The sequence below is a fragment of the Ictidomys tridecemlineatus genome, chromosome 9 (genome assembly GCF_052094955.1).
Source record: "Ictidomys tridecemlineatus isolate mIctTri1 chromosome 9, mIctTri1.hap1, whole genome shotgun sequence".
Taxonomy (NCBI): Eukaryota; Metazoa; Chordata; class Mammalia; order Rodentia; family Sciuridae; genus Ictidomys; species Ictidomys tridecemlineatus.
In genome coordinates this window covers 82,952,235-83,096,413 of record NC_135485.1, presented here as the reverse complement: position 1 = coordinate 83,096,413, position 144,179 = coordinate 82,952,235, and the positions used below count along the sequence as shown (strand labels likewise).

The following is a 144,179-nucleotide window of genomic DNA, read 5'->3' as shown; positions in this document are numbered from 1 at the left end:
TTAATTCTTATCATAAATTTGTTTTTACCTGCCAGTTTAAGGATTTTTATGTTTTCTGTTTTGCTCTTTCTGTGATGATGTGCTGTAATTGGGATCTCCATTTTGTACTATGGTTTATTAAAGATGTTGCATTTTTTAGGCGAATAAAACATCAGAAATTCTATTTCTATGTATAGTGAAAAACAATGCAATCTTTTGGCATTGCTCCTGGTGAGATTTATGTTGCTAATTAGTGCTATAGGAGATGATTCCTTTTTTTGCTGCTGAAATGTTTTGTCTAGAGATAAGAGAGAGACGCAAATAATTTCTATTGCAAAATCAATTCTTATCTCCAGTCTCCATGTTGGCAGTCCTCCTTTCATACTGAAATGGTGGTCTAGTTTGTTTGTGTTGGGGCATTTTAGAATTATAGTGTCAGCACACAGTGTCATCCCTACCATTTGTTAATATCTAATTCTCTCATTGTGTAAATGGTGTGCACAGTCAGCTACTGAGAGAGGGATGCATGAGACAATGGCTTTATTAAGCAGAAACATAGGGTAATTTGCATATATTTATGTGTGTGTCCATGTGTCTAAGCAAGCCTCTAGAGGTTGATAGCAAAATTTTACTTGTCATCACTGTGAGATTAGAAATCTCCATTAGAGTCATTCTTAACAGTCTTCTCCCAGCCCTTACGGCCCGTTGGTTCATGGATAGTGTCAGTTCTACTACTCAGGTACACATTTCTTTCTCTGTATCCTGCTTTTTGCCATTCTTCAAGCACTTATTATTTCTTACCTGTATTATTGCACTGTCTTCTTATCTGTTGACCATACTCCTAGGTTTCCCTTTTCAAATCTATTTTCTCACCCTCAAACAAACAACAACATTTATTGTAGCATTTCTTAATAATGATCCATAATATTCTAGAACCAGTATCACACTTGGTGAATTATGAATCAAAAACTACTATACATTGTATGTTTGTGGTTAATCAGATGAAATTAGGCATGGTATTTTCCTATTTTTTGGTCTCTTTATAAATTATGATATTTCTGACAATATATGATATGAATGATGAATGCATGTTGTTATACTTTACATGTAGGTGAAATTTTGAATTTCTAATCTGGTCATTTTAATATACATTTGACTTTTCCCAAAATAAATCTTTAAAAATATTTGTTGGCATTGTATGTTTTGTGTAAATAATTTTCAACTTAAATGGTATAGTGTTGATTAAATACATAGTCATATATGAATATTACTAATTGTTTAAAAATAATTTTATAATCTCATAAATTAAGTTTTTGTTAAACTTAAAATTACTTTTTTATATAGTGACAAAAATAATTAAAATAATTCTTGAGGGGAGTACCGTATATTTTACTGTGGAAGCAGTTCCTAAGTTAAAAAGTAATTATGTGAAACATTATCCTACAAGATCAGGTTCCAGATCTTTATTACAATCCTAATTAACTTGGACTTGGGCAGCTGTAGAGCCTCCAAAGTCAAATATCTGACATTGCAGCCTCAGTTGATGACTTGTCTTTCATTGTGAAATTTCCCCCATTATTTCTTTAATGGTTTGAAAAATAGAAGTAGAGCCCACAAGGCATTTATGAATTGAAGTGTGTGTGTGTGTGTGTGTGTGTGTGTGTATACACTCCCATATACTTTTGATAGTTATCACATTTTTGATATAAGATTGAATTGCTGAGTGAGTGGGTCTAATGTACTTTTCACATGCAGTGCTTCACAGTGATATAGTAAGTTTAAAACAGGATTCTCCACATCAAAGTCATATTAATAGTGATTGTCTTAGTTTGTATATGCCACCATATCAAAATGTTATAGACTGGGTGGCTGAAGTAATAGAAATCTATTTGCTCACAATTCTGGAGACCAGAAGTCCCAGATCAGTCTGGCAGGGTCAATTTTTGATTAGAGGTCTCTTCCTTACTTGTAGCTGACTTTCTTGCTTATGTCCTGATAGGGCCTTTCCTCAGTACAGTTTGCAGAGAAAGAGAAAGCTGTCTGTCACTTCTTATAAGAACACTAATCCTATCAGATCAGGACCCCTTTCTCATTTAAGGTTAGTTATTTCCTTAGAGGACTAAATATAATCACATTGAGGGCTCAAGGTTCAACATGTGAATCTTGAGGAAGGTGAATGGCATTCAGTCCATAACAGTGATTTCCAAATATGGAAAATTTTCTGAATTTCATGGCATATCATAAGAATATTTCTAGAATTGAGTGGATATTTTGGAAAGTATTTATACTTGTGTGCTTAACATTGTAGCATACGTCCATTTTGTGTACTGCTAATATGTGTTTTTCTATGTTATTCCTAACATACAAACCGATGGAATACTTGGCTTAAGAACTTTCATGTTCAAGTATAATGTGTATGCTCACATAACATAAATTGATTTGGATTTTATTTGAAGCCTTTGGTAAAAATAGCTGTGGTGACTGCATATAGCCCTCAAGGCATCAATATCCACTAAGCTATGCAATTATAGCTATGAAATGGCCATTGCTTAATACATCTTTTTATTCTGTCAAGCTTTCTTTCTCCATTCTTCCAAATAATTGAGCAAAAAAGGTAATTTAAGTGATTTTAGCTTTACCAAGATCTAGGTATAATTTACTCCAGAAACACTGAGCACTCTATAATATTTCAGTGCAGAAATAGAACCAGAAATGGATATAAAATTACACTGTGCATGAGTCTTTGTAAGTATCCTGTGCAGGTGAAAATCTTTGGGGAGGAGCAGGCTTGTAAGCAGCGTGATTTTGTTTCATTCTTTCCTAAGTGGTGCTTTTCTCTTCATCTTTTCTTTTCTTTCATTCCTTGTGCTCTTAATTGCCACATGCCTAAATGATTTTAGTTTTGCTTCATTGTTTTGAACTTGACAACATAATTCAAATGCAAAATAGTTGATATGCTGACATGGGGACTTCTTTTTATAGTTGATTTGTTTTCAGAAGGAATAAAAATTATGGTATTTTTTTGAGCCAGGTTTTCTAAAAGCTATAGTGCATAATTCCTAAGAACAAGTTGTACTTCTCTTAGGGGGGAAAAAGACTATTTGTCTAATGCCTCCTCACATACCCAAGCAAAATTAAATTGCTAATTGTTGGCTGGAGCTCTGCCTAAAATTCAGGTGATTATTTTGTTAACCTTTTTTTTTTTTTTTAAGTCAAGACCTGTGCTAGGTGTAGTGTAAAGATTTTTTTGTATTTGGTCTCTTCAGTCTGTTGGTTATCATCTTTTGGGCTTTTCTCAGTATGCAAGTGTGTATGCCCAGGATGCATAGCAGTTACATTATAGGGACATAAGAGAAATTAAAGGGCATCAAGGAATATAAGTTGTAGAGAGAGACTATCGTTGCACAAAGTTGGCCAGTTAAGGGCCTACTCAGTGTTCACTTACAAGATCGTAGGGGCTTTGTGGAAGTGATGAGGCAAATATTTATTCTGTTAGCATTTCTAAGCCCATGTTGGGGTTAATAGAAAAACAAAATGTGGTCTCTGCTTTGGGGTTTAACAGTGTGGTTCCAGATCAGTCTTTGTGTTATTTAATTCAATCTTCTAATCTCTGTGAAGCATGTCTTAAACCTAGTGCATAATGTTTAACTTTTATACTTGGGAATGTCTAAACTCTTGATTTTTTTTTTTTACAAATATCTGGTATTCCAACATGACAGTAAAGATTATCTTTCTAGCACAAATCTAAAATCATTAAAATAAGAAACTGATACCTTTATCCATTAATTTTCTTAGCAGAGTGCCAAGACATTGTGTTTTATGTAGCATGTCAGGCAAATTAATGAGTAGGGACTTGATGATAAAAAGAATACTGATGTTTATTGATCCTTTATATTAGGCTAAGGACTTTGTGTGAATTATCTTTGTAAAATAAGCACTGCGGTGAGTAGATATTCTGCTATATCCCATGTTACAGAGAAGAAATGGAGGCAGGTGAGGTTAAGTACCTTGAGATAATTCTTCCAGTGGCTAGTGATAAAACAGGATTTCAACTTTACAAAGTTAAAAGCTGTAAGATTCTATTAATAAATATTCCCCCCATCTTCTTTAGTGGTTTTTCTGGTTCATTGTTGATTTCTTGTATATATTACTCACCAAGATTAAAATCTAACTTGTAGGTAAATGTGTTGAAGTGCTTTCAGTTTATAGTCTATTTGTAATTAGGATGGATGGATAAAAAAAAAAAGCCTTCTCATAAACCCTGAGATTTGTGGGATGCCACGCCTTTGACAGACATTGATGACTATGCTTGTCTAATATGAGGAGGTGATTTATGGGCAGCAGTAAGACATTCAAATGCAACGTTTTTACTTTTTTTTTTTTAACAAGATAACACTGTGAGAATGTGACTTTTACTGTGAATAAAGGGAGAACCAAAGACTTCATAGGAATATTACTGTTTCATTGTTGATCTTAGACTTAGAAATTAAAATTCTTCTTTCTGGCTAACTTGATTAATCAAAGCATGATTACTAACAAAATGTAGATAATCCAAAAGACAATTTTAGAGATTAGCAGTCTGTCCATTTGTGGAAACAACTGAATGAAAATAGATGGTATTGTTTAAAATGTGGTTGGGTGGAGGTACTGGAACACTGGGTTATTAATCCCATTTTTCTTTTAAGAGAGGCAAGTAGGAAAAGACACTAGAAGGCTGAGAGGCATAAGTGAATATAGTTTCAGAAGCACCATCAGTGCTTCCTTTAGGAAATTTTGTTAAGCAGAAAATGATCAGAGACAATTTACTGTTATTTGTAATTTGTATCATGTCCACTTATCCATCAGCCTTCCTATACTCCTGCTGGGAGTCACAAGATCGTTTCTCTTTCCTTTTAATTTTTACTTTTACAATAGACATGCAAAATTGCCAGGCCATGGTTCTCCTGAATCTATGACTTAATTCTTTCCTAACATGAAGTATAATGATTTATATAACAAATTATTCAACTTGTTGTTTATGTTGTGTTCTTTGAAGAAGACCTGCTCATTGCTAGAAAATGGCATTGCTGCAGATCTAGGAATAGGCTTTTGTTAGTGGGATAGTTGAAAGAATGCCTCCAATCTTAAGTTGCTAAGTGTTGGGGTTGCTGGCAAAGTTCACTTAGGAATCCCCCACATGTTCACTCCAAGAAGGGAAGTGCACATCTAGGAACAGAGATTCTATTAGGCATTACCAAACTAGTTTCTAAAATTAAAAATTTTAATTTTATTTATTTATTTGTTTGTTTGTTTGTTTGTTTATTTATTTATTTAGCAGTGCTGCGGATCAAAACCAAGGGCCTCATGCATGCTAGGCAAATGTTAGAACACTGAGCCATATCTCCAGCCCCCCACCCTCTTAAAAATTCCAATTTCAATATTGGGAATTTTAACTTGATTTTTAAGATGATCATTTAATGCTTATTTTTACAAATCATTCGTCTGTCATGTTACCAAAAAAAAAAGTTACAAATTTTAGTTTTTATACTTTCATAAATTACTTTGTATAATCAGGCACAGTGGTAGACTAATGTGAACCTACAGTCTTCTTCGAAGAAAGGGATGGGTACTTATGAAATAAACTCAAAGGCATTTTGGGAAATTAGGATAATTATCTAAAATTTAAAATCCAGTCTTCCCTTTACTCAACTTCAACTACCTAGTTTCCCAAAACTTCTAGTCTTTATTTAAACAGTGTGGCCCTGTGAAAACAAAGTGGACGGGTAGTGAGAGCCCTCAGTATCAGGAGGGGTTAAGTGCTTTGGTAAAGAGAAGGTCAGGACTAGTTTTACTGTTGTCATTTGTCAACCTTAAACTATACTTGTGAGAATTGTTGTGAAGCACAAACTCCCTTCTAGAAGCAGATCCTTCTGACAGCTCAGACTTACGATGCAAGCTAAGATGTGAAGAAGTTTAATTTGGAATTATACCATTGTGTTTCTGGGGAGGTCTTCACAAATCATATAGTTTTAGATTCTTATTTTACAGATAGTACACTAAGACTTTGAAAATGTAAGTCACTTGTCCACAATAGTAGAGTTAGTGAATATTTGAGTCATCTTTCAACTTAGAAGAGGGTGATTGTTTTGGAGTTTGAGTAGAATATACAAAAGCCTACTAGTGAGTGAAGACTAGACTTTATAAAGAAAACAGGTGTGTTCTAAGGTACTATTAGAAGGATCATGCCTTTCAGTTGTTTTTACTGAAGTGTTGAGTTAAAGATGACTGTGATCCAGTCATCTTCCATTACCTGATTTTATTATCATCTTTATTACCTGATGACCCATTTGCCTCCAGTAGCACTCTTGGCATAAGGGTAAAAGAAAGATTGTACTGTAGATTATAATAGTGATCTAAAGTTCTTGGTTCTGGTCTCATGGGCTCCTTGGTGCCCCAAAGGAGTACCAGGAGAATAGACTTCCCTTGCCGGGGGCTGATTGAAGAGATCCAGCAAGAGCCAGGCTCAGTGAACCAATGAAAATGGAACAGATAATTTTATTGACTATTCCTAGTCTAGTTGTTCTTTCTAATGTACATGAGAATAAGACGAGTAAAACAAGGGCCAATAGATTTGCCTGCAGATAGTTTGAATAAAAAGGTTCATCCAGCATCCATTTTTCTCTTGATTTCAGTATTCCCAAGTGGACTTGCAGCCCATTGTGCTTTTATGTATTAATATTCTTAAATGTTATTCTATTTTATGCTTACTTATTATGTTTTTCCTTCTGTTCTCTATATAAACACAGGTGGATAGCAGTTAAATGCACAAATATAAAAATAATTAAATATATAAATATAATCAATGAAATTGATGTGTCTGAAAAGTCCATTGGGTAAATGAAAACATAGACCAATGTGAACCTGCAGCAAAAATCAAGTTTTCAATCATTGATTCCTATTTTTCTGATATTAATAATTTATTTGACTTAATGAGTGGGTCTTTAGGTATCAACGTAGCATGGAATATGTGTAATGATTTTTTAATGGGTTAAATGAGGTTAAATTCATTACAATTTGTGGCTATCAAATATCTTTTGTAATTAATTATATGTTTTATTATTTCTCACATATAAAATAATATTGACCCCTGAATTTTCTAATGTTTATGGCTGTTCTATAGATTAAAATTTAAAAATACACTTAAAAAATCTTACAACTGCATGTTGCACATTTTATTTTAGCCCTTGCAAATAATTTACATATTTTCAGATTGTTTTTCTTAGATTTTTGAGAATTACTTTTGATTGCTATTTACTTTATACAGTAACCTATTATACAAGCTTATGTATAAGTTTGCTTAGGTATGATGGATTTCCCACATAAATGGCTTAATCAAATAGGTATTTGAAGGGTAGTCCCAGGAGTGATGGGATTAGCTTTGCTCTACCAAGATGTTCCGGGAACCAGATCCTTGCAGCTTGTTGTGTTCCCATCTCTGTGATTTTCTTCTCATCTCATTGATCTGAGAGAGCTTGCAGTTGGAAGAAGGAGCACATGTAATCCCTTTGTAGATTTGTTCTGGATGTTAAGGGCATCAGTTCTTTCCTTATGTCCTATTGGCCTTACCTATACTTGTACTAAGCTCAAAGAGAAGCTGAGGAGGGGGGTGGTGGTTGGGGGTGGGCAGGGGGTGGGTGTACTATGGTTATTGCAAAAGAGGCATATTCCCAGTTAAACAGTGGGCAGGACTTAAGTGCAGGGAAGTCCTTATTGAGGATGAAATAACAACCTCTCCCATTCCTATTTTTTTTCATTTAATCTCATGCTTGGACTTGATTCATGTTAAATATGTATTTTTATATTGAAAAAATTGTATACTTTATGTAAACATTTCATGTATTTTTTAGGTCTGTCACTGCCAGCCTATAAGAACCCTCACTGTTTCTTGCTTTCCACCCCCATCTTCAAGGCTCAGATGTGAAGTCCACTTTCTCAGTGTAGAATTCTTTTAACTCCTTTAGCTTCAGTTCATCATCATATCCTTGCTTTTCCATTATAACATAATGTGTGTGTTTCTTTGCTGTAGTATCTAATAAACTCCCTCAAATTTTCTCTTGTTGTAATAGGACTACAATTTCCTTAATGGTAAAGTTCATGTCTCATTGATCCTTTTCTTCCCTATGGTGCCCTTCACATAATAGGCTCATGATGTTTTCTGATTGAGTGAATGGAAATTTGAATTCCAGATTTATTTCTGCTTCTAACATAATGTGTTATCCTGGATAAGTTAGTCAGTCAGTCGTCAGTCTGTCTGTCATTTCTTTCTCATCTTTCCAGTAAAATAGAAGAAACTTAACTTTATTTGCATTATAAGGCTATATAAAGATATAAATAATGTGGAAAAATTTGAAAATGTGCTGCCAATTGTAAGATACTTGGTTTATGAGATTTCATGTTGGCCATTTTGTTAGCAATTTGGAGGCAGTTAATCAAGATGGGATGAAGTCCAATTTATATTATTCCTAAGCTATTTATAGTAGTATTTTGGCACACTGGTGCCAAATGTTTCACATTTCAATAAGAAATGTGTAATATCATTGACCAGTTAAGTTCTATCTAAAATTTCATCCAAGATTAGAAAAGGGATTCTAGTTAGTTTCTTAATTCAGACTCCATGACAAGATTTTAAATTACTGTGAGTTGGTGGCGCAAAGCCAGTTGTTATTAGTAATGAAATATGCCAGGGATGAACGTTGGGAGTGTGGGATTAGGGATTTTCCTGAGATATAGAATACCAGGAATTAAATTATTTTTTGTGAAATAATATGCTTTCCTAGGTCTTATTTGCAATCTATAGAGTGTATTTCCTTAGGTAACTCCCATCGTTCAGCCACCCGAGCCTTCTGAATCTATAGTCTTGATGTAAAATTTCCTCTGCTCCCTCACCTTCTAAATTCATATGCGTTAACATATAGTATCCTGAAAGTACTCCTAATTATCTAATTGGCGTGGTTTTATTTTTTATTTTTGGAGGAAAGAAGATGCGTCATAATGTCCTGCGTATTTACATATCACCTAAATTTTGTTTGAAATTCAATTATGAAATTTTAAAAACACAAAATAAAATTTTGGAGAAGAGACTTTAATGAGCAATCCCATTTTGCTTCTTCTTAGCTCTAAATTTATATATGTTGTAAATAATTCATTTCTTGGAAAATCTGTGTCATTATTTTGTACTTCAGTCACTGAGATTCTCACAGATTTTATATATTTGAATGTTTATAATATGTGAGGAGTTTTCTGTTATAATGAAATAGTTTGCTGCCTGTGAAACTAAATATAGCATAGTGTATATTTTAGTTGCAAGTATTGAACTGATTTCCAAGATTCTTGTAAATTGCATAGATCTAATGGCTTAGCTTCTGTGGGTTATTACTGTCACTGTCATTTGAATGCCTGTTGTCATTTAGGACACAGATTGTCACTTTCCTGATGAAACTTTCCCCATAGCATCCAAGCAGAATAAATTTTCTTTTGTATTCCATGGGAATTTTTTTTACTGTATCATTACTACAATTGTTTTGTTTATACCTCTCTCTTTCAACTGAATTATGAATTCCTCAATGGTGAGTGACATACCTTATATTTGCACATCCTGTACGTTTCCTAGTTCATAGTAGGCATCAGCGCAAATGTTTATTGACCAAACCTTTATTACTTACAGATAACCTTTAGCCTTATCTGCATAAGGGATGGTTTGAAAACTGATAAACTTATTGTGCTATGGTTAGAAACCAGATAATGCTGCAGGGTTCAATTTGAGAACTTAACATTTAGGAGGAAAACCACTATTTTGCAAGCACCAAGCAGTCTGTGAGCTTGAACTAAACAACCAAGTACACTGTCCCTTCAATTTTTATATCCCTATAAATTTTTAAATAATGTTTTCTGAGTCTTACCTACGTGAATGATCCTTAATGAGGGACATGTCAGTTTTAGGAGATGTAGTGAGGTAGTGGGGACTGTGCAGAAAAACATAGTAAGTATTACAAGTCCAAATATATCTGAAAGATTTCTGGATATTTAATGTCCACAGAACTTAATGGATTTGGGAGTGAATGTATGTAGGCAGGCTAGCAGATGGACATTTCTAAGCTCTTTTAATATAAACTGAATGTAACAGATAAGGATGGAGTGAGTCTGGCCAGGAGAGCAAGTGAAAATGAAGATAAGACAGAATTCTACTAACTTTTAAATGGAATTACATGGGACAAGCACTTTCATAGGTAGCTGTTTGCTTGATACAAAATAATTTAGGGTAAGTACATAGAAAATAATGTTGCAGTGATATAACTCATTTAAAACATATTCTGGAAATAGAAACTTGGTAAAATTTTGTGGAGGGATTGAAAGTTGTAGTTGTCTGTATTTTCTTTTAGGTAAAATGGGCAAGCTGAAAGGAATAGTCTTCAATCTTTTAATAAAGAGCTCAAGATAATAAAAATGGTGACTCTTTGGTTAAACTTTGTATACTCTATCATCTTCTTTCTAAAAAGTCTATTCATTAAGGAGAGAGAAGGAAAATTTTTTTAAAGTTGTCTTGAATTTTATTTTATTTTATTTTAAGGTATAATAGATCTTGGGGCTCGATTGATCACTTTTCTGTTTTTCCTCCCAGTTGAAGTTGTGGTTCACTCTAAGGTTCCTAGCCCTCCCTGTCTCCACGATGAATAAGCGCAGTAGAGCTCTTTGATGAGCACAGAGTCTGATAATGTGATTAAGGTGGTGGTAGTTAGGATTATGAAAGCAGTATCTACCCAGTGGGATTCAGGAGTTGAGGCACAATTGGTAATAACAAATTGAGCTTCAAGAATTAATCTGGCACTGTTATTCTATCCCCTGAAAATGCCAAGGCTTTTAAAACAATCAGAATAGTTTGATCTTGTCCACCAAGTTTAGAAAATTAGCCTTGGAAACCAATATTGTGTTTTCTCTCTTCCCTTCAGGACAAAGTATGTTCCATTTGGGATCGCCTCAACCACCTTACCAGGCAGCACCAGGTGTTCATATGCTTTAAGTTTACCTTCCACTATGGAAAGGATCTTTCCTTGAATGGTCATATTTTCACCTTGCAAAGGTGATGCATAGAGGATGGGATTAGCAGTTGTAAATAAATATGACAAAGTAGAAGAGTGGTTTGTGGGAGTTTTACTATATTTACACATATATAATATTTTCAAGTCTGGTTTCAGACCCCAGCATGGTTGGGAGACGGCGTTGATGTGTATGAGGGATCTTCCTTGAATGAAGGATTTGGGACAACTTTCCATGATGATTATATTAGAGCCTCAGCTGCTTTGGTGTTGGTCATGAGGTGATGCTGAACCAAATGCTTGAACTAGCAGGAGTGGCTGGGATTGCATTGGAGTGGTTCCGTTCATTCCTTCCAGGTAGGTACCAGCTAGTGATGTGGGTGAAATGGACATTGAGGATCTTCCCATATGGAACCCCATAGTGGTCACTCATTCCCAGTTCATGTTTAGTGGACATGAGAGGACAACTTAAAGACCAGGCAGTGCGATCTGAATGACTGGGTAGAAGGTTATGAGAGTGATTCCCAGAATGATGTCGCTCACATACTTTCCATCTGTCAGTGTGGCAGTGCCGTCACAAATGGAAATTGAGAAAGGGTAACATGTAGGAAAGTGAAAATATGTGGGGTGCTCTGGTGTGCTTTCTAATTTCTCTGTTAGAATTACAGTTTGTGTACACTGTGGCCATATTTTTAAGCACAAATTTATCTCATCATAAAAACCCTATTACAATTTGAGTAATGTTTTATTTTTCTTTCTGGCGTGTATCCAGAACCTTATTCCCTGTGAACATAGACTGCATCTCCATACTCTTTCTTGCTGAAGTTGTAGTCTACTTGTTCACACTTTTGATTGGGGCTCTTTGAAGCAAAGTAGCCTGATGACATTAATCGATATGCTGGAGGCTGATGGCTGATTTTTCCCAGTGATTTTGTTTTTTTCTTCATTGAAAGCACTTCATTATTCTGACTCTGTTTTACTGAGAATCAAATTGGGCTGTACTTTTAAGGAATTCTGCAACATAATTTTCCTTAAGCTGCCCAGGCATTTTAAGTTTTTTACAAGCAATATGGTAGATTTTCGTCAATTTTGGACATGTTTTCTTAGAAATTTGGTGCCTCTTTTGGTTGTTATTTATTTATGCAATGCAGTTTCAGTTATTTTCCTTCGGAAGAATGAAAATCATTTTGAGCACTGCACATAGAGGAATCTTATTAGGCCTGTGGGTGGAATACAGGTAAAGAACTGAAAAGAAGAAACACAGATGTATGTGTCTGTAAATATCATTAAAATTGTCTGTTGAATGTCATTTTGGCAAAAGGGCAGGAAACTAACATTTATGCAGTAAGTGAACAGTGTCAGGCACTGAGCCAAGCATTTTCTATTTTTTAGCTAATTTAATCCTCACAGTAACATTGAGAAGTGGGTGCTGTTTCTTCATTTTACACATGAGGAAATTGATGCTGAGAGAAGTTGGGTATATTGCCTAACTTCACAGTTAGAAGTGGAAGACCTGGTATTTGAGCCTAGGTTGGCTGATTCCAGATTCAATCTTTTCGTCACAGTGAGCTATAAGCAAATGTTAAACTTTAAGTGGGGTCTCCAGAGAAAAGAACAAAAAGATGAAAAAGAAAAAAAAAAGAAAAACATGGCCTTTTAGGAGCCATGAAAAAAAACAAGGAGGAAATGAGAGACATAGGAATGTACTAGCTGAATATTTATTTTGAAAACTTTCAGAGTTTTTCTTACAACCCAGTTTGACAAGCCAAGTGACAAAAGGAATAATTTTAGGGTCAGCAAATGTTTACCATTTAAGAGATGAATAGGTTTAGAGTTTGGATTTTATATCTTTGTTCTGACATTTGTTCACTATTGGTGCTGAAAATGAAGTAATGATACCCTGTATTGGATCCTAGGAAACTACTTTTAAAGATCAATGCATGAAGTACTCAGGTAGTAATTATTTGAGAAAAAACAACGTTTGAAGGCAAATACCAGGTGTTTACTGTGAATAAAAGCTTTTAAAAAATGTGCAGAATTTTTCTGTGTGGAACCTCTGCTTACATGTTCTCACATGTGAACATGATAGATGTGGCCGATAGTGTGCTGAATTTTTGGGATTCTGCCTAAAGAGTAATTTGTATGTATTTTAGTAAATGGTTGTCTTTATCTTTGAATTGGATTCAAAGTTGGGATTTGTATTGTTAGTCTTCCTTTTTATATTGATGGGTAGCTATCTCTTACCACCACAATAAATTTATTTCAGGAATAGCCTAAAAGAGTGTTGTTTCTGGGCTTACAAACTGGCATCTGGAAATAGGAAGGTGCTATATAATATATTAAAGTTGTTACTGTTATCCTAGCACAATGTTGTTATTAATTACTTCATTGGTACCTTAGAAAACAAACCCCTTGCAGTAAAGACAGGTAAAACTCTTTGACGGTAGTGGTGTTCAATTTCATTGCTATCTTAGCAACTCATAAAGCAGCGTTCATATTTGAGTTCAGTGCCTTAGGATTTCCCAGCTTGGCTCCAATGAAATATTGATTTCATGGAATTGGGTGGCAGGTGCATCAAGGAAATATTTCCTGAAAGCTTTATGCAAGTGGCAGTATAAAAATTCAGGAATATTGATTCTAGTTAACTGAATGGATTGGAGTTATGCTTATTTAAGTAAGATGTTTGAAAAATTGCTAGAAACCATGATAGCTCGTGTTGTGTTTTTAAAACAATTAAGTCATGAAGACAGAAAAAATGTTTCTCCTGCAGTTAGGTTAAACATACATGGTTTTCTGTAATTTTAACAACTGGTTAGTTGGTTGAGTAAGACCAAGAGTTTGAAGTAGTTTTTCTTGAATGTTACCTTAGCTCACCAGTTCTTTTTCTTGCCACCCCAATTTTGTTTATCTATTGTTCTCCCTCTTTCTTACTGTGGTTGTTCTCTGGGGAGTCTGTGTATGCCTGTTTGGAACATTGATATTGCTGTCAAATAATGTACAAGAAATCTTGTTTTATCTAAACATGTATTTCTCCTCATGGGTAATCAAAATGCACAATTTTCTGGAGGAAGATATTTATTACTGTAAAACAGAAGTAATATATACATAACCTATTAGTAGCATTACTTTTGTAGTTTATTAATATGTATGTATATGTGATTTTATAATTTTCAAAACTGGTAGCCTGAAACATTAGTATTTGTTTGCTTTAAACATTTACATTGATTGTATGCATCCTGAACTTTATGTTATTTTTTTTTTCTTTTACTGTATGGAAGAGTATTACTGTGGGTTACAGTAAACATAAGCATTTCAGCAATTCCCTGCTTCTTATTTATATCTCTCATGAGTCATATTTCCCTTAGGGTGAAATTAAAGCAAGAACTAGGTGTATTGCCTTTCTTTTAGACCTCCTGCTGATTCTTAAGATATATTTTTAAGTGTTGCATGCTAAGTTTGGGAAAAGGAAGGATACTTCTTCAAATCATTGGTTTTTGTATTTATACTTCTTTCCAAAGCACATTATTTCCATAATAAGTATTATCTTGAAATTAGGCCTTTGGTAAAATAAAGTTTGTTTTTACAGTATAATTCTATCAAAAATTTATCATTATAAATAACTATGGTGTTTGAATTTTTAGCAGAAAGTTATCTTTTTCCTAAAAGATCATTTTTATTAAATATCTTTTTATGTTAACACTTCTAATCAAGTAGAAGGCATTATGAACAAAGTAAGAATATGTGTGGGCAAAGAAACAGAAGGGAGAGAGGAGAGAAGAAAACAAAATCAAATTGGCATTTGTTTTGTGGTGTGAATGCCAATCTTAGCAGTAGTGGTCCGTTTAGTTATTTTTAGGCATTTCCTTTATCAAACATTTAAAAGTAAAATTTTTCCCATAGCCAGCAAAATTCTGAGATGAATTCTTTTGACATTCTGCTGATCAAGGAATTTCAGAGTAGTAGTGCCAGAGTCTTTTGCAGAGAAGGAGTGGGAGGATGCATTTGAACTGAAGTAATGGACAAGGGAACTATATACCTTTTCTTTCTGAGCCATAGAAAGCCATTACAAATGATAAATTTTTATTGAACCTGTAATGTAGTAGTTGTGTTTTATGTTGAAGAAGATACAAGCCTGATAGAAAATTCAAATATGAAACATTCATACCATTGGGAAAAAAATAGAAAAAAATCAAATCTAACATTTAAATTCATCACTGATAGAGAAATAGCTTTTCACAGAAGCTATAAAACAAAGCATGAGGGGAAAAGGTGGATGTAATTGGCTTGTAATATGCCTGCATGTAAAAATGACAATAAACCCATGAAGAAAATATTTTAGTGCACATGTTAGAAGGGCTATATAAAGAAATTATTATAACAATAAGAAAAGATAATAACTGTCAAGCATCATGGTGGAAGGATGTGAAAAGAGGACCTCCAGTGAAAAAGATTAATGAATAATAAACAAATAGTTGGATAAATATCTGTTCTTACTAATAATCATCAAAGTGCAAGTTAAAGCAACCCTTTGAGATTGTTTTTGGGCGCACCAAATACATTAATAAGTCCATGCTTTTGTCCTGACTCCAAATGGTGCTTCTTGCTTATATGAAAAGTCAGTTGATATTACTCACCAAAGGTCATTAAATAACCTCCATCTCATGAATTAATAATGCCATTTCTGCAAACCATCTTAAGAAAGTATTCTTGATTCCCAGGAAAAGATATTAATTATATGCACTGAGAGATTCATATTGATGCTATTTCAATTGTCAATAAAGAATATAATGTAAATGTTCACTGGTGATATCAGTGTTTCTCAAATTTGGTTGTACATTGGAGTCATTTGGAAAGATTTAAGAAAATGCTAATGTTTGGACACACCCAAAGATTTTTATTTAATAGATAAGGAATGGGTCCTGAAATTCACAGTTTTGAAGAGTTCACTTAAGATTCTAAAATGCAGCCAGGTTGAAGACCACACTGACTTGGAACAATGTGTTCAACCATATGTGATATGATGTTAATGGTGGTTTTGTGGTAGTATGGAAAAGCGTTATCATGAGTTGTAATATTTAGGTAAATTATAACTTTAAAATAGAGGAATAATAAAAATAGTCTAAAAGAAAATTCACAAAATGCTGAAAGTATTTTAAGGGGTTATGAAGTTGAGCAATTTTTCTCATCTTTTTTTTTTTCAATTGGCAGATGTTTTGTAATATTCTTGTTAATTTGAAAAAGAAGACTGTTAAAGGAAGGGTTTCTGCTGGCAAGATTCTCTAGATAACATCCTATTTATAAGTTGTTTCTCCTTGTGAAATCAGATTTTTTTATTCTGGCTTATAAAATAATCAAATGTTGATGTTAAAATAGATCTTACAATATTATAACAAAGTCTTCATAGAATTTTTCCATTCTTTGGTCTCAGGAACATTTTCTTGTGTAGTTTTCAGAAGTTGGAGTATAATAAACTCAAATGAGTAAGTTTTCTTTTGTTTCTCTACAATTGTGCCTATCGTTTGTCAGTATTCTAAATGCTATCTAGGAAATGATGGTTCCCAGTGTTTATCTCTAACCCCAGTATTGACTCTGTGATGTCTGTGTCTATCTGAATTTGGATGCACACCTTAAATTAGAAAGTCCAGAACTAATTTCACCATATTGTCTTCTGACCACTCTTCTTATTGCCCATCTTTTTTTTTTTTTTTTTGGTAGTAGGAATTGTACTCAGGGATGCTTGAACACTGAGCCACATCCCAGCCCTATTTGTATTTTATTTAGAGAAAGTGTCTCACTGAGTTGCCAAGCGTCTTGCTTTTGCTGAGGCTGGCTTTGAACTCACTATCCTCCTGCCTCAGCTTCCTGATTTGCCATGGTGCCAAGCCTTATTGTCCATCTTAATTAATCAAAGCATTATTCACATTTAGTTCCTGAAGCAATCCTGTCATTGTCTGCCCTACTTCTCCCCATGTGTTTCTTGACTTTTATCCACATCTTTTGTCCTAACACATTTTTATACTAATATCATTGTCTGGTGGAGCTCTTCCCATCTTCCCTGCAGGCCAGTCTTACAGGTTCCTAATTGGTCTGTATCTAGGAGTGTCTCAGTTTAAATCTGTTCTGCTGCTGGCTGAGGGACAAGAGCACTTTCCCTGTTAATCCTCTGGGCCTCACCATCACCTCCTACATGAAGTGTAAGCTGTTTGCTGTGTTAGTAAACGTCATGCACTATGATGGAGTGCATGCCTTCCCTCAGGAATCTGCTCCCTACCCTAGACTCTCTCCTACTGTCTTCTCTGGAAATGCCAGCTAATTATGTTGTTGCACTGGGCATTCTGTCCTTTCCATTTATGCCTCATTTGTGCTGTTCCCTCTACTTGGAATGATCTTGTCACACCCACCTTTGATTGGCTTATCAAAAATTCAAAGATTTAAGATCCTTCATTAACTAGGCACTCTCATTGGAAGGTACCCGTCAACATTTTTAAAGCACTCTTCAAATTAAAAACTCAACTTTTGGAATTGGTTCAAGATATATAAAATCTAGGGCTGGGGATGTGGCTCAAGTGGTAGCACGCTTACCTAGCATGCCTGAGGCACTGGGTTCGATTCTTGGCACCATATAAAAATAGAAGATATTGTATCCACCTAAAAAAAAGCTAAAAAATAAATATTAAAAAAGATTTATATAAAATCTAGAATATATACACATATATATGTATATATTCTAGAAAGTATAAACAAGTCTCTTTATTGCTGCCCTATTCAAAAGGACAAAATTATATGCAAATTGATTACTTTATAATAGGGAAATACTTAAGTCATGATACAGTATATGGATTCTATAGACTCTTAAAAGCTTTAAATGAATATTAAAATCATTCAGATTCTGTAGACTATTAAGAATAAAACATAGGGCTGGGGATATAGCTCAGTTGGTAGACTGCTTGTCTAGCATGCATGAGGCCCTGGCTTCAATCCAAAGCACCACCAAAACCAAACAAACAAAAAGAACAAAAATTATTCTGTGGGGAAATCTCCCAATCATGTTAAGTACAAAGGCGTACCTACTATGATGCTCTTGTTTGTTTTGAAAATAAAGCCTTTAAACCATTTGAATATGTGCATAAGTAGATGTAAATACAAAAAGAGCTAAAAGAAAATATTGTACGTTTTTCAGTAGTTATTGCTTCTGAAAATGTTGGGTAGGATTGAGGAGAGTTGAGAGGCACTTTTACTTTTAACCAAGTATAATGTTTATCTTTACACTTTCTATGTACATAAATATTAATTTGCTTGCATAAAAATTAGCCATTAACAAAAATTGAATCAAGCAGGAAATCCGATAGTATTAGAGAGAAGCTGAATCATGGGTAAAAGAACAATAACAATGATCAATCATATATATATAAAATTCTGTTTTGAAAATACCACAGAGTGCCCATATACCAGCAGAAACCAGTTGGAATTATAGTTCTGGACATATTGCCATAGTTTTTCAGGTTTTGTTTTTGGTTTTTTGTTTTTTAAAAAAGTATCAGAAAAAGCTGAAATTCCTTCAATTTCCTTCTCTTTCTGCTCAGAGGCAGCCACTGTTATAGATTTGTTATGTATTACTGAAGTTTGGAACTTTACATTTTACTTTGATTATCTGCATGAAAAGTTTGCCTATAGTTGTATCCTACTGAACATTTAGAGTATTTATAGTTCCCCCCACCCCCATAGTGAGTAACATCTCTTTGTAAAAGTGTGAGTTTCTCTAGAGTTATACCAAAAAGTGGAATTACTGGTCTGTAGAGCATGTATGCTTATTTTCACTAGATATTGCCAAATGTCTTTCCAAATTGGTTATATCAGTTTATGTTCTCACTAGAGTATTTCATAATTCGCATGTCTGGACATCCTCAGCCAATACTTGGAATCCTCAAGGTTTAAATTTTGTTCCTCTCTGTAAATTGTGAAATGTTAGCTTCTTAACAAGCCCTGAATTTTTCTGAGTGTTCAAGGCCAGTGGGGTCCAATGAGGGGAACAGGAAGAATCATTAATAAAGCAGCTATTGCCACAAGCATTGCAGTGTTAGACTGGCCAGAGCTAAGTGCTAGGATAGCAGCACAGACTGCACTGCCTGTGGAGGTGCAGAGAGGATCCTTAGAGGCTGGAGAGGTAATTAGCAGTTTATAGGAGCAAAGGGCATTGAGGATGAGGGAAGCATGTAGCTAGGCAGCCCAAGTGGAATGAACTTTAGAAAGCTAATAGTCAACCACTAGCTGCCCTTAAAACTTTAGCCAGAAAGAGATTAATAGAGCCTTAAAACATACCTGTTTTAAACTCATCATTTTATAGATGAGGAAATTGAAATTGAAACACATAAAAATAAGGTCAGCTTATATAAGTCATTTAGGCTTTCTATTAGCCAGGTATCGAAAATAAAATTAGCCAGATTTATTGGCTTATTTGACTTCAACATCGAATGAATGGGTTGATCTTCAACATGATTACATAATGCAGTAGATTCGGTGGGGTAATTTTTCTCCCTCTTCTTTCTGTGTTTTGCTCTGCTTTCCTCTTGGTAGCCTTATTTTCAGTAGGCTCTATCCTTGTAGAGGCAGAGAGATATGCACCAGGTAATATTTTTTTATGTTTTTACAGATAATGTTCCTACTGAAAATTACTTATATTCCTTCTCTTTATTTATTTAAAAATTCTACCCACTCACCCCCCACCCACCAAAATACTCAGTTCCCATCCGAGGACTAATCACTATGATCAGGAACATAGTTTAATCTGGTCAGTCTTCTTGGGTTCTTTTTTTGTTTTTGTTTTTGTTTGGTGCTGGGGATTGAACCCAGGGCCTTGAGCATGTGAGGCAAGCACTCTACCAAATGAGCTATATCCCCAGCCTAATCTGGCCAGTGTTCTTGGTGGGAAAATTGGACCATTTCATTGATTTCTGCACTGGAATCACATTAATAAGGAAGGAGAGTTTCTGCAAGAAAGACTGCAGGGCATGCCAGTTGTAAGATGACCTCTGCAGACGGGTGTGTGGAGTGTTTTCAGACATAAAGGGAGCCATTATGATATTCACCACAGGCATTTTATGTCTATGCATCCATGGTTGCAACAGTTTTATAGCAGTAAGCAAACTTACTGCAGTGAACACCTTTTGAGTATATTGGAATGTTTTGTCAGCTGATACAGAGATAAATATATGTCTATCTCCAGGGGAGTTTCCAAACATTTTGGAAGTAGGAAGAATAGCAAAGTTAGAGCTATAAACAGTTTTTGAAGACAAGAAACTGTGCAAGAGAACCTCAGTGTTAAGATTTTCCAGAGGAAGGGGGATATACTCGAGTTCAAAGGGCTTCACTGTATAGGTGGTGGTTAACATCTCCTTTAAAAATTGTATTAGAGTGGCAAAATGAAACCCAGTAGGAACGAGGCAATGGTTCCAGGCACAGGTCCTAACCTGAGCTCTAAAGCACAGAGGTAGAAAACGGCAGAGGCATTGTGATTTACTGAGTTGGACTGGACTGGGAGAATGTCTGAGGGTTGGAGCCGATGAAATGAGATGAGAGCCAAGCATGTTGTATAGGACTACACTGCCGGTGGGGTGAGATTGTACTTCCTTTGGTGGGCAAAAACCCCCCACAAATTAAAAAACAAAGCTAGTGAATGGTATAGCCTAAGAAGCAGTCTGAACAATGTTTTTTGTTTTAAAGTAGGAAAACTATTTGGCACCAGTATGTTGGATGAATTATTATACAGCAGGGAGATATTGAAGGCAGAGAAAACATTTAGGGGCCATAGAATTATCCTCTTGTGAGTGAGGCAAGGACTGAATTAGGATGTGAGAAAGTAAAATAATAATAATAATAATAATAATAATAATAATAATAATAATAATAATAATAATAATAATGATGTAGTAAAGTTAAGGTGAACTTTGAGGAGGCTTTGTGGAGGCAAAATAGTTGGAATAGTCTGAGAAATGTTTGTCCCAAGTGATGATGATGTTGAAGAGGAGGATGGTGCCGCTCACTAAGCAATTGGAAATTGGGGAGGATGAGCTGGGTTATATAGTTTTGAAAATTCACAGTATTTTCAATTATATATGGTTACTGCTTATAATATCTCAATACTACTCAAAATTCTTGTTAGTATTTTTCAATTTTATAAATGTACACAGGAAAAAAACTCATCTTGCATTATGTTTTCATAAATAATAGATATATTGTATCCTTTTAAAATAATCTTTTTAAGTTCTTGCTAATAGAATTAAACACATTGGGAATGATGACTACTAGTACTCTCCTCCAAATGATCCTAACCATATAAACATAGTATTGCATTTTTTTACCATGTATATTTTTTGGCATATAATTGGAGACATTGCTAAATATGCTGTGGAGAATTCTTTTATTATATGCAGTTAAGAAACAAGGAGTTAACCAGAATTTTTCAGAGATTTTTTTTTTTTTTTTTTTTTTTTTTTTTTTTTTTTTTTTGAGCATCACTTGGGACTAATATCCCAGAGAACAGATTTTGGGAAGGGAGTTGTTGCTGACAAGATGGAACTGTTGCTGACAAGATGGAAGAGGATGCGTAGGTCCTAGTAGAATGTACAAATTTTTATTTTGATCTGGCAGTATTCTCTTTGGGCTTGCATGACTGGGGAAAAAGTGTATAGTCCCAGAGAGTCACCAGTGGACATGGATTGACTGTTGCATTTGGAATTGATGACATGAGAAATCTACACATGACCATATCTCCAGTCACCTCCTTGGAATAAACTAAGGGCAACATTTCAGTTCTAAATGGTTCACCTCACATTTGTAATGTGCCCCATGGCAGCCTTTTTCCCGAATCCCAGTCCTTTCATGTGTATTCAGAAAATTTAGTTCAGTTCAGCCTACATTTCTATTATGTGTGAAGCACTGTCAGAGTGCAAATTTATTTCAAGATTATCTTGACATATATAGTGTTTGAATAAATGTTTGTTCAATGAATGGATTGTTTTTCTTTAATGATCCAATTCTACAAAGGCATCTCAATTGTAGGTCTGAATTCTCTCTCATATTTTCTCAAAGTTTGTTCTTCCTTAGTTCCCAGGGATAGTGTTACCCAAGTAAGAAAACTGACAAAATCTTCTATAGCCTAGGTCTATATTTATAATATTTAAAATCTGTGCTGTGGAATTCAAAGCCATATGCAGTGTTGACTTAAGATGGAGCCAACCACCTTACTGTTCAGCAACATCTGGCTTTTCTTGGTGTGTTTCCTTCAAGTGCTAAATATTCTTCCTTTTGTAGTCAAGATGGATGAAGTGGAGCAGGCAGTTTTGTGGAGACAGAATATAGGACAGTGGAAAGTTTTGGAATTAGATTCAATTTTGGATTTCACTTTATCACTTAGTTGTTATTGTACGTCAATAAGATTCTTAATATCTGAGCCTCAGCCACATCTGTAAAACTGGGAATCATGCTTACATCTTATGTAGATGTCAGGGATATAAGAAATATGGATCAGTTGTGAAAGCCTAGACACATTTTAGATGTTCTTAATAATCAATAACTGTAATAATCATTTATTGCTGTTGTTTTCTCTGTATTCTGACTGTGTAAGTCATCCCTGATTTTCAATATTATTCACATGTGAAGGACTGCAGACTAGGAGTTTCACTGTCTTTGTCTTCACTTGCTAATTCTTACTAATGAGATGAAAATTAAATTAGAACTTAAACAGTATCTTAACTGAACCAGTTCTTTTTTTCTTTCTTTCATGTCTTTATACATGTATTTTTTTCTGAACCAATTTTTTAAACAAGATATGAAATACTAACTTCTTTCCATTTTCCATTCTTTGAGCCTCCAGATAGATATTGGTTATGTTGAGTAGCAGTGGTAACTTTTGAACACTTAGAACATGTCAAACATCATTCTAAATGTTTTCCATGTTTTCACTTATTTAATCTTTAGAATAGTTCTCTATGATATTGTGACTTTGAGTGTTCACATTTTGTAGTTGAAGAGAGTGAGACCCAGGAAGGCTGAGTTCATTGTGATGCATCTTGTGAATAGTCTGCTTCAGTTGAACTCAGGCTGCCAGCCTCCAGGGACCATAGCCGTGTTCATTCTGTGGCCTTCCGTAGTGAGCAGGCTAACATGGCGTGTCAGGACATGCATGTTCGTAGAGGAAGAGTTATCAATATCTAGCCCCATATGTGGCATACAGGCTGTTGGATGTCTTCAGTCAAAGATGATATCTGTCCTCCTGTTTTACTGGAAAGACTTTGAATATTATAATATAGATTTTATACTTTGTTTATACTTATAGGGATATTTAATGTTCTTATAGGTCCTATTTTAAAATGATACTAATTAAACTTTTATCTTTCTTTTAATGTTTTGAAATTTTTGTTTTCTAATTATTGTCAGTTTAGAAACAATGTATGAATTATTACCATCTGTTTTGTAGTAGCATCGTAGTCTATAGAAATGGATAAAACGTCTAAGTTTCAATATCTTCTTATATTGAAGTCCATCAGATGTGCAAGGTTGAAGTCTGAAATTCTCATTTAAGAATTGAAGAAATAAGTTGCATAATATATGGCATTTGATGATCATTTCTTGCCTCAATGTCTTCATCTGATAAAAGAGTACTAGGATTACATTTCTATTACAGACATGCCGAATATTGAAAATCATGTAAATATGTTTACATAGAAATTTACCCAATATCTTCCTTTAACCCATCTCTTATTTGAGTTCCTGACTTATTCCTGTTTTTCCCCCTAACCTCTAATCTTTGTTATTTCTCCTGTGTCAGTGTTCATCAAACTCTCATTAGTGAGCTTCTTGAAGGGAATGTGCAGTTTAGGAGACTGTTCTTCAAAATCAATTTCAAGCTTACTTTGGTCATTTTTGTGCATGTTTTGTGCTGGGGTTATTCAGATAACAATTACATACTTACATGCATCTATTATTCATATAACATACAAAAGACCTTAGTATTTAATAAAGGTTTTATTAGCAGTCATTTAAGAAAATATCTTACTAATAGTAATATTTCTTTAGAGTAGACATTAGTTTGGTCTTTACTTTTAGGGTTCTTTTTATTCATCTAGGCCTCTGCTTTATCAGCTAATATATGCTATATTACTATGTGTGCTTAGATGTTATCCTCATTCACTGGTAAAAATAGTTTAATTTTCCACTTGTAGAATGAATAGTCAAATATATCCAAAGGTACATTATTTTCTTTTCAACATTCAAAAACTTTTTTGTGAAGTAAAATGTGTAGATTTAAGTGCATATATCCTAAGTATAAACAATATAATTTTATAACCCCAACACAGAGATCAACAGCTGAAATCATATTTGCACTGCCAGAGGCCCACATACTTTTCTCTTAAAGATGTGTTCTTTATAATTAAGATATTTTCTGAAAACTGATACTGGAAATACTTGAACAAAGCAATTATAATTTTTCTGAAAGGAGAGTGAGCGTATAATTGTTGATATTAATAGTACTTCTAATAACTAATGGTGCTTAATAATTGCTTGTTCAATCTGTTTTTACACTTATGTTGCAAAGAATTTTTTTTATATTTCCATATCTGAAAATGAGATTTAAAAATGTTTATGAGAAATAGCTTCCATCTAAATTTTTTTATAAAGTAACAGGTACATTAATAAAATAGTTTAACATTAAGCTTACTTCAGTACTGTCATGTAAAGCATTTTACTTTATATATAAAGGAATGGAGGCTCATGATTATGATATTTCTTTGTCATGTTTGCAAATAGTCTTTCAGTCACATTCTCCACTATTCTTCCTGGATTTTAAAGTTATTTAAATAGAGAGGCTATTCATTCCCTTCACCAAGTGTCTACTATTAGTAAAATGTTGTATGTCCCATCAGAATTTTGATGGTATAAAGCAGTGGTTTTTCTATGTTTCACACAGCACTGGGGCTCTGCAAAGTGTCTCTGGGGGTTCTTTGATGTTTAGACAGTTTAAATTATGCCTGCTCCCCTGCCTCCAGATTCCACCCCTGTTCTGCTTCAGGGGTTGTGGGAAATGAAAACAAACTAGAAGGGTTCCACAACCTTACAGTCTAGGGGAAAAAAAACAAATAAACAGAATAAGCTGTATATCTACCCTGGCAGGTGTATAGGAAAAGGCCCAGTTATAGAGGATGGAAGAAAGAAAAGAATTGGGGGTGTACATTGTCCTGCTTATTTGTTTCTTATTGTATTTATAATCTGAAACTATATGTGCATTATGAACAAAATGAAAACATTGTAGAAGAATTAGGAAGGAAAGCAAAGTCACTTTTAGCCCACTGACCTTTTTTTCCTTCCCATCTTCTCATAGGCAGCCAAATCTAAGGCTTTGGTCTAGTTCTTACACATTATCCTATGCATGGAAATGGTAAAAATGTGGAATCATGTTTAATGTTGAAAAACTAACTTTCTTTTCTTCTTTTTTTTTCTTTGTTTTTCTTTTATAAATTGGGACATCATGATTCCTCCAATGCATCTTGATAGAAAGTAAGTAACTTCTGAACTTTTAGAGATATTTTATTAAAACATTGAAGTTTTATTGCTTTATATATAAATGTATATATGTGTACGTGTGTGTGTATGTATATGAATATATACACAGAGATATAGAGTTTTAAACTGTGTAATTTTGATTAGGGTGATTAACTTTTGCATTAACTGTAATTTTAAAAAATAAGTGAAAAATAAGAAATGTTACGTAAGTGTTCCTAATATCTAAGAATAGAGATATCTGGAGCAACCCATTGTTAATTTTTGTGTTTTAACTACAGTTAGCTATATGGAATGTACACTTGATAATTCCATTATTTTCTGAAGATAAAAATAACAAAAAAATTATTTTATTTATTCCCAGTCAATATCAGTTAACTAAGATCATATATTTCCTCAAGAAAAGTAGTCCAAGTTTTCTAGACTTCACAGAATTGGTGAGAATAATAGCAATAAGTAAAAATGATATGCAAGATTTTTTAAATATATTTTCCTATTGTGTCTGTTGCATTGAATGCATCACTTATGTTTTAATAAGCATTAAACACTTGATAATTTTAATTGTTTTAAAATGAGATAGATCAGAATAATAAAGTATTTTGCCATTAAAGAAATACCCTTAATATGCTTAAAATAAGTGAATCATTGAATGATTTGAGTTATCAAATGTTATCGAATTCTTCTAAAATGTTGAGTACTTTCAAAATAACATTTCATGTTTGTTTTGGGAAAGAGTTGAGGAAATGATGGTAGTCATTAAGTCTTTTGGAGATTTTTTTTCATGTGATTGTAAATTACATATTTTTAATTTTTTTCATAGTAAACAGTATGATTTAATAATATATTCATGCTCAATAGAGCTTATTATTTGTACATAATTGGGTACTTAGCACATATGTTTCCAGCAGGCATAGCATCAAACTGATACTTAATAGTCAATTCGTCTTGTACAATTACCTTTACCTTAGAAAGAAAATATAAACTACAGTGGTATTTTATTTGTTCATTATTTCTTAGTTGCCTATAGATCCATATTGTTCCTTAGTGTTCTAAATCTGAGTTCTTGAATTGTATGCATTAGGAGTAATCAAAAGCAGGAAGATTATCATGAGGTTCATGTTAGGTGGATGGTTTTAGTGTTATATATTTTTTTTAAATCTACATTGCCTCGTTTTTATGTATTATATTTTATACTTTTAACATCTTCTTGCCAAGTCCCTATGGAAATTCTGTAGGTCTAACAGTCTCACTAAATTAAAACTCCAAAAATCTGGCATAATCATTTCCAGCTTCTAATTTTCTGTGCTTTTGTCTGAGAGTATAATGTCGAAGTATATGTTTTGTAGAGTTCTGTATAACACACATTGCATTATTTATCTAGAATTCATTCATTGATCTTTCAGTTGAGATAAATGTATCTTACTTTATAGGTATGCCTGTGTCCACATAAATATGAATAAAAATCTTTTGTAAGGGAAAAATCATGAAATGAGGTCTGTAAGCTTTTAGGAGCCTCAAAAAAAAGGGTAGTGCATCAGCACACCGATTATTGTTCTGTATACTTTAGTGTTACTGCATTGTTCTATGACCAAATTTATTCAGACTCTTATTTCTTGTCACACCCAGTGGAATCATATTTATGTGACAGCATAGAGAAGCTGCTTCCTAAAATAATGCAGATTACTCATATTATTATAATATTTATAAACCTTTATAACCATGATGTGTATATATGCTGATTTGTTATTAAGAGTGTTTTGGCAATTCAGCTAATTCAATTTTTGCATTTTACTGGTTAGTTTTAGTAGTAAGAGATTAATTTAAATCTACATTAACAATGACATTTTTATCCTCGGAATTCAAAATTTGAACACTTAATATCTTCAAAGCCTTCTTTCCCAGAATATTTTAAGTTAAAGACCTGTAAGAGATAAAAGCTTGTCAACAAAATTGGTTTGACCAAACACAATAAAATAAAAGTGCAATAATTGTGGCTTTAAATTCTGGTTTGCAAAACTATTAGTTTATAAGTCAACAACAACAAAAAGTCTAAAATTTACCCCAAGGGGAGAATATATGTGTGTGTGTGTGTGTGTGTGTGTGTGTGTGTGTGTGTGTGTTTTATGCATTTCATAACCATCTTTGCAAGTATACAAATTCATTGCAATAATGTTTGTAGATATGTGCATTGATATTTTAATCATAATTTAATATTTGATTTCTTTAAGAAAACTGATTTCATAATTCAGTCACTTGCATCTTTTCTACAGAACATAATTGCTGGGCAGAATTCTCAAACACATTTTTTTATTGACATATCTGAGAAAAAGATGTCATTGTGTAAGTTGTATCAGGGATATGAACACAGATATATATTCTTATTTGGCCATGTGAAAAATGCAGTCCTGTGAGTAAGTTAAATACTTATAATTTCAAATCAGTTCTTCCCTGGTTCTTATTATTCTTTTTTTGCTTTTCGACCTATGAGATGGAGCTGCCCTTGAACTTGGGGGTTCCACCCCTCGCCCCACCCTGATCATTCAAGTGCAACCATCAACTTGTCTGTAATATTTTAAATCTGAGGCCCCATAGTGTTATTTTACAAAATAACACCACATAAAAGTCTGGGCTTTGGTTTCCTTAAAATACAGTGTTGGTTGCTTTATGAATAAAAGCATAATTTCAATTTAGGAGACTTTTTGCCTGAAGCCTGCAAGACAGATGCATCTGATTAACTTTGGGGAAACTGGCTTGGCCTGTTATTGTAATGTAGATGTTTTCGGGGTTGGGAGGATATTTTAAAAAGGCATGCAAGAAGGTCTCTTTTTAAGAGAGTCAGAGAACAGTTTTGCTACAGAAGCTGCATCTCAGATCGCTTCATTTTTCCACACTTTTATTTTCTAGTGGAACCTCTCCATTAGCCTGTCTGAATGCAATGCTTCACACTAACACTCGGATAGGGGATGGAACATTCTTCAAAATCCCTGGAAAGTCAGGCCTCTATGCTCTCAAAGTAAGTTGTATTGTTCTGCATGTTATGTGTGTTATTACCATGTATCATGCATTTTTTTCAAACATAAGAAGGTAAACAAAATTAAGTTTGAGTGAAGGGTTGAAGAATGACCCCTATGCCTTTTAAATGTTTTCAGATGTCATAAAAATGATTTCATACTGAGAATAAAACAATGACATTTTTCTTTAAGGAAAGCTTATCTGTGGTTTCTCCACAGCATCTGGCAATGGAAAATAGCTATGGCTTCCTTAAAACTTTTGATTTTTCAAAATTTATAGGGAGGAGTATCATGAGTCATCAGTGAGGAGTTTAATACAATCACAGTTGCCAGAAACTCTTTGACTTAATGACCATCAGCTGATAGGTCTTCACACCTGTAATCTTTCCTGACTTTTGTAAAAATAATCAATTTATTCCTTCTTCTTGAAAACTTACTGATTTTTAATTGGGCATTCAATTTGCAAATAAGCAGTGACCTCAAGGAAGGAATAAAATAGAATAAGTTTAAAATAGTTAATTCTGAATTTTTTAATAGCATTTCTATTTCCATATAGAATGGGAAATGCCATCTAAAATTCAGAATTCCAGATGATCAATGCTTATGTTCTACAAAGGATTGTATAACACAGAACAAGTAAACTCAGAATATTATTTTTATAGATTAAAAATAAATTACTGTTTATTTGAAAATAATTACTGTTTATTATGAAAATCCTTTAGGATGTTAAAGATAAATGATGGATTATATTTTAAGTTTATTTATTTCCTTCGAGAAGATTTATTTTTAATGTCAAAAGTTACATCCCATCTATGTATGATATCTCAAAGTGCATAATAAATGCATTCTACTGTCATATATATAACTAATTAAAAGAAATAAAAAATAATTTAAAAAAGTTATACCTGGCAAAGAAAGTAGGGATTCTCTCTCAGCTATAGTGAATGTTTCTGAAAATAGCGGAGGCTATTTTCAAAATGACTTTTTTTTCCCCTTTGCTTTTTGAGGCTACTTGGATGTTCAATTCACTGATGAAAATGCAGAATTGTTAATCCATTTGTTTGCATCAGGAAGAACATATAATTGATTGGAAACAACTCCTTTTAAGGAGACTTCCTTTTTTTGATGTAGATTTAAAAGGTTAGACAGTAATATCTGGAGTGGTAATGGGCTTTTCCTCTTGACCCCTCCCCAAAGGAGTGACTTTTACATGAAAAAGTAAATCTGTATTGAAACTCCAAATCTCATAAAACTGTGAAAATCCTGTAAGATGCTGAAAGTATTTAAAATAATTTTAGTTGCTAACATATCTCTATTTGTCATCATTAAAAAAATAATATAGAAAGAGGAGTCATCATGCCCAGCAGATGGAACACTGGATTTAGTCTGTGACTCTGAGCTGGATGGCACAGAGATGGCTGAGAAGAAAACGGAGGTGAGTACGAGGAGCTTCAAATATCATCCCAGGTTCTCTTAAGTTAATTCCAATGATTTTACTACTTGAATTCCCCACCATTATACAATTTCTTGTAAGATTTTATCCCTTACCAGGGTTTATCATCAGTCATTTTTTATTTAACAAAGTTAGCACTTAAGAAAAGTATACATTCATTAGCTTTAATATATATATATATAGATGGACACAATATCTTTATTTATTTATTTTTATGTGGTGCTGAGAATCGAACCCAGTGTCTCACACTTGCTAGGTAAGTGCTCTACCACTGAGCCACAACCCCAGCCTGGTTCTTTACTTTTTTGTGTGTATGTTTTTGTATTTCTTGAATAATTTCTGAAGTATTATTAGTATATTTCTCATGTAAACTAAGATGGCGCTAGAGGTATCTTATGGTTTGGATTAAGAGTGCAGTGCTTATGACTAAATGTGCTGACTTTTCCTATAATCACAAGTAGTTGTTTTATAATAGCTTTGTTCCTTGTGTTGCCCTTTGTAAATTAGTCCTAATGTTACCATTCCTTACAGAGAAACAAGGCTCTAATAAGATATTTACTCCTTAAACACTTTTGAAAAATGAGAGATCCTTCCTGAATTCTAAGAGAATCTTTTCCACCTGTGAACTCTGTTATTTCACTCTCATCTCTCTGAAAATCTGTTGTGATTTGTTGCTGCATGTAATTCTGTTTTGCAGAAGCTGCTGTACTCTCTTCCACTCTATCTGCTGGTCTCAAAAATGGTCCCTGTTGGGCTGAGGCTGTAGCTCAGTGGCAGAGTGCTTGCTTAGCAAGTGTGAGGTACTGGGTTGGATCCTCAGCACCACATAAAAATAAATAAATAAAGGCATGATGTCCACCTACAACTATAAAAAAATTTAAAAAAAGGTCCCTGATCATGGTTTGGGAGGAAGAGTGTGTAATTAAAGTCTCTTGTTGGTGGACTCATCGGAATCAGTAAATCATCTTTAAACAAACCTTAAAACAATCCTTGCAGACATATCATATTTTAGTAATAACCTCAACCCATACATTTTGTTAATGGCTATAGGAGTCCCTTTTTATGCTCTCTGGGTGGACTGAACATTCCTTCCCTTTACTTTAAACTGATGGTCCCTATAAGACTGATGTGACTTCATTTGTGACTGATCTGCAGCAGAGGTTGTGAATTGAGCATAGGAAATTCAGATTGTTGTCTTAGTCCAATGGAAGCAGACTGTTTTATAGATTGTTTACCAAATTTTCCCTCGTCTTGATATCCCTGTTCCTACCCCTTTTGAGAACGACCCCCCCCCCATTGTTGTTGTACATTGAAGTTTGGAAGTTCCTTAAGGTTAGGCAGAGGACAAGCAGAGACGCACAGTTTCTGGCATTCTAGAAGGGCTGGCAAATTGAAGAGAATCTGACTGAGGTCGTTCCCCTTGCTGTATTACTTGCCTGTGTGAGCGCTCATGTGTTCTCTCTCAAAATGTACATTGAGCTTCTGGGTGCCAAGTTCTGCTCTTGGCATTGCAGTTCCAGCAGTAAATAACAAAAACAGATCTCTCGTGGAGCTTATGTTCTTTGAGAGATAGACAGTAAGCAAAGTAAATCTGTAAAATTTGTACCTTTTTCACTGGTAAGAACTGGGAAAAATACATAAAGGCATAAGAATGGGGAGAAGAGTGTGTTTAAAAAAAACCCTGAGTGGAGTGAGGGAAAAGGTCTTCAAGGGTCGAGAGTTCTCTGTAGAGGGAACAGCAATCACAAAGGCCTTGAGGCAAGAAAATGCCTAGAATGTTCCAGAAACAGAGGTCGATATATTTGGGAGGCCAGATTGAATAAGGGGGAGTGTGGTAAGATACAAAGCAAGAGAACTTGTGGGGGCTGAGTTATAGAGTATCTTGGGAGTGGGTTTTTTTTTTTTAAACATGGTGTCATTTTTAATATCTTTGTTTTTTGTGTATGTGTGTGTGTGTGATGCTGGGATTTGAACCCAGGGCCTTGTGCATGTGAAGCAAGCACTCTACCAACTGAGCAATGTCACCAGCCAATACCTTTGTTTTTATTTATTTTTATGCTGAGGATTTAACCCAGTGCTTCACATGTCCTAGGCAAGTGCTCTACCACTGAGCCACAACCCCATCCCAGTGGCTTTTGTTTTGAGAGAGAGTTTAAGCCATTGTAGGTTTGAGCCACAAAGACAATTTCATATTTTATCAGGATCACTAAGTATAATAAAAAGATGAAAACAAGGACGAAAACATGGAGATGAGGTAGAAAACTTACTGCCATAGTCTGGAGGACAGATGATAACTGATTTGAATGAAAGGAGTATCAGTAGGTATGATGAAAAGCGATGGGATTCTGGATGTATTTGAAGGTAGGTCCAACAGGAACTGCCAGCAGATATATGTGTATATAGGAGACAAAGGAGTTGGGGATAACTAACTCCAAAGTTTGAGTGTGAGCAAAGAGAAGAATAGTGATACCTTTAGCTTAGATGGAAGAATTTATAAGAGTAGTAGTTTTGGACAGGATGGATATTGATGAGCTCATTCTGGACATTGATTATAAAATTCCGGTTCACCATGCAGGTAGGTATGCTGTGTGACTGACTTACCTATCTGAAACTCCAGCGGAAGACCTTGCTGGAGATGCACAATTGAAAGCAGTCAGTTTATACACGGTATTTGTAGCATGAAATGGAATGAGAACACCAAGGAATTGAAAGTGCATGGTAAAGAGAAGAGGCTCAAAGACTGAGCTGAGGGACTCTTGAATTTCAAGAGTTTGGAGAAATTGTAGGAAACGGCAAATGAGACTATAGATAAATGGACTGGAGAACAGGTTTTCTGTCCTGGAAACCAAGTGAAGATAAGTGTTTCTGGGAGGAAAGTGATTCAAATATGTCAGGGATTTTGATATGTTATTCTGAAGATTAAAAAATTTTTACTGGATTTAGTTTTATGAGATGTTTTGGTTTGCTTTTCATCTCTGTGACCAAAATACTGGGCAAGAACAGTTTATAGGAGGAAAAGTTTATTTGGGGCTCACAGTTTCAGAGGGCTCAGTCCATAGACAGCTGGCTTTATTGCTCTGGGCCCAAGATGTGGCAGCACATCCTGGGGAGGGCTCAGTGGAGCTGCTTAGCTCATGGCAAGGTCAGGAAGAAAAAGCAGGTGTGGGGGATGGAGCCACAGGGAAGTTGCACCTTTGGGGCACACCTCAGTGTTCCACCACCCCCTGCAGCACCCCACCTGCCAATAGTTACCACCCAGCCCATCAGTTCAAACTAGGCTAGGCTGATTAGGTTACAGCTTAGTATCCATTTTTCCTCTGAATATTGCTGCATTCACAGGAACTTTATAACCAAATCAGAACATGAGGGTATTGGTGAACTTGACGTTGACAACTTCTGTGGAATGTTAAGAAACCCTGAATGGAGTGGGTTCAAGAGAATGTGAGGAAAAAAGGGAAAGTAGAATTCAGAGAGAGGTGTTTTTTTTCCTTATAGAAAATAAATATTAGAATAATTGCTTATTAATAAGAAATTCCAATTGAGGAGGAGAAATTGATGACATGCAAAAGGTGCTGTTTCCTCTGTGCTTGATGAGATGACTGAGGTCAGGAAAGGAGCAATAGGAAGAGTCAGCTTATTTCACTAGAAGTGAATGTTGGTATTTGTGGAAGAAGCTTATGGAATTTTCCTTCTTATTGCCTCATTTTTCTCTAAGAAAAGGGAAATAAGTTCATTAGCTGAGGTTGAGAATAGAAGTGGTTTTGTACATATAATGAGAAGATGTAAAATATTTGTCTAAGACAATCTTGTTGCATTAAGGGCATTCATTAAGGTAATTAATCTTGCATTTAATATGGCACCAGTCCCCCTGTTCTGTTCAGGATCACTGTACAACTTCAGACAAGTACACCAGCTAGATTTGACTAGAAGCAATCGAGGAATAAAAGAATTGAGGGTGCCAAATGAAGCAATCGAGGAATAAAAGAATTGAGGGTGCCAAATGAAGCAATCGAGGAATAAAAGAATTGAGGGTGTATGAACTGGAGAAGTTAAGGTGAAAGTCCATAGAATTTAAGTTGGATGTGGAGCTAAGTGAAGACACAATTAATTGAGGGATGGTGTGGAAGTGGAAGTCTCAGTGAGGTGGAAAGTTTGTTGATTTGGTATGATAGAGAAAATGAGAAAAGCATGTGAGAGTGTAGCTCATGACATTGAGTTTACGGTAACATTATGTGTCTGAGATGAGAGAAAAGAAAAGGGCTAGGTTTAATGGTGTCATGAATGGTTAGGCATAGTATTCACTCTGGATCATGGGACCATCAGTGGCTGGAGTTAAGCACCTCTCCATTTGCTCAACTTACATCATGGGATTGGGCAGGTCTACCTGGAGGAAAGGTTTCCTTGTCCTTTTTTTTTAAAAAAATATTTGTATAGTTGTGATTGAACCTTTATTTTACTTATTGATATGTGGTGCTGAGAATCGAACCCAGTGCCTCACACATGCTAGGCAAGTGCTTTGCCATTGAGCCACAACCCCAGCCCTGCTTTTTCTTATTAGAACAAAGATGTTGTAAAAACTGATTGTGGTCCTGGCCTAATATATTAGAGAATCTTCTAATGTATAACATAAGTGAGAGTAACATAAGAGTAACCCAGGAGTTGGTGGATAAGTACAATTAAGGGGAATAGTTGGTAATGCCCTCTGATGAAATGAGATACACTTCTGGAGGCATCTAAGGAACAGGGAGGGAGAATGGTCTAAAGGAATAGGCAGGAGAACATATGTCACCTATCCATGTTCTAGGCCCAGTGATATAAGATGTATATTCCTTCTACCTGAGAGTCTTCCAGGGAAGTGGTATCCATAGGAGAGAGTCAGGTAGACCAAGAAGTAAAGGGATGTTCAGAAGAAACTTGGAGGTTGCAGAAGATTTTTGCTTGTGGCTCATCCTGAATCGATCCTAAAAGGAGATGGAGGGGAGGGTGTTTAGAATCGGGAAGGGGTAGAAGATAGGTTGAGACTTAGCCAATAATTGGACCAAAAGGAGTAAGCAAACCTCCTAATTTGACATGTGAATAGGTACTGCACAGAATAATCCATACACAGGCACACATCTGACTAATATGACCTGGATAGATTTCCTGGCCTCTCCTTTGAAGTTGCATTAGGGAGATAGCTATGGGAAATCACTGAAAGAATAGTAAATAACTTATTTCCTTGAGTATTGCTTGGCTTGCCCACTTTTGTATCTTATTGCAAACCACAATTGCCTCTTGCAGGACAAGTATATTTCTTCTTCATCTCTGTGTCACCTACTTCTGGTGTAGCCTATTAATCTAGCCTCGGGATACATTTTCAGACCAAGAAGCTGAAAATGTGTTGAGTGTTTACAATGTCCAGCCTTTGTACACTGTTTACTTTTATACTTTTTAATCTTTGCAACATTTCTCTAAGTAGGTAATATTTTTAGGCTCTTTTATTTTACTTTCTTTTAGTTATTTTATTACCAGTGAGGAAATGGACTTAAAGAGGTTAAATGGCTCATTCCTGTAACGAACCCAGATATGTGTGACACCAAAGGTCAGACTCCCACTGCCTGGTGGTTGCTGATGTAATTTGCCTAACATTAGATCACTTCTGTTTTGATCATAAACTTGAGACTCTGACAAAGAGGAACCCTTGGCTTATAAAAATGAAGGAACAGGATACCACATGATTGCTTATGAATCAGTAACCCATTCCAGGAAAGAGAACTGCTTTAGGAGATTTCCTTGCTCTGATACATATTTGACCAGAAGTTAGAATGGATAGACCTTCCATACTTTTTACAGCTGTACAAATACATGTTGAAAGTCTGATCAAATAAAGAAGGTGGGGTACATGTGTGGATGTGAGTGTGAAGGGGTTAGGGGGAGAGGGGAGGGAGGTCTGTTTTTCTGTGTTCTCCCCCACATCCCTTTGGGTGAAAGAGTAGAGGGTATTGAGGTAAATGATAGCCTTTAATTGGTAAAATACCCCTGACACCATTGAAAGAATAAGCTTCTGCTACCATAGAGTTATTTCAGATTAATGAAGATTAATTGACATTTGCTGCTCCATTGGAGAGGCAGGCAGAGAAGAAAGTATTTTATAAAAACAGATAATGAGAGAGAAACCTTAGTGCTTGATGCTAGGTATTAATATTGAAGTTCTTACATAGTTAAGGGACTTTAGTCTTCTTCTTGGAATCATCGCCCAGAGAAACATTCTTTGTGAAGGGGAGATGCTTTGCCAAGATGTTTTTTTTAAAGATTCATTGAAAATTTTTACAATGTGGGAAAAGGGGTATATTATTGATTGTAGTAGCATTTATGAGACACAGAACTGTGGTTATGGGTATGTTTCTTTGGCTTCTGAACAGTCTGTCAATAAGCATTGGAAGTATAGACTTGAGAAAGTAAACTGTTCAAATTTTACAAGCTTAGAGATTTAAGAGTGACTTAGGTGAATCACTTGAGGTATCTGTGTTGACAACCCATGACCATTTATGCTTATGTAAGTATATATCCATGTCACCCAAAGAAATTATTAATTTTATGGCCTGTTTTAGTCAGAGATTTATGGGTGTGTTTGTGTCAGAATATTTTTTTTTCTGAGCATAATGCATTGGTATACCCTGAGTTTCCTCACACATTAAGTTGACTTACACTGTGCTGCTGGTTTACAGAGAACCCATGCATATTTTATATGAAATGATATCATCAGTAGACAGTCTTCATTCTCTTCATCCTTTAACTTAGATTAACAAGAACAAAAATGAGTTTCCCTTTTTATGGTGGTCATATATTTCAAATTTAAAATCAACAATAACCATCCTATTTATTTTTTTTAAATGAGGAAACCAGAGAATGTACAATTTTCATCCACAGAGATCAAAAAAGGTTCTGCTTGCTATTAACCCTAATGGCTTTCAGGGAGGAAGCAGCACTCAAGCAAGGGAATTAGTATTTTAAAAGTCTTCATTTAGGGGAAAAAATGGAGAACACATATCCTATGTTTTAGACCTTAGATCCCAGGATAAATAATGATTCCAACATTTCAAGAATTTTATATGGCCCTTTTTCATTCTTCTTTATGGCCAGTTTTATAAGTGAGTTTCTGATTGTGTGATTTTTGGCAGTTAACTTCATGAAACTTTATTCAGCTCATTCTTTGTTTTTATTGGCTCAGAGGCCGCAGTTTGAGGGGTCTTTTTATCAAACATGAAAAGTACTTTAAGATGGCCTGAAGTGTGTGGCTAGGATCTCTGTTGAGACATCAATTACATACAGATGAGGGGCTTCCCGGGGAAAGTGAGGGGGCACCATCCGGGCTCTGACCCCCAGGGAGTTGTTACTCTGAGAGTTTATGGAGCACTTTCACACAACGGGAAAGGAAAGCAAAATGACACAGGGATAGAGGAGTCAGGAAGGGAATGTTCGGAATACCTCTAGAGGTTGCTCTCCTACTTAGGGTCTCTTTCCCCGTGGTCTTTTTTTGGTGGAGATTTTTTCAGTACCAACCTGTGAATGCCCAACTGTGAATGCCCTAGGATGGTGTGTTTGGGGTGGGGTGTGCTGGGAAGTGTTGGTAGGTTTGGAGGGAGAAGAGAAAATACAATCAATTTGCAACTGGTAGCCCTTCCTAAGAACCTTGTGAGTAAATGAAATTCCTCCAGGGTCTACACCAGCCTCCCTTACTTTCCTGGGTTAAGTTAGTTTGTCTTTCATTCAGCATCTCTGCATTTCAGTCAGAATCTTGTTAGCAGCTCATGGAGACACCTGCTCCACATTGGTGGCCTAAAGAAATTTAAGTATGTGAAAATTATGTTGTTTTAGTTACACATGGAAGAAAGTACAAAGAGAACAATCTCTACAGTCAGAAATGACCGTTGGCAGGATATAAAACTTCCTCTGCCCACTCTTTCTCATTTTCCCTCCTTTCATCCCAGCCCACTGATTTCATAGTTCACAAGAAGCATGAGAGATTTCAAAAGATCATTCAGGCCTGGGTCCTCTCCCATGCCAGCGTTTTTCTTAAACCCGTCAATTCAATTGGACATTATTCCAATAGCAGATGTCCAGCAGGATAGAAATCCTCGTCTCCTAGTATCTGTCCCTCTATGTTTTTGATAACCTGTATAGTGAAGAATTTTTTCCCTCTGTTGAAATCTTTTGGGCTTTTAATTAAACTAATTTCCTCCTTTTTCCCCTCTTTGATGATAGCGAACAGCTGGTGACTATCCAGTCACTACCCCCTCCATCTCAACTTCTCCAAGTGACTGACTTCAACTCTTTCAGACAGTACGTATAGATACTATTTTCCATTTCTTTTATCCATTAGGGGCTCTTTTTTTAAAAAAAAAAACATATTTCCCCTTGAACTGTGAACTTTGTTCTTGTATAAATGGATTTTAATCAGTTTTAACAGTCCAGAGACATGTAAAAAAAAAAAAAGTTTTCTTTTCATTGCAGATAAAGTGACCCATTTAAATGTACTTTCCCCTTTTTCTTGTGTTATGAGAAGAATATTTCATAATAAAGAGATAAAAATTGGAAAGAGTATGATCTCATAATAAAAACAAACTCCTTTTCAAATAAAAACAAAATTAAAGGTATTCCCCCAATTACTCATCTTAACTAGCCAATGTTCTGTTTGATTTATACAGTCTGTGATTTGTATGTAAGAACAAAGCACCCGAGTTCTTTAAAAAAAAAGTTCTTTTCATTGATACCAGATGATCCATTCTCTCTTCTGTCTCTAAGTGACTATATATAACCATTTCTCAGTGAGCCACCTGGGTCCCTTACCTAATTCCCTGTTGCTACACATTGGAGTTGATATATGTTGAGGTATAAAGTAATTAGTAATGATGTCTGTGAGTGAAGCATTTACTCTTGACTCATGCTAACCTTTTGCTGATAGCCTTTCTGTCTACTTTTTCTATTTCTCATTTTCTAGGTTGATTGCTTTATGTCTGTTCAGCTGTTTTAGGAAACTGATTCAACATGGAAGATCCCAGGTGTTGTACTAGGGCAAAAGCAATAGCCCCTGATATTTTTACCACACACACATGCTGTTACATGACTCTCCATACTTCTGGGAGAGAAATTCTTATTGGTTCTGTGGTGGAAGGAGGGTTAGGTTTCAAAGCTGGCATCAATAGGATAGGGTTTTCCTACTAAATATATTGATTTGCAGTTTGAGTTTCCTCTTTTTCTAGTTTGTATCTGAAGGGTATGTTGATGAATATCCAGAGGTATTTGTATCACTAAATTGGCTTGGCTGATAAATCAAGTGCTTGTAGGAAGTATTTCTATAGCTACATTTTCCCATGGGTAAAATGTTCTTCCTAGGTACCTATGTAGTAACAGTGTCCTATCCAGTGCAAATTTGAGTGAACCTTTTGTGGACATTGTAATGAAGTTGTGGTATATCCAGTTTTGGGACAGCGACACGTGAACATCATTTGCAGTATTTGTATTAGCCATGAAAAAAAAATCATTTAGGTATCACCATGATGCATCTCATAGGAACACACACACACTTTCTTTTTTGTTGGTTTAATGACCATCTTATTTGATACTGGGGATTGATCCAAGGGGTACTTTACCATTAAGCAACATCTCCAGCCCTTTTTTTATTTTTTATTTTGAGACCAGGTCTCAACAAGTCACTTGGAGCTTCTCTAAGTTGCAGATGCTAACCTTGAAATTGTGATCCTTCTGCCTTAGCCTCCTGAGTTGCAAGGATTATAGGTGTGTGCCACTGTGCCCAACTTACTTTTTATTAATTAATTTATTTTTTCTGGAAACCTCTCCTGAAGAAAAAAAGAGCTTTATTAGGCTTTGTATACTTTATATAATCTGCTTCCGAAGCCTAAAGTATAGTAAAAATTTCAGGTATATTAGGTCTCTTTTATTCATGGAAAATATTGCTCTAAATATTATCAAGAACATCAATAACTACAATGTTTTGACTCCTTGTCCTTTGAAAGTTTCTTAGGGAAAAATTGATATTTCCATTATTTTATTGCTAGTATTGCTCTATGTAATTGCTAGTTTTTCTTGGCATATTCTTTGAATGTTTTCTTTTAAAGCAGCAAGAAAAATGACTTAAGCCCAAATACCTATACCTATCTTGGAACAAGAAATGTTTTTAGAGAGGGCAGCTCTCCACAGACTGGATCCAAAAGGAATTAGGGAATTATCTTTCTCTGAAAGAAGTGGAGTCCAAGAAAGATTTAATTGGGGTCAAATGGGCTTCCATGTTTTTTTTTAGATCAATTTTTACAATTTGGCACATTTAGTTTGTTGCTGCATATACCCCAAATAGCTAATGCATACAATTTCAAATTAAATTCTGTATATAAAACATTAAAATCCAAACTAAATTCTTTTGATTACTTGCTATTTGGGGATTTTTTAAAAAATTATCTGCTTATTGATCTTTCAAAACAAAGTGTAGTTATCACCACTATGTTTTTGTAGGCATAGTTTTTCTCAGAATCAATGGTTCCACATCATTGTTCTTTGGATAAAAAAAAACGTAGAAAACTCTTGTGGCCTCAACCTCACATTTTGTTGTTGTTCACAGTTTTCTTCCCTACATTTTCCCTGGTGCTTGACAAGAAGAAAAGTGCTCATTAGAAGTTGTACAGTTGAATTAATAATAAATGAAAAACCAAACTTCTAAGATCCAACCCTCTTTAAAAATATAATTGAAGCTGGGTGTGTGGGTGCATGCCTGTAATCCTAGTGGCTCAGGAGGCTGAGGCAGGAGGATTGCAAGTTCAAAGCCAGCCTCAGCAACGTGGTGAGGTCCTGAGCAATTTAGCGAGACCCTGTCTCAAAGTAAAATATGAAAAAGGTCTGGGGATATGGCCCAGTGTTGGGTTCAATACCTTTAACCAAAAACAAACAAACAAACAAAAAAAACATTTGTCACAGTGCCTGAATTAATTTTAACTTTCTTTTAATTCATTAAGGCATTATTAAACCTATATTTCTATAGAAAGCTGTTGGGCTTTTAGAGAATATGGTTTTACTATTCAGAAAATTGAAAGGTAGTAGTTAGAGGGACAACTGATAGAAATGAAAATGTTCGGGCTGGGGTTGTGGCTCAATTGTAGAGTGCTTGCCTAGCATGTGTGAGGCCCTGGGTTTGATTCTCAGTTTGATTTTATTTAAATTAAATAAAGGTCTTTTGACAACTAAAAGAAATATTAAAAAAAATTTAAAAAGTGAAAACGGCCAAAGGATGTATTATTACTTGACTTTACTAAATGTTTGAACATCAGTTGCCTGGGGGATGTGTGGCTTAGTGTGGGATATATAGCAACTAATAGTACAAAATATCTGTGTTGCATTTACTATATAATGATAATGTCCAGATTCTGGTCTGTGTGCAGTTCTGCACCCCACACCACTACTGAAATTTTACATAGCATAATGATTTCTAATTTTGACTTTTAAATTTTATTTATTTTTATTTCCCTATGTAAAACCACAAAACTCTGACTTTCCTCTTAAAATAAGGCAATGAGTAAAGATAGCAGAGGGAAATGTATCTATAATTAGTGGCAAGTCATGCAGCTTCCCACAGACTTTCATAGGAAGGTCTGTGGTTTGGCTTTTATATTTTTCCCTAATTGACTTTAGGATAATTTTAGAGAGTTTTTTGAAAACAGGCTTCTGTTTTCAAAATTTTTAAATTCTATTTTTATATATGCTTTTGCATAATAAAAACTAGCTTTGCTGACCTCCCCTTCCATGATTCAGGTTAAAAAGAGTAATTGAAAGTTAGCTTCAACAATGGATTCTTTAAACAAATTTAATGAAAATCAAATTAAAAATTTTAGTTTAATAACATTTATAGTTTGCCTGCTCTGAGCCCATATTTGCACAGATCCCAGTATTGCAGGGATTCTCAGTCCCTGAGTTGCTGAGCCAGGGGACACAGGTCCCAGTTCTGCAGGGACTGTCAAGAATTCATCCACTAGGTTCTAAGGAATCATGGTCAGAGGAGAAGCAAGTTGGCCCCATTCATACTCTAGGAAGCTTTGTGGGAAGCTCTTTGAAGTTTCATTTGCCCAGATGAGTTTGCTAGGTAGAGTAAAGGGGAGGAGAATCTAGAGGACGGATCATCAGAGCCAGTGCATAAACATAGCAGGTAAATGGATCAGAGATGGTGGGAAATCAGGAAGATATGAGAATAGAAGTAGTGGCAGAGCAAGTTTATGTTCTGATTTCTCCCTTTGTGTGTGTGTGTCTTGAGTTAAAGGTCAAAGTTAGAATTGTGGGTGTCCTCTTGCACACCAGTCAGTGGGTTAGTAGTGAGATTAGGAGGGGATACCACCTGTATCCTCTGTCCAACATGCAACTTTAAACATGGGTCCCAATCCACATATTGTAGTTCAATTGCATGCTCAAATTGAGTGCTAAGTGAAAAAGAGACAAGATGACAACTTGGGGATTCTGAAGAAAAAAGAAATAAACCCACAGTTTTGCTAGAATATAGTCATCCGTGTCCCTGGACTTTGAAGCTGCCTCATGGTTACATGGGTTACATCCACCTGTCTTTGCTCCTGGATCTTGTAAACAGGTTATTTTGGAGATTTGGGGGAGTGTGAGGTAGATGATAGGCTGGTCTAATATCAGAAGATTGGCGTTAACTATGTGTTTTGCTCACCTAATTTTGGGAGGCAAGTAATATGTAGACAGAAATACTATTTCTACACATTAAAAAAAAGTGTTGAGGAATGTAAGTTCTAGGGAAAATCAGTGTTATTTTTGTTTCTTCATTTGCAGTTTGTACACCTATGGAAAGGGCAGGCTGTCTTTTGGGGTTTTGAGGTATAAAGTTCTGGCAGTGATTTTGTGATCATGCCAATTGCCAATTAGAAAAAAATAGCTCCCATTCTGTCCTGAATGCCAAGAAGATATCCATTTCTAAACTGCATGTCAGTGTTTGATATTTATTGGATAAAACATCTGTCCTAATTCTTCAGTTTCCTGGCTCCTGTTGTAGTTTTACTTACAGGGGATTTTCCTTGATCCTTCCTTTAGCATTAATTTATCTTTGGCTTGAATTTCAGAGGCTACACTGAGTCCTTCAGATAAATTTTCAGGGAACTGTTTGGAATAGGCCCTTAGTTATTTATCCCATCTTTTATTAAGAAAGCTTCAAAAATAAATTTTAAAAAAGGCTGAAAACCCTGTGTTTTGTCAGAGAATGAAACTGCATTACCCTGTACAGTTCAATTACCCAGTGATTCATATATTCATGATAAGAGTCTGTATTTGTCATTACTTAAAAGAACACATACACACCTCCTTCTTGGAGCTTGTGGATGAATTATGTGGGTACCCCATCAGTAATTTTCTTTTTTGATTTTTTTCTTTAAAAATTTAAATTTTAACCCAAAGGAAAGAATCATGTATGTATTGTACTTTTTGATAACATTGTACTTTTCTTTAAGATTCTATAATCATTCTATCAGAAGAAAATAATTAGGGAAAAAATGGTTTGACCTAGAGAAATGTGTGAGGACCAAGTTCCAGAAAGAGCAATCAGGGAGAAAAATGGCTACTTAATACAGGAATATTCATAGTGCTTCATTTAGTCTGGAATGGAATGTAAGATAAAGCAAATAGAGTTGGGTAGAGGAAGATGAATCATTTTGAGAACTAGGTTCATAGTATTCCTTAAGGATGGACATTAACTCCATTGTCCTGGATTCCCTATAAAGTTCTGGGCTCCAAATTGAACAGAATCTTTCTTTTGGAAACAGTGTATATAAATGTATATGAATCACTGTGAACACAGTGTCATCATAAACTTAAATCATGTGGTTTCCCAATATTGGATGGTTTCCTAGATCAGAGAGAAATAGAGCAAAATGGTGAGCTAGTGTTATCCTCAGGAGAGTCGATTGTGCACTGCTTAGTTAGCAGTCAGAAAATAGGAGGGACACAAAGGCTTTAATTGTATAGACAGAGTTTGTTGTTATTTGATCCTGCTGTACTGTAGTTTACCTTTGAAAGACATGAATAAAAGCATTTCCCAAGTAAATTGGTAGTAAATTTGAATTTAGAGGTCCAGCATGCAGGAACATTCTCATATTTTTCATAAATTCCTTAATACCCACGGTTTGCATTTGGTTCTCCTTTCTAATCAGTAAGTGTTCAGTTTTCTAGGTGCAAGTGCTTCTAAGAATGTGAAAGTAATAAAATATATTTGCTAACGCACTCTTTACTTTTACATTATATCCATTTCAGTCTGTCTACTTGGGATTACGTATCCTGTCTGCCACTTTTTTATCACTTCCCTGATTTGTCACACTTCATAGAGACTTCAACACATTGAAAAGACCATCTGTATAAACCAGTACACACACACACACACACACACACACACACACACACACAGAGTAGATTTATCTTTAGAGTATAAATTGATGATTATTTCTAATATTTTTTGGTAAGTAAGCTTCAGTAAAGTATTACAAATGAGTAATAATTTCAAGGAGAGGTGTTAGAAACCATACATGGTTTATGCAAACAGTGTTTAAAAACGTTCACACCATCTTAATGAAACATTTACACCATCTTAATGAAAAATGTCATAATGTATCAAGTAGAAAAAAAATCACTAGATCTTTAATTTAAGGACTTCTGTCACTATATGTGCAGATATTTTGAAACCATACAATTATATTTAAACCTACAATTCTTAATTTTTTCATGCCAGGGGCTAAATGACTTGTTCCCTTTCTGAAACTTTCTGTTTTAGCATTTACAACATCATGCAGTTCAGTTATATTTCTTTAGACGTGGAATTTCCTGCATCTGATCTTGGCTTTCGAGGCCAACTAGTTTACATGGAATAATCCTCGGCTCCAGAACTAGACCGGGCTTGCCTTGGATCCAGCACTGCTGTGTCATTGCCTGTGTGACCATGGGTGACTTATTGGCCTTTCTGAGCTCTCTGGCTTTCTCTCTTCCACATGAACATAATACCCATTTGTCTTGCGAGCAAGCTGTATGAATTAAATGAGATCACATATGTAAAGTGCCTAGATTAATAATTAACAATCATTTTCCTAAACTCATTCATATGGCTGGCTTCCTGGTTGCTTTCTGAATTAAAACAAAGCTTGATTAATGCTTGATTTCCCCAAATTCTTTTCTCATGAGCCACATGTACATTCATAGGCAAGACTTGCTAGAGTCTGTAGAAAGAAACTTGACTCTTCTCAGCACTATGTATGTGTATAGCTTCAATTTTTTACTACAATTATTATTATTAATTGTGCTGGGGATTGATAAGTATAATAGTTTTTACTCCTCTACATACCTTTAAAACCCTGTTCAGAATCCCCCATGTTACCATTACTTGGAAAGTTTTCTTGACATCCTGTTTACCCTGTGCCCTTAAAAAGTCATGTTTTGTGCATTTACAATATGTTCTCAAGTTATTTTCTTCTATCTAACTTCCTCTTGCCTCCTGCCTTTGACATATGCCTTCATTCTGCTACTACTAATCATAGTACTTCCTTACTTCGATTCTCCAAATGCCTCCCTTTCTTCCAGTATACACAGAAAAAGACCTGTGTCAGTGCCCCTGCCAAGATCATGGCAGGTGTTAAACCTTGTCTGTCTGTTGGGGTAGGACTGAAGGAAGAGTTCTAGCTTCCAGATAAGCTCCTTGGTCACCCATGTCTAGACATCAGTTCTCCTAAAAAGTGGTCTTTTGGGAGAATGTACTGGACTGCTGTACAACTGGCCAAGGGAAAATCTGACTCTGGTAAAAATGGGCAGATTACATTGCAATCGGTAGAGAGCACCATTTCTTAAAAAATAATTGGTCTTAATTTGAAAACAAGTATCTCAGATTTCATTTTTCCCTCTCCATCCTACATGTCTTGTCCCATAGGAGAAGAGAAATAAGTCACAGCAGGTCATAGATTCTACAGAAGAAGGGTCGTTAAATAGAGGAAACATTATATCTATGAAGCTGGGTGGATTTAAAACATTTTTGCTCATGTAGATAGTTTTCTTCAGTTTGTGCATCATTCAGTTGCCATATTCAGATTCAGATAGTGTCTACTGACTCCAAACTACAACTTCAGAGGCAGGTATTGTTCTGTTTGTTATGTCCATACAATAGCTCTGTGACATAAAAATTATCATCCATTAGTGGGTAAGGCAACATGGAGGCCCAAAGAGGTAAAATTGAACTGTGGCCACACATTTGTTAAATGATCCCTTCTCTTCGAATCTAGATAACTTTTCTTTTTTACTGTGCTATTTTGCTTCATTTTAAGTATCCATTTTCAATTGGAGAAAAAGCTCCAAGTGAGTTAATTACAGTGAAGGTAAAAAAAAGGAATTCAAATTAATAATATCATTATCTCTCTCTCTTTCTAGTTTGTGCGAAGCAGGTACCTGACGAAGCATCTTCCACTCGAGATTCAAGCCTCACGAACACAGCAGTGCAGGGCAAGCTAGTGTCTTCCTTTCAGCAGCACACCAAAAAGGCGCTCAAGCAGGTAAGAGAGCTGCCATCTGTCCTCTTCCTTCTGTTCTACCTACCTCTTCCTTTCATTCTACCTACCTAAAGTAATGTGTTCTGCTGATCAGGTAAAATAAATAAGAACCAAACCATCAGAAAGCAACAGACATTCTGAGTTCAACTCCTTGCATAATATTTAATATAATCATTTTAGTCCACACTAAAAAGTAGGAGAGGCTTGGCTGAGGACTCAAGTCTGACATAGAGGAGGAATGTTCTTGGAAACACACACAAAAAATTGTGTTAAGATTTTTGTTGGTGTGTGTAAACCAGTTCGGTTCATATAAACCAGTTGGGTTCATGAATATATTGCATAATTTGAAAATAATATCTCTATGATCTCATTGTGCTTATCTGTTATATAAAAATAAATGATAATTTTCTTTTTCATTATTGTTACAAATATCTACCTACATCTAGAATATCTATCAATATGTGGTGTTGGATGCTGTATGAAGTTACATGGTCTCATGCTAATGTCACATGCACTTTGGTGTCACATGGCTTTGTGTTGAGGTGGTGGTGAGAGGTAACAGTTTTAAAGTTGGCTCTGGGCACTGATATATCTCGGTTGGATCATTGTTACCCATGCTGTGAATCTAGATAAGCTGCTTTTCCTCTCTGATTCTCAAAGGCATTCTCTAGAAAATGTGGACATGATAGTATACGTGGTTGATCTGAGAGTTAACTGGGGTGATGCATTGGAAGCACATGGACATGTCTGGGCCATAGTGATCACTCAGGAAGCCTTAGCTACTGCTGTCAGTCCAGCAAGTGCTGAATTGTTTGAAGAAAAAGAAGAGATGCTGTGGTTAGATGGATCCATCACATGAGGATATATTAATCATCCTAGCAGTGAGTGGAAGGCCTGCTTTGCTCCTGTTCAATTGCTTTTCTCTTACAACTTCCTTTTGATCAGAATTCTGTCCCAATATTCCTTAATCTGTTCACTCTAACCAGGACATAAATAAAGGTATCATTCTGGTAATATGAGTAAAGAAAGAGAAACCATGTATTCTAAAATAAAGCTGATTAAAGAAACAAGCCTCACCAACCTCTAAAACTTCTTAATGCTCACACCCAATCTCTTAGACTTGGAATGTTCTCACCCCCCTTCTCTGCTGTAGTAGATAAGCAAGCATAGAAAAAAAAAACCTTAAGATTTTTGGAGAGAAGTATATTACCTTTCATTCTGAATTAACTATTGAAATTGCAACATTCCCATTCTTAATATTATCTTTTAGGTAATAATAGTATTTCATCCTGCACATATCTTTGGGGCAGCTTTCCATTAATATTATGGTTTTTTGTTTGTTTGTTTGTTTTCAAATAAGTTGTAGTTGGACACAATGCCTTTATTTTATTTATTTATGTGGTCCTCAGGATTGAACCCAGGGTCTCGCACATGCTAAGCAAGTCCTCTACTGCTGAGCCACAATCCCAGCCCCTCATGGCTTTTTGGGAACATTTTAGAGACCAGAGAACAAAACTATAATTACTGTTGAAATTAATTGGTGAAATAAAGGATGAAGTAGATAGGAAAATCTGAGCAAATGCTTACTCAGGTGGCAAATAAGATGTAGGTAATAATAAAATAGCAAGCAGGATGGAGCAAAGGACACAAAACTGGATACTTGTATCCATGATATAAGAAACAGGAACGGGAATGGAATGGGAACATAAATGAAACTCACACTTGTGAAGTGCAGAGATTTGGAAAATGTGCACACCGTGAAATCTTCTAGTATGTGGATGGGAAAATAAAGATTCAAGTCTGTACTGTTATGTATCATTATTTTTTATTTTCTTTGTTTCAGTTTTATATTATTTGAACATTTTTTTATAAGTCCTAAAGTGTTATACAACTTTGGGTTAGCAGTGTTTTGTTTTGTTACGGAGCATGTTCGTGACAAGGGCCACTTGCTTGCTTGTCCTGTAGGCTTCTTGATGCCCTAGAAGTTATTTATTCATTTCTTAAAATTTCTATTTTATAACTAAGTAGAAAATAAGCAAGAGAATATGCCTCAATATGTAGCAGATATACTAATGTTTGATTAATAATCAAATTCATATTGGAAATACATTTAGAAGAAAAGCTGTCCTTGCAGAATTTTGCCCAGATTCCCTGTAATTGCTGAATTTTTAAAAACAGCATTTCAAAAATTGACTGAACATATGGAATTTTAATTTGTAACAGCCACAGCAAGATTGCAGCTTTCTTTTCTTTCAGATAGTCGAATGACTGTGACCATCTATAATATTTTGTAAAGTGTATTATACAAATATATACATATATGTCAATATGCATGCTTTGTGCTTAGGAATATATGGTTTGTGTGTCTGTATATAAGCACAAGTCATTATCACACAAAGTTCATTAATTGAATGACCTTAATGATAATCACATTAGCTGATGATTTCATTATGCCTTTATTTTTGCATGTACACTTAATCCTTATATGAATTCTTTTGAAGAGTATACTTTTATCCCTGTTTTTCCAATAAGGAAACTAAGGCCCAGAGAAGTTAGATAATTTGTCCCAGATCACCCAGCAGTTGAATATTGGAAATGATATTTGCATCCAGAATTATAGTTTCATATTCTAACCTCTTCACCAGTACTGCCTTTCAGCACATAGAGTTTAAGTAGGGCAGATCAAATTTTTGGCACAATTCAAAGAAATTTATATACTTGACTATTTGTATAGCATCAAGACAGCAATACAATATATTCCTTTAGAATACCATCTCTAAACAGACTACTCACGTTTAGGACCAGCGTATATTAATAGCCTACAATCAAATATATAAGTCAATAATATTTTATTAGAAATATATCCTGATTCAATAGGTCTTTAGTTATCCATCTATAGCTTTGCTGTTGTAGATTTTTAGGAAAAAGTAGGTGAGAACAAGAACAAAAATCCCTTAAGAACCCAGGAACTTTTAGCATCATAAGTATAGCAAAAAATAATAACTTAAACCTCCTTACAAAATAAGCTAGTAATAATTTCCTAGCCCCATAGTCCTTAATCTTTCTCCCACCTAAAGCATGCTAGCAAGTGGGTTCTTTGACATCCCTGCATTGTTGATTGCATTGTAGGTACAGGTTGGGCAGCATGCTAATTCTACTGCCCTGACTCTTCACATGGAATATTCTCATTGCTCCCAAATTATTGGTTCCATTTTACTTTCTGATCATCAGAACATTACTTAATACCACATGTTGAGCATAATTCCATGAATAATACATTGTTATTCCAGTGGGTTTCTTTCTGCATACACATATGCAGAAGACTGGAGAGTAGCAGGTTGATTATTACCTTGTTCCCTGTCTTCTTTCCGCTTTGGTATTTTAGATGTCATGATCCTAAAAAAGCATACAACGGTTAGATTTTGGATTTTAAAGATAGATATTTAAGAAAGATTAAGTTTTGGAAGTTTTTAAGCAGACAAGATGAAAAAAGGAGGGTGAGCTCTGCCGCAGTGGTGGGGTACAGGTGGATGCCACCTTTTCACATTGTCTCTGGTGCTTCTTTGCACTTTCTTCACTATGTATTTAGAGTGGGAGAATTTATTCACAAAAGTGCAGGTCCTTTTCCTTCTTGATAATGCAAGGCAGGTAGTTTCTTAGTGCTTTGCTTCTTTAGGTTCATATGTTTGACCAGGAATATGAATGCCCAAGGTTGTGGCGTGCCATAGTGGTTTCTGAACACGGATGTCAACGTTTAGCAGACTCGCAAGAGTGTGTGTTGTACCTGACTCAGCCAGCTGTGTTCTGTGTATGTATTTCTGATTATTTAAGTGTTAGCATTTGAAGCATGTGATGTTTTCAGATTGTTGGTGAGGACTAATCACATTCAGTGTATTCTTAAGTCACTTTGTTGATGATGTTTCTCCACTAAAATAAAGTAAGCATTAATTTAAAATTCCCAGTTAACACAAAAATTTCTGATTCCCCATTTTATTTTTCCATTAGGGAAAACACTAGAACGGTTTCTTTTCTTTTTTCCTCTCTTTCTTTTCTTTTTTTTTCTGAATTATCTCATAAGATTTTTTGTGTAAAAATGAAATATTTAAGGGTCTCTCCCTCCACCTTTTTTGTTTTTAAAAAAAACAAGAAAACATTGTGGTGTGTCTCTCAAGAGAAGCAGTTTGGTCAGCATCTTTTGATTTCTTTCCTTTCACTTAAAGCCAGAATTGAATTGATGTGTGATATAACCTTTATTTTTCTAGACTGATTTAGCTTCTTATGTTTGTTTCCAGTAATTGTAAAGTTTAATGTACATTTTTTTTTTCAAGCTTAAGCCTGGAAACCTCTTTCTCATTGAGTAGTACCTAGAAGTATCAAGCTTAGTAAGTCTAATTATAGTCCTCCTGATAACGTCATGGATACAGAAATTTCACTTTACCTAGTTTGAGCAGTAGAACATTATAATGTGGCCAGCTTGTATAGAAGACTGCATTTATACTTTCTGTCTGCTTATGTATTTGGTATAATATTATGTATTTGGTATAATATTGCTGCTTTCTGGGTTTAAAATGATAGGATATAAAATTGATCAATAAGATAACCATTAGCATAGCAAATTACAACTAAGGCTGTTGGAGGTACCTTATTGATATTATACCCGTGAAATGAATGTTGGCTGAAATAGTAAGACTGACTATATAATATTAATGTCAAATCCATGTTATAGACTAATGATCAGGGCTACCTGATGAGGCCTGGTGTGGAATAGAAAAGACCCCAGCTCCCAAAGATGGCACAACAGAAAGCAACAAAACCCTCTTTTAAGGTGCCCTTATACAGGGCGCATCTCCACAGCTAGCCCTTCTAGTCCTATTTTCTTGATCTCTTCTGTGGACTTACACTTTTCAGACCATGGAACACTTGTATTTAGATAATTTTAAATTAAATTGCATGTAACATACATTTGTAACATAATATGTAATAGAATTATCTTTCTTGGAATTTTTGTAGAAACTCAGAGCTGAAAATGTGATACAAATATTCCTTATTTTGAAGAGAAGTGCTAGACACAGCCCCAGAAAACTTAGAGAGGCTAGGTGGTCTATTGATCATCCCCCAACAGCTATATGAAAAATAGCTCAAGACTGATTACTGGTGTGTGTGTGTGCACCCGCGGACACACACACGGTGGAGGGAGGTGTTAGGGAGGGGGAGGGAATATTCCATATCTTGTATTCTTATATTTTGAAGCATTATGAGACTTGGAGAATTCTGCAGGCAGAGGGCTTACCTGAGCAGAAGGAATCAAGATATATTGTATGCAGTGGAGCAAGGATACTGAGTGTGCTTATGGTGGGTGCTGAACAGTTAGATAGCCGTGGTGGATTTGTTAAGACCTTGCCCAGGAAGCCTGCCTCTCTAGATAGAAGAGCCCGGGTGTCTAGGTCTTATGTTTAGGGGAGTCCTGGAGGTGAATCATAGGGTGCATGGTTGATGTCCAGGTGGAATGTAGTTTCAATTGCTCCCCGTGAAGAAGTCCCCACTAATGCAGCCCTAAGAATCTCACAGGAGGCCACTTGCCTCCCTGAAGGTTCAGATGCCACAAGTATGATGGTACTGGTTAAAACAAATTTATCTTTATTTTTACTCCTCATTCTCAGTGCTGGTGTGTGGGGAACCTAGAAAGAAAAGAGGAGGAAATGGGGGGTGAGAAAAATCAGGAATGTCTTTCCTAAGAAAGTTTCTGATCTGAGGTATAGGCATAGCCTAGGGAGCAGAGAGGGAAGCTTTTTATTTGACTCCATCTTTTCAGACTTAAAAATGAGACTGTAGAAATACTCAAAGGTGATGCAAGTAACTATACATTTTACATAAAATATTCTTCAGGAATGGGCCATAGAATTGGTCAGAGTATTTTGAGCAGAATATTAGAAGAAAAAAGTTAATTGTTGATTATTCCATGCTGATTTCAGTCTTGTAGATAAAGCACTTATGGATTTTCGAGAGATAAATGAGGGTTTTTTTATTTTGATAAACTTATTTTTGAGAATTTTCATTTCAATTCAGTAAATGTTTACTGAGCACCTAATACATTGCAGGCATTCTTCTATATATTTGGTGCATGTCAGTGAAAAAAAGCAAAGAAATCCCTGTCTTTTGTAGGGTCTACGTTCCAGGATGGGGAAAATGATGTTTTACAGTGTACTACAAGGTGATACGTCCTTGGGAAAAAATAAAGCACAGTCGGTGGTGGAGATGGAGATACAGTGGGAATGTGTTCTGAGCAGAGCCTTCAAGTATGTGAGGAAATGAGCTGCCCAGGTTTATGAGGGAAGAGTGTATCAACCAGAGAGAAGAGCTAATGTAAAGAGTATACGTGTGCCTGATATAGAAGGGACAGCTCAAAATGATCGAGAATTACTAAGACACTTGTCTGATGTGTGAGATGCCATGCATTTCATACAATACAGCCTTTGCATATAAAACAAGTAAACAAATAAAGGCAAATAGCAGGTGTTTGTTGGAAGATAGCCCAGGCTTCCTGTTTTCTCCTCCTAGTCTCCATCTTTGGGCAGAAGGGCAAATACGGTGATGTCAAGCTGTGGGGAAAGGACCAGATTCACAGGGCTGTCTTTGCAAGGAACCTATGCCCGCTGTTCTGGGACATCTGGGCAGCCATCCTGAGAGTAGTTCTTCACCATCTCTGTAAATTTCCTAGTCCTCGTTCACAGCCACCCTGGTTTTCATTTCATTCCCTGAACCACCAAACACCTGTCCTGCTAGGGGTCTGGTCATTGCTTCATTTACTGATGACAGATGTCACAATGTTCATATGACTGGGTTCTTCTTGTTACTGGGATCTCATTATCTTTGTCACCACCAGCATGGCCTCTTCTGACCTCCTAATCCAGGTTAGTTCACCTGTTCCCACACCCCACTCCACTATCTTTACTTTTTCTGGCATAATATTCTTAGTACTGGTGTGTGTGTGTGTGTGTGTGTGTGTGTGTGTGTGTGTGTGTGTGTTTGTGAAATTATTTTGCTTATTTTATGCATTTCCTTGTCAGTCCTTCATGAAAATATAAAATAATTAAAATAAAACTTTTTTATGTTCAGTACCATGAATCAGCAGTGCTTACATGGTAGTTCAGCAGAATAAATCCTCAAAAAATCATTTTATTTTTGTAGCATGGATAAATTATAGAAATGTCAAAACAGCATATATTGAATATTTACTTTGTGCTATAAATTGTGCTAAATACTATTCTGTAGCTTTCTTGTTTGAAGCATCTTGCTCACACTTTTGTCAAGGGTTTTTAGGGACATTTGTCCAACTCAGTTACCCAGTATTATAAAGCTAGTTAGTTAAGCCTTTCTTTGCCTCTGTAACCTTGTAACCATTGTACCACACAGCCATTAAGAGAGCTCTGCAGGGGTTGGTGTTGTAGCTGAATGGTAGCACGCTTGCCTAGCATGTGTGAGGCACTGAGTTCAATTCTCAGCACCACACATCAATAAATATAATAAAGGTCCACCAACAAATGAAAAAAAGAGTACTGCTGAGTCCCCAGTTTCTCTGCAGATCAGCACCTTAGAAGACCTATATTAGCCAGTACCCATACTTGGTAGTTTAATACTTACATTGTGCAAACTTGTTTATTTTGATGGTGGGGAATGGTATTTAGTAGAAATTAAAAGTGGCTGCCCTTAGACTAAATTGGGCCCATAGTTATCTGTGTTTGTCTGATGACCTTGGTTTTCTTCCTCAGTCAATATTCTGATATGCTTGGAAGGAACTTCTGAGCCACATCCACAGCCCTATTTTGTATTTCATTTAGAGATAGGGTCTCACTGAGTTACTTAGCGCCTCACTTTTTGCTGAGGCCGGCTTTGAACTTGAGATCCTCCTGTCTCAGCCTCTCTAGCTGCTGGGATTATAGGCCTGCACCACCATGCCCAAGTGAAATCTTGGCATGTCAAGTGAATCTTGCTTCCAGGAAAGTGAGATAGACTCCTAAAAACGACCACAGATACACTCTAACATGACTGTAAGTCTAGAATGCAAAATGAAGATACCCCTTTCCTATTCTAATGACTGAGCTCTGACCTGCCTGAGTTTGCTGGCGTGCCTGTGCTTCACTGTTGTCACTAGTGTCAGAATAAGAGACACTTCCGAGCTTCTGCTTATTTAAGCCCCTACAAATATCATTTAGGAATAATAAATTTAATGTTTATTTTTCAGAGATAAAACAAAAATATGCATGAATACTTTTAATATATTTAGAATACTAATTTTTGTTACATGATGGTCATTTGGTTTTTGTCCATATAAGCAATTGGTGTTGCATGACAGAATTTAAAAAAAAAATATTGTGTTGAGAAATATTGCTTGAATTTTCTAAGTATGAAGTACATATTCAGAAAACAAATCATGCAAATGGGCAATGGTTAGCAATTTCTTTTATCCTGTCAGACCTTAAAATTTAAAATTTTTCCTTTTTTATTCTTTTTAAATTTTTTTCTATCATGATTTATTTCTGCTAAGTTTTTTATATTAGAGTCCTTTCAGCTCTAGAAATTGAGTCCAAATTTTCATTATTTCATTTATTATTTACCACAAATCCTTCAAAAAGGAATATCATCTTTGATTTTTTTTTCTTGGGGAGGGTTACTGGGAATTGAAATCAGGGACACTGGAGTGCTGAGCCACATCCCTAGCCCTATTTTATATTTTTTTTAGAGATAGGGACTCACTGAGTTACTTAGCACCTCACATTTTTGCTGAGGCTGGCTTTGAACTTGAGATCCTCCTGTCTCAGTCTCCCTAGCTGCTGGGATTATAGACCTGCACCACTATGCCCAGCCCATCTTTGATATTTGATTGTAGATTCTAGACCTTTAGTTTGTTTCTCTCATTTTTTCAAAATTTATCTAAAATAAATTCTGTGACTTCACATGTATATATACACACATACACACATGCACACTGAATATTTTTTAGGGCATAATATTTTGCCAAGAGAAATAGTTGAATAATCTGTAATGCATAACTTCTAAAAATTTACTCCTGTTTGTACTTTTGTGAAGTCTTACATTGTGAACAAAGGTGGACTTAATTATAATTTAAATCACTGTGTTACCTCATTTGGTTACATTATTGGATTGTTAGGTTAATGTCTATAAAGTGCTTTGAGTTCTTATACAGGACTAGAGAGATTTATGCAAGTATGTGCACAATTTATGTGCAATTATGTATACTCCTTGGAAGAAAGAGTAAATGTCTTAAATATTTTATAGCACATATGGTCTCATTTGCCATATTATTGACAACAGGCTAAAGGTGAGAAGGATAGCATCTTATTAATCTTTATACCTCTTGTCCCCCCACAGCACCTGATACTTTTTAAAAGCTCTGTAAGCGTAAGAATCAAAGGGAACATGTCTTGTGTAATCATCAGTATCTGCGTCATTTATGATAGATTGCCCCAGCCTTTCTTTCTCATCTGGCTTTAACTCTTGTCTGAATATGTCTTCTCTCATTTATGTGGCATTTAAGTTTTCAGTTCTGTAATTACTTGATTGCTAAATCTTAAGGTCAACAAGTTGAACATTTAGCTAATACCCTGAGCAAATAACCTGACATCGCTTTTGACAGCAAGGGAATATACAGTCGATGCAGTATTTCAGAAAATTCTGACAACTGTTAGTCAGAGATCATTAATCAAGTAACTGAGATGCTGTAAAATTGGTATAAATTGCACAGAAATCAGGAATAAAAAGGCTTCATACCGTCTATGGCCAGCCTTTTAACCTTTCGAGGAATCTTAGCATTCCTGTTAACTGTGAATTTAATGTTTCTTCCGCTTCATGTGCTTAAGACACCCTCCCCCTTTTTTTATTACAGGTAATTTTCTGCATAAAGCAATCAGATAAAGCTGTATTTAAAAACTTTTAAATGTCTTTTATTAAATTATCATCACCATGTTATTTCAGTTAAATCTTTCTTTAGCTTTGTATAGTAGAGTGATTTCTATTTTATAGATAAAGAGACTGAGGCCCAGAAGGGTTAAGAAGGTTGCTCATAAATGGCACAGCTAACATACAAGCCAAGGCATATCTAGCCCCACAGTTCCAGCCATTCATCTTGGATGGAATCCAAATGTCAAATCATCCAGTCTGTATTTTGCCCATGTAGGAACCACCGAGAAGCACCCAGCTCTGTAATGTCATGAGGAGTTTACCTGGTGTTGACAGTGCAGGTGCCAGAGGTATAGATTTCTGTGTCCTTCGTGATAACAGGGACAGGAAATGGTGGGATCTGAGATAAGTCAATTAGGGTAGAAACCTGTCCAAAACAAACGGCAGGTGATTACTGGGAAGGACTGCAGCTGACAGCCTAACCTGGCAAGCAGTGGAACAGAGTGGCCTATTTTGTGCCAGTGTGGTCAGAAGTGCTTATTAAGCTACCAATTTATGCCCTGCTGTATACCATGAAAAAAAGAAAACTGGGAGAAAGGACCTTAAATATAGCTGTTCCCAGACAGTGGTGATATTCTTGATGTTCTATTAGAATCAGGATGTTTAAGTTCCCTATGAGGCATCTTTGCGAACATTCTGCTCTCTCTTTGCCATTAAGTTGTTAGCTCCTTGGAAACAGTGACCTTCCTATGGATCTTTGCAGTCCTTACTGTACCCATTATATCCCTCCTGTTTCATATTTTCTGAGTAAGTTTTCAATGAATGAATAATTCAGATTTACTGAATTTCATTCAATCTGTATGAAAGATACATCTAGTAGGTTTCTGCTACTTATGTGTACTTGGATAAAAAGGCCTCTATGTATTTGGGGAAGGTCATTCTTTGTGAGGCCTTTTTGTAGCTGTTGAACCAGTGCACAGGAAAGATCTCACCCCTGAGCCCTTAGCCAGTCAAGTGGCAGTAGCTAGCTCTTCCTCATCTGATTCTCCCACTTAAATCCCATGTCTAATTCAAATAGTATCTGAAGTGTAGTTTTAACTTTGCTTGCCTCCTTTTGGTCGGCATAGCTCTAGATAGGTCCTAACTTGTGGAAAACATTCTGAAATGAAAACAAATGCCACCAGTCTGTTCTAATCAGTTGAGAGTTCTGAAACAACATCCAATCAGAATTGAACTTCAGAGTGTAAGTCTAAATTGTCATTGTTATTGTGAGATTTTCCTAATAGGAAACAAAACAACAAGAACAACAACAAAAATACTTGTAATCCTCCCCCAAGTGCTTCCTCTTGATATCTGGAAACCACTTAATTTGTCAAATTGTAGGATAGTCAACCTGTTTACTTGGCTCTTGGAATTGAATGAGTGAGCTTGTGTGGTTAAGCACACAGTAGAACCCTGTGATTTCCTGAAATCAATAGGGGACCCACCATAGCTCTTCCCACACACTTTCATATGCCCACTTTCCCTGAAGAGGATTCCCAGCCACACAATTTAAAAAATTACTATTATTATTAGTAGTAGTAGTAGTAATAATAAAGAGGTACACAATTTTAAAAAATAGTACTAGTAGTAGTAGTAGTAATAATAATAACAACAACTACAATGACTTTCAGCCTTTCTCAGCCATTGTAATTCTGATGGTAATCTTGATGTTCATATGAGAATTAAGTCATTCAGCATGAGAACTCACTGCTCTTGATGTAGGCGTTTCCTTCCTTTACGTTATGTGTGAAAACTGAGTATTTCCCTGAGGAGCCCTCTGATAAATAGACTTGGTAATGTGGGATGAGTGAGTCCAGCTGAAAAAAATAATTCTAAATAGTATTTCTCTGATGATGGTATAATCAAACAAAAAATTTGTCTGTCCCTCTCCTTTTTCTGAGTCAAGCATGGTAGGAAACACAGTTCTAATATGCATAAAAACAAATTCTAACCATGTCTACAGGGGTTCTTTTATTTTCACAGGCCACTAAACATTAGTCTACCAAATAACTGGAGCAGAAACCTCATCTGATGAGATGCAGGATAGGTGTGGCTGCAAATGATGTTGAAAATACAGATTTTTTTCTTGCCTAATCAGTATTTTCAATGTTCTCTGTTCTTGTCTTTGCAAAGGATAAAACTTATTATTTTAAGACCTCCCCTATGGAGTTTTCTGAGAAAACCTTAATACTTTATCATGTCACTGTCTTTATAGCACTAAGAGCATGGATTTGTGAACATTTCAAAAAAAGTTTCTTAGTAATACACTGTCTTATCACTTGCTTCATATGTTTGCAATTATTTAGCTTTATGTTTAGAGCAGTTTTTAAGTTCACAGTAAAATTGAGCTGGTGTACAGAGACCCCCCCAAGCCCCTATCCCACCCCTCCACAATCTTCACCTCTATTTACATTCTGTGCCTCATGGGTGTATGTGTTATTATACTTGGTCAACCTCCATTGACACATCCTCATCCCAATGGTTTACTTAGGGTTCACCCTTGTTGTGTATATTCTTTGGGTTCTCACAAACAGACTGTGACTTTGCCATTGTTTTAATAATTATTTTAATAATGGCAAAGTCACCTTTATACAGAAGAATTTCATTGGCCTAAATATCCTCTGTGCTTTGCTTATCCCTTTCTTTCTTGTTTTGTATTTCTTTTTCTAACATTTTCCCCTAAAAGTTCCTTGGTTTCAGGGTCATGAATCTAAATTAGTTTTTAATTATATTTCTTTCCACCGAATAACACCCGATAAAAAGTGCTTGCTAAGCAAACCCAAGCTGCTGAGGGATGTCTCTGAGGGAGGATTTAAATACTGTCCTCATTGAGCCCAACTTCTGAAATCCATTCATATAGTTACGTGAACATATTTGGCTTCATATTTTTGTAGTAAAGAGTTACTAACTATTCTGTTTTTTTAAAATGGTTACACCTTCTTTAAATAAATCAGTACAGAATAGTATGAATGAAATCTGAACAATACTCCTACACCCTCTCATCCAAAATTATTGTTCTCTGTGTTTTATAAACATCAATATTTCTTAATGTGCACACATAGCCAGATCTTACTTTACACCATTATTTTTTCCACTTTAATTAGAAGTACTAAATTTAATTAATTTTAGGCTAATTAAGAAACAGAAGTAAAACAAAAAGACCAAAATTGTTAAATATTTGCCCCAAGATAAAGTCATATGTCTCCAAAGATAATAAAATTAGGAAAAATAAATAGGAATGATTGTCTGCTAACTATTCATTTCAATTTGGGGCAATATATTATAAAAGGGAAATAATTGTCTTTACAGTCTCACTATCTCCATGTTTTTGTTATATTATTTTTTAAACATCAAGGCAGGTCCCTCAGAAAACACAAGTCCCAGTTTTGTCCATTTTGAAGAGTCTTTATTTAACCAGTCGGTCTGCTCCCCACAGGACTATCACTGCCTCTGGGAGGAACAGCCCTGAGCCTGAGCATTTTAGGATATTTAAAGGCAAAAAAATTCATCTGGGTTGATGTAGCTGCAAGCAAGCTTGTACAGAAGCTGAATTGGGCAGTTAGTGAGACAATGCAATGGGTACATTGGCATTTCCCACAGGACTTTCCAGGTTGGCAGAGCAGCAAGCAAGCAGAAGGGAAGTGGGGATCAAAATGACTCTGTTCAGTACAAGTTAGAAAAAGGTTACTCATGTCTAGACAATCAATCTCTGACAAGGTACATTGACCAAGAAAAATGGAAACCAAAGAGTACAATTGTATAAGAATTGCTACTTTGTGTTGCCAAGTATGCTATGCTAGGTAACTATTAATGGGCACAGAGGTGGGGCTTTCCCATGGGAGAAGCATTTCTTACATGACATGGCGTCTCAAAGTAAAATGGAATGTGTTTGGTCATTAGCCATTTAGCCTGGCCCATAATAGGTGGATAACATTCGTATTTTATTGGTTTAACCTTAATGGCCATAGGTTGGTTTTTTTTTTTTTAAACCCTGGTACTGTATTTTAATGAATTCAGTGCTCCATTCCTATTTATGATGCAGTTTTTGTCTTCTTTTTCCCTTATTCTTTATGTTGAAAGCCCATTTTCCTCTCCCTCTGCGTTTGAGCTTGGTTTCAGAGACATTTCTCTCCATTTTCCCTGAGACAATAAAGAACCTCTTGGTTTTCAATCTGGCCTGTGTTTGGGCATTTCCCTTTGTTTGCCTGGTCTGCCTGACATTGTGCTCCTTTTTTCTCCTCCTCCTCCTCCTCCTCCACCTCCTCCACCTCCTCCTCCTCCTCCTCACATTTGTGCTCCTTTTTTCTGGATGGCATTGGAGAAGATAATGCTAAGATAATGCTAAGATAATGCTAAGTGAAATTAGCCAACCCCAACAAACAAATGCCATATATTTTCTCTGATATAAGGAGGCTTAGTCATAATGGGGTAAGGAAGGGAAACATGGAAAGAACTGATGAATTCTAGATAGGGCAGAGGAGTGGGAGGGAAAGAGGGTTAGCAAGGATGGTGGAATGTGATAGACATCATTATCCAAAGTACATATGAAGACACGAATTGGTGTCAACATACTTTATATACAACCAGATATAGGAAAAATTGTGGTATATGTGTGTAATAAGAATTGTAATGCATTCTGCTGTCATTTAAAAAAAAAAAAGACTTCATCAACCCTAGCCAGAGCAGTTAGGCAAAAAGAATAGGAAAAGAAGACCTCAAACTACTTCTATTTGCCAACGATATTCTATATTTAGAAGACCAAAAACACTGCACCAAAAAGCTTTTAGAAAATTCATAAATAAATTCAGCAAAGTAACAAGATATAAAATTAGCAGTCAATTGTGTTCCTATACACCAATGATGAATCAGCTGAAAGAGAAATTAGGAAAACTATCCCATTCACAATAGCCTCAAAAAAATAGTGGAAATCAATCTAACAATAGAGGTGAAAATCTTTAAAATGTAAACTGCAGAACACTAAAGAAAGAAATTGAAAAAGACCTTAGAAGATGCAAAGACCTCCCATGTTCTTGGATAGGCAGAATTAATACCATACAGATTTGATACAATTCCTACTAAAACTCCAATGGTGTTCTTCACAGAACTAGAAAAAGCAGTCATGAAATACATTTAGCAAAATAAGAGGCCCAGAATAGTCAAACTAATCTTTAGTGAGAAAAGTGACGCAGGAGGCATCACAATACCAGACTTTAAATTATAGTACAGAGCTACACTAACAAAAAGCATCAGCATAAAAATAGACATGATGACCAATAGAACAGAATAGAAGACACAGAGACAAACCCACACAAATACAGTTATCTTATATTAGATAAGGCACCAAAAACATACATTAAAGAAAATATAGCCTCTTCAATAAGTGGTGCTGAGAAAACTGGAAATCCATATACAGTAAATGAAATTTATCTCCTATCTCTCACCCTACACAAAACTCAATTCAAAGTAGATCAAGGACCTAAGCATTAAACCAGAGACCCTATAGCTACCAGAAGAAAATGTAGGCCTGCATCTCCATCATGTTGGCTTAGGAACAGACTTCCTCAGTAAGACTCCTAGAGCACAAGAAGTAAAATGAAGTATCAATAAATGGAATGGTATCCAACTAACAAGATTCTTTGCTTTTCTCCCAAGAATTGGAGAAAATCTTTTCCACTTGCACCTCAGAACATTAATATACTAAATATATAAAGAACTCAAAAAACAACCCAATCAATGAATGGGCACTAAATAGGCACTGAATAGGCACTTCACAGAATAGGCATTGAATAGGCATTTCTCAGAAGAAAAAAATATGAATTGTCAAAAGTATATAAAAATATTCAACATCTCTAGCAATTAATGAAATGCAAATCAAAACTACACTGAGATTCCATCTCACCCCAGTCAGAATGGCAATTATCAAGAATACAAGTAACAGTAAATGTTGGCAAGGAAATTGCTAGTGGGACTGCAAATTGCTGTAACCACCATAGAAAACAGTATGAAGATTCCTCAGAAAACTTGGAATGGAATCACCAATTGACCCGTTATCCTCAGAATATACCCAAAGGACTTGAAATCAGCATGTTATAGTAAAAGCCACATCAATGTTTATAGTAACTCAATTCACAGTATCTAAGCTATTGAACCAACCTAGATGCCCTTCAACAGATGGATAGATAAAGCAAATGTATAGTATTACTAAGCCATAAAGAAGAATGAAATTGTGGCATTTACGGTAAATGGATGGAACTATTTACTATCATGTTAAGTGAAATAAGCCAATCCTAGAAAACCAAAGGCCAAATGTTCCGTCTGATATGTGAATGCTAACACATAATAAGGAGGGGGAGGAGGGAAGAATAGAAGCATTAGATTACACAAATGGAAATGAAGGAAAGGGTGGGGGATGGAAATAGGAAAGACAGTAGAATGCATCAGACATAACTTTTCTGTTATATATGAGTACACAGCCAGTGAAACTCCACATCCTACACAACCACAAGAATGGGATTCTAATTAGAATAAGTTATACTCTGTGTATGTATAATATGTCAAAATAGACTGTACTATCATATATATATATATATATATATATATATATATATATATAATTTTAAAAATCTTTTTTGGAAAGTGGGGTACCAGGGACTGAACTCAGGGGCATTTCACCACTGAGCTACATCCCCAGCCCTATTTTCTATTTTATTTAGAGACATGGTCTCACTGAGTTGCTTAGCACCTCACTTTTGCTGAGGCTGCCTTTGATCTTGTGATCCTCCTGTCTGAGCCTCCCAATCTGCTGGAATTACAGGCGTGGCACTACTGAACCTGGCTAAAATTTAAAAAAAAATAAAAATATTTTAAAGAACAACATCAGATTTAAGTACTACTACTTTGCTACACATATAAGATACTTCTGGTGGTCCTAGAGCTGGAGATTTTTTTTTTAACTCAAGCATATAATAATAGAAGAAAACTTTCCTATCCAAATTTCAGGAATTTCCTGTTTCTTTAAGGATTAAATACATTTTTATGGGGCATTTTAGATTTGCTACATCTTGGTTTCTATGTCCTTTCCCCTTTTTATTCCAATTATACCCTGCTTGAACTCTCAGCATCATGATTTCAACCTGGTACCTGTGTCCCAGATATGTCACAGCATTTCTTGCTTCATTGCCTGGACTAATTGTATTCCTCTTTCTTGCCACTTGTTCAAATACTACCTTTTTTCAGGACCGAACTAGGTCTCCTTTTGCCTACAAAGCCTTCATACTTCATACTTCATACCTGGATCAGGTAACCAATAGCTCACCTTCTCTTCCTGGAGCCTCTAGTGTCTCTCCACTCATTTACTACTTAGTCTCTACTGTCTGGTATGCTAACTTCTCTTTTATGTCCATGTCTTTTCTTTTTGATTGGATTGTAAATTCCATGAGGTTACTGGTGTTTTCCCCTCTCCCCACTCCTCCCCCCTCTTCTCTCTAGTATTGGGGATTGAACCCAGGGTCACTCGACCACTGAGCCACATCCCAGCCCTTTTCGTATTTCATTTTGAGACAGGGTCTCCCTAAGTTGCTTATTGCCTTAGTGAGTTGCTGAGGCTGCCTTTGAATTTAGGATCCTGCCTCAGCCTCCTAAGTTGCTGGGGTTACAGGCATGCACCAATGCACCTGGCTCAAGTGTTCTCTTTATTTTATTTTTGGTTTTATTTAATATTTTACAGATTATCAGAGTAATACATGCTTGTTGTAACAATTGAAACAATACATGAAAAATATTAAACTGTTGAACCAGGCACTATTTAAGCACTTTAAAATATTAACTCATTTACTCTCAGCAACAAATCAACAAAATATGTATCACTAAAAAATATTTTTAAGTAGTTGTCAGTGTTATCTATATTTTACAGATGATAGAAATAGGTTGCAGAGAAATAAATATCAGGAACTTTCCACCATACATTGTAAATAAAGTTTTGTTGGAACATAATCTACTCCTATTCAATTAAGAGTGTCCACAGCTTCCTACATGATAAAATGGCAAAATCAACTGCAAAACCTAAAGTATTTACTATGAAGCCCTTTGACAGAAAAACTTTCTTACCTATGACCAAGACCATACAGTTTTCTAGTAACAGAATAAGGACTTAAACCTGAATCTTTGACTGTACTGTCCATCCCCTTAATCATTCTACTATACTCCCTTACTGTTATCCTTCTACCCTCTAATCACCCTCCGAGGTTATGCTGTTAAGAACTTCACCTGCTTATTTCTACACCTTTTTCCTTGCTGTTACAAATGTGTACAATTATCTGTGAATATATATACATACACACACACACACACACACACACACACACACACACACACTCACACATGCACATACTTATTCATGCCTAAAAGAAAGTTATCTAACACATGCATTTTTTTTCTCTGAGGGATATCACAGGAACGTAGGAATCAATCAGCATTTCCTTATGCATGGGGGCATTTTAAATAGCAAAATCATAAAAGGAAGCCCAAAAGGGTTAAATGATTCGACACTAAGTAGAGTTAAGAAAAGTACACATGTTTACAGCATGATAGCTGAACTGAGAAGAAAGAGAGTGGATTTATTTCAGCTATCATGCTGTAAACATGGTAACATGAGCTTCAGATGACAAATTTGTTGCTGCCCTATGCATATCTGTAAATGATTGCAAAAATGAAAAATTGTTGGTTCTGGATTTACTAATAAATTGTAGTGACTAAGAAAGTATACAAATGTGCAACCTACTAATAACAAGAATCGAACGTAGTGCCTAAGAAAGTATACAAATGTGCAACCTACTAATAACAAGAATCGAACGTAGTGCCTCACACGTGCCAGAAAAGTGCACCTCTGCTGACCACAGCCCCAGCTCCTTTTTCCCCCTTTCGAAATGTTGGGGATTGAACCTCTCAAGTTAGGCAAGTGCTCTAGCACTGACTACATAATATAATGCAATATAAAGCCCTTTTTCCATTTTATTACCTCTAAATGTATCAAACTTGAAATAAAATAACTTTCTATCCTAGCTATGATAATAGTATGGTTGGTGGGATGAATATATTTAAAAATACTAATTTTTTTCACCTTATTTTTTTTCTAGGAAACAATTTTTCCATCCCAAATTACTAATGAGCATGAGACACTGATAACGGTGAAGAAACTTTTTGCTACTTCTAGCTCATGCATAAGATACCTAAGGGGCCTGTTCCCAGAGAGTTCTTATGGAGAAAGCCATTTGGATGGTAAAATTTAATTAAAATAGTTGCTTTGGTTGTTATAGCCATTTTCTCAATTTAGCAGGAGTAAATTCATTTCTCACAATGTACTAATTGCAACTCATGAGTCTACAAGACTAAATTGCTAATCCATTTTCCATTTTAATTTCACTATTTTAGTGGTTTTTCTTAAAAGAAACATTAATTTTTGACAAGTCACAAATGAAAAAAATATATCTGTATGGACAAGCGTAGTAGTATTTCTAAGCTATACCTGTAAAATAATAGCCAGAACAAAATCTGATGCTAAAGATTCACTTTAGTCTTCACTTTATTTGAATTTGTTCTTTGAGAAAGTTCAAAGGAATCAGGTGAAAAACTCTGTTCCCTATTAACATATATAACTATGCTGGGGGAAAAGGGCAAATCTATTTGTTGATTTTTAAGGATATTTAGACAAATTACTATTCTTACTAGTTCTGTCTTTTTCTCAATTGCCAATTTCACTCCTTTTGTTTCTTGTGCCCTTAAACATATCACCTTATTGCCTTGTATCATAAGCTATTTCTGGCTCCTTTCCTTCCTTCATATTAAAAAAATGTACCTGGGATTCTTCAGTTTTTCAAAATATTAGTGTCTTTTTTTTAAAAGCTGGAATTTGAATCTTTTTTGGTTTGTTATAAAAATGGGAACTGTCATTTGGAAAATTAATAAGTTTCCTTGTTAAGAGGTTATTTTTTTAATCTAAATTTAACTCTCTCACATTCATATTTTATGGCATAACTTAGCCTTATCCCAATTGAATTTTTAAGTAGTATTTAATTTTCAATGGAAGCATCAGTGAAATGCAGGTGTACTGTAAAAATGTCAGCATGATATTGTGATCATGATAACTTGTATTATATGATATTTTTTTTTAAAAATATGGTATATAAATCTGTAGTAGTAAATGTTTATATATAGCATCTCATTACAGTTTCTTCTCGTATTTATAATATGGAATTGTGAAGGAAATGTTTTAGGTAATTAAGCACTTACTATATGTCAGTCACTATCCTAGACATGGGGGTAAAACCATTCCTTTGACAGTTATAGTAGAGATTTTGTCTCCTTCTCACCATTTGTACTTAAAGTAACCCACATTATTAAAATGCTCAATTCTCCTATATCATTTTCTTTCTAATAATTTTTAAATGTTATGCCAACCTGGAATGATTTTCATATTCTTCAATTGAAGAAGAGATGATGTCTATTTTAGGGTAGGAAAACAATATGAAAAGGTAGTTGACTCATACAAAATTATAACAAATCAGTGATTGACTTTTGACTGATCTTAATCAAGACACTTTTAATATAATATTTATTTTCTTCCCTAAACACTTGCTTTATTACCAAACATTATTTCCATCTGAAACCCAAGTATTTAGGGAAGAAAAGAATCTTGAGAATAATCCATGCAAATATTTTTCATTTTTATTAAGTGAGATGGAGAGAAATGAGATTGAGGTGTATGTTTTAAATTAGTAAATAGAGTTAATCTCAATACTATGATTACTTAAAATTGAAAAGAAGTAAAGAAGTAACAAATTAATTTTTCAATCCAGTTTTTCTGTGTTGAAAACATGAAAGACTGCTAAACTGTCATCAAATTGGGACTAATATAATTATCAAAATAGGATTTATTTTTAAAATGATATTTGGAGATTCAAAATGTTTTATAGGCCATAAAGCTAAATAAGTTATTTAACTAAAATAATGGAAAAATCCTAGAATGGACATTCTCAGTACTGTACTCAGAAGATGAAAATAGACTGTTTCTATTTTTATAGATCTCAGTTTAAAAATTTTTTGAGAAGACAAAAATGTCCTGGGTCACTGCACATTATCAAATGGTAAGTAACTGAAATTTCAAAAATTGAACAAATTTTTATAATAGCTGAAATTACCCATTAGATTTGATTTAGTATGATCATTTCCTTAAAACCATTTCTTTCTTTAAAATTTTTTTTTCTAGAAATTTGTTGTATTCTTCAATAATACTTTAAGATTATTTTAAAATACTGATTTGTTTTCAAAAGAAAATAAACTTGTATTAAGAAAAACATCAAGATTTGTTTATTATCATTTGTACCTCAGTGTAATAAACATTATGAGAGAAAAAAAAAGTTGTTCCACTGCCTTAGAATTGCTTAAAGTTCTAAAAGCATTTAAAAGATGTTGGAAGATTTAAAAATAATTAAATAGGAAAGGTATAATGGTTATCAATTCAATATATTTAAAAGCAGAGAAAGGGTAAACTACTTCTGTACTTGGCAATATTTTTGACTCTTTTTTTTTTTTTTTCATGTGGTCCAAATTGACATCAAACGTTTATTTCTTGACAGGAATCAAGGCTGTTTTGATGCTTTGGAGAAGAGATACGTAAGAGTGTTTTTAAATCTTTACCAGGGTCACACTCATCTTTTATCTCAACAAAGTTTAGACTTTTATCTTATATTTTATTTTGTTGTGTTTAACAGTGTATCAGTACCTACGTTTGCATTCACAAACCAGTTTCCCTTTACTTTATGTCTTTGTTGTCCAATTGATGTCTCCTTTATGACAATTAGAAGTGAAACCCTCATTTTTTTTTTCATATGTGTATTTTTGACCACAGAATTTCCTCTGAAGTCACTGGAAGGTATCCACAGGATGTGGGATAGGTGAGGCAAGAATCTGATAGTTAACACATTGAACATATTCAAAATAGTGGTGATTCATTTGCAGATATGAAAGGAAAAAATTACTTGAATAATTGATTTTTATTTTTAGTTATTTTGGTAACTGTGTTCGATTAATCTATGTAACCTTTTCTCTGAATTAACTACTGTTTTACCTAGAATTTTTTTAAATGCAACTGAATAGAAGACATTGTATTTTATATAAAATGCAAACATTCAAAGAAAAAAAACATGAAAGTATTTATTATTTGATAAGTTCCTTTTATTTAGCCTAAATTCAAATTTGAAGATTTAAAAATATAATATTTATACTTATAAGATTTCAATAAAGCTAAAAATACCAGCCAGAGAAATTTGTTTAGAAAATTCAGAAACTAAAAATAATTATAAAGATGTATTTTTAAAGTATTTTTAGAAAACTTTCATTTAATTTTAACCATTTCTCCAAATACTAGTAATTTAGCTATAGAAGTAAAGTTTTTGTTTCTTTGATTTTCATATTTGTTTTAATAACCCTCCAAAATTCTCACAATTTCATATGTTATGTGAAATATACCACTATTGAATATGAAGTAGGAAACTGCATAATTGCTGAGTTGCTGCAAAGCAAAAAGGTAATACTGTTACCCTTACCATTCAGTTACTTGCATGAATTAAGGTTGCAGTTCAACATGGCATAAGGGTCATGTGGTATTTAAATATAATTAAATATATCTTATATCTTTGTGAATAGTATTTTAATGAAACTGTTTCCATTATTTTCAGTCATGATATAGCAATGTCATAATGATACCCAGAGCAGGAAACTGTGCCAAGGAACACTGGGTTATAAAAACTTTATAAACTTCATATCAATCACTAGTTTTTACTATTGTTCTGGACAATAAAGAATGTGCTGCAAAAGCCCATTTTACAAAAATAAGAAATAATAAAAACACGGATGAAACTTAAGTGCATCTGATCTTTCATGCTTCCCTAGAGAGCTATGAAAGTGTGAAAAATGGAGGCACTGGTCTTAGTTGAAGAGACGAGATGCATATAAATTAAATTTCTACCTCAGCTTTCCCTCCTTCTTCCCATCTATGTCTTCTTTTTATTCCTCAATTCTGATTTATTTAAGAAATTTTATGTTATTAAGCCTTCATGGGTAGGAGGAGCCTTCCATTCTATTATTTAGTACATTCATATATTTCCTCTCTTCACTGAAATTATTACTTATGACTTATTCAACTCTGTCCTTGGGGAACCTAGGGATACAAATATAAAACAGGTGAGGGCAAAAGCTCATAGACCACAGTAGAAGATGAACACTACTTATATGCAGGGCTAATGATTAATGGTTACATACTGGCCCAGCTCTACCTGCTGAGAAAATGTTGGTTGTACTTCTGTAAGCAGTGGCCCCAGGTGAACCTTCACCAACTTCCTTCCTGTTGCCCTACCGTTTTGTTTTGTTTTGTTTTCTGTCTAGACTTTTCTCAAATCCAGCAACTAAGGATTAACATCTGTAGTCCAAAAGTTGTGTCTACAAGTCCAGCTCTAGACTGTCAGCATCCCTTCTGATTGGTCAATTCTTGTGTCATATTGGACTTCAAATATTGATTTTTTTTCATATCAGTTTTATATTTTTATTTAAAAATATGGAGATATATATATATATATATATATATATATATATATATATATATATATCTCCATATTTTTGACTATCACCCCTATAACAAGTATAAGTAATTATAAGACTCAGAAAATTATGCATGGTGGGACTGGGGTTGTGGCTTGGTGGTAGAGTGCTTGCCTAACATGTGAGGCCCAACTGGGCTCAATCCTCAGCACCACATAAAAATATAAAAATAAAAATATTGTGTCCATCTACAATTAAAAATTTTTAAAAAAGAAAAGAAAAAAGAAAATGATGCCTGCCAAGTTGGGTGTGATGGTACATGCCTGTAATCCCAGCTACTTGGGAGACTGAGATAGGAAGATCACAAGTTGGAAGGCCAGCCTGAACAACTTGTTAAGATCCTGTCCCCAAATTAAAAAGGGCTTGTAATGTAGCTCAGTTGCAGAGCATCCCTGAGTTCAGTCCAATATTGGAAAGAAAAAAAAGTGATAGATGTCAAAGGAGAGCTACTAATCAGCTGCAGTATGAGGAATTGAAAAGGAAATATTGTACTCCATATGTACATAAGGGGAAATTTTGAAAGACTTTTGAGCTTTTGAGACCCTGAATTTTTGAACAGGTTTAAAAAAGGAGGTCATCACTGGCATAGTAAAGAGCATTCTTTTATTCTCCTTCATCTATTCATTTAGCAACATCTTCTGGGTGTTCATCATTAAAGGGCCATACAATATACTTAAGAGCTAAAATTTCAGAATCAAACAGTCTTAAGTGAATCCCAGTTTTATCACTTAATACCTGTGTGACTTTGGTCTAGTAACCTACCTCTTAGTACTACATATATAATGGGAATAATAATAGAACCTACCTTTTAGGGTTATCTAAGAACTAAGAATTCAGTGAGTTAATAATTGAAAACAATAGTTCTCAAACTCTAGTTCATATCTGATTCACCTGGAGGGCTTGTTGAAACACAGATTGCCAAGCCCCATCCCCAAATTTCTGATGTAAGAATTTGTATTTTAGACAAATTTGAGGTGATGCTCTCACTGCTGCTCTAGGAACATACTTTGAGGAACACTGATCTGAAATATTTAGAACAATGCCTGGCACATAATATGCTCAGTGTAGATGTTGACCATTTATGCCTTCACTCTTTATCCTTGACTGTTTAATCTGTACCAGACATTGTGCCTAGTCACTGGATACAAATGAGATGATATACAAATGAGATGAAGATGTGATTCCTCCTCTCCAGGGGGGTCACAGTGTACTAGAGAGTTACTTCTTAAGTAAAATAAATCTAACATTCTATGTACTAAAATAACACGTAATGTACAAAAATATCTTAACTAGTTTGATGCATTTGTTATACTAAATGGTTATGTGTATAACTGATGCAAATTGTTTCAGAAATTGACTTAAGCTCTTAGATAAATAGTATCTACATTATTTTCAGTTGTTAATATTTTATAACTTCTCTCAGGTGATTTTTGTGCTTGTAGATTTTTAAAAGATTTTAAAAGTAGTTTAAGTAAAGTCAAGTTGGATTACCTAGAGATTCCTAGAATATGTGCTGGTAGATGATTATTTACACTTATGAAATATTGAGTGCTTTTTACATTGTTTTCCTTGTGCTGTATGTGTACTGTGCTTGAATTATTCAAGTAATTATGTAATTTTTTAATATAATTATTATTAAAAAGATTATATATTTATCTCTTTACTCCCATTCTCAGTTCCCAACCATTGCAAATCCCTGTCCCTATTACATTCTTTCAGAAACCTGAATCTGATTATGTAATTCTTTTACTTAAACAATATCCAGGGCTTTTAAAATAAAGCTCAGTCCTTCACATGACCTGCAAGACCTGTATTATACCTATCTGCCTTCCCAAAGCATTGCTCTAATTTCCATGTTCAAGCAACACAAAGATTCTAATACATGCCAATCAATTATATGCAGTAACCAAAATAAACACAGGGTGTCACTAAAGTTTTAGTAATTTGCACTCCTAAAATTTCCCCTTTTGAATTCTAGGCTTAAAAAAAAAGCTTGATTATTTCTATCTATGTCTATATATATTCTATTCTATGAATCAGAAAGAATCTCTTAATAGTAGTGTGTATATAGAGAGAGGCAAGAGTTTTATAGACATCAGCCTTAGATTTTTATTCTAGGAGATAAGTTTCAAAAGAGATCCTTTTTTTTAAAGATACTTGAGGTGTCTTTAATTTTTAGAAACAAGGAATTATTTCATATTTCTTGATGCATTTATTGCCTCCAAAATTCAAGTGTAACTTCTTGAGAGTAGGATTGTTACCATTTTTTTTTGTATCCCTTTTCTTTCCAGCAGTCATGGGTATGTAATAGGTACTATTTGAATGAATGAATAATTAGTACTCCTTTATCTGAATTTTGAATAATTTTTTTCTACCTAAATATTTGTAATATGACTGAAATGCTATCTTTTCCATATTTTTATTTGTGCATTGTAGTTGTACATAATGGTATGTTATACATACATATAACATAACAATATTAACTTGGCCAATATCATTCCTCAATATTTCCCCTTTCCATCTCCTTTTACCTCCCCTTGGTTCCTTTCCTCTACTTTCTCTAAAATAATATTTTAATTAGCTTTTGTTGAAAATAACATTGATATAGATGTAATTATATTCTAACAAAGTTTTTTTTTCTTGAAGCTACATATAGCAGTACTTAGAGTAAGTACACACTTAAAGACTAAACCTCTGTCTCTACTTCCTTGATTTTTGTATTCTCCCTCTTCCTTTTTTTATCCATATTACATTTGGGAATTAAAAAAAATTATCATAAGTTTTATTAAAACATTTATTATATATTTTGTAGATTATAGACATGAGGAAACATATGGGATATACTATCTTCTTCATCTGTTGGCTATCAGGATTTTTATAGTTTTAAAGTTACTTTACAGGCTCAAAGTTTTTTTGTTTTTGAAATTTTATAGACTCTTTTGAAGTTTTATATACTCCTGATTATCACATGGCATATGTAGTTTAAAAAAATGAGAATATGCCATTAAGATTCTTAGATATATAATTTGTTTAAACATTTAAAACATGCCAATTATTTAAAATTTATTGTAGCTCACTAACAGTAGGTATAAATACCTTATATTACTTTTATGGAATTTTTTTAATAGTGTTCATAAAGTATTGTAATGGATCCATATTCACAAAACAAGAGCTTATCCTATCTCCACCTTGAAATATGTATCAATACAGTACTCAATAGAGTACAAATTGTCCTCTTTATGTAAAAAATGTATTCTGTGAGGAGTAATCTAGTAAATTTCAGAAATTATATGCTGTTTATTTTTCCTTTAAAAGCTGTACACAAATCCAAAGAAACCTGAGGTAAGAAGACAAATGTATAGGTGGATAGTATATGTGTATTGTATTTAAGTATGTTTACCTGAGTTGAGACTATAGACTATGTTGCTCCACTACTATTTGAACAGTAAGAGTAAGCTCTTTCAACATATTTTCTTATAAATGTGACCAATCCTTTAGTATGAGATTTTCAAATATTACCTAGGGGTATTTTTTTTTAAAGGCATTGAGTAGAACTGGGCCTCTTCTATAACATATTAACACTAAAAGACTCTCTTGACATATAAATATATAAAAAAACATTTTATTTATTTTAACGGATTCTTAAAATTGCTTATGGTCTTTTAGTAAAATAAATCAGGCATGGCATAATTCTAAACTTTTTTTGCCAACTAAATTCTCCCATTTTGACCTTTACAGAGTTTCAGAATTTTTACCTCTTTACTTCTCTGTTTCTTTCTTTTCCTTAGTGATTGCTACTTACTCTCAAGGCCAACTTAAATTGAAATCTATCATAAAAGCTTCTTTGTCTAGATTGTCTAAACTAACTTCTTCTGTAAATTTATTTTCCAGAAGAACCCCACAATTTAACACTCTCAATTAACTCATGCAGATAATTTTCCCAAGCAGACAGTGAATTCTTGAGAACAAGGTTATTGTCTTGTTTTCTATCTTCCAGAGTGAATATTATAGTCCTAGACACGTAATAGTTACTTTTGCCCCTTTGGCTTCTGTGGCTGTAGTAGTGAGTTGGAAGGAGAAGCTCTCTGTTCTCTCCTTTTTTTCTGTTCTCTTCATCTACTTCCTAGGTTTCTTTACTTTTTCCTTGCTTTCAGTTTTTCTTATCTTAGCCAATGTATTTGGTCTAACTTCTCATATTCAAGACAAAATTGTTTTTAACTCTTAAAATTATCTCTTTGCAAAATTATGAATAATTATGTAAGCAAAGGGGAAGCAAACTTTGAATACAAATGGATCACCATTTCTCAATGTCCAAACTACTTTTATCTTTCTTTATCTTTGTTTCTTTTTTGTTTTTTTTTTTTGAAGTTGTAGATGAACAGAATGCCTTTATTTTATTTTTTTGTGATGCTAAGTATCAAACCCAGTGTCTCACTGCTAAGAAAGTTCTCTGCCACTGAGCTACAGCCCTATCTGCCTTTGTCTCTTGTTGTCCTTTTTTCTTAGGTTTAAACAGAAGTTTTCTAAACTACAACTTTCTGATAAATTGTTAATTGGTTATTTTCTTGGTACAGCATTTATCATATTTTCTTATGAATGTAAAACTCCTAGTGATAAATCAATAATTTGGTGAGTAGTGAAATGCTGACTAACTTACCCTTAAATAAAGAAAAATCTTACAGAATGGAAAGAAAAAACTGTTAAATACGTTTCAATGCTAGCACATACAACAATGAGGATAAAAAACAAAAACTTATTATATGGTAAGTTCTAAGCTATCACTTATGACCCAAGAAAATATCTTGAATATTTGTAAATTATTCCCTATAGTGATGATCCCTAACTACTAGATGTTCAAGGCACCCTTCTGATTACTAAAAGATTTGATGGTTCCTTGAGGATATTAAAAAATCTCAAAAGAATAACAGAGTCAGCAATAATTATAGTATAACTACTACTATAGCATAACAATATTCATAGTGCCTAAAAGCATTCCTCCACAAGATTACATTGTTTTACTTGCTGTTTAGCATTATGTCACTGATACTACTGTTTAATTCCGTGATCATATTCTTTTATGTACTCACAAAACAACATTCTCACTTAAACAGTCTTTGGCATTTATCTTATATTGTGCCAAACATTTGAGTCATATCCCTAAAAATATATCCTTCCCTAGACAAAATATCAGAAACAATAACAATGTTAATATTTAACTAAAGCAGCAAAAATATACTTTACACATCAATTAAAATTTGCAGGACTCTTATGACAAGTATGTTATGATACAACAGTGAAAGACTTTGGCTTAAGACAAATTGTGCTTCCCTAGTAAAAAAGGCCAACAAAGTTTGGGGTGCTGCACAAAGTTTTGGCATTTCTGCACATGAATTTTTGTTCTGCTTGCTCAGTCTTTTGAAAGAGAAATTGACAAAGGCAGCTGAAATAGTAAAGAATGATAGCTTTTCATAGACACAGACTGCAAAAAGTATGGTGGGTATTAATAAGATATGTAAGCTGTATGTAAATATGTTAAATAAAGGTTTAATTTATGACATAAAGAATTAGTACATATGAATATTGTAAGAATACAGATATTATGATATTATTATCTATTCTGTTGTGCTTATTAGAGGTAGTCAATGTCCAATTATAATAGTCTCCTTCAGGAACTGAACTATAGGTGGTCCCTGTTTCTAACCACATTATGCTTTCAGAAATTTTGTTTTTTTATAAAATGTTTATAAGATGAAACCCTAACTGAGCATGAACTCTGGGCTGAATATTTATTCACTCAGCAAACATAAATTGGGACTGGACATGGTGGCACATGCCTGTGATCCCAGCAGCTTGGGAGGTTAAGGCAGAAGGATCACAAATTCAAAGCCAGCATCAGGAACTTAGCAAGACCCTGTCTCAAAATTAAAAAAATGTAAAAAAGGCTGGGGATGTGACTCAATGATTAAGTGCCAAATGTGTGAAATGTGTGTGTGTTTGTTTGTGTGTGTGTGTGTGTGTGTGTGTGTGTGTGTGTGTGTGTGTGTGTGAGAGAGAGAGAGAGAGAGAGAGAGAGAGAGAGAGAGAATATATACATATTATATATGAATTAGGTTCATTTTATGTGCTTAGCATTATTCAAGCTACAAAAACATGAAAGTAAATGGAATAAATAAGGTCCCTGCCCTCTTGAAGCTTTACATTCTTATGTGGGGGATAAATAATGAATAAGTAAGCAAAATTTAGCAAAAACTTTCAGATAGTCATAATACTGTGTATGAAAAAAAGATTTTAAATGTAGTTTACTAAACAATGCTGAGGTAGAGATGGAAAAGGAAGAATTGAATGGCTGTGTTAGATTGGCAGTTCATAGAAAGCCTTCCTGCTGGACCACTATTTTAGCTATTTTAGCTGAGACTAGTAGGAGTCAGCATTTGCAGGTCTATGAGAGGTAATGGCATATAACAGGTAGAATAATATGCTAATTAACATTACAGGTACTAGAGTTAAATCTCAGCTCTACCACTTAAACAGCTTCTTCAGTATTGAGAATAATTATATGTACTTCAGAGTAGGGAGGGCTACTGAAATCTACTTCATGGCTACAGCATTTTGGGCAGTGGCCAAATATTATCATTAACCGGAGATAGCATGTCCCAGAGTATAACTATACAAAGGCCCTAAGATGGGAAGGAATCTTGGATGATTATGAAAAAAAAAAAGGTGCCATGATCCTATTACTTAGTGAATGGGAGGGAAAGTGCAGGAGAAATAGGTAGGGGACAGATGAGTAAGGTCTTATTGACCAAAATAATTCATAAATTTAAATGTTGTCAGGGCAATGGGATGCCATTAGTTAGAGGGGTTTACACAACGGTATTGCATGATCTGATTTGCATTTCCAAAAACTTTTTGGCTATAGAATAAAGAATGAATATTAGATGGTCTTGCAATTCACTTTGAAGATAGTCCTGAAAAGTCTTACCAATGGATTGGAAAGTGGAGGGAGAAGAGGCTGCATGTGTTGCTGTTGCTTTGGTCTATATGAATGTGATCAGCATGATTGATAGAAACAATTGATGATCAATTTAAATATCACCTTTGTCAGGCAATACAGCCTGAAAAGTGGGAGAACAATTTGTGAGTTATAATATACCTTCTTTGATAAATTAGTTTCAAGTTAAAAGAATTAGCATCTTCTATAAAACAATTATAAATGTAAAACCTATTGGTTCAGTGATCAAATAATAAAATGCAAGTAAAATTATCAGCTACTGAAAGATTTCTTTCATTTAAAAAATAAAAGCTCACAACGTTAAATAGCTATAGTCGACTCAGAAACATGGGCAGGCAGGATGTAGGCATTGTTTGACAGGGCAATTACATCCAGCATTGGTTAAGAGAAGATACTGTGTGTATCTAGCCTGTTCAGAGTGAACCTGTTGCTGTTAGGCAGCTGTAGATGCTTCTAATCTCACCCATCTCTCCTAATGTTGCCATAAGCAGCCTTCTGAACTTTCATTTCTTTAGTAGGTTGTCTAGTTAGAAAAAATACTTGTATTAAAATTAACTCCATGATAAATCTCTCACTTTAGAGTTTAACCAACATGAGCAAGTTTTCCCAGTACATGGTCACCTGTGATTAAGGTGTATATTAAGGAGTAAGATCTGCAGAACCAGAAGACTAAACTTCAGAGTAGAGAAAAGTAATAGAAGCACTGAGACTTTTTCTGATCAATCTAACATTTTCATCCCCACATTATTAAGGATTAAATATTCAACCAGATGAATGAGGGGCACTTCTGTGTGTTCTGAAATCTGTCCCTTGGTATTTCTAGCTTTCTTAACAGAAGAGCAGATAGCAGTAATATCCAGTTTTTAGTGTAGAATTGAAACAAAATATATTATTTGATAGATCCCTTATTTTTGTTCATCTAGTCTTCCCTGAATTTCTGCAGTAGCCTCTTAGCATGTCAGTTTCCATACCATCCTTAAGATTGGCAGGGTGAGCTTTAAAAATGCAAATCACTCCCCAACTTAAAACCCTTCTGGTTTATATGAAATAAAATCCAACCGCCGCTTACCATGACCAACAAAACATCACAACCCTCTCTACAACTTCATCTTCTACATTCCCCCCCCCCCTTGCTCTCTCACCTTTAGCCTCCTCTCACATCTTGGAAGAGGGGAACATCCCTTCTAGAGGCTTTGTATTGCTGTTTGCACTTCCTGGATCATCACACCCAAGGACTGCATATGGCTCACCTCTCTTGAGGTTCAACTCAAATATCACCTCTTTGGGGTTGCTTTCCTTGGCCCTTTCAAGACAAATCAGTACTTTTCTCCCTTCATCTTCTTTCCATCACAGCATCTGCTTCATATTGTTCACGGCAATTGTACTATGTGAAATTATTTATTGATTATCTCCTGATCAGACTGTAAATTCAAGAACAACAGGGAGCAAAATATTGTTCATCACTGTGACTCCAATGCTTGATACAAAACAGACATTCACTAAAATAGGTATTATGTGAAGAATAGTTTCTCAACTGATTCCCCTGTCAGAACCTAATGGGTGAGATACTTGACTGTGCCTTAGTTTTTCCAACTTCAATTATAATGGAAGCATTTATCATCTAACTCACTTTTGGAGAAAAAGTATCTTCATATCTGGAAATATTACTCCTCAATAATATAATACTGTTTATAGGAAGCATGGTAGGTATACAATGAAAATGTGCCTTATTATCAGGTAAAATTCTGGATTTCTTTTTTAAATTAATTTCTTAATAACCTTTGGTTTTTCTAGAAAGTGACTGAGATATACCAGTTCAAATTCAAATATACAAAAGAAGGAGCCACTATGGATTTTGACAGGTAGAATCTAATTATTTAATGAACCTGATAAAATATATAGAAGTGAGATAAACATAAATTTTTATAAGCCAGAAAAAAAGTTTTATACTTTTTTATTATTTTTCCATAACTCCCATAAAACTTCACTATTATAAAAATGAACTGTAATAATTAAATTTCTGAAATCCATGGATTTAATTGATGAGAGTAGAGGACATGGTAAGCATCACCATTATATTAACAAGGCTGTCTGCAAAATGTTGATTGAAGAACTCCATAAGGCCCTATCTAGCTACTAACCCAATGTTTCTCAACTGCTATATTGAGATGTTGATCTTTTACACATTCTATATAGTCAGTTGGGGCCAGGGTTAGATAAAAACCCTGGACTGTTTGCCTACCTGCATAACTTTTGTCATCTGCCTACCCCACCATGATGGACAAATAGCATTTTCTATGTGCTTCTCTGTATGTAAAAGACTGGAAAACACCTTATTGTCCTATCAAATCTAAAACTCCAAGTTTTAAACACATTTAGTGCATTAAATAGCACACTAGTGGGTTAAATAGTAGTTCAGAAGGGCCCAATGCAGATGAAGATGTTTGTTGAGGAGAAATATTTATTCTTCTTTCAGTAGTTTTTTGGCTTCAGATTAACCCGGAGGTAGATAGAGCTAAAGATTTACTGATACAATCGAAATGGAAGATGAAAATGATAGTGAAAAGCCCCGAGTAGTAGAGTGCTCCAAGTAAGGGAGATGGATATCTCCAACAGGAATGAATTAAATGAAATGTGGCAGAATTCTCCCTTTTCTCTATTATTAGCTCTCTGGGGCTTGATGATTTCTCTCTAATACTCACTTCCTTAATTATTCTCTCATTTATAAAACTTTTAGGTAATATTCAAATGTGAGAACAAAGTTCCAAAAATGAGAGTTAAAATTTTAATTATCACTAGCTAACGTTTGCATAGCACTTTACAGATTATATTCACATTTACACATATTTTCTCACATAAAGCTGTTGTTTTTACTCTCTAAAACTCAAATATAAGTATCCCTGGTAACCAGATTCATCTCTTTGGTTATAAAGACACATATGCCAAGAGGTAAGCAGTAAAATAAAAAATGGCCAAATCTTGCAGATATTAGGGAGGCAAGAAAATAATACATATTAGAATTTCCTAGAAGCCAAAAAGTAGTATTTGTTTACATCAGAGTTTTGAATGATTTTATTGATAAATCCTGGAGGATCCCCTGGGCTACCTGGCTGTAGCCCTTCACTCAGGTTACCTTGTTTAAATTGGTTAAATTCTGGCAGACAAAGCTAAGTTGTTTGAAATTGATAGAAAAGCTTAATAAAGGTTTGCTTTATGAATTTACACTGCCTCTAAAGATCAGTTAGGGGAAAACTCAATAGTTCAATTACTTAGCTAATTTTCAACACTGTGCAATTATACTAATAATCATAGCTCTTCCCCCAAAACTACTCAAATATGAGACTAATTGAAGAAGAAAATTTCAGAGAGAAAAATGTTTAGAATTGGAAGGTAATTTAGCCCAACTTGTTCATTCATATTCACTGAATGAAAGATATTGATGAAAGATACAGTCACTTGCTGCTTAGTGAGTGACAAACAGTTCTCCTAAGTCTGTGCAGAGTCTGTGGGGATTATAGGAGAAGACTTCTTTGAAAAGATGACACATTGCATTAGGGTTTAGAAGAGAAATAGAAAAGCACAATACAGGTGTAATGAACAGCAAATGCACATGGTTGAGAGGAAATTGGACAGTAGTTGCTGGTGAGAGTAGAGAAGAGTATAAATGGACATTAAAGAGTATAAATGGACATTAAAGAGTATAAATTGACATTAAAGTTTATTAATTTAATGGAGGCATTTTAAGCATGAATGTGATATGAGCATATTTTTCTATTAGGGTTATTATTTTGTCTGTGGTATGCAAAATGGTTTGCAATGTGTAAATGAAGGAAAGAGGAAGAATAGTCAAGATTCCCAGTGGGGTAATCCCTGCAAGTGTGAGGATGGGATGCCTTTGAGAGATAACCAGATGGTAAATACAGAGCTAGTAGCTGATTTTATGGTTAGGAAGTTGTAGAAATGTCTGTAAGCTTATCTTACAAACCAAAAAAGTGTATCTAAGTGATTTGACTGAAGACATTCAGCTAGTTAACAGCAGAGATTATATTAGGTGCCAGGATATCTAATTCCAAATCCAGTGTTATTATTATTATGACATATGGTTATTTGTAATAAGCAAATTTAAAAAAAAATAAAGTCATATTTCAAATGCTTTAGGTGAATGTATTATTTAGAAGTCCTTTGTATACTCATTGAAATTGTATAATTATTCCTTTAATTTATACTCTAAAAATTGTCTCCAAAATGTCTAGATGTTTATATTTATTTGATCATATACTCAAGAAAGCCAGTGTACTACTGATTTGTAAATTATATATACTGATGCAGAACCTTGGACCCCTTCCTAACGGTGTTATACTTACTATGAAACTCCATTACTACAATTCAGGTAGGTGTAGACCTTTATTCAAATTCTTCTTAAGTACTAAACTAATATTTTATGTAAATAGAAGGATTTTACAAACATCTGAAAGATACATGTTGCTATACTTAAAATATTTTTCTGGCTTCTATTGAAACTAAGTTTCATGGCTTTTTGCCCTTTTCATTTTGCAGTGACTCCACAAGATTACCAACCGCCTGGTTTTAAAGAAGGAATGAACTCACAATTCTTTCTGTTTGATGGGGAACCTGTCAATCTGCAAGTGAGATTGGTCTCCACAGGCTTTCACAGCATGAAAATAAAAGTCACTATGGAGGCAGCCAGAGTATCTGATTTGGAGAATAATCTGTTTCAGGAGAATAATACTACTGAAGTTGCCCACCAGGGTCTAGACTGCCATGATGAAGAAGAGGAGTACAAATGTTGTGAACAACCAATAAAAAAAATATTATAAAATTAAAAAAAAAGAAAGAAATATTCAACCACACTATTTAAGTAAAATATTTTTAAATAAAGTAAATATATGTATATTCATATGTATTTGTATATGTGTATACACAAAAGCATAAACTCTGGAACAATCCTTTTCAATGATGGGGAGAGTGCTGGTTTGTGGAAAAGTCAGGAGCTTTACCTATATAATTTGAAGTCTCCTTTTCTTAGAGTAAGTAAATATTAATTTTTAAATTAAAATTATTTAATTACAATAAATTTACAAAAAAATCAAGTGAGGCCAAGTTTTAGTGAGTCTCCAATTCTTCAGTTAAATACAACTGACATTTTTCACTTTGCAAACAGGTCATGTCACAGTAACAACATTCCAGTGGAGCATGCCAGGTATAAAAACTGAAACAAAACAAGTTTTGACATCAAAGATTTTTTATTCTAAAAAAGTACAGTCCTAGCCAGGACAGATGAGGTTAATCATAGCTGTAATCCCAGCAGCTATGGAGGCTGAGGCAGGAGAATCACATGTTCAAAGCCAGCCACAGCAACTTAGCAAGGTCCTAAGCAATTCAATGAGACAGACCCTATCTCTAAATAAAAAACAACAAAAAAATGCTGGAGATATGGCTCAGTGGTTAATCACTCCTGGGTTTAATCACTAGTACCAAAAAAAAAGAAAAAGTCCGGGCCTTAAGAAATAAATATGTTTTTAGATGAAATTACCTATTGCCCATGATTAGGAGAAAAATATTTCCCAATATATTTCTAATTTTAATAAGTGATATATTTTTAGGACTTACAAATATTTTAGGTGTCTATTCATATCAAATACAAGTACAAATCAGCTCTTGATTTTCTGGAATAATCAAGTGGGAAGGAGCCAAGAAAGAAAGTTTGTGGATTAACCGAAATCAGAGTGAAAACAAAATGTCAGCACTCATTTATGTGGAAAGACAAGCTTTGGGGCTAGATCACTGGGGAAAACCAGGGAGCTGATGGGTTTGCAGCCAAAGGAGCTGAACAGGCAGGGCTCTGAGCCCCTTATCTTGCATTTTGCATAGAGACTTTAGAGTTGGGTATTGCTAGGACTCCACTGTACCCTAGGTAAATCTATACTGTTGGCTTACTGTTTACTGGCTGCTAACTGTAAGCTGACATTGTATTAAAAGTGTTCTGAGACAAACACATTTAAAAAATATTCTCAGGAGACATTTTAAGATTAGGATAGTAACTTATTTGACTGAGATAATCTGAGTCATACTTACAGAAGATGACTACTAGGTAATTTCTGAAGGTTCTTTCCAGATCTTAAACTCAGTGATATGTTTACTGCATGGGAAACAAACCCAGTCTTACTTGAATTAATATAAATAATACAACCAAACTAACAACAAGGTTGTTTTGTTTTCATTTTTAGTATCTTCACAATATCAGTCATGAAAATAGGCTTTAGAATATTGGTACAGTTTTCTTCTCTGATTCTACTCAAGGAAGATATAGCTAACATAGAAAGGCTAAGAAAAAACAAATAAAGGTTAATAAAAAAAACAGATTTCAAATGGATTTTTATACTTAAAAAATTAAAAATTTCTTGTTTGCCAAATAAGATTTAAGTAAGACAGCCTGGAGAAGTATATTTTAAGTAATAGATTAAATGAGGCAGGTGATGACACTTTCCCAAGTATATATTTTAACAGAAGCTATATGTACAAAGATCGGGCTTTCATGGTAAACTTATATTTGATATTAGTTTCTCTCTCAACCAGCCAGTCATATGAGAGAAAGCAAATATACTGAAGTGCTACTGACATTTTTCTACTAAAGATTCCTATTGTTTTACTTCATGGAAAATACAAAATTTATACACATGTGTACATATGTAGAACTTTAACATTATTGCTTTTAAAAATTACTGTATTTTGAAACATATAATTCATCAAAGAGAGTATACAAAAGTTATCTGTACCATTTAAAGAATAATGAAAACATCCATATACCCACACAGTCCAAGAAGTAGAAATTTACCACTAGAAATCACCAGGTATCCCTTTATTAATGCACTTCATGTATCTCTAAAGATAAATACATCCTGAGTTATTTTATAATCCTTCCTTTGGTCTTTTTAGTTTTATCATCTACCAATATTTGGGCCCTTTTAAAATTTCTATATAAAAACAATAATACTCCAAGTATTTTTCTATGATTTTAGTCCTTATCTTGACCATCAAAACTGAGATTCATCCATTATGTGTGGTTGTTCTTTCATTTATACTGTTGTAATATATTCTACTCATTTGTTTTGTTTCATTTTTGAGATGGGGGTCTTATTCTGTTGCCCATGCTGGCCTCAAAATCCTGGGCTTAGGTGATAATCTTGCCTCAGCTTCCTAAGTGTTGGGACTACACGTGTGTGCCACTATGCCCAGTTAATATCCTACTCTTGTTGAAGTTATTTCTTTTAAATTGTTAGAAACATTCATGTTGACATCTCCTGATACACATGTGAAAGAATATATCAGAGAGTTCTAGTCTTGCACGTTTTCAACTTCATTAGGTAACACAAAACTATTTTCCAAAATGATTGTACCAATTTATATTCCACCAAGTTCTCCAGTGCCACCTAGTTATGGGAATTTAAAAAAAAAATTCCTGGTATTTATCTAGCCGTATATCAGGGATGAAGTAGGAGGCACTGTGGGATTCAATTCATTCAGGAACCATTAAATGGTAAGGAATCTCCTCTCATTGAAAGCTCTGGAGAATACTCGCAAGCAAGGCTTCCCAAAGGGTGCCACAAAGGTCATATGAAGCCAGGCCCATTGAGGTCTACCATGTGAGGTCCATGTGTGTTTTGACTATCAACCATGGCTGCCACACTTTAAGAATAAAATCATGTGATATCCTGGCTGATATTTGCAGTGCTGTGTGGAAAGCCACCCTGGGCCTAGGTCTCTGTTTCCAAGGTGACTCTCATGCATGGCCTCCTAAAATTCCGACACAATTCATGGCAATACTTCTCTGAGGTCAGTTCCAGAATTCAGTCTCTAACTGGAATCACACAAGAGTTCAAGCTGAGGTTTACACAGTAATGTCTTCTAACCACCACACAAATAACCACAATTCAAACCAAAACACTCCCACACGATCCTCATCTTCTTCCATATAGACACTAATCATAATCTCTGGCTGGAAAGTTTCCATGAGGGCCCAGCCCAAGACAGTGACCAAAATAAGCTCCCATGCCCCTCATTTGCCTAAAGTCAGGGTGGCCTGGACAACCTTCCTGAGAACCAGGAGAGATCAAACAGGCCTGCTGTTAATACTGCTCCACTTCTCAAATTTGAGGCCTACTGATGGTCGGGTATAGATTCTTTATGTAAACTGAAGTCATGAGAAAACCGAAGCACCTATGGGCTAGCCTCTGCAGGGCTTTGAAGAACTCATTGGACCCAAAGGATTCCTATTCTCACTTCATGGATGTCAGAACCTTACAGAGGAAGGCAAGAGAGTTCATCCATAATGACTGATCTTTTGGACATTTTTGTTTTGGATGCACACATGGGAGCTTTATTTAGTTTCATGGGGTGCTGATAATCTAAGCCACATCCTCACACAGGGCCAAGAGGCTGATTCAGACACATCCCTTTACAAAGCAATTAACCAAAGAGCCACAGGTGATGCATCTTCATTTCCATTTGGAAACTGTTTTCTTCAGGCTTCTCAAAGGGGTGGCCTGAGGCAAAGATCTTCCTGAAATTCAGGGCAACAGTACAATAGGTAAGATAAAGGCCCAAAGCAGGGTTTCTCCACTGATACATTAATGGTTACACTGATTTCTGTGTTTTTTGAGATGCTCGGCATTCCCTTCAGCTATCCAGTACAAAGCCATGTCACAGAGCTTGAAGGTGGTACATATCTTGGAGAGTTGCCAGAATTCAGGAAGAATACAGGAACTTAGGAAGATAGTAGGCGTTGCCCATTGATAAGGCAAGCCACAGTACATTCAAAAATTAGGTAGGAAGAATGCTGGAAAGCATTCCACTAGACAGGACAAATCCTTTGATGCATTCTATTTTCTAATGTCTACAACCACAGACACAGTGGGATACGTAGACCTAGAAACACTCGCCTTGATCAAATGACTCACTAGAATCTATTCACTCCAAACCAAACAAACCACCTTTCCTACATATTCTCAGAATATGAGACAAAACCACAAATTCAAACACATACCTACAAAGGCACCACCTTTCCCCAATTAGGTTGCAACTACCTGGAGCGTCCTCTGACTGGTGGGCCATACTATGTTCCCCAGAAGTGGCCTGTCCTGTCGCAGATCTGGTCGCCTTGACAAAGTCTGTGAAGTTGTCAGGAGCCAGTGATGAGCCACTACCTTCTTTCTCAGGAAAGTCCCCTCTTCAGAGATTTCCTAGCATTTGGCCATTCTCACATCAGTAGGTACCAAGAAAGACTGACTCTGTCCATGGTTATTCCAAACAAGTGAGCACAATGAGACTTGGACTGGGACTAGCTCTGGATGCATCACTACCTGGATCACAAGTTCAGAAAGTTCCATCACCAAGGAATTGAGGAGAGGTCACTTCCTTCAAGGAACTGAATGAGGTCACTGCCTTGGCAACCACTTTGTCCTAACAGTTGCCTCCAAGGGTCCCATGGAGGCTGGCCCATCTTCCTGTGACACTTTCACAAGTTAGAATGGTATATAAACCATAGGAACCCAGGAACAGCTATTCACACAGGCCTGGTTTGATCCATCTTCCCTGCATTGAGAAGAGAGAGGCTGATTCAGACACATCCTTTCATACTGACCAGGTTGATTGCCATGGAAGATGACTTTTGTTCTCTCAGGTCCTCTATAGCTGCCTACATCTTCTCCAGGGATTATTTCTGCATCTACCTTTGATATTCTCAGCAGATGTAATATCCCCTACATTCCTGTATTGTAAGATCAACTCTGTACCTGCTCTTCTGTAAAGTTAGATTGAGGGAATAGTGTATAATTAGGGTTAATAACCCTATTAATAGGGTTAATAATTGGTTTAGGAATCATTCTGCTGGATGAATACTGCTATTGGTAACCTGTGATGTTCATAAGAATATATAGATGAAATATAAGTATGAAAACAGAAATCTAGGTAAGATTTGAATCACAGAAGGGCATTGGGCCCTTCATTGGGATACATAGATTTGAATTATGTTCTGCACATACATGTCAGATAAATCAATATACAATGGCATAGGATATTTTACCTCGGATTATTGAATGTAGAAGAGAATATCCAGTCAAAATTATAGTGGGTAGGATTAGGAAGAGGGTCTGTAGGATTAGGAAAAAGAGTGATTATAGGATTTGGATCAAAAGTACTTTTGCAATAGGATGTCAGAGAGTGAATGTAAATGTCAGCACATGTGAAGAGTCAGTCACAATGATGAACTGGGGAATATATGTAGGAAAGCAGATATCAATACAGACATTAGGAAATAAGGCAAAGTATAAAATGAGTGATAGGATTAGACATTTACAACAGGGGGAGGTTGAATATATAATCTTATGAAGAAACAAATATGTAGTCACCAATAGGATTGAAATTTGAAAGCATTAGGCAACATGGACATGGATGTTTTTGGTAATCCATGCTCATCTTCAATTTAGGCTTTGGTACAATCCTAAGTGTGACCTTTGCATTTTTGTGAAGAATATTACTGTGATGAAATGAATATGTAGATCAGGTGATATGAGTATATCTTCCACCATTTCTGTGAGCAATATTTTGAAGACCTATAAATTAGTATTGGGGATACAAGTAGGTGTGCCCTGCGTCTATGACTATAGAGATGATGCACAAATAGACCATACAGTGAATAAATAATATAACTCATTTCAAATTTAAATAATTTGTTAAATTGATATCTGAAAATATACAAGAAATCTGTTATTGATATACATACATTCATTCCAACCAGTTATACATTTAATGGTAATATTAGTGTTACTGTTTATCATGAAGAGTGTGTGAGTTTTGCTTCAAAAATGATTATGGAAATCGAAAATAATGTGTTTGGAAAGACGTCTCATGAAAAGACCAGTCAAGAAACATGGAGGAATACATGCGTTCTGAAGCAGGAAGTGATAGAAAGTGAATCATATGCCTATAAATTTGTGAACTTGAAGATGAAAGCATATATCCTATGATGTACATAAACTGAAGAAATAGTAATGTACCAATGTTGAATAAAAATTAACGTCAAATTACACATCATGTTCCATAGGAATCTACTTGCATTGATGTTAAACTGGGGTCAGTTACTGTAGAAATATTAGGATTTTTATGGACCATTCACTGAAGTTAGTTTTCAGTACTAGGAATCATATATGTATTTTAGGATAATGAATATTTCTGAGAATAATCTTGTGAAGAGTTGATTATAAATCCACATACATTAACATAAGTAAATTTAGGGAGTGTATAATAAGACATATATAGTTTATATATTAAAAAATCTGGAAAGTATACACACACACACACACACACACACACACAAACACACACACATTAAAAAGTAGCAATATATATGCCAATCGAAATTCATCCATGGAATATATGTCATCCACAGATAAAAAAAATATTCATTTTACTGAACATGGTTTTATGTATAATGTTGTTGAACTAGGAAGCTCACCCATAGGTTGAATTTTCAGTTCCATCAGCATTTAACGGGAGTGATCTCTTTAACAATTTGTTAAAGAGGAGGAGATAAGGAAGATAAGGAAGGCCATTTTTTAAAGAAAACTTTTTGCCTTTTCTCATTTTTTAGAATTCTGAAATTTCAAAGAACTATTACTATTATATTTCAGAACCATATTTTTCGCTTTATTTATAATTCCCAGACTTCTATCTACTGTATATAAATCTCTTACTTATTTCTTTGTCACTGTCTTCTGTATCATACTCTGAAAAATGTCCTGTGAAGGTTTCTTAAATGAATGTGATATTCTTATCATGGCAAGTTAGTCAGTTTTCCACATCTATAACAAATACCTAACATAATCAACTTATAAAGAGAAAAGATTACCCGTGCATGGTGTGCATGCCTGCAATCCCAGTGGCTGAGGAGTCTGAAGATGGAAGATCATGAGTTTAAAGCCAGTCTCAGCAAATTACTGAGGCCCTAAGCAACTTAGCAAGGCTCTGTCTCTAAATAAAATTTTTTAAAAAGGGGCTGGGGTTTTAGCTCAATTGTAGATAGCACTTGCCTACCATATGTGAGGCATTGGGTTCTATTCTCAGCACCACACATAAAAAAAATAAAGGTCCATTGACAACTAAAAAAATATAAGGACTGAAGCTGTGTTTCAGTAGTGGAGCATCATCCTAGCAAATATGAGGACCTGGGTTTAAACCTCAGCACCACATTAAAACAAAACAAAACAAAATAAACAAAAACAAAAACTAAGGTATTGTGAAAAAAAAATTTATATATATATATATATATATATATATATATATATATATGGCTGAGTATGTGGCTTATCATTAAGCACCCCTGGGTTCAATTCTTAGTACCAAAGATAGTAGTGGGGGTTGCTTTGGCTCACACTTTGGGAGATTCAAGAACAAAACTACTGATGTTCACTGCCTTTGGGCCTGTGGTGAGACTCCATATCATGATAGAAGTGAGTGCCAGGCCCAAACCACTCATCTCATGATCAGGGAGTCAAACACAAAGAGGAGGGGGCTGGGCATCCATTTTCTGTTTAAGGGCCATGCACCAAGACATGAAGAACTCTTACTAGGACTTACTTCTTAAGGGTTCCACCAATTCTCAACAGAATCTTTAAAACATGAGCCTTTGGGAGAGAGACATTTAAGATTTGAACAATAGACCACCCTAATTGTTTTGCTAAGTAGATTAAAGACAAAGTAGTGTGAGCTTGGTTGGGAGAATATTGGAAGTAAGTAGTTAAGCAGGCCACATTGAAATGTTCTATTCTAGGGACTTTTAGCTGGAGTTATAAACTTAAATTTTGACAGCAAATAGGATGAAGAGAAGAATTTGAGAATGAGAAAATAATAAGAAACTTTTGAAAGTTTTCTGTTGCATGGAAGTCTATGATTCCAGTCAAAGCATTAAGCACTGAGAGAAAAGATCATGAGTATTTTATATGGGTTTAGTTTTAAGAAAAAGGCAATACCATACCTTGGTGAATTTAAATGCTTTGTATTCTCACTATAAATTTGTGAGCACTAACATTTTTTTGTTTCAGTGTATCCAATATATCTAAGAACAGTATAAAATTTTAAACTGCTGTCTTCTGTTTCTTTCAATGCATTGAAAGAAGAGTTGACATTTCAATATATAAATTAGAAGTTCTCATCAAAGCACTTTATGCCTTCACAGCCTAAAGCACTAGCAATCTCTTTGAGGTATCTTTACCTTGATTGTGTTTTTTATTCATTCAAAATAAAGCCATTATGCACTCAAAATAAAGCCATTATATTTATTTTATATATATTTAATTTCAAAATGGCTATGACTCAAAATACATGCTTGGAGGTCAGAGAGTTGCATTGATTAACACTAGTATTATTCTCAAAATAAAAGGATACTAACAAAAATTCCATTAAAGAGGAGAAAATTTTCATCTCAAAAAGAAAAATCTATTCCACAAGGATAAGGCTTGATTTTCTGAAAGCAAAGAAAGTATGACAAACTTGTCTTGCTACCACTTTTTTTGTAACCTGAATAAATCAAGAGGAAAAATCTCAGATACTTTATTTCCATCAGCTTTCAACAGACTACATGACACTCTCTTTTCTGATAGCTGAAACTCCCAGTGTTAGTGTTTGCTTATAGATTAAAATTCTTAGAGGTTAAATGTCTTTTCATTGAGTATTATCACAGCTGCGATGAACCATGTAAATACAAAGTTAATTTTGCCTTGACAGCAGAATTGAGAGCTAAAAGGAATGCCATGACAGAGAAAATATATGTACATAGTGAGCAAAATTTAAATGAGCCTTCCAGACAGCATCCCGTGTAAAAGCAAAACCATAGAGGACCAACATTACATATCATAGGGTGATATATTTTCATGTAAATAGAATTATATTTGAGGTTATGAAGATTATAAAAACAATTGCATTTAAGTTCAGAGGCAGAAAAAAGAAAGAAGTAAACCATTATAATGGAGTGGTTTATTATTGACATGTTTATGGAAATATAGAAGATATTTGCATGGATTTCCATAAGTTATTTTGACATCATGAAAAATATTTTTGCTTGATTTTAATATATGGAAATATGAATAAATTTGTGCACAGAAAAACAATAGTTATGAAAGCCATAACACATATTTATTAGAAATACTTTATGGAGACAATCCAGCATTACGTATTTTTACAATTTCATTTAACCTTTTTTTTTTTAAGGGGGCTGGTATGGGGGATTGAACTCAGGGACACTCGACCACAGAGGCACATCCCCAATCCTATTTTTGTATTTTATTTAGAGACAGGGTGTCACTGAGTTGCTTAGCTCCTCAACAAATTGCTAAGGCTGGCTTGGAACTCGTGATCCTCCTGCCTCCACCTCTCAAGCCACTGTGCAAATGTGCCTGAGTTTGCTTACTTTTTTTCCCATTTTCTTTGATTGTCTTGATTATCTAATGAAACCACATTTATTCCATAAGAACTGAAAACTAGGTGGAAGGCATTTTTTAAAAACTCTGCAAATTTAAGTTTCTTTTCTCAAATAGTCATGCCATTTCCATACTTTAAATATTTATTTTAAAGTGAATGCAACAGATTTACTGTCATGTGGTGATTTTTTTCTGGGCAATTTCAATAGAGGTAACAGGACAAAACAGGTAACAAGAAAACCATTTCTAAAATAATTTGTTAATTGAATAAATATTTATCAAAATTATCACAAGCAATTATACTTTTTCTGTAGTTTTACTGATTTCATTCGTTTTCTCCCATCACTTATTTATCTGAGTTAATGTAGGGATCTCATATTTAACTGATCCTTTTAGATTCATCTTCTCCTGTGTGTGGTCTTTATATGTACATTCTTAGGTATATTATTAGGCATGTTTTATGAATGTGAGGAACATTTTTAAAATTTTTCTTCATAGGGAAAATTAGGCTTGGATGTATATTATCCTCAGACAATCCATCTGAGCTTTCCATACACTTGTTTTACAAAGAGGGTCACTAGTACATGGCCAATAATGACACTGTTTATGCATATATTACTGTATTCTTTCTCTCTAAACTATTAAAGAAATAAAAAAATGAAAAATAAGTGCATTTAAATGAATTTCAATTCAAATGTAAGTTTATATTTGTGTTTGCTTAAGGTGAGTAAGCTATATTTTTGGAAGCTTTTATATTTTGAAAGTTTGGAGTTTGATATAACTAAGTTGTACTTATTTAGTTCCTTTTGTTTGTTGTTTGTTTGTTTTTAATGGCTCAGCTAATTCCTTGCTGGTTACTTGTTCCCAGTTGAGTCAGTGACTTATCTTTTACTTTACTGTTTCTTTTACATTTATTTTTATTTTTAATTAACAGAGAATATTTCTTATATATGGGGTACAGTTAGAAAATTCTCTACATGCATAAAATGTGTAATGATCAGTGTAGTTAGCATCTCCATCACCTAAGCTGTTGTTTATTTTTGTGTACTGGAGACTTTACTCCATTTCTGCTACGACCTTCTACCAGAAAAAAAAAAAAAAAACAGAAAACAGCATTTGCAATCTGGATTGGAGACTGCTACCTATTCACATTGAGGAGAATTGAAAGTATGCCATCATTACTCTTTCCCCCAAGTAATCTGCATGCCCTGTTTCAATTGTCCTTTTTAGAACACCATTGTGGCTTTTTAGATATTTTTCTTTTTGTTGCTAAAGTAAAACTGTGCGAGGAGGAAGCCTATATTGATATTGTGACTTTTAATTTGTGTTATCTCAAAATTATTCTTGGTCTGCATGATACTTCTTGAAATTGAGAGTAGAAGATGGATTCTTCATAACATTGAAAAATATTTCTTATATTTCTTTGGAAGAAAATTCTACAAGCTGCTTTACTATGATCAGTTTTCTCCTAATATTCACATTATTACTTGAAACATACCAATAGTTTCAATAAATCTTATTTAGTAGTAAAGTATGTATAAAAGCCAATATTTACTTATCTAGATTAAAATAATAGGTAAATTCTCCAAAGCCTCCAAGTTGCTCCTTGGTGTTGCATAAAGCACTTATGAAAAGGCACTCAGTTATTCAGTTCATAAGAACACTAGACTATTTAAAAGCAACTGGAACCATCGGCTCTCTAATTGGTTTTCTATTCTGTATCAACTACGGTCCTACTATGCACCTCACTTACTGCTATTACTTATTATGAAGAACTAAAGAAAATCTATTGGCAGCATCACCTTGTACTTTGGTTTTGGATGCAAAGAATGGCAGAAATCCTACATATCTCATGAAATGCATTAGAATATATTTCCCAAAGTAAGCAAACTGACTATTGAGATTCTCAGCTTATCTTGCATCTAAAATAACTTGCAAATATTTTGAGTAAATATGAAAGTAGTAAATATCAAGACAATTATTTTTTACAATCCAATTCATGTCCATGGGCATTGAGTATTTTTTATATTTATTAATTCACTTAAAAGATAAATGGTATTCAAAAATAGGCTGTCACTGAATGTTGTTTCAGAGCCTCAGTTTTTTGCAGTCTCACCTCCATCTCCCTTTGAGAAACTTGTAGAAGTGGCAGCTGTCCTAGAAAGATTGCTTAAAAGATTTGCAGTCATTGATCTGAACTGTCATGATTTTAAGAAAATGACCAAAGATTATATTAATGTATTTTACACCAAAGAATATTAACCAGAATCTTATTTTTCTTCTCTTTGGGCCCTTCAAGTTGAATAATTGCCATACCTTCTTTACAACACTCTAAAACTTCAATGTATTTCATACACTTTCAGAATACAATATCATGCAAAAAAAAGCCCTCTGAACTGGTAAAATTTATATCTAAGTTGCTCTCAGTTTTTTTATAGGATATACCACATTTTTGGCAATATAAATTTGCATAGTATTAAATTTATTGCTAGAAATAGATTTAAATAAGATGTTAACAAGGAAATATAAATTATACTAATTTATTATACATCTGAATATTGGTTTATTAATAGGGGAAGGTATACATATTGTTCTTTCTCTTTCAGAAAGTATCTGATATAAAGACCTGACAGGGCCATATTCAATGTACAATATGCTATCCAAATGGGGAATTTTATGAAAATTACAGGTTATGGAAGCAAAGTACATTATTTTTCTTTTTTTTTAAATTTCATTAATTTGTTTTAATTTGTTACACATGACAGTAAAATGACCTTGACATATCATACATTTGAATCAGATGAGATAATTTCTCATTTTTCTTAGTGTACAAATTATAGAATCACATTGGTCATGCAGTCACATAGTTATACACAGTAATAATAATGTCTATTTTATTCTACTATCCTTTCTTTCCCCCCATCCCCTCCCCTCCCTTCCCATCACTTCTCTCTACCCAATCTAAGGTGATGCTATTCTTTTTTTTCTTATATCTTCATACATGTATTTTGCATGATGAAGGTCTCCTTCCACCTTCCATACCATTCCCCTTCTCCATTCCTTTCCCTCCCACCTCTCTTCCCTATTTAGAGGTAATCTTCCCCCCATGCTTTTCCTCTCTACCCCATTTTGAGTCCCCCACACTTATATCAGAGAAGACATTCGGCTTTTGTCTTTCTGGGATTGGCTAAATTCACTTAGCATAATCTGGTCTAATGCCATCCATTTCTCTGCAAATGCCATGATCTTTTTACTTTTTAGTGCTGAGTAATGTTGCATTGTATATATATGCCATATTCTTTTGTATTCATTCATTCATTGAAGGGCATCTAGGTTGGCTCCACAGTCTAGCTATAGTGAATAGTGCTGCTATAAACATCTATGTGGCTGTGTCCCTGGAGTATGCAGTTTTGAGGTCCTTTGGATATAGACCGAGAAGAGCAATAACTGGGTAGAATGGTGGTTCCATTCTCAGTTTTTTAAGGAATCTCCATACTGCTTTCCACAATGGCTATACCAATCTGTACTCCCACCAGCAATATATGAGTGTACCTTTTCCCACGCATCTTCGAGAGCACCTGTTGTTGTTTGACTTCATAATGGCTGCGATTATTACTGGAGTGAAATGGTACCATAGAGTAGTTTTAATTTGCATTATTCTGATTGCTAGAGATGATGAGCATTTTTTTTGTGTGTGTATTTTTTAATGGATTGTATATCGTCTTCTTAGAAGTGTTCTGTTCAGGTCCTTGTCCCATTGTTGATTGGGTTATTTATTTATTTATTTATTTATTTATTTATTTATTTATTTATTTATTTATTGGTGTTTAGCTTTTTGAGATCATTGTATACCCTAGAGATTAGAGCTCTATCTGATGTGGGAGGGTAAAAATTTGTTCCCAGGATGTAGGCTCCCTATGCACCTCACATATTGTTTCTCTTGATGAGAAAAACTTTTTAGTTTGAATTCATCCCACTTGTTGATTCTTGGTTTTAATTGTTTTGCTATAGATGTCCCATTAAGGAAATAGGGGCCTAACCCCACATGATGGAAATTAGGGCCAACTTTTTCTTCTATTATATGCAGAGTCTCTGATTTGATTCCTAGATTCTTGATCCATTTTGAGTTAACTTTTGTGCATGGTGAGAGATAGGGATTCAATTTTATTTTGTTGCATATGGATTTCTAGTTTTTCCAGCACCATTTATTGAAGATGCTATCATTTCTCCATTGCATACTTTTAGCCCCTTTATCTAATATAAGGTAGTTGTAATTTTGTGGGTTAGTCTCTGTGTCCTCTATTCTGCACTTTGGTCTACCAGCCAGTATTGGTGCCAGTACCATACTGTTTTTGTTACTATTGTTCTGTAGTATATTTTAAGATCTGGTACAGTGATACCACCTGTTTCACTCTTTCTGCTTAGAATTGTTTTAGCTATTCTGGATCTCTTATTTTTCCAGATGAATTTCATAATTGCTTTTTCTATTTCTGTGAGAAATGCCATTGGGATTTTGATTGAAATTGCATTGAATCTCTAAAGTACTTTTGGTAATATAGCTATTTTAATAATATTAATTCTGCCTATCCCTGATCAAGGTATATCTTTCCATCTTCTCAGGTCTTCTTCTATTTCTCTATTTAGTGTCCTATAGTTTTTATTGTATAGATTTTTCTCCTCTTTTGTTAAGTTCATTCCCAAGTATTTTATTTTATTTGTTTGAGGATATTGTGAATAGGGTAGTTTTCCCTCATTTTCATTTCAGAGGATTTGTTGCTGATATACCAGAATGCTTTGAATTATGTGTGTTGATTTTATATCCTGCCACTTTGCTGAATTAATTTACTAGTTCTAGAAGTTTCTTGGTAGAGCCTTTTGGGTCTTCTAGGTATAGAATCATATTATCAGTAAATAATGCTAGTTTAAGTTCTTCTTTTCCTATAGTTATTCTTTTAATTTCTTTTGTCTGACTAATTATCTGGCCAGTGCTTCAATAACTATATTGAATAGAAGTGGTGAGAGATAGCATCCTTGTCTTGTTCCAGATTTTAGAGAAAATGCCTTCAATTTTTTTTCCATTTATAATGATGCTGGCCTGTGGCTTAGCTTAGATAGCTTTTACAATGTTGAGGTAAATTCCTGTTATCCCTAGTTTTTCTAGTGTTTTGAATGCAGACCAGTGCTGTATTTTGTTGAATGCTTTTTCTCTGTCTATCAAAATGATCCTATGGTTCTTATCTTTAAGTATATTTATGTGGTGAATTACATTTATTGATTTTCGTATGTTGAACCAACCTTGCATCCTGGGGATGAATCACACTTGATCATGGTGCACGATCTTTTTGATATGTTTTTATATCCAATTTGCCAGAATTTTATAGAAGATTTTTGCAATAATATTTATCAGAGATATTCGTCTAAAGTTTTCTTTCTTTGAAGTGTCTTTGATTAGTTTTGGAGACAGGGTGATATTGGCCTCATAGAATGAATTTGGAAGTACTCCCTCTTTTTATATTTCCTTAAATAGATTAAAAAGTATTGGCATTAGGTATTTTTTCTTAAGGCATGAGATTCATGATAATGAAATTCACTCTTTTGTTGGATTGATATTTAAGGTTAGATTGGCATATGAGCTCATAATCATAACCGGAAATGATTTGCCCATTGTCATTTTGAAAAGGAAAAGGGCAAGATGGAAGCTAAACATGGAGTTAAAAGTAATAAGAATAATGCTGAGGGAACATGATGAAACTTAATGAGATACTGAACTTTAATCTTCGACTGACAAATTTGCATAGTAAAGGGACTTTTATCAATGTCAGCCAAACAAATTATGATCCTATGAAAAATGGTTCAGCTAGGTTTTTTTTCCCCTGTCCTCCTTTTAACCTATACAATGGAAACAAATTTAAAATAATTTATTCAATGTATACATTATTTTATAAATTTAAAACTTTCTATTTCACACACATGACCAAACAAAAAATATCAATTACTTTAACACATCATCTCTCAGAATACATATTATCTTATAAGTACATGTAGAAAACATATAATATTATGTTCAAAGTGAAAACTAAAATTGAACAAAGGGGTTTTGAAAGCTATATCTTCTCCTCCAAAATATTCTCACACTATAGAATTGTTTCTACTTTGCCTTCTCTTTGAGATCATAGTCTTCAAAATATAGCAGAGACCTTAGTCTTATTTACCAATGCGAAATACTTTGAGCAAAAGTAGTCTGGTGCCATTTTAATAGCTTTTTTTCTGAAGTACTAGTCTAAAAGTTCTTATATGTGCACATGTCAAATTTCAGTTACTATAAAAAAAAATACCTGAGACTGGGTGACATCAAAATGAAGATCAGGGGCTGGGGATGTGGCTCAAGCAGTAGCGTGTTCACCTGGCATGCATGTGGCCCAGGTTCGATCCTCAGCACCACATACAGACAAAGATGTTGTGACCGCCAAAAACTAAAAAATAAATAAATAAATATTTTTTTAAAAAATGAAGTTCATTTTTTGATCATAGTGCTAGAAGTCCAAGGCCAAGAACTAAAAACTGGTGATGGCTTTTTTTTCTGGCAGAATCCCAGGTGGATAAGGGTACCATATGGAGAGGCAGCAAGCATTTATATGTGTGTGTCCTCTATTCTCTCTTCCTCCTCGTCTGTAAAATGGGCTTCAGAAATTCAACCTCATAGAATTATCTTGAAAATGAAATGTCACCAGGAGTACAGATTGCTAGGCAAAGTGTATGCACTGCATTGAGAATTGTACAAATGATATCTACAATTTTTATTTTTATAGTTAGTATTATCATTATTCCAGGAAGCAAAAAATCTCAGTAAAAGCCAATATGTAGGCAAGCTCTGGGTAAAAAACTACCTCAGTTATTTCATCTCAAAGGGTATTTGGAAGTGATCAGTTAAAAAGAAAAAAAGCAAGGTGATGGAAGCAAAGACAGAATAGGCAAAGAAGTTGCCTCTAAGGCAACTTCTGAAAGGTAGTATTGTTCAGTATACACACTGAACAGGAATACAAGGTAACCCTTCTTTTAATTTAGAGAATAAAAGACTTTTATAAGGAAATAAGCTTTTACCCTGCATCATAAAACTGTAATATTAATTAAGCACTTAATGTTGTCAATGCCTTACATGAATATTTATATCTACATATCAGTGTATACACATCTATTTACTCATGTGTGAAACACGGCACAGAGAGGATACATGAGTTACTCAAAGTTACACACCTTCTAGCTGGTTAATACAGTATTCAAATTTCTGCAACCTGATCCTCAAACTGACGCCTTAGACTTCACTGTTACTGTCTTTAAACTGATGAATGGAGTTAGAATAAATAAATGCACAATCCTAGAATTATAAAAATGTTTAATAAGCAGAATATAGAAAGCAATAATAAATCAAAAAACTCTCTTTGGAAAATAGCAGCTTATCACATCACTGACTTCTTAGAGAATTTTTTAAAAAATGTATATATTTTTAGTGTAGGTGAACACAAAACCTTTGCTTATGTGATGCTAAGGATCAAACCCAGGGCCTCACTCATGCTAGTCAAGCATTCTACCACTGAGCCAGGCATACAGAATTTCTTAAAAAGAAAAACAACATATACAATTCAGAAAACATCCTGTGAGTTATAGATAAATATCTTATCAGTTTTTGTACCAGACTAAAATCCTTTTAATAGAGAGTAAGTCAGAAAAGTGGTACCATTTGTTTTGCCAAAACTTTTTTCACTTCCAATTAGTTTGGTCCATAAGTAGCAAAATAAATTATTATCATTTTAAGAGCATGTTAGGACTATAGGTTCTCATTTACCTAATTATGGAGAAAATTATTTTAAAAGAAATTTTCCCCAGAAGCATTATAAGAGTAAACATTAAATATGCATAGAAGATACAGCTAAGATTTTTCCTGAAGGAAATAAGCAATTTTTAAAGAAATATAACTGAAGACAATTGAAGTCAGTATATTTAACTACTAGGATTTTATTGTTTATTTTACTCACATAAAAAGAGATTTGAAATATGACATTTTTCCTGTTTGCACACTGAAAGATTGAAATTTATGATTTGTCACAGAAAGGTTTTGAGAGTGACAGAGGAATAGCTTGGTTAACAACATAAAAATAAAAGAAATCTGAAAATTACTCAGGAAGATAAACTTATACTATGCTTCCTTGTCATACTTAAATACATTTCTTAATCAGAGATAGAAAAACCAAAGATTATATATATGTTATGGAACCTCTTATATTTGGCACTTAGAGCATAATAAGAACCCTCAAAGCTGTAATTTCAAAGTTTTCAAGAGGATACAAACACAAGAAAAATAAAGGCAACTAACTGCTAAGGTGAGAGCATTGACATTCGTACTGTTACTCTTTCAATTCCCATCCAAACTGCTTATAGGAATGCCTGCATAGACTGTATCTTTTGCTGCAAAATACTGCTGCCAAATCTGTATAGAAAAAAAGAGGGTGAATATGTAAAATAGCTAATCTTTTCAACCTATGCCAAGAAAATTTATAACTTTCATTGCTCCCAATAATATACAATTTGATACCAATGAGGAAAAACACACTGTAGTGCTTTTATAACTAATATATAATTACAAAGAAGGTTTAATGCCACATGGTCTTGTAAATAATTAAGATTTTACTCTTACTAACAAATTTTATCAGAGAAATTGATTTTATGATGTTTGAAATCACTATTTTCGAGATGTGCCTTGTGTGTGAGATCCTCTTTTTTTTTTGATCTTCTTTCTTTTCTCCCCAAACCCTCATCTCCCTGTCAAATGTGGGCCTGTCTCTGAATGACATAACATCAGTCATTCAGAGATCAGGGTCTGGCATCAGGAGGACATGGATGTAGATCCTCACTCCAACAATTTGCTAGCTATGCTACATTGTGCAAATCATGAAAACTCCCAAAATAATATCATTAAAATTGCAATAATATCAACCTCACAGAATTGGTGTGAAGACTAGATGAACAAGTACAAATTTGTGCTTGGCACAAAGTAAGCACTCAAAGTAATGCTAGCCTGTATTAGTTATTCTTGCTGTGTTATAAGCAGCTTTTGAAATCCTGCTTCCTGAAAGTCTTTCATATAAGGAAGAGACAGAATATGCTGGGTGACTACGGTATATATCAGACAGAAGTCTTCCCTCTGCCTGGAATCAGAGAACAAAGACAGCAGAGTAAAACCTTATCATGCAAATATCAAATTGTAAGGAATAAAAATTTATATAATAAAATTATAGAATTAGAAAATAGGGAAAAGAGAGAGAAATATGCCTATATAGTCTTACTACCATAAAAGAAGCACTGTTTTCATTTTTGATAAATCTGTGTCTAGTATGTCTTAAGAATATTTTTTCTGTTATAGTATAAATATATACAGTATATAAGCAATACTGTATCTTGCTTTTTAAAAATCTCTAACATATCACAAACAGCCTCTGTATCCATATTTTTACTACTATTATTTTTATTGTCTTCTGTACTTTTTTATGTAATTGACTCTCACTGAAAACCCATCTTCACTATCTCTGGCCCCCCAAGTCTTTCTTGTTCTCTGAATCTGAGCCTATATACTTTTTCTTTCACATATTCTCCCTTGATCGCTTCAATCAGAAGAAATGAAATAAGGCAGAAGGATATAACAGAAACATTCTAAGCTCAGCATGACATTATAGACAGCATAGAATTTAGAGAAGATGTCATAGCCAAAGTGACCTCTGAGTGAGCAGGTCTTTAAAAATGGGTCAACCTACCTCAGAATTTCTCTGCTCTATCAACATTCTCACTTAAATATAAGGCTCCAGGATGATGGCTCACTGGTTGAATACTTATCTAGCATGTGGAAGGCCTTGGGTTTCATCTCTGGTACCACATACACACACACACATAAGTCCCAATTGAATATACTACTTAAAGTGTAGTCTAGCTAAAGAAAATATAGCACACAAAAGAACTCATTAGTTCCTAGAACTTAAGCAAACCACTTAACTAATGCAGCCTATGGTTCCTTTGTCTTTTTATATAAAAAAAAGCATGTCAAAACATTGTCTTATTTTAAGGAAAGCATAGTCTGATAATTTTAATTTAATTTATAATATCAGCAAAGTTTATGACTCAGCATTGAAATTTATGAGACTAATTCCAGCTTCATCAACTATAATGTGAGGATAGCAATACTGCCTTCAGAGAGTAGTCATGAGAATTTAATGAAATAAGGCATATGAAGAATTAGGCATAATATCTGACTACTCCTTTTATTATTATTTTCATAATTAGTACATATACCTAAAACAAAATTCATGAAATGCCAAAAATAGCTTCTTAAATTCTAATTAGAGAAGACTGAGACATGAAAATGTAAGTGGCAATGAAAACCAAGGCACATATGGTGGCCAAATAGGCAGAATAGATGATGAGTACTTTGAAGAAAGGAGTTCAGGAAGCTTCTTGTGGAAGGTTCTGGAATAATGGAGAATTATAAATGCAAAAAAAGGAAAGAAAAGAAAGAAAGAAAAGAAAGAAAGAAAGAAAGAAAGAAAGAAAGAAAGAAAGAAAGAAAGAAAGAAAGAAAGAAGAAAGAAAGAATGAAAGGAAGAAAGAAAGCAATGAGAAATTACTTAACATTTGCAAGCATGTTCCCAACATAATATTTATTTTTATTCTTTTAAGAACATAACTATAGCCCCCATTCTCTGCCAGGCATTATTCTAATGCTTTATCGAGCTTAATATGTTTAATTTTCACGTAGCTTTCAAGAATGTACTGTAGTTATCTCCACTTTATAGTAGAGAATCTAAGGCTCAAAAACTTAATAGACATGTCCATGTCAGACAGCTAGTAGGGTAAAAATGTAGGATTTAAAACTGGCAGATTGGTGCTGGAGTCTATGTTTGAACCAGTATACTATGCTTCTCTATCAGGCAAGCAAAATTTAAGAGAACTCAGCTGGTGAGGATATGATATATAGAGGGAGAAAAATGGGAGCGGAAGACCTACTAGGAAAGATAATGCAATAATCCAAGAAAGGGCTTTGATGGTTTTATATTAGCTGTAGGTAACAGGAATGAAAAAAATGAAATAGAAGTATATTAGTTAGGTAAGAGTAAGACCAAGAAAGACAAGTTTGCTCATGTTCATATAATTTATCTTGTTTTCCTCATATTTCCAGAAACTGTTTGCACTTTCCACTTTCAGATTGTTTCACAGAAAATGTTTTCATGAAATATACCAATTCATTTTCATTCGTTATTTGTTTTACTTCTCCTGCAGTTGGGTCTTACACCATCTAAATGTTGAAAGATTGAACTGAGAGTCTTAAAGAGAAAATAAAAAGCCATTAACACCTACAATAAAAGAAAACCCTCCCCACAGCTTTATTCTGGCTCTAATCCTTGTCGGAAACAAAATATTTTTTTTTTCTTTTGCACATTGAAACAGATCTTCAGTAAACAGAGGAATAGTATATGAAAAGCTATATAAGGAACTTGAGTTCTGGCTCACTGGTAGAATGCTGACTGTCATGTATGAGGTCCTGGTTTTGATGATCAGCACCAAGTATAAAGTAATGACTAAGATTTATTTTGGTGGTGCAGGGGACTGAACCCAGGGCCTTTTACGTTGGAGGCAAGAACTCTACCAACTGAGCTATATCTCCAGCCCATGCTTGATCAATGTGATTCTGCAACCTGTATACTCAGAAAAATGAGAAAATATATCCCATCTGATAAAAATGTATGATATGTTAAGATCATTGTACTGTCATGTGTAACTAAGTAAAACAAATAAAAAAGTAAATTAATAATTAATTAAATAATTTTAAAAGAAAATCTGTATGCTCAGAGACATAGATTTCTCACCTAATAGTCTTTTATATATCTATTCTTTAGGAATATCTATTAGTTCTCCGTGTTAATGCTTCACAACATTACTATAAGATCCTGAGGGTGTAAAGGCCCTTTCCTGGGGGCTGTTCTGTGAGTATCCCTTATGAAGTTGGAAACAGACAATTCTGTGTTGGGACCATTCTTTGAGGGAAGATAACAATGTTCATGACAGGTCACAAGATGGAGTCACTTCCTTCCATTAACTGTCACCCACTCCACAACAGCCGCTCCTGGAATTCCCAGTGCTCAGAACCTGATGACCTCATCTTGAAGAAATAATGGGGCTGGAGCCTTCTGAGGACTCCCATTGGTGGAGCGAGGAGTGGGTGAGTTCATTCTGTCCAGAGCCACAGTCCTGGTAACAAGCCTCGGATGGATTCCTCAAGCCTCAAAATGATGGATTCCCCAATGGAGGACCTGGACATTCCTGGTTGTAAGTGCCCCTATAATCCTTAGAGAGTAGGGGAATAACCTTTGTAGGCATGGGGTGGTGGTTGCCTCCATAAAGTGCTAAGCAGTTCATAGATAGACTCCACCAGAAAAGGGAGGACTAGTCGAAGACACAGACAACATTCTGCCCAAATATAAAAGATACATGGGAGTCTTTGTCAAGTGGGGAGCTTTGACTTCCATAAGGACCTTGCCCTTAGAGAGACTTCTCAGTCTGAAGAATGGCATGGGTCCTGGACTGGGAGCTGGAAGTTCTGAAAGAGTCCACATAAGTCATGGCCCCTGTTACACCTAGTATTCCTCATCTGTCAAAGGCCAAAGTGAACTCTCAAGCTTCCTGCCAAAATAGCTTGAACTCTATAAGAAGACAATGTGGCAAGTCTTGCAAAAGGGAGGGAAAGAATGAATGGATGACTGAGCCAAATCAAGGAGAGGAATTAGAATCAGGTCAGGTCTCAAGCTACAGCTGTCAGACAACTTATCTCTTTTCTTTTTTTTTTTACTGCCTCAGTGTGGTTCCCATTGTACTTTGTATGGCTCGGGCTGGGCACTCTGATAATTGGTGGATGCATGATGTTTCTACACTGGAGGAAGAAGCTGCAGCGGGAGGAGCGTGCCCAGCAGTGGGTGGAGGTGATGAAATCTGCAACATTCACTTACAGCCCATTCCTGTACTGGGTCAACAAACAACGCAGATATGGCATGACTGCAGCCATCAAGACAGGCCCTCCCAGGGCTGTTGCCAATGCTGAGATTAAAGTCCACATTTCAGACATTATGTGGGAGCAGGAACTCCCATAAAGACAGATGCTATGTTATGCCTTCAGAGTTAGCAGCCCCAAAGCAGAGGACCCTTTTCTCTGCAACTTGCTTTGGTGGCCGCACAGCATCCCTTAGTTAACCTAATGCCAAATCAACAGACCACATCCCCATTCCAATGGTCTTTCTGGAGATACCCTCTGCCCCACCCCTCTGAATGTCAAACCAACCTCACATGCTGGACTACTCTGCCACCTAACTCTTTCTTAAGTCTCCTGAAAGGCATATCCACTTTTAATCCCTTCAGACACTGTCCCATGGGGTGAACTATTTCAATGTGTCTCCTCTGGCTTCTCAGTTGTAACCACTTATCACTGAAGGAGGGAGCTTCAGCTACCAGAGGTAGTAGTAAAGGAAACTAACCTAGAGCATAAGATAATTACATAGAGGTCAGAGCCCATAGATTTGTTACATTATTAAAGATTTTTGAAAAGTGAGTCTTTTGTGTCTCATTTGCTGGTAGGAGGGCAATGTCCTTTCCCTGTTTGATGGGAAACAAGTCTCACTAATACAATGAGAACTGGAGGCTGACTTAGAAGAAACACATTGAACCAGTACTTGTAGATGAGCTCAATTCCCTCCATCAAGTGTTAAATGTGTTCAAGACCTTTGGCTAGGTCCCCAAAGGCATTGCTGTTCTATAGGATGGGAAGTACAATTTCCACAAGAGTGAAAGTTGCTGAGGGCACATGGCTATGTGAGTCCCACGGTGCCTATGCCATTGGCCAAACAAGTCAGCTTGAAGGCAATGAATCACACCACACTATGGGCTGAATGGCAGCACCAGGCAGGCTCAGGGACAGTGAGGGGACGGGGTCTTGGCCTGGACTCAAATGGGAACTTACAGTTGCTCCTGCCAGCCTCTGAGCAGGGCTGTGGGCCAGGTGTGGGGACCTCTGCAGTCCCTGTTCCCACAGTGGGGAGCTGTGTGATGCAGGAGGGGGGTGTAAGTGGGGTGCTGTGGGGTGCAGGCGGGGAGCTGCACAGTGGGGAGCTGTGTGGTGCAGGAGGGGGGTGCAAGTGGGGAGCTGTGGGGTGCAGGAGGGGGTGCACAGTGGGGAGCTGTAGGGTGCAGGAGGGGTGCACAGTGGGGAGCTATGGGGTGCAGGAGGGGGGACCACATGGTAGGGAGCTGTGGGGTCAGGAATGGGCCAGCATGGAGGTGGGGGACGCTGCCGAGGGCATCACAGGAGAGCGGGCACAGGGATGCCACCCAGTACCCAGTGCAATGGGTCAGGTCTGAGAGCCCTAGGGGGATGTCCACTGGACTCCGTGTGGATGGAGGGAGGATGATGCTGGAGTCCCTGGGGTGAAGGGCCAGCTTTGGGTCCCTGGGGACAGGCAGGGAGAAGGTCTCAGTAGGAGAACCTGGAGCTGCAGGAGCCTTGGACTGACCCTGCCCTGGGACACTCCTGTCCCCCCAACACACCTGTGTGTGGGGTCTTTTCCCAAGGCCACCTCTGCCCCAGCCCCCTGGGCACACAAAGTGGGCAAGGCCTGGTGGCAACGCAGGCTGTCCAGGAGATGTGGCCCCTGGAGCTGGCGTCCACCCTCACGGGCTCATGTGGGTGAGGACCAGGGCCACCGAGCGCTCACCCCAGCCGAGGATGCCCCTGCCACCTCTGGTGTCCTTCAGCACTCAAGGTCATGTCGCATCCACTGATCCTTCCAGCAGCTGCCAGGACGGGGCAGGAGCAGCCAGGTGGCCCTCAGACCTCCTCCCTCTGTGTCCTCGCCCAGCTCCTCACACCCAGGGGTCACGGGAGCACAGCAGCGAGCTGGAGGGGTCCAGTGCCCAGCGCGTGTGGCTGCCAGGAGCTCTCCCGCCTCCTTTCTGGGCACAGGCAGCAGGACGAGGCAGGACAAGGCAGGACGAGGGGTCCCCAGGCCAGCTGGGGACAGGGCAGCTGCTGAGTGGGGCGTGAGGCGCAGGTTCTCTTGCCTGCGGGTGCTGGGGCGCGGGGACCACCCTGGCTCTGTGTTGGGTGAAGACCTTGGGGACTCCTGGGCCGTGGCCTTGGAACCTCGGCTGCCTGGGTCCTCACCCATGTTCACGTGCCCAGGTGCTGTCTGCTGCGGCCTCTGGGGGGCCAGCCTGGGGCCATGCTCCTGGCTCAGGGAACAGGGACAACCAGGTGCCAGAGCAGGTGGTCACTTGGCCTCAGAGGTGCAGCACGGAGCCAGGAGGCAGAGGCAGGCTGGCCACCAGCCTGGAAGGCTGAGGGCCTCGGCAAGGCCAGTGGACAGCTTGGTGGCCCCCGACCCCTGGTGTCCTCAGTGGGGAGGAAGCAGAGCCCAGCAAGACCCTGGGAGGACCAGGAGTCCCTGTGGCCAAGGCATGTTGTGTCGAGTGGAAGAACCTCAGAGACCAGGGCGACCCTGGGCCAGGGGCCATGGAGCCGCAGCTGACAAGGGGCCTTGGGACGTGCTGTGTCGAAGTCCATGAGTTCACCAGCATCCCATCCCTCCTCCCCTCTGCCCAACGCTCCTTGGTCTTTAACTTGTTTTAACTTTTTGAATTTGTTTGTATTTATTATCTATCTGTAATGCAAAAAATAAATGCCAGGCGGCCAGGGCTTGTGTTCTTATTGACCCCTGTAGCCCAGATCAGTTTCTGGCACTTAGTAGGTGCACTTTGTTTGTTGAATGAATGAATGAGAGTCTTTCTGTCTGTAAAGCATCAGTGTCCCCTTCACCTGGTCATGTTTGGGGGCCCCGCGGCCTGTCTCTCTCCCTCTGTCTCCCTGACAGTCAAGACTCATCTGCAAAACGGTCCCTCTGCCTCACCTCCCCCTCCACGTTTCCCGGTCCTCCCCGCACCTTCCATTCCACACACACCTCCTGCAGGGTCATCTGTATAAACATGACCAGACACCAGGTGGCTTCATATAGACATGTTTGTCCCCTCCCAGCTCTGCGGCCACAGGTCACCCTGGCTGAGAGAGCTCATCCTCCCCGCAGCTCCCCGTGGCCCAGGTAGCCCTGGGCTTGTGGCCACCTCGCCCCAGTCTCTGTGTCAGTCTCCACAGGCCACCTCCTCCCTGTGTGTCCCTCCTTTTCTCATAGGACGGCAGTGAGAACAGCTGTGTCCCCCGATATCAAAGATGACTCCATTTTGACTAATCCACCTGCAAAGAACCTATTTCCCAATGAGGCCCATTCTGAGGTGTGAGGTGGAGCTGTCGGCCCACTCTGTCCAGGACGGCCAGCAGCTCCAGCCCAGGCACCCCTTGCCCGGATCCTAGGCCCCTCCCCTCCTCCTCTGTATTGCTTCTCTCTTTTCTGTGGCCTCACCCTCTCCTTCCCCATTGTGACAGGTCCCCTGGCCTCTCTCCTGGACTATTTCCATCAAGGGCTGCACCAGTCCTGTGTCAGTCCTTGGTCCACTGCCTGCCCCTCTGTGGGAGGCCCTGAGAGCATTTCTGTAGAGTGAGCGTTTCTCGGCTGCGCTCTCTCAGGCTCGCCTCCTTCCCACAGCATCAGCCCCAGCCAGAGCCCCAGGAGGGGAACTGCCCACCAGCTTTTCCTGGGGACCGGCTGGCACACTGCTGTCACCTTGATTTGCTGGTCCAGTTCCTGCTAAGGCTCACCCTGGAAGTGGCCCTCTCTGTGGCACGGCAATGTGCTGATTCCTCCTGGGACCGTCTGAACGGAGGTCCCCCTCCCACGTCCAGGGAGGTGGTTTCTGACCAAGATGAGACCCACACAGGCAGCTGGGAAGGGGCCCGGGCAGCGGGCAGAGGTGGACATGAAAGCACAGGACAGCGCTGGGCACCTAGACCAGGGCTCAAGGGGAGGGTCTGCTTGGAGCCTGGAAGTGTCCCTAGGGTGTGGGCTCCTGTGGGTGGGGTAGGGGGCTCAGGCCTCATGCTGGTGGGAGGGGACCCAGTGCCCTGTGACCACTGACCAGGGGTCGTGTTCCTGTACAGGTTTGTTCCAATGCCAGTTGGTGGCATTTGCTGCCCTCGATGCCCTCTGCATGGTGGTCTGCTGGCTTGTTGAGGATGGCCACAGAATGCCCCACAGAGGCAGCCCGGTCGGTGCCTGGGGCCACCCAGTCTGCCACCAACACAGGTAACGTGGGGTTGCAGGGGTCGGGGGTCATGACATCTCATGCTGGGAGTCCCCGCGTCCTGGTGGGCTGGGGGTGGGGGACATTGCAGGTCCCACCCTGGTGGTGGGCCTCCAGCAGCCCTGGCCTTTGTGACAGCTCCCCCCGTCCTCCGTGTCCAGGGTCTGACATCCAGAGGATGGGATGTCTGTCCTCTCAGGCCCAACGCTGGCCTCCTTGTCCAACAGGCAGGAGAGCTCTCCTGGGCCTCTGGGGCAGTCAGAACTGGGCCAGGGGGAGCACCCAGCACCAGGTGGCGATGGAGCCCTTGGGGTGCCCCATCCGCCCCTCCCCAGCGTCTCATTCCTTCTCTGCTCAGTTTGGGGACACAGCAGGCGTGACACCAAGATGGGTGACTCGGGTTTCCTGCTCCCTTCCTTGCCTCTGCCACGGGAGACACCTCAACTCCAAGGATGAAGGTGGGAGGCTGGGGGCAGGAGCCGGGGGCAGCACCCGCGCACACTGTCTCTGCTCGGAGCTCCTTCTCGCCTCCCGCTCGGGCAGCCCCATCCCTGGGCTCCTGCCCCTCTCCAGTCTTCCAGTGAGAGTGGGTGACCCTTCCCTGCTTCTGCCCACTGGGAATGAACGCCTGTCCATGCACAAAGCCCAAGAGAGTCCCTGCTGCTCCCTGCTCGGGCTCCTCGCGGGGCAGGCGGGGCGAGGCCGTAGGCACCTTTTCCTCCTCCTGCCCTGGTGGTGGGGTGCTCCATGATGGTGGGAGAACCCAGGGGAAAGGAGAGGGTGTGGTCAGTGGGTGTGCCCCTAACCAACCAGCGCCCTGAGAGGGATGCCCGTGGTCCCTGGCAGCCCCTCTCCACCTCTGCAGGTCCTCTTCCATGGACTTCAAAACCGCAGACGGAAAGTACTCAGAAAAACATCTTGTCTCTCCCTAAGCAGAACCCGGGGCAGGGACTATTTACGTAGCGTTTACACACATTGGGGCTTGTAAAGAATCCAGAGAAGGTTCAAAGCATCGGGAGGACATGCATGGCCATCTGCAAATCACCACTGTTTTATGAGCGACTCAAGCACTGTGGACTTTGGCATCCCAGGAGCTCCTGGGCCCAGCACCCTGGGGGACGCTAAGGGATGGCTATACCTACACACACTTTCGTATTATCGGGATATATTGTACATGTAAAGCAAGAGGAGATGGCTTCTGTTCTAAGAGAGAACACAGCGGCTATACCTCATCATAAGTGCGTGCTCATGCGCTGGATACTCAACAAACACCTTTTAAATGAGATGCATGAACAAAAGTGGATGTTGATATTGGGGCCAGACACTGGGAAGGTGATCAAACAGACACTGTGGGTAAACAGCAAATTGCCACCACTCTGCTGACTTCCTTGGTGGCTGATGGATTGCTCCGGAGGTCACAGAACTCATGATAAATTGCCGGGACTTGTCACTCACCGGGTCTGTGCCTGGCAGCTGCAGGGACGTCGAGAGAATGTGGATGTGTGGAAAGCCACCTGGATGGTGAGCAGAGCTCACAGAGCTGCCTCCACCCGGAGCAGGGCTGCGTCTCTGGGCCAGACTGCGCAGGTGGGACAGCGTCCCCAGTGGAAGCTCGTCTCTACACCTGCCAGGCAGGGGCACTTCCACCCTGCGCTGTCAGAACAAGGCTCCAGAGGGTACCTGGGGGAAGGTGTCCCCCGAGCAAGATGAGGAGCAGCCCTGTGCTCCGCACTGCAGAGAGGAGGGCTGCCCTGGGGTGAGACACCAGTGTGCACACTCGCACACACAGGCACACACGTGCACACACATCACACACACATACACTCACATTTAAGACAAATGGCTCATGTGATCACACACAGTCACACCCACACTACACACTCTAACACGTGTGTACCAAACACGTGTATACCAAACACGTGCACTCCCACGCGGGCTCACACACACACAGCAGATCCACACATGCATGCATGTGCTCACACAATGCCACGCACACTCACTGGAAGGCTGCACGTGCTCTCTCACGCCTACCCTTCCACACCCTCCAGCTGCAGGTGTGCATTGACGTGCTCTGAGATCTCACAACTCTGCCTGTGGTGTGCAGAGGGACCTGGAGGTGGCTCTGCTGGCCCCTGGGCTTAGTGACCACCCGAGCCAGGTCCACACAGAAATGCTGATGCAAAGGAGAGGCCAGGCCCCCCAACAAAGTCCTCCCAGCCCCCTTTGTGGGGGCCACTCCCCTGGTAGGTTTGTGCCCTCCCACAGCTGGGACGTGGCTCACCAGGTGTGTCCCATTTCTGTCCTGGGATGTCGTGGTACGCTGTGACTGCCCGCTGTGACGGCCCTGTCCTGCAGCGGCCTTGGTGATGACAAGATGAATCGGCTCTGATTTGGAGGTGATTGCTCTTCTCTGATGCCCTGCTCACCATCATCGCTCCATCACGAGCCTGGAGCCTGGCCAGCCCTTGGACGAAGTTGGCCCAAGGACTAAATCACAACCCGGACAGCAGGACCCGCAGATGGCTGCCACACGCCGCCCGGATCCTGTGTCCACCCCGGTGCTCTGACCACAGACCCACGGTGGGGAGGGGCAGAGCTCAGAGGACTGCCTTCGAGTTGGACGATGCTGCACCTTAGGGGCCCCCAGCTGCTGCCCTTCTGGCCCAGTGGCCACAGACTCAGCAGTCCCCATACCGCCTACAGCTCCGCTGCTCACAGAATGAATCTCAGAACTCAAAGCTCCAGGCTCCAAAGGCAGCTTTAGAATCAAGGCGCTCGGGAGCTGCAGCAGGCAGTCACGGAGGACAAGGCCAGGAGGAGTCCAGGCAGCTCCATGCCCTCCCTGCACAGCAGAGTCTATGTGGGGGTCCCTGAAGCTGCACCTGGAGTGCGACCACTGACCACAGACCGGAATCCCCCCATCCCCACCTTCAGCCCCCTCCTGAGTCCGCCCTCTTGTTAGCATAAGCTGTAGCCCAGAGGCTCGTGAATAACAGAAGCCATTACGGGGTGCTCCAAGGCCTCAGGGGCTCGCTCAGGAGCCAGGGACAAGGACAGCCCATGTTTTTATGACCTTGTTAGGAACACGACTAAAGAACTCAACACTTAACATGGAAACAGTGTTTGGAAACTGTGCGACACACCCACCAAATCCACTCTCCGAGCGTCTTATCCAGCCTGACCTGTTCAGTAGCAGACCCACCCCGTCCTGAGATGCGCCACACTCGATCCCTCAGCCCCAAGTGGCAGGAGGACTCAAAGAAGTGGGGGTCACCACCCAAGGTGATGTCTCACAGTCTGGCTGCTTCTGCAGGGGTCCACTGAAAGGAATGCCACCCACCACTGCGGTCACCACCACGGTCACCCCCACGGTCACCACTGCGGTCACCGCCTTCGGGCAGAGGTACTAGGAGCAGGCTTGACTCAGTTTCCCCTCCACAGCCTCCTGGGTGCTCCCCTTCCCATCACAGCCCCCCTCCCGCCCCACCACTCACTGACCTCAGCACACACATGGCCTCCAGGAACCTGGAAGCATCCACAGAGCTCAGGGGTGCGTGTTCGATGTCAGGCATGCCCACAGGATGACCTTCCTCGCCTGAACAGCCCCGTGCCTGCCATGCCACCCTGTGCCCACCACGCCTCCCTGTGCCCACCACCCCAGCAGGCTCCTCTCTTTCTAGGCCTTGGTCACCATGGGCCTCTAACTGGTGCCACCAGCCCCCACGTGGAGCAGAAGTGGCCCGAGCTCAGCTCTGCTTGCTTTGCTTCTGGTGGCCTCTGCTGCAGCCGGTGCAGCTACACGCTACTCAGATTGCTGCTGTCACCTGTGCTGCATGAAGGAGCGACCCCAGGCGTCAGCTCCTAGCCAGGCGATGGGCAGAGACGGGAAGTCGGCCTTTCGTGACATCCCAGGAGAACTTGTTAGGTGTGAGGGCTTTGTTAGAAAGTGTGGCTGTCCTCCAAACTCGTGGTGCTCAGAAAGCCCGTGGGAGGGCCCTGGCCTTCATTCTGACCCAGCTGGAAAGTCCAGGGGACGTGTGAGAAAACGGAGACCATTAGGAAAACCCACTGCAGATGCCACACCTGGGCACGCAACCCAGGGTGGAACACACACAGCGCCGCCTCCCCGGGTCTCGATGCCAGAGCTCTCCTCACCTTCCGAGCCAGCCAAGGGGGGGCCAGCAGGTGCGCCTCCAAGGTCATGAGCGGCCTGGGGCCCCATGAGGGAGGGCCGTGAGCAGGAAGCTGACAGGCTTGGGGGCGGCAGGGGCAGGGCAGTGTCCTCGGTGACCTCAGTGCTCAAGCCAAGGTCGTGGTCAGCGGCTTGGTGTTTAGAGAAGCAGGATGAGGGACGGTGAGGGCTCTGCAGCCACCGGCTGAAACAGGGTGTCTCAGGGCTCTCTCCTGCCAGGTGAGCCACCCCAGCAAGCCACTTCCTGTCTCGGCACCTCCGTTTCCCACCTGGAAATCAGGACAATGACCGCCGTCTCGCATGTCAATTTTACAAGTCAATTTTTGAAGACCTGGCGCCCCGTGACTGTGGGTTCCTGTGGCTCTCCGCTGCAGGGGAGAGGAGCACCAGCTCCGACTCCCACCCTCCTTCTTGACCCAGAGGATCCTTCAGGGAAACCATGCACAAAGGACAAAGCAAAGTCCCCCTGTCTTCCTGCAGAGGAGCGTGGGTCCATGCCCTCCATGTAGGGTGACCAGAGAGAATGCACAAAGTCTCCTCCCTTGGCGTCCTAACTGCCCTCGACCCCTCTGAAGAAGACGTCCTTGTAACTGGGCTGTGTCCGGGGTGTCGCTTCCTTGGTGATGGGTCCCCTCCAGGAAGGCTGGCCTCACCTGGTTGACTCTGCCCCGAACTCAGCGAGTCTGGCCAGTGAAGGACAGCCACGACCTGCAGGCGGGGCCTGGCCTCCCCCGGGCCACAAGGGTTCCTCAGGCTCCGCACGTGCAGACGCAGACTGGCCTTTGCTGTCCCACCAAACAGTGGCTGGCACCGGGGCCAGGTTGCCTCCTGACTCGCTCCTGTTTTCTATGTGTCCTCTCCAAGAGAAGGCCACACAAGTGTCCTCGCACCGTGCTCCCAGCCACACTGTCCACAGCAGGGCCTGGGAGCTCAAGAGCCAGGGCAGGTTTGCAGGAAGAAGGAGGTTTAACTGACTTGCTGGCAGATAAGAAAAGCAGCAGCCTAAGGCCACAGCCTGGGATCCTAGCTCCCAGTGGGGACAGAGGGCTTCCAAAAGGGGACACAAGGCTGGACTCCAAGTATCGTTACCCATGGGTGTGGCCAAGGTCCCACTGTGTCCTGGAGGGAGCCCTGCACCAGCTCCAGGTTTGGGGTGCCTTTCCTCTAGCGGGCAGTGAGGACCACGGTCCCTTATCCTGGGGTGGGGAGCAGGTGGGTCCTGTTTCCCCCACTGTTAGGGGAGGGGGGAAGGGGGAGGGAGAAAAACACTGGTTTCAAAATAGCCGCCAGTGCTTGAGCAGCAAATAGCGCCAGTGCTAATTCACAGCAGGAAGTGGACCCCTGACAGGCACAGGACCCCCGTCAGGCAGACGAGCAGGACGCGCCACTGGGAGGAGCGACAGCCCACCCTGGGGTTCTCCAGGCGGGGTCCCCACAGCCAGGCAGAGGCCCAGAGCCACCAGTGCCTTCTAGTGGCCTTGCGTCCCTGGTCCTCACCTTCCTGCCTGACCCCAGCTCCAGCCTCACCCGAGTGGGGGGGTCCTTGCAGCCCCTCTGCCTCACTGTCCTGGCCCTGCCTCATGCTCTACAGTCGCCCACTGCCCTGGGGTTGCTTTCCCCTGAAGTGGGCCTCGCGCTCCCCACACCTAAATCCAGGTCCTTCTCCGCCGCATCAGGTCCTCTGGTGAAACCTTCTCTCTGCTCGCCCGGCGGACTTGGAGGTCGCCCTTCAAAACAAATGTGTAGTCACTTCTAAACAGAAGAGGTTGCCGAGCAGCGGCTGTTTGGGGAAACGTGTGAAGTTCTGAATCCTCGAGTCCTGGGAGGCCGGAGCTCGGCTCTTCTCCGCAGAGACGGCTTCTCTTCTGCCTGAAAGTGATTCTCTGTGTGTGACAGAACGATGCCTCAAGGACATTTTAATTCTGTTGTGACAGCCTTGTTACAAAACCCAGTTGAAAGAGCCGAGCAGGTCCAGATTCTCTCCATCGATTCTCAAAACCATGTGGCCCCGGATGGCCCCAGAAGCAAAGATGAATAAGTAAATCCAAGCAAACAGACCCGTTCCCAGGGGCAGGCTTCCGAATACTGTTTCCCACTAACAGCACCAGGCTCTTTGGAGAGAGCGGATTCCAGGCCCAGGGCACGGAGGGCAAAGGCAGAGGGATCCCATCACCTTGCTTTGCCAGGGAGTAAGAGAACGAGGCAGGTGGGAGGGACGCGGGGACCAGCCTGGGGAGCCCTGCTGGCCCGTGTGGGCAGGTGCATGAGGAGGAATAGTGGTGGTGAGGGTGACGGTGCTGCCACTAGACAATCCAAATGTCCATCGGTGGTTCCCAAAAGTGCCCAGTGGGGTGGCAGAGGGACTGCCCCTGGGGAGCAAAGACTGCCAGGAGAAGGGCGTCAGGACAGGAGGGCTCTGTGGCCACCTGGGCAGTAATCAGTGCAAGCCACAGCCATCCACAAGTTGTTAGGGCTGGCCCGTGTCCCCCCAGTTCATATGCTCAGAACGGGGCTCCAAGCAGAGAAAGGGCCTTTTAGGTTGTCATTTGCAGAAGGGGGACTATAGGAGGTCCTAATGCCATCCCAGCGTGTCCTTAGAAGGAGAGATCAGGACACAGACTCACAAGGGAGGAGGGCCCAAGCCAAGGAGAGGCCTGGAAGGAACCACCCGGCCACACCTTGACCTTGGACGTGGCCGCCAGGACATGGGGAGGCATCTCTAAGATCTCGGCGGCCTGAGCTGTTAGTGTGAGGTGTCGGACCCACTGCCCGCTGCCCTCGCTGACTCACAGAGAACATCACAGGCAACACTGCCTTCTGGGGACTCCCGTCACCCACAGAGGGTACTCTTGATGGAGAGACCAGGGACACCGTTCTGACCCATAATGAGGCAACCTGACGTTCTAAGAAGAATTCAGAATTTGGACAAAAACTCTGCCTCTGAACTTAATTTGAAGGAAATGATCAGACACTTCCTAGTTATGGGGGCTTCTGCCAAACAACCATCCAGTCACAAAACATGAATAAATAGGAAACAAAGCCAGGGAGCGAGGCTACATTAAATGACGCCAGAGAGCGTCGGCCCAGTGCAGCACATGTCCCTGGAAGGACATGAGGGGACACTAATTCAGACTCATCTGTAAGATCGATGTGATTATACTAATGCGAAGGATGGCAGTGATAAATGAAGGCCAGCGCAGTCCAGGGTGGCCCCGGGCCCCAGTGAGCAGCCCCAGCCCTCCATCTCTGAGCACTGGGCTGCGAGCGTGTGGGTGACTGGGCTCTTTATCTGGGTTTGAGCCACCTGCAGTCGCAGAGGTGAGAACTCCGCTGTTTGTTTCCCACTGACTTCTCGGGAAGCGAGTCACAAGATGCACAGGCCAGGAGGGGGCAGGCGGAAGTGGCAAACATCAAATGTGGTCCCTCTTGCCCACCGGTTCCTCAGTTGCTTCTTGGGGGCTTTAGTGCCAAAGGCAGACTCTACAGAGGCCCACCACACACCCCTGGCCTCTGCACCCTTCTGAAGCAGGGGGAGGTTCTGATTCTGTTCAGTGGCTATAATCCAGACCCCTGATCATGATCTGCCGTCTAGCCTGCAGGGCTGCTGCGGACCCCCTTCTTGTGCAACCCTAGACCCTCCATGTGGGGCTGTTAGCAGGTGGGGCCTGGGGAAGAGAGGTGAGCAGAGGTCCAAGGGAGTGTGTGTAGCCCTCCCCCGTGTGAGGAGGCAGCCAGGGGAGCCCGCCACGAGGAACTGGGCCTCGCCAGGAGCCAGATCTGCTGGGGCCTTGACCCTGGCCTGCCAGCACCCCGGGTGGTGGGCAGTGCATTTCCCGGTGTTAACCCCCCCCAACACACACCTAAGGTATTTGTTACAGCAGCCAGAGAGGATGGGGCAAAGGGCCTGGCACAGGACGAAAGTGAAGGCACCTTGCTTAGTCATTTTAAGAATTTCTTGATCCACTTTGAGTTCATTTTTGTGCAGGGTGAAAAAGTGATGTAAAATCCTGGGCCTACAGATATCCGTTTCCCAGCATCATTTAATTAAAAGGTTTTCCTTTCTCCAATGTATGGTTTTGGCTCCTTCGTCAAGTATCAGATGACTGTATGTCGGAGTTGGACCAAACCTTAGCAACTGTGAGAAGAAATCACAGAGTTAACACTTCAGCAGACTGGTTCAGGCACCGAGTCCCTTAACAAGACCTCTACTGCTCAAGGAATAAAACCAAGAATCATAAATAAAATGACATCAAATTAAACTTCTGCACAGCAAAGGAAACAATTAAGAGTGTGAAGAGTGAGCCTACAGATTGGGAGAAGATCTTTGCCAGCTGCTCCTCCAACAGGGGATTAATATCCAGAATATACAAAGAACTCAAAAAACTTAACACCAAAAAAAAAATACAGAAAACAACAAATAATCCAATTAATACATGGGCAAAATAATTAAACAGATGTTTCTCAAAAGAAGTAATATAAATGGGCAATAAATGCATGAAAAAAATGTTCAACATCTCTAGCAATCAGGGAAATGCAGATCAAAACTACACTGAGTTTCATCTCACTCCAGTTAGAAGGGCAGTCATCAAGAATATGAGTAATATATGCTGGCAAGGATTTTCGGAAAAAGGTGCACTCATACATTATCATAGGGACTGCAAATTAGTACAACCACTTTGGAAGCCGTATGGGGATTCCTTAAGACTAGGACTGGAACCACCATAGGACCCTGCTGACTCACCCCTCTGTATCCCTAAGAACTGAAACCAGCACAATTCGCAATACCAAGACACGGAACCAGCCCAGGTGCCTGTGGACAGATGAATGGAGAAGGAGAATCATGCATGGTGGAGGTCTACTCAGCCACAAGGGATGGAGGGATGGCATTTGCCGGTAAATGGATGGACCTGGAGGGCATCATCTAAGTGAAATAAGCCAGTCTCAGGAAGCCAGGGGTCAGATGTTTCCTTTCCTCTGTGGAAGCTGGAGAGAAATCAGGAGAAAAGGGAGGTGAGAGCTCAGCAAGAGGGAGGGGACGTCAGTGGAGTGGAAGGGGGCCGGTGGGGGTGGTAGGAGAGGAGAGGCTCTCTGCAGTGAGTGACTGGATCATGTTGTGTGCATTCCATGCCCAGGCTCATGTGTGATGATGCCCCAGTTAAAAAACAAAAGTAAGAAGGGCGGGAACACAAGGACGAAGTGTAGGGGGGATCGGGGACTGAAGGGGAGCAATCACCTTCCATGCATGTAGGGTCTGTCCAAGTGAACCCCACTAGTGCGTGAAACCACTGTGCCCCAACAAAACATTAAAGATAACTTTAATGATTCCAGGGTGGCAGTGGCCAAGTGCTGGGCCCAGGGTAGGCTTAGCCCTTCTTGAGGAAGCCCTTTCCGGGGAAGGACTGCGCGGGTCCCAGGCCCTGCAGCTGGCCCTGCTGCTCACGCCCCCAATCTCTCCTGTCTGGCTTCGTCCCCTCCTGTCCTTGAGATGGGCCACAAGGAGGGGCAGGCATACCTGAGCTTCAGCATCTGCCCACTGTCCCCACTTTAAAGGTTCAACTCCTCATGAAGAAAACAAAGTGACAAACAGCAAGAGACAGAGGAAAGCCGCCCAGCCCTCAATCCCTGCTCCAGACCCTCAGAATCTCACCCAGGAAACAAGGCTGACCTTGGTCCCCAACTGCTCTGTCAGCCGCAGGCCCCCCAGGGGCACCGGGAGCGAGATGGCTCTGCCTGCTGCCCCCCCCCCCAGCTCTCTCCCTGTGAGGGTGCCTGGACCACGGGGGAGAGCAGTCAGCAGGCAGCAGGCCCGTGACCCTGCCTGCCATCGCAAGTCACGGACATTCAGACTCTCCCCTGCCCTGGGCTGAAGGACACGCTGCCACACCTGAGACCCGCCACACAGTACTGTCACACGTTTCCTGCCAGCGTGAGACTCGCCTGCACACGGTGCCATGTTTCCCGCCATGTGCCAGGTGCCTTGGGTGCCAGCTGTCACAGTGCTCGACTGAGTTGCTATGTTCCTGGATACAGGGCCTTTTACTCTTCTCAGTGAAGCACTTGCTCTTAGGTGAGTCTGCGTCAGAAGCTCAGATATGGATCAGGTGAACACGGACCCCCAAGGTGGGGTGCTCCTTCCCTAACAGATCTGCTCCTGCTGCAAGTGAGTCTCTGACAGCCAAGGGGACCTCACAACGTGATTCAGACTCGGGGTTAAAGGGGCTGGGGCTTCTGGGCTGGCAGAAGTCAGTGCAGAGGCTCGAGATTCGCACTGCTGGGCAGGGGGCTTTCTGCTGGCACCGGTGTAGCCCCCATCTCTCCTTCCCCTGCTGCTCCTTTTTCTGTCCTCCTCCCTCCCCCTGCTAGGAACTCTCAGCATGACACCTGCCCTCCCAGAACACATTCTGCTCCTAACAGACCCAGGTCCAGCAGAAGCCCATCACCTCCAGCCCCAGCCCTGCCAGCCCCGTCCTACCCTTTGCTTCTGTTTGACTGTATCAGACATCTCATGTCACAGAGCCAAGGTGAGTGGACAGCCTAAACGTCCATCCCTCAAAGGATGGTATTCAAGAGTGTGGTCTGCACATGCCACAGACATTATCCAGCCTTGGAAAGGAAGAAAGTCTTGCCGTACTAGTAACACGGGTGACCCTTGAGGCCTTGTGCTTGGGGACCTGAACCAGCCACAACAGAACAAGCCTGCACCAGCCCACCCACCTGGGGGCGTCTTGGCTCCTTGGAAGCTGAGCGGCATTGGTTGATCTCCCTGTTGGTGTTCAAAAGAAAGTGTGAGCTTGCAGGGGAAGAGAGGGTGTCAGGAGGTCCGACCACTAGGGTGTGTGGCAGACTGACTGGTCTCCAAAGGCCCAGGTGTCAAAGGCTCAGTTCTCAGCTCAAGGTGTCCTCCGGAGGTGGCGGGTCCTTTGAGAGGCGGGGCCTAGCGAGAGGAAGGGAGGTAATGAGAGTGTATCCTGGAAGGGCTACTGGGACTCCAGCCCCTTCCCCTCTCTCAGTGTGAACATTTTCTTGAAGTGCTGCCTTGCCATGGGCCGCCAATCATGGACTGAAACCTCCAGAACTGTGAGCCAGAAAACCCTTTTCTCTTTAGGCGGATTGTCTTGTGATCTGGCTAGAGTAACAGGGAGTGACTAACAGAACACTGGGATGGAGAAGTGAGTTGGTGTGAATACCTGACAATGTGGAAAAACATTTGGGATGGGTTTTCAGGAGGCTTTGGAAATATTTGGAGAAGCAGGCTAGAAAAAGCCTCAAATTCTGTAAGGAGAGTTACTGAGGGGTTCTGGTAGGTGCTCAGAAGACCAGAATGCTGGTAGGAATTTGTGCACAGTAAAGGCCAGGCTGACAAAGTTTCAGATGGAAACAAGGACTCTATTGGAAATTGAATTCGAGGACATCCTTGTTACAATGTAGCAAAAAAATAAAAATAAAAATTGACTATATTTTTGTTTATGCCCTGAGACTTTGTGTGAGGCTGAGTTTAAAGATGATGGACTAGCTTATCCAGCAGGAGAAATTTCAAGGCAGCCCCAGTGCTCAGACAGCAGCATGGGCACTGCAGGAATGTTTAGCCAAATTTACATGAAAACCAGGACCAAAGAAAAGCAGAGCAGAAAATTCTGGGAATTTTACAGCCAGAAAAAAAAAAAAAAAAAAGCATCTGTAAAGTTATGGCCCTGGAAGGTGAAGCAGCTGTGGCTAGTGTTAAAAGGAAGTCAGGTGCTTTGTACCAGGGACCATAGAAAAGATGCCCCCCCTCCCCCCGCCAGGCATCTCGGGAATCTGAAGACCCACCCTTGGCAGGCTCAGAGGTGTAGAAATACTCACTGGTTTCAAAGACTTTTGAGCAGCGATCCAGGCACACTGCTTGCCAGGATAGCTGAGAATCTTCTCCCCGTGTCCATCCAGTGGGGCATCCCCAGCAGTTATGCTTCAGGAAGCTCAGGTCTCGCTCCGGCCAGCCACACACCTTGGCTGGAGTCTGCAGCACCTGGAGGGACCCCTTAAGCTTCGCATTCTTTCCCTGCAGCCTCAAGGGGGCGATGGCAAGCCATCTTCCCAGGAGGATGGACAAGGAGACAGAGCTGCTCCACTCCTGGCAGGAGGCAGGACATTGTGTCCGGTGGGGGTGGGGGTGGGGGAGCACGAGGCTGTGCCAGCACATCACATCGGGCTCTTTTCAGTGACGTGGCTGAAATGAAAGTCAGGCACCGTAAACCGTGGTGTCAGGACATTTTCCCCCAGCCAAAGTAAAAAGGGAGAAAGCCAACATTCAGCAGACTGCCTCCAGCCCTGAATGCAGATGCCACGCCACCGCAAAGGGTGGCGAATTGATTAGAGGCTGATCTTCAATGGAGACACGGGCTGGACTTGCAGTGATAAGAATCCCTTTTCTTTTAGAAACTTTTATTAGCTCAAGATGATTCCATGACCTTTACCTCGGGAGCCTCCTAGCACTGCGGGAGTTGGAATATGAATTATCACCCCATTTCACACCGCAGCTACCCGAGCCCCAGATTCCTTGCTGAGGTCACTCCACAGGACCACGGCTTAGCTCTTCTAAGTCCCAAAGCCACCATGTGGCCTGCTGCTCTGGGGTCAAAGGCTTTGAAATTGAAACACTTGGAAGGTATTGCCTGCGTCGAGCTGCAAGACTGAAACCTGATCAAAGTACCACAGGGCAGGACGCAGGGCTTCAGGGAGAATCCCCGCACAAGGCAGGCTCAGAAAAGCCAAAGCATGGCAGAGGAGCTGGGCAGCTGGGCCCCAGGACCCCCTCCCTCCTCCCCTACTGCGGTGCCCTCCTCCTTGCCCCAGTCCCAGGAAGTACTTGAATCACTTCATCCTTCCTGTGCTCATTTGCCAGAGGTGAGGTGTGAAGGTGGCAGCGAGCCTCTTCCAGTGCCAGACACCTCACTTATCACCTTAGCTCATTGGCTTCCCACATCAGGGCTCTGGGGAGGCCGTCAGGGAGGCCCACAGAGGTCAAGGAATGGCCCCTGTGCCACAGGCCTGTGTGAGTGGCACCAGGCCTGCTAGTGCTCGGGGCCAGAGGATCCCCTCTGGACAGAGCCTGCTCTTCCTGTGGGTCTCTGGGTGAAGGCAAGGATCCTCACGAAGACTGGCTCTGACTGAGGAGGTCACAGCCAGGGCTGTGTCCCAGAGCGAGAGCACTGGAGCCGGGACGAGAAGCAGGCACCGGGAGCTGCCGGGAGCACCCTCCTTCGCTTCCTGTGGGCCAGCTGGCTCTCCCAGGGTCCATCTCCTCCGGCTTCTCCCTTCCTCTCTTCCCGCTGCCTGGTCTCCTGCTCACGGCCAAGAAGCCGATCTTGGTGTTTTATCCCAGTTCCCAGTGGCTGACCAGCTGCTCTTGGCTTGCACTCGGGACACTGAAGATGGAATCTTGCTGGCTACTAACCAGACTGGGCAGCCAGCGTGGGGTCGGGTGGGTGACCTCCTCTTGCTGCCTGAACGGGGGTGGCGGGAGGGGGGGAGGGAGGGTGGGTACACAGCACTGCAGGCTGCCTCTGCTGAGCGCTGGGTGGAGGGCTTAGAAAGGGTGGCTGGGGACAGCCAGGCTGCCTAGGACACCGTCCAGTGCCTCTGGGTGGAGCCAGCCCCGCCCATCCTTCCTCAGGCCTTCCTAAGCTCAACAGAAGACCACATGGGGAACCTCCAGAGCTGGGTCCCCCCTGGCTTTGCCCTCCCAGAAAACAAAGATGTGGAGCTTGTCACAACCAAGGGATGATCTGGCTGCAAACACAGAGGGGCCTGGAAACACCGAGGGTGAGTTTGCGAATTTTGAACTTGGAACAGAATCATCAAGGGAGCCAGGCTTTGGTAGAGTGTGGGGGGTGGCGTTTGCCCAGGTTGGCACAGGCGCTGGTCTCCAGGAGCCCCGCCCTGGGGTCCTAGGACACTCCCCAGGTGGCTCTCAGGAGGAGAGTGGCACTGATGTCACCATGCTGACATTCTCGTGGTCCTGAGCTGAGAGAGGTGTGAGAAAGCCTGAGTCGCAGGCCAGCAGACCTTCAGCACCCGCGGGCAGCACCCTTCTCTACTGTGGGGGGCTGAGGGCGTGTGACTTCAGTGAGGACCTAGAAGTGGGCAGGGAGGTCCCCACGTGACCAGCTGGAAGGGAGACCTACTCCAAGGTCCTCCAAAGCTCAGTGGCTGTGTGGCCAAGGTTTTACTGCCCGTCCACTGTTGACCGGTGGGGCACTGGGGTCAGGGGGCCGTCTTGTGTACGGCAGGACAGGCCACAGTGTCTCACATCTCCCACCAGTTGAGATAACCAAGATCACCTGCAGACACTGGCAAAAATTCCTGCAGGACAGAGCGTCCCTGGTTAAGAATCGCAGCTGTAGCCCCAGCAAGTCTCATCCAGAACAGAGTTAGAGGTGAACAGGCAACTTTCTGTTTATCAAAAGTTGAGGCTTACAAATCTAGAATCTTCCTGGGTTATTACCTGGTGTAAGCTCAGCCAGCTCAAAGAGCCCTGGGGAGTGATGGGAAAAGTGAATGAAACATCCTGACTCAGACAATCCTTTTAGAATCTGCCCTGAGTTGGGAAAAAAAAGCCCGTGGCCCAGAGAGACCACAGTCTCTCCCTCCCAGCCACATTCTCATCATCTTTCATTCCTGACTAGCTCAAGGCCCCCAGAGTTAGGAGGTCTGGGTCCCAAGGGCCACGTAGTGGATCCTACAGCCTCAGGCAGGTGAGATGGAGCAGGTGCATGATGGGGGCTAGTGCTCTGTCCCCTGGGAGGCATCCAGGACACGTAGACAAGGGGAGATGGCCGGCCACCACAGTCAGGAGGACTCGAGGGATGGGCTATAGGGTGACACAGGCCTGCAGAGGCTGCACCTGCTGTGGTGGCCCAGGGACTCGGAGGTGGGTGGAAGGCGGTGTGGACGGTGGAGAGGGGCAGCCCACGTGGGCTCCCGTCTTAGATGGGGTCCCTTAGATGGGGTCCTCCAGCTGCAGCCAAAGGCAAGCCCTGCTTCGTTTTGTGGAGCTGCAAGTGAGGATGGAGGATGGACTCTGCACTTTAGGTGACTGGACAGTCTCAAAACCAGACACTCTCAGGCCACATGAAAGTCACATGCAACTTGTGTGACATTCCAGCTCCTGTGCTCGTGACCAAGTCCTGCTGGAGGTCAGGGGTGGCCGCCCATCAGTGCTCTGCTGGTGGTGGCTCTCGTGCCAGGACAGTGCTGACTGATCAGAGCAGGGCCCTCTGGCCTGCACCCTAAGACTTGCTGCCCTCCACAGAGGCCATCTGCTAATCCCAGGTTTAGGGCAAATGGCTGGGACCAGAGGCAGGTTCCCAGGGTTCCCAGGGAAGAGGTTCTGCTGAGCTGCAGGATGAACCTCGAATGCCAGGCTGAGCAGGGTGGGGATGCGCTGAGCTTGGCATCCGGGCAGGGCATGGAGAGGGCAGGGATTCAGGAAGAAGGACGTGCTTGTGCGGATGTCCTGTCAGAGGTGAGAGGCCAGAGAGGGGACACCTCTTAGCACTCATCTGGGTGTCTCAGGAGCCTGTCCTGTCCTCATGTCCAGAGCTTCCCTAGCCCTTTGCAGAGAGCATCACGGTGACCCTCAGCCCAGGGTGGCTCACTGACCTGGCTTCAAAGGCAGGGCCTGGACCCACAGGGACTCAGCTTCTGGTACCTGGTACCTGCTCAGCTCACGGGGTCCAGATGCAGAGGGACTGTCAGAGAAGAGCTGGGGAGAGAAGGCAGGATGGAGGATGGACTCTGCACTGGAGGTGAGTGGACACGGAGGAGGAGGAGACTGGACATGGAGGAGGAGGAGAGGGCGAGCAGCCTTGCCCTTAGCCGAGACTATTCTGCAGGAGCCCCCTGGTCATCCCCAGGCCTGTCCAGGCCATGGCAGCCAGGGCAGCTCTGTGAGCCAAGGACCTTCTCGTTTCATGACCACACACCCATCTCCCTGCCCACCCCTTACCCTGGCTGCCTCCTCCAGCCCAGGTTGTGTGGTACAGAGTGAGTTGGTTTCAGGCCCCCGAGTGGGGACACTGGACAAGGAGGACCAGGACCATTTTGCTGTAACTCTCAGGGCCCAGTATTCCCTGCTCTGTCCCCTCGCCTGCTGGCTGGCTGGATTCCCTTGGAAGACAATATAGCTCAGTGCCTCTCTGGCGCTGCTGGGGGGGGGGGGCTGGGGGGGGGCTGCGTGTCCTCACGGTCTCCTAGGAGCTCCCTCTGCTCGCCTCCACCCTCCTCCTCCTCTGTCCTGGGGAGCCTGCTCCATCCCCAAGAAAGAGCAGAAGCTGATGCAGGAGAGAAGGGAGGGTGTGGGGCTCCTCCTTCCCGCCCTGCAGGGGTGGCAGGGGTGGGTGGAGACCCGGGCACCTCCAGACACTGCCTCCTGCAGTCTCATCCCTTCCTGTCCTGGAGGCTGGCTGGCCCAGGCCAAGCAGGAGGGCTGGAGATGCAGACCAAGGGGGCCCGCAGCAGAAGCACCCGCCCCAGCCTTCCTTTCCCACATGGAAAAGAAACCATGCAGAACGGGCGGACCCGGGCGCTGGCAGCCACAGCTGCTCCCCAGCATCTCGCCTGCCTTGTCTTTCAAAGGGGTCCCTGGGAGCTGCTGGTCCCCTCCCATAGCGTCCCCTCCCCCTCTGAGTTTGGGTGGGAGGCCCCAGGGTCCGCTCCTTGAGGATCCAGGCACAGAAGCCCAAGAACCAAAGGATGCAGAGGAGGTCCCCCCCCTGCTTTGTTTGGTGTGTTGATTGAACTGGTTTCTATTCCTGCCAGAGGATGAGAGCAAAGGAGGTTTAATGATCTAACTGCAATTTGCATATAAAGCTATGAGGCTAAGCAGGCAGACTTTCCATTACCCAGCCAATAACGGCTCCTTCCCCAGCAAATGGCTTTCTGGAGGGATCCAACAGCCCACGTGGGGGATGCGGGCCGGGCTCCAGCAAGGCTGCGGGAGGGCCCTCTGCACACGCTGGGCCTGGCTTGGGCTGGCCTCTCGGGTAGCAGGGTGGCTCCTTCTGGAAGAGTGGATAAAACAGAATCTGCCCCTCCCTCCCCATCGAGGCAGGGCTGCTCCTGCTGCCTGTGTGCTCTGGGGTGACCAGAGCAGAGGGCTTGGTGTCTGTCCTGGGTGGGCATTGCCTTGGGGAAATGGGTCTAAACTGGAACCTCTGTGATGCTCTCCAAATGAGGGGTTGGGGGCTGTCCCAAGACCTGGGGTGTGCTGTGTGTCTCTCTGTGTGTCTGTGTGTGTCTGTGTGTGTGTGTGTCTGTGTGTGTGCACTCACACACGGGGCGGGACCCTGGAGGGCAGGTTGGGACTCAGATCTGACCCCCTCTGTGACAGTTCCCAGGTCAGTATGTCCTCATTGTCAGCTTCACTGGCCCCAGAAGAGCTGTAGCCAGGTGTGTAGTGGGCATTAGCCTTGGGAGAGCTTCCCTTTCTACCTGGGTGTCTCTGCTGCACCTCATGGTGCCAGGAGGAAATGGTGCCATTGGGTGCTGAGAGCAGGAAATCCAGGGACATTCTGGGCTTGGAAAATGTGGGAGTGTCATGTGCAGTGGACTCAGAGAGAAAGTGTTGGTGGGACTTGGCCCACAGGTCTCTAGCCTAGTGGGCACTGGTACCCAGGATGGAGTGTGGTCCTCAGTCACAGAAGCAATGGAGGGCCACGGACGGCCACAGCGGAAGGGCTGTGCCTGGGAGAATGTGCCTGCACACCGACTTGAAGGAGAAGCTCCCAAGAGCTGCTGGCACTACGCTGTCCACCCCGAGCCCCATGGCCCCAACAAGAGAGGCCCAAGCCCTCCACCCAGGACTGTGAAGGCGACTTCTGTTGGAGATAAAAGTTTCTGCAGGGAGAATTAAGTAAAGATCTTGAAGTGTGATCATCCTGGAGAGAGGGCAGGTCCCCAATCCAATGACAGTACAGCCGGCCTCCCACAGCTGTGGATCCAGCCAACCACAGATTGAAAATGTGCTGGAAAAAACTGCAGCCGCACTGAACAGGTTCAGACTCCTCTCTTGTCACTACTCCCCTCGTGCACAGTGTAGCAGCTACTCACGCGGCATGTGCATTGTGCTAAGTAATCTGGAGATGGTTTCCAGAACACGGCGGCTGTCCGCAGGTTACATGCAGACCCTGCACCATAGTGTGCAAGGGGATAGGGCATCTTTGGATTTGGGTATCCACGAGGGTCCTGGAGCCCATGTCCCATCCCCTAGGAGAAGACAGGAGAATATGGAGTTGCAGAGGGGACAGCCCTATGGCCAGGAGGCAGAGACTGGAGCAATGCAGCTACCAGCCAAGGACACCTATAGCTACCAGAAGCTGGAAGAGGTGGCGCGATGTACTGAGACTTTGGAGGGAACCCTGCAGTCACCCGCCATTGGCCCCTGGGCTCCGGAGCTGTGAGGCGATAAACCAAGACCTCCAGCAGCCTTCCTGCCAGGCTCTGGCTCCTCCTCCCACCACCCTCCTCCCATAGAGGACCCTTGCTAAAGCCGCGGTCAGGGCACGTCAGGCTGGTGCAGGTGCCAGGCCTTGTGCTGTGCAGCCTCGATCACAGCCACAGATGCTTCTGCCTGGTTCTGAAATCCAGCCGCAGGCCATGCATGTGCGTGCAAGTGCGGCTGCAAACCCAAGGACACTCTGTGGACCTGAAATTCAATGCTCATGTCATTTCACATGTCATAAACTATTTTCCTTCTTTGGATGTCTTTTTCAACCTTTTAAAAATGTAAAAGCTGTTCTTAGTTGGCAGCCCGTCCAACAACACAGGCAGTGAGCTGGGCTTGGCGGCAGCCACGGTTGGTGACCTCTGAGCCAGACGAGCCAGGAGAGCAGAGGAGTGTGTGGGACGCAGACTGTGCACCTCAGGCCAGGGACAGGCACCCGGCTGGAGCCAGCCACCCTTCCCACTGAGCCCAGCTGCGTCCCGTGGGTGAGCATCACCAGCTGCCCAGTCCACAGAGCCCTTTCCTTGACTTTAAATAGGGAACATTTTAAATGTTAAAGAGCTTAATAAAAAACAGCTTGAGACAGAGTTGAAATAGCGTTGAGTGGGACATTTGGTGTCATTGCCACCTCTGGAGAGCAGCCTCCCCCTCCTTCCACAGGTGAAAGCCTGGCTGCTTTGGGATGCAGAGTGTTTCCCCGAGGGGAAGGCTACCTGCCTGGCTCCCCGTGGAACACCTGGGGTTGGGTGTGGCCAGCTGCTCTGGCATCAGGGCTCCTGCTCCTTCCCTCTGTGCCTGTCAGCCCCAGGCACACAGCAATGGGGACAGGGAAGGCAGGGGCTCAGCAGGTGGGTGGAGAGGCAGTGTGCGAGCTTCCGCCCCAACCAGGTGCTGGCAGGAAGGCAGGAGCCCTGGGCAGGGGCCTGTCCCCAGTGTGGGGTGCTGGCCAAGGGCCAGGGGAGCCCAGGGCCTGGGCTGGGTGCCAGAGGGGGCAGCTTGACGGAGCCATCCTGGCAAGGATGCCGTTCTCCAGCACAGCCACAGCCAGTGGTCACCACCACAGCTCCTTTCTGCAAGGAGCTGGTTATGAAGAGCATGGGGCCACAGAGGAGCACGGCCCTCGCGGCTCATCCAGACAGGCCGTCTGGCTCGGCGGTGCCGCTGAGCAGCCTGAAGCTTCCGTCCATGCCTGGAGGGTTGCACCGCAGTGACCACGTACAGGACCCATCCTGAGGAGTGGGTGGCGGCTCCTGGGGCTGCCGGCTTGTGGACAGCTCGGTCATTCGCGTCCGTTCCTAGCCCAAGGCAGAAGGTTTATCAAGCGTGCTGCCCCCGTGCTTCCCCTCAGCCACTGCCCACTTTCCGTACTTCACCTGGATGCTGACCACGGTGCTGCAGCTGTCCGCAGAGGCCAGCGCCAGACAGCACCAGTTTTCCCTGGGAAATAGGTGGCCAGTGCCTGCCAGGCAAGGGCTCCCTGACACAGGCGGAGACGCCTACGGGACGAATGTCCTCACCGAGACGCACCTGGGGTCCCTCCCACAGGTGGCTTGAGGCTTCCCAGAACCCTCCAGGAACAGCGGTGGGGGGAGGGGTGGCACAGGACAACACCTCGCTGAGGTCAGAGTGGCCGCCGGGGCAAGTCCCCTGGGCTCTGCGCCGCCTCCTCTCTCAGCCGCCGCTCTGGCTGCCCTCATCTCTCACTGGCCCCAGGTTCCTCTGACGAGTCCCTCCTAGCCCAGGCCTCTGAGAGCTCCGTCCATGACCACCCCTGGTCCGGCCTCGTCTCCCAGCACTCCCCAGAGCGTCAAAGCACTGTCCCTAGCCTGGGGCCAGTGCTGCCCCCGGGATTGTCTAGGCCCTGCACATGCTGGTCCTCATGAGGCCTTTCTGACCTGCCATCACAGGGGCGTTGGCCTGGTGGACATGGCCAGTGGCAGGCAGAACAGCAGGACACACTGCCCCACAAGGGACTCCAGGCTGGGGGTCAGGGGCCACATCTCCATGGACAACTCTGCTGCAAGAGTGAGGGCAGGGCTCTCCTGGAAGGCCATCTTGGACTATGTGCAGGGTCAGTTTGAGCCAAGAGAAAGTGAAAGTCCTCAGGAGACGGAGAAAGAGAAGATGGGGGAGGCTGCGTTTCCTTTTGGGGAAGAAGAAAGGTTGTCAGGGAGAATGGGATTCACTGGGGGCGGAGGTTTCAGATAAGGGACGCAGAAGTGAGGCACCCTCTGCCCCAGCTGTCATGCGGGTCTCTGGACGGTCTCTCTCCCCACCGTCACGTGGCTCAAGGCCCTCAGAAGGGCCAACTGAGCTGCCGGACTGCTTGGGGACAGCCGCTCTCCAGAGCTGGAGCTGGATGGACCGTGCTGTGCTGGTGGCCAGGCTGGCCTCCCTGTCCGGGCTGCCCCAGGAGGGGAATGGGGTGAGTGGTGAGGAAATGCAGGGCACACAGATGTCATCCAGGGTCTCCACTGCACTGGACAGCCCTGCCCAGGACCACAGGGAGGGTGCTGCCAAGTGGCTGAGCAGAACAGTCCTGTGTGGGGATGAAGGGGTGACGAGTTGAGCTGTGTCCCCCAGAAAGATGCTCATGCGTCCCAACCCCGGGGGCCTCAGGTGAGACACTAATTGCAGACACGATCTTTAGAACAAAAGTAAAAGAAAACCTGGGGTTGTGAGGCTGAGCCTAAGCCACCTGACCGGTGTCCTCGGGTGGGGGGAGTTGGACACAGGGCAGCAGGTGGACTCCCACGGGGAAGTCCCAGAGACTTCTCAGTCTCATCTATAGCCAAGGGACACGGAGGACGCCGGGCAACACCTGGAGCAGCAAGAGCCAAGAACAGACCCTCCCGGGAATCCTCAGGGAGAAGTGGCTGGGGATGCCCCAGCTCAGGCTCACACCCCCAGAACTGTGGGACAGCACATTTCCATGGTAGTCAGCCACCCACTTGGTGGTGACTTGCAACACAGCCTGAGGATACCCACAAGGATTGGGCTGAGCGCTGGCCAGATTCTGGTCCCAAAGGAATAGCCATGTCTTGGACCGTGGTGAAAACCGGGGGAGATCCACACAGCCTGGAGGAAGACAGTGCCATGATAAGGGGACTCCAGGACAGCTGAGAGGGACAGCTCTGAGGAAGAGGGAGGGCCGGGCAGGTATGCAGAGGCAGGGCCCCACGCCAGCTGGCCACTGGCCCCTATGTCTGCGCCACAGCCAGCAGGAAGCAGCCTGGGCCCTGTAGGCTGTGGGGACCTCGGGGAACCTGGGCCTGTTGGCCTTCCCAGGCCTTGGCTGGCCACACGCAGCCTTCGCTGTGCCTGGCCGTTCACCTCCATGCTCCAGCGAGCTGGTGAGGACAGCACCTTCAGAGGAAGAGCAGCTGGACCCAGCACCTCTCGCCCAAGGGTGTGGGTGCCAGGCCCTGGAGCGGGGACGGCCCCAGATCAGACAGGCTGTAAGTCACGGGGAGAATGAGATCACCAACAAGTGATACATTTAAATCTTACACTTCAGCCTCCCCCAGCCCTGCCCTCACACATCATGCCTCTCTGGGGGTGATTTCAGTCAACTCACCACAGCTGGCCGTTTTTAGAAAGGTCGACATTTACTATTAAGACAGCTTTCATCAGATGATGATAATGAAGGTTTCCCGGTGCTGGAGCAGAGAGGACGGGGTGGGCTGAGCCAGGAGGAAAGGAGGCTGACACTCACCTCCTCTGAGAGCCCTCAGCAGCCAGCCTGGGTGGTTCCAGGATGACCCCATTAGTACTGAGTGACCTCATTGCAGACAACCCACAGATGTGAGCACAGAGAACCCTCCACTCATGGCCCCTCCATCTCCACCACATGGCCCTTCCATCATTACTGCCATGGCCCCTCCATCCCACCACTCATGGCCCCTCCATCCCACCACTCATGGCCCCTCCATTTCCACCACCATGACCCCTCCATCCCTACTACTCATGGCCCCTCCATCCCCACCACTCATGGCCCCTCCATCCCACCACTCATGACCCCTCCATTCTACCACTCATGGCCCCTCCATCTCACCACTCATGACCCCTCCATCCCTACTACTCATGACCCCTCCATCCCACCATTCATGACCCCTCCATCTCACCACTCATGGCCCCTCCATCCCACCACTCATGGCCCCTCCATCCCACCACTCATGGCCCCTCCATCCCACCACTCATGGCCCCTCCATCCCCACCACTCATGACCCCTCCATTCCACCACTCATGACCCCTCCATCCCACCACTCATGACCCCTCCATCCCACCACTCATGGCCCCTCCATCCCACCACTCATGTCCCCTCCATCCCACCACTCATGGCCCCTCCATTTCCACCACTCATGGCCCCTCCATTTCCACCACCATGACCCCTCCGTCCCACCACTCATGGCCCCTCCATCCCACCACTCATGGCACCTCCATCCCCACCACTCATGGCCCCTCCATCCCACCACTCATGGCCCCTCCATCCCACCACTCATGGCCCCTCCATTTCCACCACCATGACCCCTCCATCCCTACTACTCATGGCTTCTCCATCCCACCACTCATGGCCCCTCCATTTCCACCACTCATGGCCCCTCCATCCCCACTACTCATGACACCTCCATCCCCACCACTCATGGCCCCTTTATCCCCACCACCATGATCCCTCCATCTCACCACTCATGACCCCTCCATCTCACCACTCATGGCCCCTCCATCCCATCACTCATGGCCCCTCCATCCCCACCACCATGACTCCTCCATTCCTACCACTTATGGCCCCTCCTTCTTCACCACATGGGCCCTCCATCTCCACCACTCATGGCCCCTCCATCCCCACCACTCATGACCCCTCCATCCCCACCTCCATGACCCCTCCATTCCACCACTCATGGCCCCTCCATCCCCACCAACTGGCCCCTTCATCTCCACCACTCATGGCCCCTCCATCCCTGTGGTCAGCCCTGCCCTGAGGACCACATGTTCTTTAGCTGTCACTCATGGCCCCTCCATCCCCACTACTCATGACCCCTCCATTCCATCACTCATAGCCCCTCAATCCCACCACTCATGGCCCCTCCATCCCTACCAACTGGCTTCTCCATCTCCACTACTCATAGCCCTTCCATTCCACCACTCATGGCTCCTCCATCCCCACTACTCATGACCCCTCCATCCCCACCACTCATGACCCCTCCATCCCCACCACTCATGGCCCCTCCATCCCACCACTCATGGCCCCTCCATCCCCACCACTCATGACCCCTCCATCCCCACCACTCATGGCCCCTCCATCCCACCACTCATGGCCCCTCCATCCCTACCAACTGGGCTCTCCATCTCCACTACTCATGGCCTTTCCATTCCACCACTCATGGCTCCTCCATCCACACTACTCATGACCCCTCCATCCCACCACTCATGACCCCTCCATCTCACCACTCATGACCCCTCCATCCCACCACTCATGACCCCTCCATCCCATCACTCATGGCCCTTCCATTCCACCACTCATGGCCCCTCCATCTCCACTACTCATGACCCCTTCATCCCATCACTCATAGCTCCTCCATCCCTACCACTCATGGCCCCTCCATCCCACCACCATGACACCTCCATCTCCACCACCATGATACCTCTATTTCCACCACCATGACACCTCCATCTCCATCACCATGACACCTCCATCCCCACCACCATGATCCCTCCATCCCCACCACCAACACTCCTCCATCCCTACCACCATGACACTCCATCTCCACCACCATGATACCTCTATTTCCACCACCATGACACCTCCATCTCCACCACCATAACTCCTCCATCTCTACCACCATGATCCCTCCATCCCTACCACTTATGGCCCCTCCTTCTCCACCACATGGTACATCCATCTCCACCACTCTTGGCCCCTCCTTCTCCACCACATGGTACATCCATCCCACCACTCATGGCCCCTCCTTCTCCACTACATGGACCCTCCATCTCCACCACACATACAGCTCTTTTCCCCTTGTCATTATTGTGGTTTGTGACTCAACTCTGAAGCCATCTCATGCCAACTTATGCTGATGAATTTTGCAGTTTATGTGAAACAAGGGAACTTGTTTTTTTATGCAAACACAACACAAAAGAATCTGGAAACTCATTTGTAGCAAGAACTTTCAATTCATTTGTGAATCTTTTGATGGAACCCAAACATCAGCTGGCTTTGAATCGATACTCCTGGGTGCACCAGCAAAGGGTACCTTATTTGGAAGCAGCAGTGTTGTCTCGGCCTCTTTTGTTAGCAGCTGATTTGCATTGAAGCATTGGCAGGTTTTTGGAAGGACAAGCTTCAGGAGTACATCAGTGTCACTTACAGAGGAGGAAAACACTTCAGACTTGTTTCTGCCAATCAACTTGTTTTTCTTTGATCTAAGCTATGACCTGGATGGAAAATTGGTAATGCACAAATGTCTAAGGACACCACTGATCTTGGTGGATGCCAAGGTCCACTGTTCCAGGTGTTTGTTCTTCGTGCCCTCTACAGGGGACAGACACCCAGCTGGCTTAACTGAGAATGGGCTCGGTGGCTCATTTGTTCATTCAGCATGCACTCTCAGCCCCTGCTCTATCGCAGCATGTCTGGGCCCCACAGTCGGAGGTGTGAACACACCCGCGACTGTCCCTGGAGCTCACATAAGCTTGCAGGCTTCTGATACAACGTCCAGACACACCTGGTCAGGTCTCATGGGGAAATGGGTGTTGGGGGGCTCTGAAGTTTTCTTCTCCCCTGCGTCCGTCTCTCAGGTGCTCTGTTCCCCGTGGTTCACACAAAATCCCAGGAGGAAGATCTTGGGGGCACTAAACCAAGGCAGCCTTGGAGCCACCACACAGGCCACAAGCAGGGCCATGAGGTCAAGATGCTGCGATGGGCAACCTGGGTCGTGTTTCCACCTGGACATCAACCCCACCCCCCAGCTTACCAGAGGCTGAGGTTGGGTGCAAAATGAGCTGATGGGTCAAGCTTGACCCCGTAGGCCACGTCTGAAACCCAGGGTTCAGGCTGCACAGGACAGGGCTTGGGGGAGGTAGGCTCCTCGGGGACTATGTGGCTTGGTTTCCCAGCAAAAGGATGAATGGATATTGGCAGATGAATCAGTTGACTTCCCCTGAGAACGGTTAATTTTATGTATCCATTTGGTAAGACGATATTTCCCCGTCACTCCCAGAGCAGTCCCGATGTGCAGTGGAGGTGTTTTTCAGATGAACGGTGCACCGGGAGTAACTCAGATGACCTTCACAAGGTGGGTGGGCCTTCTCCAATCAGCTGAAGGCCTTCAGAGAAAGTCTCAGGTTTTCCAAAATGGAGGAAATTCTGCTCCCAGCTGGCCTCAAGGTGAGCTGCACCATCAGCTCCTCCATGTCTTTACAAGTGCCAACTCCTCACAGCCTCTGTCTCTGCCTCCCCCCATGGATCAGTTTCTCTGGGGGCATTGAGTAATAGACCCCGAGGAGTGGGGTTATGCGGAAACACACCCTGTCACAGAGACTCCGGCCTGGAACTGCACACGGCCCCCATGAGTCCCGAAGGCTTGGTTGCAGGGCCACCACGAGGCCAGCAGGGCAGAGTTGTCCACACACTTGTGTTGCTCTCTGCAGCTGACCTGTGTCCTGCAGGACGCCCGGCCTGGTTCTGAGCTCAAAGCTCTTGACCTTTGTGGGTTCAGAGGATCTTGTTTTCTCCCTTCCAGGGTGACCTTCCCTGAGTTCTCAGCCCTCGCTATATCCTGCTATATCTCCCTGCTCTTCCCCGTTAGAATGGAAAAAACTGACTGCTTAAGTAATTTACCCAGATTCCATGCAGCCAGTCTCTTGAAGAAATTCATCAGCTAATAAAGAAAATTGATTTTAGAAGCCAAAGTCAATACGGGTTAGGGAGACGCTCCGTTGGCATGTCCCCATCTCCTGAGATCCCGCCGCTGTCAGACGAGGAGACCAGCTGGGGGACACTTGACTGAAGGTTTCTTTCATTCATCTATTTTTTTAGGTAGCGTGCTGCTATTCATCCAAAGCTGGAGGGGGTAATGGATGCTGAGAATTTACTAGCGATTGGATCATAAAAATGAAGCTTTCTGTCCTTGGCTGCTTGGACTGGGAGCTGACTTGCTGGTGTGGCCTGAATTCTACTGGGGTCCAACTAGTGCATGTTCCTGTCCACCACCTTCAGGTTCAGCCGGGAGCTGACTTGAATGCTCACAGTGTGTTTCAGTGTGTGTGTTCTAATAACAGGCTCATTTGTAATTAGGGGAAATGATTTGCATAGAGACAATTAATATAATAAGGTATCCAGAAACAATTCTTCCCCCTTTGAATAGCTCCTTTGTAATTTTTTTCACTTGACTCATTACCTCCCAAGCCCTTTGTTCTCAGATAATGAAAAGGTGAGTTTCAGCTGAACCAGGGCTCGCAGCCTCTCTGTCTCGGGAGGGAAGGCGCACGGAGGGGAGGGGCTCCTGGCTCAGCCTGCAGAGGGGCTCAGGAGCAGGTGGCCCACTTCACCCCAGCCGTGCCCCCGCCACCGACTGCCCGGCAGGCCTGGGTGAGGCCTGGCCATGTGCACTGTAGCAAACTTCCAGGTGACGCGCCCCGCCGGCCCCAGGCCCTGCCCTGAGGACCACATGTTCTTCAGCTGTCACTTGAGGACCCACCGCTGTAGGTGGAGCCATGACAGTGGAGGGATCGCCCCCACAGGCCCTTGCTAGGTGTCTGGCAGGACTTGGCAGCCGAGCTTCCAAATGTCCTCGGCACTGTCCCCTCCCTCTTCCATCCTCTGGGCAGCGACCCCCTTGTACCGACTTCCATGGAGATGGAGACTTGGAGTCCCCGCTCAAACATGGCCTGAATCCTTCCCAGCCGTCCCCACCTTCTCGCTCCAGTCCCCACCTCACCCTGCCAACTTCTAGAACATGCTCTCTCCTGGCAGAACAGCTGTCGGGGGGCAGGGCGAGTCTCAGGGCAGGGACGGATGTAGGCGTGTGGCCCCGGGTGGAGGACAGGGGGAAGAGCAGAGCGCCAAATGCCGTCCACCGGGGGTTGAAACTCATTAACATGGCCTATGCTGCCAACGTCAGTGACACAGATCAAAGTGGATTGGTGCAGTGTGGGGGGCTCTACGCGCTGGTAAGAAGCTTATTCTGATTGGTCCTGCACCTGAGGGGCAGATGTTGGCCAAATGTTCTTACAGAGAAGATGATGAATTTTGAGATGAGCTCCTGGATTGATCTGGCTCTTGGGCACGTGAGGGAAACTGGCTGGGCTGGGGGCAAGGGGGCCTCACCGGCCTGAGCTGCCCCCGTCGCCCCTCCACCCACAGGTCTGCTGGGGGCATGGGGGGCCCTCATGGGAGGCTGCTCCCGCCCCTCCACCCACAGGCCTGCCCCGGGGGCTCATGGGATTGTGAGGACAAGGAGCTTCCGTGGCTTCCTGGAGCCTGTCCCAGGGTGAGCACTGTCCTGTGCTCTTCGCCTGCCAGGGGACATGGTGAGAAACCAAGACAGGACGTTCAGAGGGACAGTGCTGTTGACCTCCCCAGGTCTGGGCCCTGCGTTAAGGTTGGGCGATGATGAAGACAGAGTGGACACTGTAGGGCCTGAGGAAAGGGGCAGTAGCCAAGGCCCCTGGGTCTCTTTGGGCCCTGGCCACAGGCCCCGCCCCTCCATGTGGCCCTGGCCAGCAGCAACAGCTCTGCCTGGGGGCTCCCTGGGAAGGCAGCCCCCAGGCCACGCCAGGCCTCTGAGGCAGGACCCAGGGCAGGTCACCAGCTGAGATGCTCTGGGCTGGAAGCAAGGGCTGGACGGGGCTTCAGCTGGGTCAGCTGGACCAAGGCCTTTGAGGAATTAGCTGTTTTGATCAGTGCTGACCTGTGGCCCAGAGTCCAATCCAGCCAGGGACCCCAAGTGTCTCGGGGCTTCCATGCTCAGGGGGAGAGGCAGCCAGCCTGCGAGCAGGGCCATCCCTGGCCAGGAGCAGACTCTGGCAAGAGCCGTGAGGTGGACCAAGTCTCGTCAGACCCCTGCCTGTGGTCTTCACGTGACAACAGAGTTTGGTAAAGGAGACAGCGGTCCTCTGGCCTACAAAGATGGAAACATTAACATGGGCCTTTACAGAGAGGCCATCCCTCTTCCCAGACAGGCCTATGCACGTGTCATGTGCCACCGTGATGACTGACTCACCTGTGCTTCCTGCTCACGGGGCCCTTGCCACCCCAGCACGGGAGCCCTCCTGGTTATGGCCTATGCCCATGCAGTGCCACATCCAAGAAGCCCTCCTGATTGTGACTGAAGCCAAGTGGGCCCCAGGGGACTCATCCTCTCCCTGGTGTGTGGCCAGATGTGACAGAAGGGCTTTGCAGAGATGGGGCCAGTGCTGAGCCCCACACACACAGCCACCACCCAAGGCTTCGGCTGCTGGGTGAGTGGGGCCTGTCCCTCTCTGTGTGGCCTGTCCCTCTCCTCAAGGGCTCAAGAGGCTGTGCCCTAGGTGCCCCCAACTCAGGCCTTAAAAATCCGCCAGGAGCCACGGATGAGCAGAGTCTGTGTCTTATGGTGGATGCCTGCTGTCCAGTAGGTCCACCCCCAGGCCATCGTGGCCCCTGAGCCGGTAGTGCTGGCCCTGCCCCCACAGGAGTCATGGGTAGGCTGTGTGACACCTGGTCACAGTGTTCTCATCCCCAATGCCCACATAACCGGGTCTGTGTGCTCCTGTTTGGGCTCCTGCTCCGACTTACACTGGGGCCTCCCTCATGGACACCGAGCTCACGGCCACAGCTCTAGCTGTGACTCCGGCCTGGAGGAAGCTTTCCTGACCCGCGTCTCCTCTCTCTGAGGCAACACATGGCCTGGTGGGCAGGGGATGGATGGCACTTTAGCACGGGTCATTGTCACCAGCAGAACCACAGCAGAAGCCAAAGCACAGGGTCCAAGAAATGTGGCAGCAAACAGACCTCACAGGGACTGGGCACTGCCCGAGCACTGATGCGAGGCAGCCATCACTCTGCGCCACCCCAGCGGGCAGGGGCCCATGTGGGCGTGGTTTCTACTGTGCTGTGGGTGACCACAAGACAGCCTCAATGCTTACTTGGGGGCCACAAGTAGATCGTGGAGTGTGCCAACGTGGAACCCGCCCACAGTGTGCCTGACTGCCTACTTCAAAGCATCAGAAGAGGCGTCGTCAAGAGAAGCCTCAACTTCCTGTGTGCCCTGCACCTGCTGTTACAGGTGGCAGCCCAGCATCGCTGTGGAGGTCACAGCTGAGGGGTTCACGGTCTCGCTTTGTTTCCATGCATCTGTTGGTACACGCCTGGCTTGGTCCCGTGTCTCGGCTGTTGCTGGTGTGGCACCCAACACGGGAGTGCAGCGTGTTTCTGGCATGCTGATTTGTTATATGGGATCGGATGCTATATGCTGCACTAAAGAAGAATCAGGTCCCATCTTGTGGCAACATGGAAGGGCCTGGGAATGACAGTGTCACCGAAAGACGAGTACCACATGGTTCCATGCAATCGCGGGACCTCAACCGGCTGAGCAGGTGGCGGCGCAGACTGTGGTCAGCAGAGACTGGGGAGGGCAGGCGAGCTGGGGTAGGGAGGGCTGGGTTAAGCAGGGCAAAGATTCAGACCCAGGGATAAGCTCTGATGGTCTGTCACACGGAAGGGCAGTCGCCGCCCCAAAGTACTAATCAAAATGGCGAAAGAGGATTTGGAGTGTTCTAATCACAAAGAAGTGATGAATCCTCAACCGGAGGGTGCTGAGTGTCCGGGGTCCACTAGGGCAAGTGCCCAAATATTACTGTCCTCCGCAGGCATCACGACTGTGACTTGGTAAAAAGAACAGACAGATCCAACTAAGACACGGAGCGGAGCTGGGCTCTGCTTCCAGGCAGCTGTCCCCTGTCTCTGGGGACGGCGTTCAAGCTCCCCGTGGGGGCCGGTCTCATCCTGCAGATGGGCCTGAGGCTGGGTTCCCGATGGCTCCCGCTTACCTAAGGGGGACGGAATTTTTAGAAATAAAGAATAAAGAAGCAGTTATGTGAAGTAAAGGTTGCTGTCCATCAATCCTCTGTGAGCACTGCTGTCCTTCAGAGGCCCTGGAAGTTTGCCAAACCCCCAGGTTTCAGAAAAGCAGTCATGAAATGTTGGCACTTGCTCCGATTTTCATGTAATTCAGTTGTTAAGTTCTGCACAAGTTCGTGCTCCGAATTCGCCGCTGGGGACCAGCTCCAGGGCAGAGATGAAGCAGCTCCCAAAGTGGCCCCCGGCCTTCCGCATGGGAATCTGGTGACTTGCAGCAAGTCTGCACACATGGGTAGCTCAGGGCCCGGACCCTGCTTCTGGAAATTCACCCTGAAGATGCCCTGCAGCCACAAACAGATAAATATGTGCAAGCTCCGTATAATAATTTGCTTTACTTGCAAACTATGAGAGACCCCTAAAGGCTCACTTGCAGGGCAGACTGGGCAAGCTGTGGCCTGTCCACAACACAGAGCCACCGTGGTGCCAAGAGGGTGATGGAGCTGCCTGTGGACCCGGTGGAGAGATTTCCGGGACCTGTGGCTCAGCGGGAAGGAAGCCGGGCTTCAAGGACCACCTGTGGCAGGTCCCTCTCCACCCAGCAGGGAGGCTGGTGCTCAGATGTAGCAGTTCTACCATTAGGAAGAACAGGCTCCATGGGGGACTCGGGCTGCCTGAACAGCCTGACCTGGTCACCTCACCTTGAGAGTGGACGTTAAGGGGCACAGCCAGTTCACTGGGGGGGGGGGGGTGACCCCAAGAACGTGAGTTGGGCATGCGTGTTCTCTCCTGAGTCACCATAGGCCGGCACCTGCTGGCATTGCTATGGAATAGTGTGAAGAGGGAGTGTGGACCTGGCTGCAGGCTGGACCCCGGGCCTCCTGGCTGACAGGCAGTCCCCCCACCACAGAGCTCATCTGTTTGCTCAGGCTCACGGTGCTGGGAAGGCAGGGAGATCAGCAGAAGGCATGCGGCAGACACGGCGGGGCTCCTTCCCTGGGTGCTGGTGTGCAGCCCGTCCTCTCTGATGCTGGACAGGGTATCGAGCCACAGACCCCAGTCAGCCTCCGTGAACCAGGCAGCAGCGAGCCTGGGGTGCTGTGCAGAGTAGCCGAGCTACGGTGTTGGCATCTAGGGGTATTTGGGGCTCTTCTGAATAACAGTATCTTGAACCACCAGGGGCTCGTTGGTCCAAAAGCCGCCTTAAGCCAAGGAGCATCTGCCCTGAGCAGAGACCACGAAGTTAAAGGTTGGTGAGAACCTGTGCCCTTCAGCCTGATATCCGGAGCGAAGCCGAGCTCGCTGCTCCTGCAGGATGGACAAGGAGCCTGCTGCCCACAGCTGGGTGGCCCTTGGAGAGCACCACGGCCTCTTGCTTCTCAGCCCCAGAGCTGGGCCCCTCCTGCCTGAGAGGTCAGCCCAGAAACACGACAAGCCCACAGAGGTGGTGACCTGTGAGGGTGCCCGCTCCTGCACAAGGTTCTGTGCTGGGGACTGGGTGTGCCAGGCCTCTCCTCCTCAGAGCAGCCGTGAGCAGCTGGGGCCAGCTCCTCAGCAGGCCACACAGAAGTCCCAGGCATCTCCTCCTCCTGGTGGACACCCTCCGTTCTTGGGCCTGGTTCTCTCAGTTAGGGCTTCGGCTCTGCTTGGCCCAAGCTGGCAGCTGCCCCCGAGCCTGCCTCGTGCATTGAGCAGAAATGACCCAAAGCCATGGAGGGGTCAGCGGTCTGAGGCTGCACCTGCCGTTTTCTTGCTGTTGTCTCCGACGGGGAGAAATGGTTCCTAAGCTCTCTGGGATGGAGGGCCGGGAATGGGACGCAGGGAAGGGAGGGGACCCAGAGCGCAGGTGGGCGTCCCTTCCTTCATTCAGACATACAAGGTCACTGGGCGGCTGGGAAACATGATTAGATTGTTGCCAACCAGAGTCACCTTGGCTCGTCAGGCCCCACCGAAGCGGCCTGCAGGCAAGCAATAAAGCAGGCGCCGTTCAGCGCAGTCCAGGGACCCGCAGATTGGAAAGTGATGCATGGCAGGTTCTCAGGGACAAGGGGACGCGGCTGGAGGGGAGAATTGGAGTCGGTTTTCTCAAGGAGGTAGAGGTGGATTCTCAGGAGGGTTGGGGACCCGTGGCCCCCAACCCCCCCCGAGTGAGCGGCTCCACAGGGGAGGGCAGTTCCCACCAGAGGGCACAGTGGCAGGTGACAGGCGGGGCTGTGATCTGTTTCCCCTGTCAGGCCACAGACCCCATGAACCTGGAAGGTGCTGTCCTGGCTGCTCACCCCTGTCCGGGGCCTGGCCCCTGTCCCCTCCCTGGGTTCATCTGCATGAGCACCTCGACCCTAGGAAACCCCGGAATGAATGTCACCAAACCTGACGACCAAACGGGATTCCCAGAGGAAGGACGGTCCCAGGTTCTGCCGACTGGAGGAGCCTGAGGGGAAGAACGTGGGGGAAGAATCTAGAAAAACACCAGGCTGGGAAAGTCAGCTGCCCCCGGCTCAGGTGCGGGCTGAGCTGGGAAACGGGGCTGGCTGGGAGCCTGGAGGGCAGCCTCTCCCACGCCTGGCCACGCCCCACTGCCGCAGTGGACAGTGGGCTCTGGTGTGCAGACAGCAGGTGCTCACGCAAGGTCGCCAAACACGGGTGGAGCCTTGATGCTAATGGGACCCGTGGAAACCCAGGGCCACGTGGTCTGCACAAGGGACAGAGGGCCCAGGTCGCTCCAGGCCCTCAGGACAGTGCACCTGTCACCTCTCGGTGGGAAGCCTGGCAGCCTCGGATCGTGAGGCTCTGCGTGCCCAGTGCTCAAGGGCACCGTCAGAGCTCGGAGGAGAGAGCAGAGGGAACATCGCTCAGCTCCTAACTGTGCAGTCTCCTTAGGGTTTCAGGGAAGACTTGAAGCACTCCTCCATGGTGGGTGGGAAGACGGGCTCCTAAGGGATTCCAGGGGGTGGCGAGCAGAGGGGTGGGGAGCCCCCAGAGGGGTAGGGGATGGGGAGCCCCCAGAGGGGCAGGGGTGGCGAGCCTGCAGAGGGGCAGGGGGTGGGGAGCAGAGGGGTGGTGAGCCCCCAGAGGGGTAGGGGATGGGGAGCCCCAAGAGGGGCAGGGGATGGGGAGCCCGCTAAGGGGAAAGAGAGAGAGAGAGAGAGAGAAAGTGAGAGAGAGGGAGAAGAGGAGGGGGGCAAGAGATGAGATATGGGGCACTGGGTCAAGATATTGTCACCAAGGGCAAGCCTCCATGTCCTACAGGGACACTTCCTCCCAGTAGTCCGCTCAGATTGTTAACCCGTCAGTGGGTTGATCCATGGTGGTCAGGAGGTGGGACCTTCCTGGTCCAATCACTTTCCCACATCCCCCCTCTGAACCCTGCTGCACTTGGGCCCAGCCTTTGAACAGAACCTCTGGAGGACAGTCCAGATCTGAGCCACACAGCTCCAGGTGGAGATCCCAGGTTTAAAGCTGTTCAGTAGGACTGAACGCCGTCCATCGTACCTGCACATTGCACTCTCCCACGTGCACCAACATACTTGCTTATCTCCTCTATCGCCCCACGGGCATAGGGACATTTCAGAACAACAGCACTGCTGCCCAAGATGTATGGTGAAAACAGTATGGCGCTTATTTTACCTTATGGTGTCTGTCTTTGTGTCTGCCTATCTGTACATCCATCCCACCCACGGCCAGCTGAACCTTCTCCACAGGATTCGTCACATATATTTACAGAGGTACCTTTGTACCTTTATTTTCCCTTCTTGCCAGGAGGACATCCGCACCAGGAGGTGCAGGACCAAGTCGGCGCTGGCCCTTGGCCTTCTTGGTCTCTGGATGGTGCCTGGCCTAGAGGAGCACTCTCCACTCATTCCATGAACAATGAACAACCATGAGAACGCCCTAGAACAAAGTTTTCAGTTTTTTATGTCAGTAATGAATATAAAATATAATTTATATTTTGTTGCTTTTGTAAAAGGGAAACAAAAGAAAGATTACAAACAGGAATGATTCTAATAGAAGCTGTTCAGGAACGTTATAGAGAAAAATTACAAAAATATTCCTTTAAAAATACTCTAGGAAACATAATTAATGTGTCATGTTTTCCGAAAACAAGCCTATTTTCAAATTAACCTGTAAAGTTGCATTAATCTGTAATGTCATAAAATTCTTGTCCTTTAGAAATAGAAAATTGATGAGCTGAACTATAATTTAAATGTGAAAGGAAAAGGATAAAGGTGGACAAGATGGTTTTGAGTGAGTTTGCGGGGCGGGGTGGAATGCGCTGCTGTCTGATGTCGGATATTGGGGCACATTGCAGGGACATAGGGGTGTCATAGCAGCAAGGCTTCAAAACATACAAACACACAGCTCCCAGAGGGAGAGCCAGGCATACCAGAGAAATTAAAATACGACAGAGACTACT

The 144,179-nt window shown here is 41.0% G+C and overlaps 3 long non-coding RNA genes across 4 annotated transcripts; 2 read left to right on the top strand and 1 right to left on the bottom strand.

The window, feature by feature from the left end:
• Positions 1 to 28,483: 28,483 nt before the first annotated feature.
• LOC144366855 (uncharacterized) lies at positions 28,484 to 68,481 on the top strand. Its single transcript, XR_013425998.1, has 6 exons — positions 28,484 to 28,620; positions 29,961 to 30,053; positions 46,521 to 46,642; positions 65,734 to 65,875; positions 67,678 to 67,740; positions 68,233 to 68,481. It is a non-coding gene; the product is annotated as an uncharacterized LOC144366855 (long non-coding RNA).
• Positions 63,221 to 98,720, bottom strand: LOC144366857 (uncharacterized). The gene is made up of 3 exons (XR_013426001.1): positions 98,092 to 98,720; positions 78,407 to 78,685; positions 63,221 to 63,434 (listed from the first exon to the last, which is right to left on the bottom strand). It is a non-coding gene; the product is annotated as an uncharacterized LOC144366857 (long non-coding RNA).
• LOC144366856 (uncharacterized) lies at positions 69,239 to 82,375 on the top strand. 2 transcript variants are annotated; one of them, XR_013426000.1, is made up of 5 exons: positions 69,239 to 72,919; positions 73,568 to 73,594; positions 79,059 to 79,126; positions 81,518 to 81,654; positions 81,822 to 82,375. It is a non-coding gene; the product is annotated as an uncharacterized LOC144366856 (long non-coding RNA). The 2 variants fall into 2 exon arrangements; XR_013425999.1 differs by having other exon boundaries at positions 73,568 to 79,126.
• Positions 98,721 to 144,179: the final 45,459 nt, after the last annotated feature.